At 39.8% G+C, this 122,219-nt stretch overlaps 3 protein-coding genes across 5 annotated transcripts; 2 read left to right on the forward strand and 1 right to left on the reverse strand.

Annotated features, from left to right (window-relative positions):
- Nucleotides 1-8,772: 8,772 nt before the first annotated feature.
- On the forward strand, nucleotides 8,773-89,794 carry XPO4 (exportin 4). Of its 2 annotated transcripts, XM_083884978.1 has the most exons (23): nucleotides 8,773-8,861; nucleotides 29,242-29,347; nucleotides 32,905-33,046; nucleotides 33,285-33,423; nucleotides 45,210-45,326; nucleotides 46,111-46,264; nucleotides 55,539-55,651; nucleotides 58,048-58,205; nucleotides 58,469-58,643; nucleotides 62,733-62,909; nucleotides 64,770-64,912; nucleotides 65,025-65,170; nucleotides 66,450-66,627; nucleotides 67,993-68,152; nucleotides 69,766-69,935; nucleotides 70,891-71,065; nucleotides 72,172-72,465; nucleotides 73,397-73,577; nucleotides 75,070-75,188; nucleotides 76,079-76,209; nucleotides 76,998-77,115; nucleotides 78,374-78,466; nucleotides 81,534-89,794. In XM_083884978.1, exons 1-23 carry the CDS (start codon nucleotides 8,781-8,783, stop codon nucleotides 81,729-81,731), a joined length of 3,468 nt encoding a protein of 1,155 aa, XP_083741104.1. In that variant the 5' UTR covers nucleotides 8,773-8,780; the 3' UTR covers nucleotides 81,732-89,794. The 2 variants fall into 2 exon arrangements, with proteins under 2 accessions (XP_083741104.1, XP_083741105.1); XM_083884979.1 differs by lacking the exons at nucleotides 45,210-45,326; nucleotides 46,111-46,264; nucleotides 55,539-55,651.
- Nucleotides 89,795-93,540: 3,746 nt separating this feature from the next.
- On the forward strand, nucleotides 93,541-101,847 carry EEF1AKMT1 (EEF1A lysine methyltransferase 1). 2 transcript variants are annotated; one of them, XM_083855489.1, is made up of 5 exons: nucleotides 93,541-93,581; nucleotides 97,472-97,618; nucleotides 98,509-98,591; nucleotides 99,239-99,519; nucleotides 100,698-101,847. In XM_083855489.1, exons 2-5 carry the CDS (start codon nucleotides 97,475-97,477, stop codon nucleotides 100,823-100,825), a joined length of 636 nt encoding a protein of 211 aa, XP_083711615.1. In that variant the 5' UTR covers nucleotides 93,541-93,581; nucleotides 97,472-97,474; the 3' UTR covers nucleotides 100,826-101,847. The 2 variants fall into 2 exon arrangements, with proteins under 2 accessions (XP_083711615.1, XP_083711616.1); XM_083855490.1 differs by lacking the exon at nucleotides 93,541-93,581 and adding an exon at nucleotides 93,966-94,068.
- A 3,756-nt stretch (nucleotides 101,848-105,603) lies between these two features.
- On the reverse strand, nucleotides 105,604-115,744 carry IL17D (interleukin 17D). Its single transcript, XM_083854968.1, has 3 exons — nucleotides 115,538-115,744; nucleotides 115,162-115,460; nucleotides 105,604-107,366 (listed from the first exon to the last, which is right to left on the reverse strand). The coding sequence occupies exons 1-3, from the start codon at nucleotides 115,550-115,552 to the stop codon at nucleotides 107,051-107,053; spliced, it is 630 nt and encodes a 209-aa protein (XP_083711094.1). The 5' UTR covers nucleotides 115,553-115,744; the 3' UTR covers nucleotides 105,604-107,050.
- Nucleotides 115,745-122,219: the final 6,475 nt, after the last annotated feature.

Consider the following 122,219-nt stretch of genomic DNA (forward strand, 5'->3'; position numbering starts at 1 on the left):
TATTTCTGCCATACAGACTGGATTGCAAAGGGACATGTTGAGGACTGGAGAGCCTATAAATAGTTCCAATTTTAATACTTCTATAAATGGCTTGAGAACGAAAAGTGGAGCACGGTAATGAAATCTGCAAATAGTATTCAGGCATATTCAGTAAAAGATTATTAACAGCACTGTAAAAGGGAAAACTAAATGGTGACACATGGAATAATAGAAATGCCATGAAGTTTTTTACTGTATGACTTCTGGGATTAGACCTGTAAAATTCCTGACATATGTGTATTCCTATGTGCATATGTGCATCAGATGATTGGGGGATGCCTAAGCCACTAAAATGATACAAATGTGAAACTGGTGGACACAATTTTATCACCTTGATCTATGTATTTCCAACAGCTACAGAAAAAGCAATGTCCTTGTAAAGTATCATGTGGAGTATCACCATTATGGTGATCATTTTTTGAGAAAGATCAATACATGTCAGGATAGAAGAGGCATTATTTATGGAAAGGAACTTATTTATGGGGAAAATCTCTTTTAATTCTATATGAACTCACAAAATGAACAATAAGGACAACATAATATTCTAAATATACCTAGGGTAAACATCAGGAAGCAAGGAAGAAAATCTAATTGGGATAAAGAATAATATCTATCCATGTGCCAGCAAATACAGTGAAAGTAAATCAGCTGGAATTCAGAAGGATCTACAACTCCCCAAGTCAAACTCTGGAACAGCTGTTCAACAAGAGATGTGAAGACAAGAAAATTAACTCACCTTAGACACTATCATCTTGTGCATAACTGCACATGACTCTGCAAAGTGAGTGGCTTAAATTTAGAACTCCTATCATTTCTGATGTATCACTATTTGATTTATCAGAATTACATGATTATTTTAGGCAGTAAGCTTTCCCTCACAGGTGATAGACAGCTTTTTTTGTGTGTGTGTTTGACTTTGTTAGGCTGCCATAGTTCTGGTCATAACAACTGTCCACAGGGATACTAATCTAATACTAATCTGTGATAAGGCTCCCAAATGTTTGGACTATCTGGTATAATTAGACCTGCTAAAGGATCTTTTAAATGTCCCAACACACCGTGAAAATTAATACTATTTTTTTCAATGGAACAGTCAAATCCACATGGGGCTAACAAGAAGAGTTCATTTCTAACAGTGCAGTGATGTGATGTGTTGCAGGAGGCAGAGGGGACGTGCAAAATCCAGGCGACATTTTCAGTGGTTCAAAACCAGGGTGCCAGTAGTTATCCCCACAGCAAACTTGGCAGGTAAGAGTGATGGCCACAGCTCATACTAACCTGTCACCCAGGAATCTCCTTCTTAGGTACAATGCCATGTTCCATCCCTACAACTCAAGGGAAGAAAGAAATTCTTTGAAAATCCAAGTTTATTCTGGAACTGCCAAAGCTGAAAAATCTCCTCATTCTTAGGATGAGCTTTTCAGGGAGCTAGTGCAAACTACAGACCCAAACTGAAGCAGTAAAATGGTTCTATGCAATGATCGTTCAGCCCATGGACCTTCAGCTACTGAAGAATCTGTCAGTAGGTATTTCTACTGCTTGCTTCTTCTGCATATGGGACAAAAATAAAGAGAAATTAATGAGTCCTGTTGCATATTTCTGCTGCAGACTCATAAGTCAGCCACTTTTAGACAGCCTATGTACAGCTAGTTACTGAACCTTGTTTCCTCTATTGCAATTGATTTCATTACATGGCACACATTTATGGTGACTGTACAGAGGATTGGTCAGCTGAGCAGTTGTCTTGCTTTCCATGGACTGCCTTCAAAATAGGAAATGGCTAGATGATGAACCAGCTTGTGAGTACTTCATGGTATTTCTGCATCCAGGATGAAAATTTTTGAGCAAAAGTTTGTGTTGGATGTCCTTAAGGAAAAACCTCCAAAGTAGTATGGAAGCATTTCCAAACACAAGTAAAACAAACCTGTGAGTGTGCACATGTGTGTGTGTTTGTGTTAAGGGCTTCAATGGCACCTTCTGTGAGCTACCACAGACATCAGCTGTCAGCTTCTCCAGACTCCACTGTTTTGTACCTCTACAACACATAGGGAGACTCACACATCCAAACTGGGCCCAGGAATCCCCTAGTACTTAGGTGGTGAGTCTTACCTAAGGGTGTTGCTGATGATTTCCACTTAGGTCCTTGCTTATGCAGGATCAGTGACAATTTGGCTGTGATGTGTAAGTAACTGAAAGGAAGAAAGGAAAAGTCACCTCCTAAGCAGATGAGCTTAGGAATAAATTAATAGGAGTAGGAAGCTCTTTGCAGGCATCTTTAGAGCAGGGTCAAAACAGAACCATTTCAGAGGCGAGACTAAAGCATCAGTACTCTATCCTATGCTAATCACAAATGACTCAATCTTAAGTGAATGACACTTACATGAAACAAGTGTCTAGAGACAGTAGCCTAAAATACACTGGTGCTGCATTGATCCCCCTTGGGTTGGTAAGTTTGCCTTGACAACAGCCTTGAGATGAAAGAGGCAGTAAGCTGGCTGTCTGAGCTGGCATTTGCGTCCTTCAACATAGATACCTGCTGCATGAAGATTTTTAAGTGTTTGTTACAGACAAGTTGAAACAGGCTAGCTTTAGTTATCATCCTACCATCTAGTATACTTAGGAAAGTGTTCCCAAATACTCCAGAACTCCATGGCAGAGGCAGCACAGAAGCTGTGTGGAGGAAAGCATGCATATTTTCCAAATACTTAGTGTAAGCTATCACTGATAAACTTCCAAGTGTGAATCATAAGCAACATATTCTGATCAAGCAGTCATAAATCCTAAAGATAACTCTGAAGGTCAAAATAGCTAAACTTAGTGACTGTTCTGTTGAGGTCCCCTCTTCTCGGCACACTGCAGTGCTAACCCCGACACAGTGGTTGCCAGACAAGTGGAGTCAGGAAGAAACAGAACGTAAGCAGATACAAACCCAAACACAGCACGTTTCCTGTAAAACAATTAATGCACTCGCTTTAAACAATGCTTAAGCTCTTACTGTTACAGATTCAAATACAGGAATGAGTGTCACAAGATGCCAAAAGTCTGTATCTAGTAGAACTGCCCACCTAGCCTACATTTTTTAACTCTACTGACATTTTGCCAGCCAGTGTCAATCTATTTCAATGCAAGGACTTGCTTGTGAAAAGTCAGTTTAAGTGCAAGGTGTGTCCCTCAATTCTTGGGCAGAATATTAGTCTAACAGATATTGAGTGTGACTCAATCATTTGTGTGTCTGACATTTTCCTGAATTCTCCTTCTGCAGGCTGCTGTTGTGGCAGCTCAACTGATGATTGGTGTGTGCTGTGGCTGCTCCTGGCCACTGTGACTGCCCACTGCTCTGACAGTGTCACAAGTTTTGCACACACACAAACTACACTACACACCAATTCTCCATAACCTCATTCTTAGCCCTGTGTGTTTACCTGTGTAATATGGTTAATAATTGGTTTGAATCTTGCTTCCAGTAGGCCCAGCCTTGCAATGTGGAGGTTGCTCACATAAATACCTAATATTTTGCCTCTTCCCGGTTAAACTCATCTATGACACATTGCATTCCTTGTTAAACTTCATTCTTAACAAAACTGACAACTTGAAATTAATTACTTGAATGTAATGTAATTACTTGAATGAATGTTATCCAGCTTTGCAGTGCTGCTTACTGTTGTTTAGCAAGTGACCAAGAGCACTGGGCAGTGCTATCAAACTTGCTTACAGTAATTTTGGTAGCTTTTCCTCCAGAGGGGAATCGTGGCTTACTGTGCCCAGGTAACTTGACTGAGGGCATTTGTATGGAAGCCTAGCCAGGTTGTCTGAAGGACTTAATCTGAATTGTTTTGAAGTGTCTGGTGGGAGATCTTCTGTGTCACTGGAGATGAGCATCACATACTACCACAAGTGGAATAGCGAGTACTGGAACCAGTACTCTGAACAGACTTCTACTAGGTGCTGATGAAAAGACAGCAATAAATCAGGAAGTACTGCAGGAATTTATTGCAGAATTTATTTGCAATTTATTTACAGACTATATTGCAGGAGCTGTTGCAGAAATCCATTCAGTCAAGCCAGGTGTTAGGAAAAAAAAGCCTGGGAAAGGGACCAAACTGTATGTTCTGGCCAGAGAAATGGGGTCTACTGAGAAAAAAACTGTAGGCCATGTAGGAAGAGATCTCTTGAACACTGTTGGAAATCAACCTTAGGAACATCTTAGGAAACCAGGCACAGAAAATAAGTCAAGATGTATGTCCTGATAGGAAAGGATGGTTTCTAAAGCTTCTATGTAGCCAGTGATGAAACATTATTTCCTTACCAAGCTTGCCACTTGCATGCTTGCAATTGTCATTGTGTTTTTGTACTAGTAATCCACTTCCCTACTGACTGTGATTTCCTTACCTCATCTAACTCACTGCTCAGTCACTTCTGTGCCCTTGCACTAGACTCTGTCAGATGCTCCTGACTATAGCAGATCTTTGCTAGTTTTACTGTATGTGTGCGTAGGACTGATGAACACATTCAAAACAAACTCAAATTCATGACCGGTTTGAACAACCAACTGTTGTTTCATTTTCCTTAACATTTTAATCTTTAGCCCAAACTGGCAATAGTTGGCTGGTTTCAGCTGTGGGAGAAAACAAGGTAGAGAAGGAGTGCTAAAGCAGGAAGCCCAGGCTCCACTACCAACAACACTCTTTCTGGCAACGAGTCCAAAACTTTGAACTATTTTAAGAGGATTAGCACCACAAAAGAGGAAAGCATGAAGGAACAATGTGATACATCTTTTTTAGCCAACAGCAGAAATAGCTTCAGCATTGACTCTGACAAGATAAATGAACAATCAGCTTTTCTAAGACTAGCCAAGAGAACATTAAGATTGTAATATAGCTGAGAGAAAATGTGACTACTTGAACATGTAATTTTTACTGAAGATTACTCCACTCAGTCCTCCCACTCAAAATGAGGACAAGATATACCTGATGATGATATGGTAAAATGCACGATTTTGTCTGCACAAATCATACCACTTGTGAAAGAGGAGTGTATTTAATGAGCATGCTAAAGTGTGCCCAAATAGACAACTTCAGGGCAGAAGGGATAGGTACAGATTGATCAAACCACTCTGCCTATTCAGGGAACTGGCTGAGGGATCCTGTAGTGTCATACCATACCTAAAATGGAATAACCACCACAGCAGTACAGAAGTCTGACCAAAGTAGTCCTCTGGAGGTCCTGGTGGACTGTGGCAAGGACAGCATGAGCAGGGTCACTCCATGAGGATGAATAAGCTGCAGTTGACCACAGGACAGGCAGGGCAGTTCTCTCACCAATCAGGGTGCAGTTCCATAGGATTTGGGTGGGGCTGGAGTGGCAACAGGTCTTCTTGCAAGTCCAAGACAAGGCAAGATAATGAGTCATGTCCAGAGTCCAGACAGAAAGAGAAGCCAGAAACAGTAGAAGGCAGAGTCAGAGTAAAGATCCATGTAGGAGAAAGGGTTGGAGACAATACTAAATATTACACAGGACCATTGAGGAAGGACAGCTGATGAGCCACAATGAGAGGAGATCAGGGTGGGCACAGGCAAACCCACAGCACTGCATGTGCTAAAGTCCCAGGTGAAGGTGTCAGGGCAGTTAAGGCCCAGCCATGCCCTTTACTTGGCCTGACAGGAACCAAGTTAAACATAAATGAGCAGAACACCACAGCAGTGAGCAAGGTACCTTTATAGACATATTAGGTTGTTTTTATAGGCATGCAGCCAATAGATCAAAAGAAGTACTAGTCCTCTTTACTCAGCACTTGTTACATCACGTCTGGAAACCACATTGCACTCTGGGGGCCACACTATGAGAAAGAAGTTGACAAATTGCAGTGAGTACAGCTGAGGGTGGTCAAGTTGGTGTGGGAGCACATGCCCTGTGAGGAAAGGCTGAGGGAACTGCATTCAGTCAGAAGGCTTGAAAGGAAACCCAAGAGTTTTCTTCTAGTACCTGAGATTATCAAGAAAATACAGCAACACTCTCTACTGAGGTGCACAGCATTAGGATGAGAAACCACAGACACATGTGGACATTCTGATTTAAGGGGGAAAAACAGGTCACTGTGACACCAATCAAGCATTGACGTGGTTGCCCAGAGAGTTGTGCATTCTCCATTCTTGGAGGTTTTCAAGACCCTGCTGAACAAAGCCCCGAGCAACTTGACCAGAAGGCTAAAGAAACAGAAGTGTGTGTAAAGACTTCTTGAGTCCTCCCAACCTGAAAAATGCTGTTCTATTTCTATTGCTGGCATGGCTATTCAAGTGTGCTGCTAAACACACAAGTCCACAGGGGAATGAAGAACCTTTGAGCATGCTGAAAATGTTGTTGAAGAATTTCATTTTGAGTACAAATTACAAATTACAAGTACAGAAATAGTCAGCTGAAGTAGTCCTGTACTGAACACAGAATTCTTTAAAATAGGAGGGAGGTTTTTCCTATCTTTCAGGGATTTTTTTGGACATTTTACCTCTTTGTACACAAATTTCAAAGTCTTTAGCTCTGGTGTCTGTTCTTGAGAGTGAGACTCGTTGAACATTGTGCCGTTTGCCCAACAAACACACTCCAGGACTTGAATGTGTTGTCACATTCTCACTACCTTCGAACTGCTCCATCTCTGACTGTTGTTCAATTTTCTCTATATTGATCCTTCCTTTCAGTGCAGCCCTGTTGATCTCCTCACATTCTTAAACTTTGAAGGTGAACCTTACTCTGAAATGCACGTTCTAGTTCTACCTCCTAGGTAAAGCCCAAAAGCAATAATTTACGTGGTTCTATGCTACTTTTAAACTTGTCTAGTAATAAGCACTGCCATGCCCTCTTCAGCATTGAAAGCTGTCACTTCTTAGGAGAAAAATACTTGCATTTTTCCTTGGAATAGGAAAGATGGATTTCTTGCTGTCATTCCTTTCCTTGATTCCTTCTTCCACCTTCGGCTATTACATTGTATCATCTGCATGGAAACATTGTCCACTGACACTCAGATTATATGAACAGCCGACAAGCATTCAACACTGCTATCAGCCAGCTCAGTTAGCTGATAAATTCCAAACCTTGCATAAATTCAGCACTTGAGGTCAGACAATGCCTGCCCAAGGCTGAGAGAACTGTGGCTGGAAACACCTGACTCTGTTAAGAGCAGAGAGGTCCAGAGGGTTCAGGGGAGCACAACAGCTGATAGTGCTCAGTGCTCTGAAGGGGATCTGGCCTGGACCTGTGCACTGAACACTTCTTGGCAATTGCAGATCTTCCATTTTGGCTTCATCTGAAGGTATCAAAGCTCCAAGTCTGCTCCAGTGTGCAAACCGAAGTGGAAACCTGTTGCTTCTAACTTTTTTGCTTTCAAGTGTTTGAACTTTTGCAGCAGCTTTCTCACGCTGCTTTATGTAAACAATATTGTATTTTTAGAATTTATTAGTATGTTTTGCATAATTGTTCTTTGAGAAAAGAATTTGACTAATGGTCATAGTGACTAATGGAGTCAGAAGGTTGTAACCTCTTTGGGCTAATGTGAGCCCTTTGTAAAAAGTGTATATAAGTAAAATTTGAGTCAAATAAAAAAGAACCTTCCATGTTTGACCCTGCTGCTGCTGCTGTCCTCTGCAAGAGTCTGCACACATCACAATGTGTTGCCCCTCTAAAAATAAAAGAAATAACAGAAACCATCTGATTTGTTTAAAAGGCCAATTCTTTAACCAAAAGGAAATGCCAGTGAAGGCATAATCTGAGAGTCCTTTTGCTCTTATAGGTGCACAGCAGTGTTCACTTCAGCATATCTTTCAGAGTTGACACTACCTTGTGGCTCACAACCAATAACATGAAAGGAGCTCCAGGCGGATTTATATGGGGGGAAAGGGCGTTTTAAACATTGTTGGGTTGTTGGGGTTTTTTGTTTGTTCATTTGGTGTGGGTTTTTTTTGGTGTGTGACTTTATTTTTTGGTTTTGTTTGTCTGCTGTAAACCAGTTCATTTGTAAATATGCTGGCCACCCTCTCCCCGCTTTTTAAGCCGTATGTTATAAACTCAGCTTCTCATCCCAGCACAGACCTGCAGGCACCGCAATGCCCAAGGGACTGCAGGAACCAGCAGCACCTGGGCTCATTGGGAAGCGCAGGGAAGTGCACACAGGTCTCCAGGGAGGGTGCCAAGAGAATGGTGCCAGGCTCTTCAGTGGCGCCCAGCGACGGGGCGAGAAGCGATGGCCACAGCGGGTCCCACCTCGACGTGAGGAAGAACTTCTTTCCGTGGAGGGCGGCAGAGAACCACAACAGGCTGCCCTGGGTGGTTGTGGAGCCTTCCTCCCTGGAGACATTCCAAATCCACCCGGATGCGCTGCTGTGCAACCTGCTCTGGGTGACCCCGGCTCGGCAAGGGCTGGGCCGGATGATCTCCAGAGGCCCCTTACACCCCTGACAACCTGTGGAGGGCCGGGAAGCGCGGTGACCCGGGGCCGGCGGGGCGGGCTGGGGGTCCCGCTGCCGGCTGGGGGCCGGGCCCGCCCCGGGGGTGGTGAGAGGGGCGGGAGGGGCCGGGCGGAGGGCCCTGAGGGGCGGAGGGAGGCGCGGGGGGCGGGCGCTGTCCCCGCCCGGCGCTGTCGGTGCTGCGGCGGCGCGGCCGCTTCTCTTCCGCGGCGGGGCCGGGCCGGGCCGGGATTGGCCGCGCGGCCGCCTCGCCCCAGAATGCAGCGCATGGCGCGTCATTGAAGAGAGACCATGATGGCGGCGGCGGCCGCGGCGGCGGGGGGCGCCCCCGAGGTGATCGCCCAGCTGGAGAACGCGGCCAAAGTGCTCATGGTGAGGGCGGGCGGCGGCACCGCCGAGCCCGGAGCGCCGCCGAGCCCCCGAAGGGGCGCCCGCGCCGGTCCCCTCTCCCCTCCCCGCCTCCGTCCCGCTGCCCTCGCCTCTGGGGCGCGGGGCTCGAGGCGCAGCCCGCCGGGCGCGCCACCTCCGCCGCCCCGTCCCGCTCCCCTTTCGGCCGGGCTCCCTCCCTCCCTTCCCGTCCTTCCAGCGCCGCCCCGGCTCGTCCTGTGGCCCCGCCGCCGGGGCCGGCCACGCCGCGCCGCTCCTCCATGTGCCGCCGCTGGCCGCGGCCCCGGGCGGGCTGTGCCGGCTGCCCCCGCCCCAGCACCCGCACCGCCAGCCCCTGCCCCAGGCTGCCAGTGGGCAGCTCTCCCTTCCTCTCTCCCGGGGCCATGGAGGGGCGGCGGGAGGTCGCGCCCGTCCCCAGCCCGGCGGGGACACCCGGGGCGGCCTCGGGAGTGGCGCGGTCCACGGTTCCAGAGTTTTCCTTTGAGCGGAGGGGACCGAGGAGCCAGAGCCTCACGGTGCTGCCGCCGTGAAGCAAAGCCATTAGTGGTGCTTCGCACTTGGTGTGTTTAATTATCAATTAACTGACCCTGCTGACTGTGTGTTATCCTGTTTTCATAATTGCGTGGAAAAGAAAGCCCATATGGTAAAGATCAGAAATGCAATGGAGCTGGATACCGGTAGTGACCATTGGTATTAACATATCCTAGGTTTGCATCCTTGTAAAAGACTTGTTTGAATGAAAAGCTCTGTGTTGTCTGGTATAGTTTACAGGTCTTTATTACAGATCTTCTGTACATCTACAGCTGAAAGCCTTCCCTACAGAATTTATCTTACCAAAAAGTGATTCTGTCAGAAGTGAAGTTTGTAAGGTGTTGCTATTAATGGGATTTCAAAAGAACCAAAGAAACAGTAGCAAAGTTTTTCTGGTATCAATAATTAATCAATGGCCAGAGTCTGAATGATTATGTTTTAATGACTCCCTGAAGTAGCCTGACTGTAAAGTGAGAGGTGATCAGCTTTACTCGTGGGTGTCCCATCAAAATATGCATGTTATGCCTTGTCAGGTCAAAGCCTGAAAAACACTGACTGTGTTTCCAAGCAGGACAGTAAAGGTAAATAGCTTGGCAGTGAGCACTAGTTCTTTTAGAAAAATACCTCATAAAGTATGCCACCAGTGATGGGTTTCAGGCTTTAAGCTGCTTTTGATTTGCGCATGCTTTACAAAACATGTCTGTGTAGATTGTTAGATGTTCTGGTAAGGTCTGTGTATCTCTGTTTTAAAAATAACACAGATGCAGTGGTTACTAGGAGAGTTTGACTGCCCAGGGAAACTCAGTAGTGGAGTATTGCTGTGTAACAGAACACGTGTGGGGAACAAAGCGTGGTGGTTAAGTAGTTTTCAGTATCAAACCCATAGCATGTGCAGTGGCATTGCTGAAGTCTTGCATCTGTGCTTGAAGACTAAATGTAACTTGTGTGGACATTGTTTCCCTAGCATTGCCCTGCTAGCGCTGAGAGGGAAGAGCAACTTACTGTGGACTTGAATTAAATAAAAACTTTCATACAGTGAAAAGGTGCAGGCGTCTTACGGTAGTGTTTGTGCTTCTGTTGAAGAATAGTTGTTGAACTTGCTGGTAAAAATGTGTCTTGGGTCTGCAGGCACATGGATGTTAGGATCCTTGTTGAATTTCTACCTTCCTCCCTACAGCCTCTGACAGTGTGGAACCTGACTTGTCATGGTATTTAGCTTTTTTTAATTTTATTTTTTTTTCCACAGCTGATTTTGGAACTTTCAAAGACAACACTAAACTGGGAAGAATTAGTTAGATGGCTCTTACCGAGGAAGCTGCATGAAACAGAGATATTCACTAAAGCTATCCATGAGGGTGAGAACCCAGAATCAGGCTTTAGGCAGGGTTGGCTGTGGAATAGCTGTGAGAGCTGTTTAGGGTTGTTGCCCTGTGTTCCTTTTCAGAAATCATTGAGTCTTTGGAGGGATGCAGGAGAGGAGTGCAGCTCAGCAGGTGCTTCACAAAGGTGGACGTGAGACCCCAGAGACTGAAAGAGTTATGGGCTCTGCTCCTGTTCTGTCTCACCAGAGGGGCCTGACTGTGTTCCAGGACTGCACCTGGGCAGTGATGGTCTGAATTTCATTTAGCCAGGGGGCTGCACTGTTTGGTTAAAGGTCTGCTTGTGGATGAAGGCAGGAAGTTATCTCTGTGTGGCAGATGGGAGGGGTGAACTGATCAAGCAAACTGCTGGGATCACTTAGAAAGGTATTTATGTAAAAATCTGAGTCTTGTGGGGTGAACGGTGATGAACTTGGTGCTAGTGTAGAAGTCACTGAGTCAGGGTCGGCGCCTTGCAGTGGAGCCATACCTGAGGCAATGGGAAAGGGCAGAGCTGAGAATGGTCTGACAGTAGATGGCAGAAGGTTTTAACTGGCCAGGGAGCTGTGGAGGGATTCAGCAAGGTTTTCTTGTGCCAGTCCGTCGCAGCTGAGACAGTGGCAATCCTTGCAAAATACAGATGGTTAGGGATGCATCAAAGGTATTTCAGCATTTCAAAACACAGAGCAGGGAGTGGTGGTGGTTTACTTGATACTTGTCTTGATTTCAAATTGAAATACTGAACCTTGAGGAGAATAATGGCATGCTGATAAAAAACCCTGAATGTGTTTAATTAACTTTCCTTGAGGATAAGCATGGATTATTGTGAGCTCTCTAAATCTTTCATAAGTATTTTCATTTTTTTTTTTCATTGCTTTGGGTTAGTTGAGTTTGCCTTTGGAAAATTACTTTTTACATGTCAGATAAAGTATGCCCAAGTCCTGATCTGCTAAATTGCTCATCTTTAAGGACCTTACAAATCATGGCGTGCCATGTTTGAAAACTGGAAACATTCAATCTTTTCTCTCACCAAGCTCTTCTACAGCTGCATAGAAATGCTTTTCCTTTGTTACTAGTAGTGCCTTTCACCAGGTTCTAGGTAGCTCACATTCAAAAGGCTTAGTTTGAGAAAGGATTGGAATTTGGTATAAATCAATGAATTGTTATAAAAGATGAAACATATGTTGTCATTAGCTGCCAAGTATGACTTTGAAGGCTGTTGCTGTGACAGTTTTCTTTCATGTGTGTAAAAGTATTTGCAGTATAAAAATTGGGTATGTAATTCCTTTCTAGTAAAGCCACATGGTGTTTACCTGAAGTAAGATCCCCATTAGTGCTTTCCTGTGAAGTTTCTCAGTGCCACAGGCTGGTATCCAGCTTTGGGCTGTGTGACTTCAGCTTGGTAAGGACCATACACCAACATCTGCATGAACTGAATTAATTTACTCTTCCTCCATTTCCTACTGGCTTGGTGTCACCTGACCATGCATCTCCTATCTGTTATGTTCTGTTTAGCACAGGTAGTAATTATTGCCAAATATAATTAGTACCAGTTAAGCACTGTTTTAATAGCTGTCTTCATGGATTAGAGAAGACATTGGTTGTATTATTAAGGAGAGAAACATAAATTTCATCCCAGCAGTGAGAGGATGAAGTAGGAAACATGCCTAACACCGTCTGGTTATTGCTGAGAGTTTACTAAAGCAGGTTGAAATTTTCTAGCATATGATATTCTTTGACACCTAAATGTAAATTCACAGGTTATATTTTGTTCACCCCACCTCCCTCCAAAAAGGGGTGCTCTGTTCTTACCTGCAGCTCCACTTTCTCCCTTGTGACCCTGTGCAGAAGATATTAATATTGCTGAGATGACATAGGAATTAAACAAGGGAATGGATTTCTGTCAGGTTAGCAAGATGTATTGGCTATCTGTGCAGCCATTTAGGTTGCAGAGCTAGCACAGGGGCACTGAAATTAGATTGTTGGACATGTACAGAGCTGGTCTGCCCCTGCCAGTGGTGTGCTGTCAGGTTGGCTCAAGTGTATAATATACCTTCACTGTACAATTTACTTGTGAACTCAGACTCTCCTGATATTGGAAATGCCAGACTTCACTTAGAGCTGCACACTGAAAAGAGAAGAGGTTACAAGTTTCAGAAGGGTACATTCCAGCTGGAGAGAAAACAAAAAAAAAAAAATCACAGCAAGTGTGATTGGTGAAGGCAGGGGAGGAGACTGTAGGGAGGCTATGGGATCTCCCATCTTTGGAGATATTTAATACTTGACTGACCAAGTCCCTGAACAACCTGATCTAACTTGGAAATTAGTTCTTTTTTGGGCAGGGGATTGAGCAAAGTAGGTCCAGAGGTCTGTGTTAGGCTATTCTATGTGGTGTGGCTCTTAGAAAGTTCAAAAAACATTTGAGCAAAGGCTTTTGCAGAAGAATCCCATTATTTAAAAGTTTGTAAATGTTTTATTTTGACTGTGGTCTATTTCAAAGGGTGGGTGTTGTGTGTTTGGGGGAGGTAATGTGGCTTCTCATATCAATGCCTTCTCAGGGTACCACTTTGTGATGTATCCCACTATTCTGAGGGCAATTTCAGGCTAAAGTTGGGGAGTCTGACAGTAGTCCTACAAACTTCACTTTCAGATGTTCAAATAAGCTTACAGAGTAAGAGCATAAGGGAGCACACCAGTAAGACCAGACTGTTTTTACCATCAACCATGACAGTTTGTAAGGTTGGCTCATTTTGATCTACCTTTCTTGGAGATTGCGCATGATGTGGTAAGTGTATGAAACTGTCAGGAATTAAACCCCCTTGCCTTCTGGCTAGTCCTCAGAGATCAGAGGGGCTGGGTGCAGAGGCTTAATTTCTCATTTATAACCAGCTAGGCGCTAAAGTCCGGTCACATTGAAGAAGAACTTTCATGGTTGTGGAGTCATGAATAGTCTGTTTTATTGAAGCAGCAGATTATAGTTTTCGTTAGATTGCTGATAAATGCACTAGAGCTACAAAATATAAGTGCATAACTCTGTGTATAAGTGTTCCCAGGTAAGTTCCAATGCAGCCAGAGACACAAATCTTACCACAGAATTGTCCCTTCTTTGGGGAGAGGAGGAAGCCCATTGACTTGTCTGCAGAGTGGGGTTGTTTTCTTGTCCTTCCATAGTGGAGGATTTCAAGTATCAATTTTATACTCCTTGGACAAAAGGATGAATGACTGTAATTAAAAATCATTGGCTGCCTGTTGCTGCCATTGTAGATGTGGGGTGGGGGGACATCTGTTTTCTAATTTTCATACTGGTGGATGTGGTTTTTAATATATAAACAAGAGGTTAATGAGGTTTACCTCATCTGAGGTAAACCTTTGGTTACCTTCATCAAACCGAGCTACCTTTGGCTAAAAAAAGACAGCACAGACCTGTGGTATGTCAGTGGTGGCCATCAGACCTTTGCCAGCTCTTTACTCCCATCATTGTCTCCTCAGAGGAACAGATCCAAACCAAGGCTTGCTGTGCACAGGGAAGGGGCTGAGGGCTGGCACAGGGACTTGGGTGCTCTGCTGCTCTTCACTGAGACCACATTGGGCTGTGGGGCCTCTGCTTCAGCCCAGGCACCATTCAGTACTAAGCCTTGCTCAAATCCAGGTGCAGGATGATCAACTGGCCTAGCTTGTGGTTTTGCTCAATCAGCCATATCAATTCTCCACTATCTCAATCTTGACATAACCAGCCAGTCTGTTCTCCATAAAGAGAAGGGCATGGCAATCCTTATTCCACAAGGAAGTTCAGTTTCTTGTTGCAATATGTCTTCATTGTGAGGCAATTTTTCAGACTGTGAAGTATGGCTTATAGTAAGGGTGAAAGGGAAAGATGGACTAGCTCTGCTTTTGTTATGGCAGGTTGCCTGTTGGAAGAAATCAGACAAATGAATCATTCCAGTGCTGAGAGGATTTGTTAAAGTCCTCCAAGTTGTCACCCATAAAATAAGCAGGGTGTGCACTATATTATGCCTAGAATAGAGAATACTTCTGCTCAGATGGGTTTTTTCCAGTGCTCACCTCAAGCTGCTGATTTAGAGAGGTCTGAAAAGTAAGGATGATCCATTAGTGGATACTTTACATTATTTGAATTAGCAATTTCATGAGCTTGAGGTGTTATCATTGTTTTTCTCCCACAGATGTGTCCAGTTGTTTTTGGAATGCTTTTTTTTTCTTTTCATTTTTTTAATATATTATTTAGTCTTTATATATATATATATTACACACTGGTCTGAATGTAATGGGGTTTACAAGTGTTTTTGGAAAAAAAGAATATAGTTCTTTGAGTGAAGGATGCTGATTGATAAATTAATTCATTCTTAAATTGGGAGAAATAACTATAAAGTGTTCTGATTTTTCTTCAACAGTATCCTTTGTGATTTTTATAATTCTCTATCATATTTCATCCTTCAGTCATCTCTCAGCTAAACTGAAGGGTTTTGTCATTTTTTCATATGGGATGTTCCACCATACATCAAATCATCCCTCTGTAATTTTTTAGATTTATGATATTGCTTTTGAATGAACTTACCAGAATTCTGTGCTGTAGGTACTTGAGGATTTTAGATGGTTGTAAATTTTTGATATTCTTCTATATTCCTTTCCTAATAGTACTTAACATTGTACTTTTCTTTATTGCTTCAGAGCAGCAAGGTGTTGTTTTCAGCGAACCTGAGCTGTCCAGATCATTTTTTGAAGCAGTACTGGGTAACTTAAAGAGTCCATTGTATATATGTATAGTTTTTTCTTCTTTAGCTTAACAGCTGGTATAGTTGGTGCATTTTACAGGCACACAGTTCAGATTACAGCCTGGGAGATAAGTACATGCAGTGTGCACCATGCTAGTGAAACTCCTGTCTGGGAACTGAGAACAAATGTGCATGGAGCTTATCTGTACTAAAGTGAAGAGCTGAGATTAGAGAAGTGAGAACTGATAGAGATTCTGATATCTTTGAAAAGTAAACATTGTGTTTGATGAAATTAAAATCTAGTGAAATGGGATTATGCATGCTTAGGGTTTATTTCTCGTGACTGTTTCACAGAGGGAGTATTTGTCTTTTTGAATGAATATGTTTCACACCCATTTGACACGTCAGCATTGCATCGGCATATTTTTATATTTTGTTCTGAGTAATAGATGTAAATACTGTATGCTTGCTTCTACATTCATCTGCTGGGGAGCTTCATTAGTTCATAACTCCATCTGGATTATTCTTCTTCAGGTACTACCTACTGCTGTTTTCCCTTTAACCTGCTTCCTAAGAGTCTTATCGTTGTTATGCTAATCTGTGTTCATTAGTTAATTAACAGCTTTCCCTATGGAGAGGTGGAAGAAATCCTCTTGATTATTAAGTTGAGCTGATCCTGTCACAAGCAGATAAGTAAAATACTCCTTTTCATCAGTTTCTGACAGTGTTTTGATTCTAAAAAGTCTGTCTGAATTAGGTGTACATAAGATCTCTGCAGTTTTGATGTGTAGTGGGGTGTATGAGTGGCATAAACCCACATATGTGCTGGGAGATGTGGCGTACAAGAGAAGGTGTCAGATCTGAGCTCTAGGAGGCATTGGTCCTTTGGACTTTGAAGTCCAAAACATCTTGTTGAACAGGGAGTAGTCGTTAAGATAGGGATTTTAGGGAATGAATGAAAATTGACAGGAGGATATACTTTAAATAGTTCCTCTTCTTCCTCTTTCCTGTCTCCCAAAAAGACAAACCCCAAACTTTCTTACTTCAGAGACATAACAATGAGTGGCTGCTGTAGAGTGCTGTCTTTGGCTCTGCCAGAACATAGGATAATAGTACACCCACCTGAGTGGTTGCATAATGAACTAGATTGGGTAGTGAATTCAGGGAGAAAAGAGTCTTTTAATTAACGTAATTTTCTCTGCGTTGCACTAGAGACAATTCTACTACCTTGACTGAGATGAGAGAGTTTTCCTATGCTCCTGGAAGAAATTTGGTCAAATGGTGTTAAACCACTTTGGAAGTAGCATATACAATTCTCTTTCTTTTCAAATCAAGACTGATTTTTTTTTTAGTAGAAAAATACATTTAAAGTTATTTAAGTTGAAGTAGGAGCAAGTGAATAATGGTTTTTGGTTTTGTTATTTTGTAAGTCTGAGAAGTTGGTTTAGTGGTGCCTACTACATTCAAAATTTACAGAACTACAGAAGTGAATATGAAGAAGGGCTAAAGGTATATCATGATTTGTGCTGAAATTATGAGTTTCAACTCTTTGTCTCACTCAGGCCAGCTGTGTTATGTGCAGCTGTGCAAAATGCTAGAGGCACAGCTGTGATAGTGTTGAAAATCTGCCTTATGCCAGGGTCTCTTGAAGGCTTTGTATAATTAATCTGTGGCTGTGAAATCAATGAAGTGCAGAAAGGTGTTTTGCCATGGAATTTTACAGTTTATGATGGCATTCCCTGGGATTTCAAAAGCCTTGGCTAGGGTGAAGAACATCTGCAGTCCCAGGCTTGTAAGTGTGACATAGGCTATATTTTCACAAGAGCATAAACCAGCCTAACACCGAGTGGCAGAGGAAAAGCATTACTTGTCTTTTTGCTGGATTGATTATCTGCTAGGTTAGTGAACTGGGCTGGCTGTCAGAAGGACTTGCCAGTTGCCAAAGCTAGCACAGGATAGCAGTGTGTGTCTAGGAGCAGAGAGGAATTAACATGGCTGGAAGGAATGGAAGATCGCCAAGCACCACAGCCTTGGAGTTCTGGAGAGGCAGCCCCACTTCCTTACTGTCAACTTAGACTAGGAGCCTGTCATAGTGATGGAAAATAATACCAACATCCTTCACAAATGTGTTTTGAAATCTGTTCATTTGAAGAGCTGCAGAAAAGGTACGTGGTATTGCATTGGAGTGACTGGTATGTTCCTCAACTTTGTATTTCAGATTTTTTGGAAATGGGTAATTTGATAGTTTCTAAGGCACAAGGAAATGATTGAGCCATGTTCTATCACTTCTTCAGGTTGCTTTGAAAGGACCTTGGATTTGACTCCTTCACATCACAAGTTAATATCCTGGCTGCATAGGTTTTTGCTCCAACAGTATATGAAGGAGGGCAGGGGCAGTTTGCAGAATTCAAAAAATGTGTTGCAGCATCATTAACACAGAGTGTGAAAATCCAGTAAGTGTGTGTACTCCTGAGGCTGGTGCATTGACCTGTGCCACAGAGCCTCTGTGGCTCTGGGACTTAAGCATTGGTTTGCACCAAGATCAGCAGTGCAGTTGGATGACAACCAACACTCAGTTATACCTTCCTTTATTACTGTGAAACAATGTTCCAACTATTATTAATTGTGGCATTAGTGATGGCGTGCAAGCAGTATCAAAGCTAATAAGCAGCAGAAACAATTGTACAAGCACAAACCACTCTGGCTCCTTGATGAGTTACAGCAGAACTGCCATCTGTGTTTTGTGACAGCGCAAGAGAAGTCATATCTCTGTGCACTGCCTGTCTTGGGGGCAGGTGGAAGGTATCCAACTGGTGATGTGGGGTTAAGTGCCATCCTCTCTAGACTAGCATCTACATGTGTCACTTCCTACCTTGGGCAAACAGCAAAGGCTCTTCTTTTGATTATTTCTTTTGGTTCTGCAAAGAAGTGGTCTTCAGGGTTTTGTTATGAACTTCCTCAGAACTGATCTGCCACAGCTTGGTCTTGTATTGGTGGTCCTGGCATTCACGTGGTCCCTTAAGTCAGTTGCTTGCTCTTCTTGCCATGACTTCACACAGTTGCTGTTGGTGCTGGCAGACCCTGCCTGCCTGCTCTGGGTGTCACCTTACAGCTCAGTTGGTTTCCTCCTATGTTACACACCTCATCCAGAAGCCACATTTTACACATTTATCACTGGTAGATTTCATGAGGACGTCTTCACAGCATCTCTGTGTATACAGGAGCTAGAGATCCCCAAGTGGGAGCACAGGACTGCAGCCCTGTGGGGGGAGAAGGAATATGTTCCCCCTGTGCAGCTAGCTGCTGGTTTGCTACTAGGTACCTTAAAGCTGAATTGTGTGTTGTTGAAGCTGTGGCTAAAAAGCATTACATTAACCTTCACTGATCTTAAGTGCAAAGAGAGCTCTGCATTTTTTCTGCATCATCATTTTGGTTTGGTTTTTGTTTTGTTTTTCATCAAGGTCTTAACTGTTCACATTTAGTTTAACTTTTTCATCTCTTGGGCCACCAGCTTCTACTGTTTATTTTGTTAATAATGTTGCTGCTGTTTGACTTCTCTTTGAACCATAGTCTTGGTAGCTTCCCAGATGGCTGTGTCTTGCTTTGTTGAGGAAATGTGCAAATAAGTTTACAAAACAGGCACACTCCTCTCGGTGGGGAGAGTATGAATAGTGCTTTCCTCACCTGTCAACAACAGCCACCAAAAGCCCAAGCACAAAAACAAATGTGCATCGTCTTGAGAGAATTAGGGAGGGTAAACTGCAAACCCTTTATTTTGTGAGGTTCTTTTAAGTGGGATTAGGAACAGATGTTGGGTTGCTTCAGGATAATAAATCGTTTAGTGGAGAATATATAAATATTAAATTATAATATCAAGAGAAATGACAGTATTGTATCTGGAGCTAGTCTCCTGATCATTTTATAGTAATATTCCCTCTAATAGTGCTGAGAATAAAATATATTATTATGACCACATTTCTTCATGATAATTTTTCAGTGGGGCCTGAGTATGTGGAGCCCTGTGACTCTTTAGGACTTGAGACTTGGCTAATTTGTGCAGGTTTCTTAGAGTGAGCTCAGGCATGCACTTTAAGGGAGTCCTAAAAATTTCACCTTCTAAATGAAATCCCAAAATGTTTCTGTATGGAATTAAAAAACCCCAACTTTGTCATGAAAACTCATGTTTAGCAGAGGTTTTCTCAAAATGTGTCATGTGTCTGTTCTCCTGTATATCAGAGGATGAATACAGACATGTGGCTTCTTCAGTATCATGGTTCAGGCTGTATTTGCAAGAGTGGAACAAAGTAGGGAAATAAGGTAAAAGTAGAAGATGTATTAGTGTCTCAAGTATCTACAATTCTAAATGGATTTTTGCTGTTTCCCAGTATGGGCAAACTGGGGAAGGACTTTTTTGAGGTGTGTTCAGGGAAAGTTCATAATTCTTCCTGGGTTCTCTTGACAAAATTAATTTCAGTTTCACAATTTCTCTTGGCTTCCTTCTCTTCCACCTAATGCAGGTTATGAATTTCCTCCTCCAGCCTCTGTTCTGCTCCTCTTTTTTGCTGAACCTTGACTTATTGTCTGTACCTTGTATCTGTCTGTCTTACCTGTTTCCTTACATGATTCGGATATTGTACTTTGTGTGTGTTTGACTTGTGTCTGTAAATTTTCATTAATGCCCTAACAGTTAAAAGCCATTAATAAAGGTAGGCATTTTAGGCCACACCATTTTGAAAGTATAATAAACTAAAGGAGTTTTCCACATCAAATTTAGATAAACTTTAAAAATTTCTTTATCTTGCTTTTAAATCAACTCTTCCTAAATAACTGTGATAGCACAAAATGGTTTTGACATTTTAACAAGATTGATGGTGGAGGAAGTGCTAAAGTCTGAATTTTGGCAGCAGAACTGGCTGCCCTATGTGCCTGCCTTTCTTCATTAACATGGTGGGAGGAAATGCCTTTTTGATAGGAGTCAAAGCTTAAAACGCTCAGAAATCAAAATTTATCACTATCTCAGTTTAAATATTTCATGTAGTGATTGATGGCTTTTGACTTGATGTCTGTGGTGTCTCACTCCACTGTACGTGCTTACCGTAGAAAGCTACATGCAAGTAAAAGTAGTGCTACCCTTACAGCAATGGGTGGTTATAGCTGTTCTTTCAGCAAGTATTTGAAATTGGACAATAGGAAAAAATAGGTAGTATAAGACCTATTTCACGCACAGTATGAAACTTTATTTTGCAGAAGGAGAGCAAATGCTGACTGTATTTGATGTGTAGTCAGCCTGATAAATGGGTCATGTATTATGTACATCTCAAGAACTTTGGAAAATGAGTATTGCCAATACCAGAATTATTACAATCTCCTGTCTAGTAGAAGAGGGATCACAATGGTTCTTTCTTTACTTCAAACTTTGTATTGAAATTCACTGTCACTATCCTGGGACATGTTTTTAAGTGGTGTCTGTGCTGTCTTATAGGCACAGAAATGAGCAATACAGGGGTGAGCTACTTGAATCTTATGATCAAGTTGCAATCAAGACTTCAGAGGCTGTGGATAGGCCAGGATCCTATCTCTTGCTGGAGAACCAGGACCTGTCATGGGGATAGTCCACCCTGCAGTGAGGTTTGTGGTGTGTGTTGATGCTGAGACTCCTTTCCACCTGTTACCTGTGTATCTTCCATGCCTCCTTGTGGGGAAAGAGAGAAGCAGCTTGGTGGGAGCTGAGGGAGAAGTTTGGCTCATTTCCACCAACTCTTCTCTTTCTTGCTTCAGGATGAGGAGGCTGAGCTCACTCCAGCTCTAGGAGATGGTCAGAGGACCATGGTGTTGCCAAACTGGCTATCACTCAGAATTTAGGGCCAGCCACCAGCAGCCCTGTGATACCTGAGGAGTAGCTAGAATGCATGGAGGGTTATTTTCTGCTAAATTTCCTGTCTCTTAATAGGAAGATTTTTACACGATGAAAGGAAATGGGAGAGCAGGTCTTGAGGCTAGTGTGAGTGCAGTTGTTATAAGGGCACTTTGACTTTTTGTATCCTTTAGTAACATTTTTAGGGTTCCTGTGCTACTACAGTAGTGATGGGCCATTTTTACTGAAGTCAAAGTCACTTGATTTTATTTAACATTAAATACTTGGAAAAGGTTTGAATTTGGAACAATGAGGTTTTCTGTAATTGTTCTGTGTAGTTACAGTGTTTTTCTTATCTTTGTCCTTCTCTTACATAGTGAGTCGCACTTTGTGTCTCGATGGAGCTTTCTCTGACATGCATGGAATGTCTTCTTGTTTCTTTGTTGAATCTTACAGACTTCAAGGGAGCACGTGGATTTTCCCACTGCCATCAGTCAATCAGATGTTTTAGAAAAGTTATTTTGCCAAACAGAACTGCAGGTCAGACCTCATTTGTGCTTTGGAATGTTAGAACAGTGTTAGAACAGTATCCTCATGCCAGCATTCATCTTCTCACTGTCCACAGCCAGACTACTGTAGGCTAAATATGCATTATGGGATATTTTTCAGATTTAGCTGTGTTGTGTGCATAAATGAAGGGTAATTTCAGTGGAGAGCCTGTAATAGTCTATATTTGTGGATCAGATTTTTAGCAGAGAAGTAAAAGCTCAGTAGTGTTTGTTGCTTGCCTTGGAGAGAAGTCTTATCTCAGAAAATGTTTTGTTATTGCTGGTAATGATTTACTTTGGCTCCTTAGTCAATTGATGTATATATATATAGTACCTTATACAAGAACATTACTAAACTGAGAATAGCTCTTATTATTACAAACCACGACTTGTCTCCTGTTTTTTATTTGCAAAAGACTTAATAATGTATTTCAGCTTCAAAATACAAAGCAAAAGTTGACAAGAAAAAAAATGTCTTTTTCCCCCTATTGTTAAGTTTCTGCATGAAAGCAAGATGTGAGTGAGTAGGTGTGTAGGAGGTAATTTTTCCAGCAGTCACACATTTGTTCCAAATATATGCTGAAAAATACTGGGCACCCTGGAGTTTAAGTAATTCAAGTCATAATTACTTTTGGATTTTTTTTTTTTTAAATCAAAGAAAGTTTTTGTTCAGAAACTCTTAAATCTCCACCATGTTGTCTCTAGTGCAGGTCTGTTTGGAAGTTTTTTATTGCATCTTTCTTACCAATCTTTACAAATAATCTTGAGTATCTTTTAAATTGGAGGATGAGTTACTGCTGTAACTTAAATGATTGTTAAAAAAAGTAAGAATAAAGGATGTCATTGGACCATAATTGGAGATGTCGTTTGGGCCAGCTGAGTTTTCTGTAGTAGCTATTACTCAAAGCTAGGCAGTCATGTCATGGCAGATCTGACTGGGACAGCAGAAGCTGCTCTTGATACCAGTTGTCTAAATTCCTTCTGGCTTTGTGCCCAAGGCTGGAATGTCTGATCTGTTTATAAAGCAGTTGCAGAGCTGAGCATCTTCATCCAGTCTGAATTGTTAGCTTGTGGCATCTGCCTCATGAAAGGACAAGGCGTCCTTGCATCATTAGGTACCAGTGTCTGCTAGAGAAGTAGGGTGAATATCTAAGAACAAAAGTGTGGCTGATTGTCCAGTTCTCTGTGCCTGACTCCTATATTATCTTTGATTAGCTACTTTAATAAGACAAGTGACAGTTTTTGAGTGTGCTGTGATATATTGTAAGAAAAAAGTTTATTTGGAATACTTGAAAAGTGTTGCTGCTAAAACTGGAATGGAAACTTGTTATGGCTTGACTCCACAGAAGTCAGGTAACTCAGTCTAGGGATATGCTGCTTGAAATGACTTTAGTAGAGTTAAACTTGGAAATCGCCTTATTCTGAGAGTCTGATTCTTTTGTATAAATTGCTTATACAGCAGAACTGTTTGGGGGAATAATTATTTCAAGGTATTTTTGTTATTTAAGATACAGAAATCTGGTTTGAGTGGGTTTTGGTCATCTTAGTAGAGGAACACCAATTTAAAATTGAATGACTTCAGATTATTTAGATATGTTGCAGTTGTAACAATTGCTTACGTGGGTGGAGTAATATATTCAGCTTTCCTAAATGCAGTATGTGCCCTTGTGTTATTTTTTCCCTTTTTTTCCTCTTTCTCCTTCTATTTTTGGCTGTACTCCTCAGCTATGTTTTCACCATCATGTGGTGTTCCCCTGCATGTGCTTCTCAAGTTCACTCATGATCTTTCTCCTTTGCATATGCCTCACGATTCCTTGGCTTCCCTGCCTGCTGGGACATGTTGGCAAGCCATCTGGGCTTCCTTTATTCCCTGCTTCTCTGAGCGTGTCTTGCCTGATGGTGGCTGTCAGCAAAGTCCAGACCCAGCAGTGCCATTGCCATCTGTGGTGGCTTTTGCTTATCCTTGTATATTGATAGAGATCTGTTTCCTAAGCTCTTCCCTGTTGGGTTTCCAGGCTCTCTGCAGCACAGAGTCTAGACACCATTCTGAAGAGCAAGAATGTCTTGGGTTTTCATCAGCCAAAAGTGGCCTGCAGACCAGAGTTTGGGAACAGTTTTATTGTACCTTTTGACTGCAAGGAAGGGTAATTCCCCTGTATACTGGGAAGTCAGTTTGGGGAGTTTGTGGTGAATTTTATGAAGTCACACTTCAGTAAAAGTATCAGGTCTTTGTTTCTGCCCTTGTCAAGTTTGTAATGTACTTCTCTTGCGGACATAAACATTGCCTTTGGCAAGAAGAGCTCCTACTTGGTTTTAATACTAGCAGGTACAAGCAATTTGATGCTTTTTTTTTTTTTTTTTTTTTTTTTTTTTTTACCAATAAAATTCTCTTAGTAGGCATGCTTGCCTTTCCATAATCCTGCTAGTGTTTAGGCTGTGCTGTTCATAGGGAACCTTATTGTAGGTGGGAATACTGTGGGTGTCAGCTTAAAACACCCCAGTGTACTCTCTCTGTATTCTCCCAAGCAGGGAAGTCTGGAGGAGTGCGTGACTGTTCTTTGTGACATGCTAATTTGCAGATTTCCCCCAGTGTAATTGTAGGAAGATGCTGACTTTGGTTGTATTCAGTGCTGTCTTGCCATAGCAAAAGTGAAAAATCAAAATTTGTCTTAGCAAGTTTTTTTCTTGGAGGGAAGGAATGCTACTCACCCCATCATCCCTAGTTATGTTTGTATTTGATCATGGCCTGGATTTTTCTTAGCAAAATTATGATGCAGAAGTACCAATGCAAGCTGGTTAGCTAAATTTTTAAATAAAAAACTACTCTGTTATTGATTTTAATAATAATGTTGTCACTTGAATGGTGGAAGTTGTTAGTTTTAAGATACTATCAGTGTCTTAAATAAGCAATAAATAATATTCTCTGGAATCCACATTGATCTTAGAAGAAACTACTAACCAATCAACTTCAACAAAGTGTTGAAGGTATAGAAGAGCTCAAGATTCATAGTCAGAAGCCAATTCAGTCTTTTTTTATTGGCCTTGTAAGAAGATAGACATTTTTTACCGTGAGGGTGGTGAAGCACTGGGACAGGTTGCCCAGAGAAGTTGTGGATGCCCCATCCCTGGAAATGTTCAAGGCCAGTTTGGATGGGGCTCTGAGCACCCGGGTTGGGTGGAAGGTGAAAGTGTCTCTGCCCATGGTGGAGTGTTGGACTAGATAGCCTTTAAAGGTCCCTTCCAACTATTATGTGATTCGTCAATTCTATTCTGTGATCTAAAACCATTAGGGAAATAATATAACTTCTAACATATGATCAAAAAAAGTTGTATTTTGTATATCTGTGATACTTTACATAAAACTGCCGGAACAGAATTACTTGGGAAGGTGGAATTTAATTAATTTATTTTTTTTAAAGCAACAGGTGTTTTCAGATAAGAGGAGTTAAAAAAGCAGACTTCAAATGTGGATGTGGTGTTACTTCTTCAGCCCATTAGTGGCAAATTCACGGTGACTTCAACTTTAGTTTTAATGAACCTTTTGTGTTTGCAACCTCTTTGCTTCTTTTGTATCTATTTGTATCTGTTGTTTGTATCTATTACTTTAATTTCTCGGCACTTTCCATCCTGGCAAGTCAGTCATAATTGCATTCTGTTTTTAAATGGAATGTTACTGAGGTAGGAAATGCTTCTATAAAGCAGGTGTTTTGAATACATATATGTAGGTTCACTCCCTCTGTATACATCTAACTACTCCTATTGAAAATAAAAGAAAATCCCAAAGCCCTTATTCTTTCCACATGTACGTCGACAGATGTTTCCTGGTCATGTGTGCACTTTCCTTGACAGTTGGTCTCCAATCTTCTGCAGTTACTTTACTTTCTTAGGAGTTGCTTTCAGGTACATTTAGTGGTCCTGCAAGTGTTAGTGCTGGTCTGCTACAGTTTTTCTAGTCTTGTCTTTTTTCAGTTTCCCTTTACTTTGAGGCGGTAGCTGCCATTTGAAACAGTGGTCCTGCTGGATCCTATTTGTGGGCACTGCTGCTTCTGGTCCTTTTTTGTATCCAGACAGCTTTGGTAGTTGAAAGGTTGTAATTTTATTTATAATACTGTGTCATATAGGAACTCTTTTCTTGTGGGGCAGTAGCTTGTTAAGCTAAAATCAGAAAGGTCATTATGGTCCTGGAGAAGTTTTTGTAGGTAACTTGCAGGATGAAAGAGAGAACAAATGGTTAGAGGTAATGTCAGACAGTACAGAAAGGAAAGTGATATAGGTGCAAATGGTTTCAATATGCCAAAAGAACTTGTTCATTACCTTACTGTGTTTTAATGCCTTGTAAGTTGGATAGTAGGGCAGAGTTTGAAGGAGACAATTAGGAAGAGCACAGTGGATGGGCATGTGTGCTCTAGGGGACCCTCCAAACATGATGAATACCTTGGATATGTTTCTAACCCCATTGTGCCAAGGAGGTGCTGGGCACCAGGGTACAGGGCTCTTGAGCTCACTAAGCCAGTGTTCTTACAATGTGAAATTTGCACAGAATATGTATATGCTGGCCTTTTCTTTGAAACAAAAACTAGCTGGACTTACTTTCATTGTACAGATAAATATTGTCTGAATGCAGTGAAAACAGTGGATTGTGAGCTTGAAGCTCCCTCTGGTGGCTTTACAGTACCGTTCAAACCTTAACTGTTGCACTTGTCTGCTCTGGACAGTTTTGAGTGTCAAAGTTTGTAATGTATAGTTAAGTTATTTTCATTTTAAAAATTAATACAGGAATATGATGTGCCATATGCCTTTCCAAGGTATCAAAGGTCTTCTGTAACTGGACTTCAGAGAAGTAGAAGAGCTAATATGATATAAAGCAAGAGATCTACTTTCTAGTTATTATAAGCATAAAGGAGATATTTCCCATAAAACTTCTCTGGTTGTTGTTAGTGGTGCTGTAGTTTGCAGCTGATATCCCTGAAAGTGCCCTTAAGGATAACAGAACAGTGAAAATAGATAGGATCTGTCTATGGCAAACTTAAATTTAATGTGTTAATGCAAAATTCATTTTGGAACAGGTGGCCCTTATTTGATCTTCTTGCTCTAAAGATGTGAATATAAATGACTCTGGGCTTGCAAAAAGTTATGCTTTGTGACACCCAAAGAATTCATTCTAACATGGCTCTAATTAATGAGGCTTCATGAGACTGCAGAGCTGTGAGCTGCAAGGTCAGTAGTGTTGAAAGGGAAATGTCATTCCACTCCTTTTCTCCCCATCATTGCTCTGGCTCTGGTCTGGCTTTTTGATACTTACTAGAGTGACTCCTCTTGCCCCTGGGTTTCCTCTCTATCCTATTTTCTTTTGTGGTCTAGTTGATGGAAAGTATCGTACAAAGAGGCAAAAAGACCATGCAGGTGGCACCAAGAAAGGAGTAGGACTTCTTCTTTTAGTAACAGAAAGTTACTAAAATAAATCACTTGTCTCAAGAAATTTGATTCTTAGTTCTTGTGAAATATTCTTGGGCAGAGCTGTGTGTTCCTTGAGACTTAAAACTATTCCCAGGCATTGTGCAGCAACGTAGGCTGTAGATTGATGCACATTAAATGATAACTGGTGCTGAAATAAAGCAGCCTGTCACCACCCAATATGTCCCATACTGTGCTGGTTTAGGCTTTTGTGTTGGGTTATGGTGAACCAGACTGGAGAACTGATCCAGATGAAAAAATCTCGGATGATTTTTGGTAATCACTCTCCTAGTCTGGTTCTCTGTGCATTTGCACAAATGCTTGCCCATACAATGAGGGGGAAAAAGTGGGAACTGCCTTTTTTTCAGTTGGTTTGGTTTATTTTGCACAGCTCTGACTGAAGTGTGTATCAAGCTGTTGCTGTGTAGGTCATTCCTGCATGTTTGATAACCTGCTCCTGATATTTTTCTGGCATTCTGTACAGCTGGTTCTATTGCAGTGAGTGTAGCTAGAGTCCATGCAGAGGAGGATGGTCCTTCACACTGCAGAACACATGAACAGCTGCTCCCATTAAGAACAGCTCCTGCTGCATGTAGAGTTAAGGGTACACCACAAAAATGTCTGTTAAATCAGATTTCTTGTGGTTTATTTACTGGAAAATAATTCACTTATGTTAAAAACGTTGGTCTTGATGCTTTTATTCCCCCAAAGCATTGGATATAAATCATGAGTGAAAGATAGGTGGCACACATGTTCTTCTCAAACTGCTAGGATCAGGGCTGGAATGTGGAGTTTGGAAGTTCAGCTGAAGTTCAATAATCTATGTTTTGTCACCTTGATCCTGCTCTGCAGTTTGGATCTGGTCTTCCTACATGTGTGCATGCTCCTTTCTCAAAGGTTAGCATCAATTTTGTTTACTCTGTTTGTGGTATTGATCCCCTGTGAGAGTATCTCATGCTGTGTGTCTGTTCAGATAAATCTCAAATAGCAGAAGTCAGAGAATAGTGTCAGAAGTGGAGAGCAGTGTGGTGCTGTGAGCTGCTGATACTTTCTGCATGGCTGTGTTTACCTTGTAGGGCAGTGGAGTGTGCTGGGGTAGCTCAGTGAGGTGAGGCTGCAGTGCAGGCAGTTCCTCTGTGCTGCACAGGCACCTCACAGGGGTTCAGGTTATTACATGGTTTTGTGCTTTGCCTCTAGTTCATTTTCAGGTAGAAACCGCCCTGGAGCTGGCTTTCAACAGGAGAGCAGCAGGTGTTACCTGAGCAGCCAAGGTGTGCCCAGGATGTAATGGGGTGGGTGTATATAGCAATGGGTATAAGCTGAGGAACCACCACAGCCCATTCCCAAAGGGGCTTACTTGTCTCTTTAATCACACCCAGTCCTCAGGATGTCAAATTTAATATTAAACACTAGAGGGTAGTATGTTCCTGGTAAAACTTTATTTTAGAATATATCTGTAGTAATTTTTAAATCCCCTGAATTTATTATACAACTAAATATTTTAAAACAAATGTAAAACTAAAGAAAAAATAGTGCTTTGCTTCCAGGGCTGTGAGCATGCTTAGCTTTTAATGATGTACAGTGGTATTTTTGGTCTGAATGGAAGAAGGATTGGTTTGAATTTAGATCTGACTTCTAACTCTTCAGAAACATCATTAGGAAACTATACTTAAATTATTCACTCTCTGCCTTATATCTCAATATTCACACCTATGTGCATGCAATGTAAATACAGAGTGGTACATAAGAAGAGATGATGTCTGAGAGCAAGCAGTTTTGCCAAGAGATACTTGGTTTTGATGTTTAATAAGGCAAACATTTATAAGTTCATGACTTTGCTCGTAGTGTATTTTTGATCAGTGCTTCAATAATTATTTTTTTTTCTTTCAGGCACCACCTTCCATGGTCAACAATGAACAACGCCAACACGCTGAGCACATATTCTTATCATTTAGAAAATCAAAATCACCATTTGCTGTTTGCAAACATATTTTGGGTAAGTTTCAATAAATGAAGTTAAGCATGTACATTCTTTTATAACTGGAACCTGCTGTTCTTTTGCAGCTGAGACTATGACCATCAGTTTTGATTTTAATGAGGGGTACTTTTAGATGGAGGGTGAAGCCCATTTCTGTCCTGTTTTTGTTTTATTTCTGTCAGTTTCAAAGCTGTAAGGTGTAACTTCATGTAGTTAAGTTCCTGAACTGATTCAATAGGTTTCCTCTGCAACATGATTATTAAAATCCTCTCTAATCTGTGCAGCTTGTGCAGCTGCCAGTAGTGTGGTTGTTTGGCTCTGTGCTTTCTTCCCATTAAATCAGCCAACGATTCAATTTTTATGCACTTCTACCGGATTTTGCATTTGTGCTGAAATGAGAGTTTATTTCCTGTTGAACAACTTAGTTGCTGTTGATAGCCCAGCTGGAGGAAAAGAGGAAAAAGCTAGAAAAGCTTCTGTCCACCTGGTAGAAGCAAGACAGTATTGATTTGGAATTGTGTGATTATACCTGTCGAGAAAGGAAAGAGGCAGATACCACCCTTCATCAGAAATTTCTTTGATTTTAATGGAAATGCTCTAAATGTGGTTGTATAGCAAATTATAAAAGATAAATGTTTTTACAGGTGCTATAGAGACTTATTAGAGTTTGGCAGCTAAATCCAAAAATTACAGGAGCAGTAAAGATGTAAGATTGCTGCTCAGCCCTGTGGTATTGACCAGATGTGAGTGCTGGGGACAGGTGAGGGGGAATTTCAGTGAAAACTGACTCTGAGACCTGATAGGGGTGACCTCAAAGTTTACACAAAAGAACACATGCCAAAACCACAAAAAGCAACTTTTCTTTTAAAGAATTTGCCAGAATGAACAGAGAAATATTGGAATTATGTTGAAAATATTATTTTTGTACTTAATTCTTTCTGCAGTATTTTTTTAACAGTTATTTCTAAATTTACTGGATTGGAGACTTACAATTCATGAATATTATGATGTCAGTATTGCAGACCTCCTCCCATGTTATACTGTGATATATGGACCAGGATGTGCTTCCTTTCCTACATCCACTCTGCAATCGAAGTTTTTCTCTACAAATGAGTTTCTTCTGGGTTTAGTATATTATAGTAGTACTCCATCTGGTTTGGAAGACTGCAGTCACACTTTTTGCTTCATGGGTCAGCAAAATTGATGCTTCTTGTTTTTACATTGATTTTTAGAGAAAATTAACTGGACAAAGACATCCTTAAGTAACTTTGCAGACAATTTAGATCTAAGCAATACATTCAGCATCAATCAGAAATAAATAATGAAATTTAATGAAATCCTAAATGTAGCTGGCTGGAAGGAATATGATGGTGATTTTAATACCTTTTGGATATCTATAAATATTACATCCTTAAACTATTCATATGCTACCACCATTGAGAAGCCAGCACGTTTCCACCTGGGGCAGGTTTTTCATGGGAATGTAGACAGTTATGGTGCTGAGACCTGGAACTTAGAGACTTTTTCAAAACTTAGTGCTTCCTCAGTAAGTATCTGTACAGTCTGGACAGAAAGAACACGTAGTTAAGGTTTGGGAGTTGAGGAACAAGAGGTGGGGATTGTGATATCAGGAACCAGGGAAGAGAAACAAGCTGTTCATGATGAAGAATAAAAGACTTGAAGTGTACTGAAGGGATGTGTGCAGCAAGGATGGGCTGGAACCAGAAGAGCAAGTAGATGGCTTTAAAAAGAACCAGAGAAAAAAAAAAAAAGGTCAAGAGAGGAACTGGAATGGAGGTAGAGCGAGATAATAAGAATATCATGTGTGGAAAGAAGAGCGTGTGAATAACACAGGGAGAAAAATGGAGATGAGCATATGGAAAAAGAGAACAGCCACTACTGTGTTTTTCTTTAGAAACCTGGAGTTGAACCCAGGAAGCACAAGGCTCTGGATTCTGCTATATATTTACAGCTAGCTGTTCAGTGCACTGGCAAAACTTGTCCTTCCTTTCCTTAATAAGTTCCTGTGGTGCTCTGGGTGACTACAGGCTTATGCTGGGGCTGCAGCTCTGTGCTGTTAGCGATCGCAGTCGTGTGGCTGCGGGACTTGGCGCAGAGGGGAAACTCTGTCCTTTTTTAATTACATTCTCTTTTTTTGTGTGTGTGTGTTTGAGCTTTGCACGGTTAGAAAAGCTGAAGACCCAAGGTAACAAGTGCCAGAATTAAAATTCTCATGCAGGAATAATTCAATTGGTTTTTATATGTGTTAGACATACACATTAATCTTTTATTTAAGCAGTTACTTAGTTTTCCAAATTAAGCTAAGTAGATTTAAACATAGTTTATTTTGATTTAAACATGTTTACCTGTGGGGGTTTAGATTTGGAGCCTTTACTTTAAAATATTTTAGCATATTACCTACTGTCATTGATATAGAACTCGCATATAAAGGAGATTTATATTATAAATTTGTGTGTATGCAGTTGGGGGAAGAAAGTTTGTTTTGTAGAAATTTAAAGCCCTTAATCTCATGACTGAGGTTTTTTCAAACAAACACAGTTTTTCTAGTCTTGGCAGGTCAACCACCAAAACTTGAATTCTGCTTCTTGTTTGGGAATTTTAGTTCATCATTTCATATTTTATGCTCTTGCCATCCTGTGGCTGCACCCTTTCAGAAAAGTTCTTTCTGCAGAGCTCAGAATGTTTTGAAACTGGCTTCTGAGATATCTGCTATTTCCAAGTTAAAAATTTTAAAAGCAAGGGAACAACAAGAATGTCTCTGTAGCTTCCTGGCATCATAGAAATTATATTACTATTCTGGCATTTCTCTTTAAATTGTAGTCACCCAAACTGTTTGGCTGTAGTCACCAAATTGTTTCTCTACTTTTTAGTCACCCAAACTGTTACCTTTCTCTGTAATATGCTTTTATACTTTCCTTAGTGTGTCTGTATACATAGTAATCCCATATTCAGATAATAATGGCAAATGATTCCTACCTTGTGGTCAGAAATTACATTTTGATTAGCTCAAAATAAATCTGGAGACTTGAACATGACGTAGAACACTTTAAATACACTGCAGTGTAACATTTTTGCGTGGATAATTAAGCACAAATGTTATCTTGAAGTGTAAGTGGATTTGCTTCTTTTTTATTACCCATGAAATGCATGTACTTTTATGTACTGTTGGTTTCAGAGGCAAGCACAGAAATATCCAACTTTGACATGCCTGTAAGATTAATCACTTTTAATAATTAATGTATTGACACTAAATCTGTCATCTTGTTTATTTTATTTCTCTGTTGTGTTAGCATTCTTATTCCTGTTATTTGAACCAACCCCCTGGTGCAGACAACTTTGCTCCTAGGTCATTGACTTGAATAATACTGAACAATTTGATAATTGGGTTATTGATTATTTTTCCCCCTTTTGAGTTGTAAATTCCTTCTCTGTTTTCATAGCAACAGCATTCTGTGTAATAATAAATTATAGTAATTGCTTTTTTTTTGTTGGAAACGCATTCAAGCTGAATGCATGTCTTCTAATACTCAAGTTGCCTTTATTTTTTCCCACAGAAACTAGTAAAGTGGACTATGTCCTTTTTCAAGCTGCTACAGCGATAATGGAAGCAGTTGTAAGAGAATGGATTCTCTTGGAAAAAGCTAGCATTGAGTCACTGCGAACATTCCTTCTAACCTATGTCTTACAAAGGCCTAAGTAAGTATAGAAAACACACCTCTGAACGTGTGGGATTCTGCATGAAGTCTGGGTTATCATTTTCCCTGGGTGGCAATGCAAGCTCATTTTAAGAATAATTTGTCTTCTAGTCTTAGTTAACTTGTGTCAACTTTCCCTTATGAATTCAAAATATTTGAAAAAAAAATGTGTTTAAAATTTTATTGAGCATTGATGTCCAGAATCACATGCAAATACATTTGTGCAATGTTGTTTACAGCCTTCAAAAGTATGTTCGGGAGCAGATTTTATTAGCAGTAGCGGTGATAGTGAAACGGGGATCATTAGACAAATCAATCGACTGCAAAAGCATTTTTCATGAAGTCAGCCAGCTGATCAGCAGTGGCAACCCCACTGTGGTAAGTACTTCATTTTTTTCTTCAAAAGTTAAGCAGTCTGTATCAGCAGCTTACATTGTATACTTGGTGGCTATAAAATTTTTAATACTTCTCTTATCCAGTTAGTCCTTAAGTTGATAACTCTTCACTCATTCAGCAAATTGGAGATTTTTTTAATGCTTTGGGGCTAGGGCTAGTATGTGTAGTTCTTTGGTATGCAGGGAGACCATATTTTTAGGGAATGTTTTTCTGAATAGCTGCTTTAAGTGCCCTAGTTGTGGGTTGGTGGTTTGTTTGGGGTTTTTTTGGTGTGTTTTTTAAAAATTATTATTTGTTTGTTTTCTTTTTTCCTCTGGTTTTCTTTAATCTAATAGTAAGATGTAAACCAGATATACCGTTAGCTGGGAGGTTCATTGCACAGTCTGTTCCCCTTCCATCTGTGCAGTGCTGCACTCTGCTGCAGCTCAGCTGTCGAAATAGACTGTGAGCAGGAGACATAGGCCTCTGCTGTTCTTTGGGAGACAAGTAGGTGGAGAGAAAGGGGTACGAGGAAGCAAAACATGGAATGGAAATACAAAACTTGATTTAATGTCATACTACTAGGGGTAAGTGTTACCTTCGATACTGAGCTCAAAGTGGAAACAAGGTGTCCAATATCTATCTATGCATTTAGTGAAATTCCGTTTGCTATGCCAGGGGATAAGTTTAGAATAGGTCATAATAGAGGCATGTAACTAGAGCTTAAAGAGAGGTGATTTTTTCTCCTACCAAATGAAAATCAAAGAGTGTGTAGATTCCATGCTGAAACTTTAACTGAAGCTTTTCTCAGAAAAGAGCCTTGAGAGAACTGGCTCATGACACTGCTGAGCATTAAGAGCAGCAGTTGTACTGGATAGATGGGAGTGGCAAATGCTTAACTCTGAAAATTCAATCAAAGTGTACTAGAAGTAATCCAGCTCATGTCATGGTCCTAAAAATAGTGTGTCACCTCTGAGGAACAAGTAATATTGCTTCAGGGTATGGAAATTTCATTTAATCTTGTAAAACCTAATTTCACAGTTATTTACCTTAAGGAAACTGTTTTAGCCTTTTGATTCTGCATAATTCAGATAGAAATGGGTATTTGTTAAGAACTGAGTTAATGCTTTTTTCCAGGAAACATAGTCTGGTTATTAAAATGAAGTTACAGCTGAGGTTTTGAAGTTTTATGCACAACACTGTGTATGCTCATGTAGTTTGTAGGATGTTTGCATAAAGATACAAAAGTGGTGTAAATAGAAACGTGGACTTTGAATTAAGTAATGCGTAGCCCAGCTTGTGCAGTTCTATTCTGTGTATGCACTGTCCACTGACACACTGCACTGACCACAGCATACAGCAAGCTAAGACTGCCTGCTCCAAGCATATCATCCTGGGCATGCTGCAGGGCAGAGCACGTTGCAGAGGAGCTCTGGCTGGGGAAAGGGGTACTCTTCTCCAAGTTCAGCTCACTGCCAAATTGAACTCAGTTTTTCACTTCCCTTTATTTCGTTTTCCCTTTATTTCCCCCTCTTCACATGTATGAATTTCTCCATAGTTTTTCTCAACTTTTAAGAATGCTGTTGAAAATGTCTAGGATATATAATGATGTTTTCTATTCTGGTATTGTAATAAGACTTACTAGGAAAAAAAAAAAAGATGTGATGCTGCTGAAATGTCTTTTCTGTATGGCACAGTATATGGTTGTTAGTCTTTGGCAAACTGGTTATAAGCACAGGCTCCCACGTATATATGACGCTTTATATTATAAACCAGTTCTCATTCACGAAAATGTTCGTGTAATCTTCTGAGACTTAGCTGCAAGAGAGACTCTGGTACTGGCACCCAGGACTGGCATGTGCAGTAATAAGCAGTAATAAAATGGTGTTTTGGCATGGTAGCTGCCAAAAGTACTTTCTGAAGAGAGTTAGGGCATGCCTCTTATATAAATATGTAACAAATTTGAAAAGTTGTATGAAATAATTCATACAAGGAATTATTTTTTTAGTTGTCTTTTAAAGTGTAGCTGGGTGATTTTGTTTCTTTACTAGTGTCCCTGTAGCATTCAGCCATGCCTGTGGGGCCCCAGTGGTGCAGTTGCCTTGCTGCTGTGTGGAGACTCAGCTGAAGGTGCTTCAGGGTATTTTGTGAAGCCCACATTCTGAAGGGAATGGTGCATTCAAGATCCAAGATGTGCTGTCAGGACAGTGCCATGCTCTGGTGTTTCTCGAGATTAGTTTATATTAGTTACTTGTAAATACAGGCCTCCATTCAAATCAGGGAAGAGGCTAGGATGTAGGTATTGAAAGAGATCAGCAGGTATTTTCCAGTCCTCTGTGCTTCCCTGTGGAAGAAATCATTCCATGGTATTGACTATCTTTCCCATGGTGTGATACACACTCTTGCCTTCTTGTATGCTCCAGTTGCAGAAATCTATTGTATCTTTGTGACTCTTAATTCTGTTTCCATTCTCTCTGTCCTTTCTTGTCTCTTTCAACTTTCTGTTCTGACCTTCTGCCCACCCATTTGTGTTCTCCTCCCTGAGGTTCACTACACATGAAGTCAGCAGCAGGTCACTTTATATTTTAAAATGTTTAAAGCTCTCAGACAAGAGCTATCAGCAGCTCTTAGCTGCTGATAATTGATTAGAGCAAGGTACTAATAACACCAAGGGTGTGGGTTGGATCCTGATATGGGCCATTCACTTAAGAGCTGGACACCATATTTGTGGGTCTTTTCCAACTCAGAGTATTTTGAGGTAATGGCTTTCTACAGCAGTTTGTAATTGAGAGGAAGTCCATTCAAAAAAAGCAAAGCATTCTCTTGTCTGCTTCTTGCTTACTTTTTCCTCCCTTTTGGATGTGAAGCTTCTTGATCTGTCTTTACCTTGCAAGACTAACATAGGTACTTAATCTTTTCCATTCCCTGCAGCCCTCCTCCCAGTTTCTGTCTGTACTAACTTTGTGATCATCAGGCAGTCCTGCTCTATGAAATCTTTGGAACTTTTGAGTAATATCTTGTCAGGATCAAGTCTTGATAGTTTGGGGTAATAAGGAAGGCAGTGAATATAGATGGTAGTATCTCTTGTGTCCTTTTGCAGGATTTGATGTGCTTAGTACCTCAGCTTCTTGAGTACTAGTTAAAAAGATCTTCAGAGATGTCTGGAACTTGAAGGTATGTAGTGGCAAATTGACATGTGAACAGGACTGATGGATGAACTGTTGAGAATGAAAAAATAAGGAGGTTGGAAGGAAGATAAGGAGAGGAATTATGATGAAAGTAATAAAATGGCTTTAGTATTGAGTAATCTTTTAATAGTGGAACACAGTGTACTTGTTAAGGAAATTACAGGACACTAAGGAGAGTTAGTACTTCAGGGATGGGAAGGATGTGTGGTTAGAGCCAGGTTTAGAACTGGAGTGTTGGCTTCTGCTGCTGGTTCTCTGCCATTTGGGGCTTTATGAATCTCACAGAAGAAACCTTTGTCTGAGAAGGAAAAGCAAACTTTTAGTCTGGCTGCCTATATATTTATAATTGAGTTTAGGTAGTAATCCTCCAGGAGGATGAAGATCAGCTTTGGAGTTCTTGGTTTTGTTTTTCCTGGCTCCTCCTGTATTATCAATACAAGCCATCCCTCTACTTGTGAAGGAGAATCTGTAATTACCCTCTGATAGAAATTTCAGGATCTCTTTTCAAAATCTTCATCTCTCTGGGGGACAGAGCTTCTGGCAGCAGACACAGTATCATGAGCCAATCTTAAAATTCTAAATACATGTTTTCTATCACCAGTTTCAAGATTTTGGAGAACTGTGTGGGCCAAGTTCTTCTCAACTATAAATGCCTTGAATTTCTTGGCCTTTTCTTCTTGTGTTAAAATATTCTGCTTTTTCACAGCTGAAGGATTTCATTTGTCCTTCATTCCTGCCAGAAGGACAGGAATCCTGGCAGCTAAGTGACTGACTCCCAGGAGGAAGATCTGGTCTGCATGTGAACGCAATCAGATTTTGTTTAAAACGAGACCAAGATATGGATCGCACATTAATTTCTTCTAGTATATGTGTAGGCAGATGCAGAGGGGTCCAGCTGCTCTAGACTTGACATGGGACTGGGAAGCAACAGAAGCTGTGTTTTTTTTTAAGACCTGCAGTGCATACAGTAGAATGTATTTTAATATAAAGCTCCATAACTGAAGCCTACATATTTTTTTTGTCAAGACTCACTGGAAGAGCTCTGGAATCCTAACAGTTCCTTCCTTCTCTTGCAAAATTTGTAAACCTGTTGTTCTGGTTCCCAATGTTCCTACTTGAGCTAGAGGGAAGATCCATCTGCTTCAGGTTACCTAAAGCTTCTGAGGGATGTGCTGTGAATGGATTTCATGTGAGCAGTGGGAAATATTAATAAACAAAACTGTAGGCATTCATCTTCATTGAGGTTAATCTATCCATTATAATAGCTGCCTGGATAACTAGTTATTTTTATTCAGCATTTACAGTTCTTGTTTCTATTCTTTAAAGGCAATTTTATTTCTGGAAACCTGTCTAGCTGTTATTATTTCATGTGGTAGGGAAGGAGTTGGAGAGGCTCTCCTGACTTTCACATTTTGATAAAACCATACATATTATCCACCCCAAGTTGTGTCTTCTGGTCTCATAAAGTTGTTACCTTGTTCTGTGAACCTCATTGCCCTTTGAGACATGTTGAGTATAAAAAACAGAGGGTGAACTGGGATATTTAAGCTGATAAGTTCTCTATAAAGGCCTAAGTTAGTGTTAAAGATCGGTTTGGGAATTTTAGGAATCCAAAAACTACTCCGCATGTGAGGTTAAAACTCAGTGATAGAAATGTAAGAGAACTTTAAAACGTAAGTGGTTTTTTAGTAGTTGAATTAATCAGGGTGCTTTTGCAGTTTTCAGATTTTTGTTGAAAGGGACCTGGCTTTACCAGATATGCAGTACAGCAAATCTCCAGCTTAGTAATTTAATAACTATTAGAAATTGATAACTCCCCAGTTACATTTACACTAGAGCCACACTAGTTTCAAAGACAGGGCTCGGAAGTGAGATGTGTTCAAGTTGCGAGATGTGCATCCCCTGTTTTATGCATGGCATGCCAAACACTTTCTTTCCTCAGTTTTGCCATCTCACGAGATTTGCATCTGTGGAGTCCCTCACCTGTGACCTCACAGACTCACTGGGAAAGAAGAAATGATGCCTTTCCATGTGTTACACCATGTATTTTTTTTATTACAGTAGTGTCACACAAATAAACAGGCTTGAGGGGAAAAGCCTCTTTAAGACATTTGTTGACCTTAGCTGCTTGTTGTTTAGTCATTCTTCCTCTCAAAGGTACTGCCCTTCAGAATAAATGTGTTCAGTAATATCTTTGTGTTAGTCTGCTTAGAAACAGCCCCTTCTCCATCACAACTTCTCGTGTTTTCTCTTTGGGCAGATCTGCTGTGGAGCACAGCCGTGTAATGCAGCTCATTTGACGTAGCTGGCAGTATGGCAGGCAGAGGCAGGCAAGAAAGAGACCAGGAATGAGTACTGGGAAAAGTGGGGCAAGGGAGGACACCTACCCACCAAAGAGCACTTGTTAGGATGGTGTATATTTAAAGCTGGGTGCTGCTGATGGCGAGCTGCATGGGTACTCTAACTATTCATTATTTTGAGCTTAATTGAAAGTCCTTTATTTGTTCATGCAGCTGTGGTAGAGTGAAGATCCAGCTGGTTGCATTCAGATAAGAACCTGGAGAGGGATATGTTACCTTTATAAATGGTTTTCAGGCCTGCAACCTCTTTTATGACATTACTTTTTTTTTTTTCTCCTGATTTCTGCTTCACAACTTTGCCTGTCTCCAGAGAAACAAAGAAAAGCACGTTTTGCCCCCTGTGCTTCAGCAAACTCTGGCTGGACCTCTTCCATTATTAGGAGAGGCTGCTACTTCCCTTCTCTCTTTGTCCAAAGCCTGCATGCTTCACATGCCACAAGATCGTCTTCCTCTGGCCCATGGTGACTCACTGGGGAATTGATTTTCTCTTTCACAGCTCACCCCTGGGGGTTTCCCTCGGTTTGGTTGGTTCCCCTGAAGGAAGAGAAGCAAGGTCTCATTTTGTGCTGCTGTAGTTCTGATGTGTTAACCTGGTGCTGCTCATCTGTCTTTGCACAGTGGCAGAAAGGGAATGAGAGGAAAGGAGTGCACTGCCCAGCCAGTCCCTTACTGCTGACAGCACAGAACTGCACCTGTGGGTCCTATTGCTATCATTCTATCCCTGCTCTATAGCTTTTTTCCACCAGTTGGCTCATTTGGGAAGGAACAGACAAAAATCAGTGGGTCCTTCCTGGTGCTTGCTTACATTTCTTCAGAATATGTTCTGGTTTTCGTTGGTTGGGAACCACTACTTCAGCCACTGGGTCCTCCACCCACCTTGCAATACTCCCATGTTGAAAAGTTGGAGTGGCCCCAGTTATTCTGTGTACATAAAGATGTTTCTTTTGGCCCTCTGGCCGTCCTGCTAACCTTTCAATTTGGAGTTGCAGCTTATGTTCTGGAGACTTAGATACTCTGAAAATGTTAGCAAAAACAGCTGTGCTTATTCAAGAAAATTAGTGAAGAAGCCTTTATTGCCTTTATATTGCCTTTATAAAGAAAGCCTTGCTTTAAACAACTTACTTAGTAAAACTGCTTTTGATAATTCTCATTACAGAATTCTATCACCTAGGAGCAACACAGCAAATTCTGCTTCTGATACATTTACTCTTTGATTTTTCCTGCTCTTGTGCAAGTTAAATTTAGATAGTTTAGGGATACTATTAAATCATCTTTGGTTTCAGTAACAAACTATATTATACATGTGGAGACAAAAAGTCCTCTAAATGTCTATTCGGGATGGCAGTGATCTAATGTAATAGGGTAGATATTATGATTTACTCTTTACAGGCAAGACCTTTATTCTTTTAAATACGCTTACTGCTTTTTCTGTAGGTATAAATGATACTTGCCAAAGGCACTGCATGATAGTTTAGGTTTTGTAGTTAAATGAACTCTTTAATCAAACCTCTGACAACCTAACTGTATCTCTGCTCTGAATTCAAAAGGAGGAAACAATTTTGGTATTGGAGTTCATTCTGCTCTGTCTGTTGGCTTTATTGCTGCAGAGCTGGTGTACCACATGTCCATTTTTTCCTAGACTGTATTTGAACTCTTCTTCCTTTCAGATGCTTTGTAACCTAACTACCCTCAAATGAAGCACTTCATTTATTCCATGGACAGCCCAGGCACAAGTGTGAAATCCCTTCAAACATGACGGCTTTAGCTTCTTTTATAGGGGACATTCCATTTGGAGGAATAAGTTGTATTTACCTTTTGCATCTGAGTTTTATGAATGATACATTAATGTTGTTTTACTGTTAAAATGACACACGGTCTTTCTGTAGTGTCTGTGTTTTATTAAAGCCATTTAAAAAGAAAACCACTAAAACGATGTTACTACTGGGTGTCTGATTGCCAAGTTAATCTCTTATCACAAGTCCCATTGATCTTCTGTTTGAGCAGCTGAGAGTCTATTTTATGTATAGCGATCTTTCATAAAGTTTATTCCTGGTAATAAAGCTAACTGGGGTGAGTGCCAAGCTATTCTCAGAGGCAATCCTCTGTCTCAACAAGAGAAGGATTTTATTTTGTTAGATGGGCTTATTGTTTGGGTATGTACTTGTGGCAGAACTAGTGAAATTGCTAGGGAGTGAGTCAAACTAGGTTCAGAGGTGTACTCTTACTGGTATGAAGTTAATGGCATTGCTGCACAATAGACATTCAGATCTGCCTTTTAATATGATGCCCAGAGTCACGTGCATTTTCTACTTATTACAGTGTGGTATTACTAACTTGCATTGTTAATCTCTTCTGTGGTGTGGCAAAAAACCTTTAAAAAAAAAAAAAAACCTTTAAAAAAAAGAACCAAAAAATCCACACCAGAAAACAAATGAACAAACCAACCAAAACCACATCAAAAACAGCAAGAACAAAAAACTAACCAGTCTAACAAAAAAAAAAAAAAAAAATCCAACCCCAAAAGCAAAACACAAACCCCCCCAGAACCCTCCACCCTAGAATATTATATGTTAGGTGTATTCAATTTTCTTACATGTAAGAGGAAGAAATTTTAGTTTACATAGCACACCAGTATTGGTTTCTCTGAAATTGTTGGTTTTCAGATTTCAAAAATCTTTCTTCTGATAATATTTAAGTTGAGGTACTGAGTGTCTTCACACCAAACACATCTGTATATTTAAAAAAATAAAGAAATCCAAAATATTACTAGTTAACCTTCAGTAAAATTACTTTATGAAAATCAAATTCTATTTTTAGTAAAATTTACTTGAGCTTTATTCCAGAGTTTCTGAAATCTTACTGTATATTCAGGAATGTTTAATAGATGGTAGGGTAATTGTTCTTTTAAGCTAATAATTTGTTAATACTTAGAAAAATGGCCATCTTACTGCTATACACAATAGTGTGTATAAATTCCTATAGCCTGGTGGCAGTTCTGGGAAGCAGTGGTGGTTTTGCAAAGCTCTGTACAGATACTTAACATTGCAGGGACAGGTTACGGTCTTGATCTGTTCCCCTGCTCTTGTCTGAAAGCTGAACTCATGAGGGCTGGCACCTGCCTTCTAGGAAACCAGTCTCAAGCCATCTCACCTCAGCCTGTTGTTGCAGAATTTTAAGTCACTGGGCAGTGTCTTCTCTTTGGTCTTCTCCTGCACTGGTGAACTAGATATAGGGGAGTACTTACAATTCCTTATGGATGTGAGGGGTAAGAGCCAGGTGCAGATGGCAAAAGAAGCGTATGGATGTGCAAATATTGCACATGAGGCCCTTGGGATGGTGAGAGAATGGGGCAAGATTTGCATCCCATGTATTGAAATACCAAGTTAAGGAAGTTGATGAGATGCTGGGAATTCAGTAGGAGGGAGTAGAGCAGAGGGATGCAGTGTGCCATGTTATTTGCTGTGGGCTAGCCTGCTCGATGGAATAAGGTGTGTAAATCTAGTAACATCATTTTTCTCTTGTCATGCTCAAAGCGGGTACTGATGTCCCAGAACTATCTGAACTAGCTCTGCTCTCACTGAAATCAGGGAGATAGGTCACTGCTCAAAGTGCTTTACTGGGCTCTTAGCAGATTCAGTCAGCCTACCTGTACCCTTTGCTCTTTCCACTTTCGAAGAGATGTTTTTACATCAGTCATAAAATTTAACCTTCCTTTTAAATTTCTCCTGAAATCAGGAGAAAAGCACACAAAAATCTGTAGCACACTTCTACCACACAGTAACACATTACTCTGCAAAGAGAAAGGATAAATTATTATATACATATAAACAAACTGGAGAAAAAGGAAGGCTCTATTATAGCTAATATCGAGTATTTGTAATCACAGTGAGAACAAACTTTTTAATGGTCCTGTCCGTTTGAACTTGATGATTGATTTTTCAATAATTGACAACCAACTGCAAATGATGGGTGGTCTGCCTTGCTGCCCTGCTTGTCCTGTGGTGGTCTGGATAGTGCCATGGTGTCAAGATCTTAGCATGCTAAAGCAGAAGCAGTTTAGTTTTAGGCAGGTTGTTGTACTATTAGAGCCACTGATGCCACTTGGTCATCAGGGTATGTAACAGAGCATCCAAGTATACAGATTTGTAATTGCAGCAGCTCGTGATGTCCTTGTGTTGTGGCTGCTTTGAGCTGAAAAATGTGAGTCAGTAATTCAAGTGTCAAATAAAAACTTGTATTTTTAAACTATTTAGAGAGTCATGTGAGAACTTTACATGTATTCTGATCTGAAACATTATTCTAAAGTCAGATTTGAGGGGTTTTTCTTAGTTGTTTTTTTTTTTTAACCTAGGTTAATTCTTTTCATATGGAACTTTTAATGTTGGATTTAATACTCAATACAAGTCTATACTGTTTTGGTTTTTTTTTAATATTAGATCAAATCTGTATTTTCTCTAACTAAAAAAAGTACTTGTTGTGTGAATACCGTGCACAGAGATTTGGAAATAAAATACTGAAATGTTTGAGCTAATTAAAAATATTTCTAGTATAGAAGTGACAAAGTTGCACTTTTACTGGAGTAGTTTAAATTGTGATGCTGGGTTTCACTGGCTAAATGCTTCTTTAGTCATATGTGTCGTTTGACAGAGCTGACTGTAAATGAGAAATAGTCCACTTGAAATAAATAATTTCTTTAAAATGGGAAAGCTTTTACTTAGCAACTGATCAGCAATATGTTAGTCAGCTGTACTTATGCAGCTTTATTGCATAGTGGAAGAGAACCTGTGTATTATCACAAAGCCACTATGTTTGATCTGTCTGGAACATTTTAGCAAGTAAGAATGTTAATTTAGTGTTTACTGACTAAGATAACTAGTTGTCTGGGGGGGTCAAGGTACTGACTTCAGAGGCATTTCTGAACAAAGATGTTGCAGTTGGTGGGTGGATGGCACTGGTCTCAGCTGTTGTATGAGCTTGCATAAATAGTATCATCTCCACTTTAATCTTTCGGGTGTTCAGAGGTAGTGTGCATATTTCTGTTTAACCCCTGGACACTTGCTGGCATGCATGACCCTTTAACAATTCCTATCCCTCTGTCCATCCCTGGCACCTTGGCTCCAAACAGTCTGGGAGGATAGCCAGTAATTTTGGAGCTTTTTGTAAAGAACATCTCTTTAACAAAAAGTCTTTTTATTTCAGCCGTATATACTTTCTGTTGTGCTTGTCACAGTAGTGTACAGCACAAGTCTGAAGTACTGCTTGCATCTCCACTGTGCAATACTTGTTCCCCTTTGTGTGCAAGGATCAGTTAAAAGATATTTAAATTGGTGATGATGGTTTCTGGACTTTGGCATCAGGAAAAAAAGCTCTTTTTTATATTTCAAAAACAGCAAAAAAAAAAGCTGGAGCCATGTGTTTCATATAGGAATCTGGCTTTTAAGTAGTGTTTTAGATAAGCATTTAATTTACCTTATCTTAAATTTTGAGAACACAAAAGGTACTTAAACCTTTAGTCTTTGAGTCTGTCTCTCTAAAATTAACATGCCTTTTTCTCAACAGTTTTTATATCACTTCAGAGACATAATTTTAATAGAGCAATTTTAAGGGTTATTTTTGAAGCTTGTGGATGTGGTGCCTTGGAGGGAGGTATCCAAGACCTTTCAAGTATCAGAGCTTTCTGTGAATTCTTTTTTTTTAATGGGGAGAGAGGGTAAAGATGTAGTAGACAGTGTTATTGCAGGTGTTGTTTTTGACCAACTTGTATCACTTTTGGTGCTATTAAGTTAATCATGATCAAATGCCAACATGGTAAGTGTAGCAAATGCAAAGAAGGGGCAAAACAAACTTCAGGGTGACCTGAACTATTAGATCAATAGAAATAAGTGGACAGGGAATCTTCCCTGAAGTAATACCTGTAATGGCCTGTGCACAGGGAGATAAAGTAAATGGCAAGGCTAGGAAGTGGTTTGCAATAAGTTGGTTTCATTTGTAATGATGATCACACAGATGCCAGCTTTTATATTGCTCGAATTTCTTTTCTAAGGATGGAGCCCTGATGATTCCAGAAATTGTTCATCCAAGGATCTATTTTCCTGAAAGTTTGACTGGTTCTAGTTTGTGTTAGAAGGAACTAAAGTATTTGTTTGTATTAAAATGCTAATATAAAATGAAGGACACTGTAGGTGCTATTGCATTATTGGACATCTTTTAGTTATATTATTCCCCCTTATTTTTTTTATAGCAAACTTTGGCCTGTTCCATTCTAACGGCATTGTTGAGCGAGTTCTCAAGTTCAAGTAAAACCAGCAACATTGGACTAAGCATGGAGTTCCATGGTAACTGTAAACGTATATTTCAGGTAAACTAGTTCTGTACTGATATATGCTACCTCTCTTTCTAAAATTTAAACACCGAGAAGCAAAAATACTTTGTTGTGCCAGGTGCAGTCAGGTACACTGTGTGCCTAAAAGCATTTAATATAGTAAATGCTGCAAATAATGCAGATACTGGCTACTCCAGGAAAATCTATAATGTATTCTTTAAAAACTTGTATCAAAAAGGAGCAACCCCCTTTGTGCCCATTTTATGAATGTAGAGCTACAGACCTTTATGCCATTGGACTCTTTAATTCCTTGGCTACCAATTGCAAACAAAACGAATACTCTGTGGAACAATGATAGTCTTAAATATAGCTTTGGTTTAAAGCCAAGAAGAGCTATGTATGTATTTAAAAATATTATTGCAGATGGTGTAGTCTGGTTGTCTCAGATGTATTGTTTGGCCAGTCAGAAATGTTTATGTGAAGGCATTGCTTTAAACTGACTGTTGTGGAACAACTTACCAACTTTTTTTCATGCCAAAGACATACTCTTTTCTCCACCACTTACTAAAAACATATTGGTTTTTTATCTTTTAAAGACTAGAATTTATGTGAGGATTTTTTTCATAGTCTTTGCAAACATAATCAATTAATTTTGACTAAAGGGGGGAGGTCTCACTGGCGATGTCAGAGTATTTCCTGTATTTTAATGAAAATAGGGTGAAACTGGAAATTTTTCTTCTCTCTGGAGAAGTATTTCTTGTTGATAAACATTTGATTAATGACTGAGATACTGAATGTATTGTGTTCATCCTGACTGTAGGAGGACGATCTGCGGCAGATCTTCATGCTCACAGTAGAGGTACTTCAGGAATTCAGCAGACGTGAAAACCTCAATGCTCAGATGTCTTCAGTGTTTCAGCGTTATCTTGCACTAGCCAATCAGGTCTTAAGCTGGAACTTCCTTCCTCCAAATTATATCCTTTTTATGTCAGGCCCTTTGTTTCCCTTGACTTGGGTCACTTCTTGGGTGAGGAGTAAAGTCTTTGGAAGGAGTGTGAAGCATAAAACTTAGAAGCTTTGTGTTTAGTCCTTGATTTGTTTTCTTCTGTTAGTGTTTTTTGTCTCCACCATGCTTGCTAAGAGATGCTTACATACAGAAGCTGCTGTTGGTCTTTAAAAGTGTTTTACGTAAAAGAGAAAGCATACAGACCACCCACCTTTTACAGGTTTATGGTCTGTCTGGTTGATGCAGGGAACAGAAAATGTGCAGTATGCTACTTCAGTGTAAAACCATATGGTGAAGAGTCTGAGTCCTGTTCAGTTTTTATGCAGAGATCAGATCTCCCTCAGAGAAGAGGGAGAAACGAGGGGCAAATGCCCCATCATGTAGTAATATGCACGCAAATCAACCAACTCCCCATAAAAGAACATGGTATATACTAGAACATGGAATCTCTTCAGCCTGAAAAAAAGTGTTTGGTAGCTGAGAAAAGAAATGTCAACTTCATTTTACACAGATGCCATTGCTTCCATTTTGATATTTCTGTGATAGCTGATCATTAGTCCAGAGAAAGGTGGAGTTTGAAAGTAGAGAAGGAAATGGGAATCAGAAAGAGAGGCTCTTGATGAAGGAGAGAAGAAAAAAAGATATAAAAATGTTCAGTCCAAAAAAGAGGATAGACAAATATTGTAGAAATACTCAGTCACACTCTGTATTTAATAGAGGTTTTAGACAGCGTATGTAGTAAATCATTATAGTACCTGTTCTAATAGCCAGACTGCCTTTAAGAAACTCAGCAAACTAACTTTCCAATAGTCAATTTTTTAAGCTGGTTTATAAACTTTTTTCTTAAAACTTCTGAAATTGCTACCGAAGTTATACATACTGCAGGAATCTTGATGTTGCTCTAAAATTCACTGTGAAGGATTTTATTTGCTTTCCTGGTGTGACAGTCAGAAGGTGATACCTGTGTGTTTTTTGTTTTCTTTTAGTCTGTTCATTATGCAGCAGGCAGCAAAAGCAATTTTATTTGAAACTGGATATTCCTTGGTTCACATCTGTAAAGTAGAATGCCAGTTATATTGGCTTTAAGAAAGGTTCCATGGATTAAAATATCCCACTTCTATTCGTCCCTGAAGTGATTTGGCAGGGGTTCAGAGAGGAATTTAGCACTTGTTCCTATAAAATGGAGACTGTAGTCAAATTATTGCACCTTATAAAAGTTTTTTGAAGTGGATTTGGCATTTGAAATAGGAAGGAAATGCTCTTGTATTGTGCAGTGGTGGTTCCCTCTGAATTTTAGTCTGTCTCTGCACAAACTTTCAATGTAGTCTTAAATGCAGAATTCCAGAATGTGAAGGGGTTGGAATGGACCTTAAAGATCATTCATTTCCAACCCCTCTGCCATGGGCAGGGCCACCTTCCCCTAGACCAGGCTGCTCAGAGCCCCATCCGACCCAGTCTTGAACACTTCCAGGGTTGGGGCATCCACAGCTTCTCTGGTCAACCTGTTCCAGTGCCTCACCATCATCACAGGAAGGAACTTCTTCCTACTGTCTAACCTTAATTTTCTCTCAGTTTGTGCCCATTACTCCTTGTTGTATCACTGCAGTTCCTGAGGAGGAATCCCTCTCCAGCTTCCCTGTAGGCCCCCTTCAGACACTGGGAGGTTGCTACGAGGTCTCCACACACCCTTCTCTTCTGTGGGCTCATCAGCCCCAGCCTTCTCAGCCTGTCTTTGTAGGACAGGTGCTCCAGTCTCCTAACAACTACGTGGCCTCCTCTGGACTTACTTCATCAATTCCATGTCCTTCTTATGTTGGGCACACCAGAACTGTAGTAGTACTCTAGGTGGGGTCTCACAGGAGCAGAGTAGAGGGAGAAATCCCTACTTTCAACCTTTTGATGCATCCCGGGATGCAGTTTTCTTTCTGGGCTGTAAGTGCATATTGTTGGCCTGTGTGGAGCTTTTCATCGACCATCACCCCAACCTCTTTCTCTGCAATGCTGCTGCTCTTAATCGCTTCTAACCTGTTGGTGTGTCTGGGATCTTGGTATAGTTCAAAAGTGAGGGCTGTAGTTCTTCATGAGCTCTTTGTCCTTGGCTAAGGTTTGCGCTGGTGGAGCCAGAGAGAGAGAGAGAGAGAGACATGCAACATGTGGAGCCTTGGAATTCCAGCTTTCCTTATACTTCTATATAATATGAGGTGATTTAGGTGCTAGTTAATAAATGTTACTAGAAATACCAAAGCAAGCTATACTACTGCTTAAGGTTAATCATATTTTCTGTTACTTTATTTTATTATTATATTTTATTTTATTCGGACTACTTTAGATACTACAGCTGTTAAACAAGTTCTGGCCATTCCTGAAGATCGGATGGGCCGAAGTCCTATTCATGGACCCATTTCAAGTATTTTTGTAATTTCTGTTCCACCTGATACCATATTTTTGTTTTCATTTTGCTGTAAGAATTTTGCTGTAAGAATTTTGCTGTAAGAATTTTGTTTCATTTTGATGTTAGAATTACATTATTTATGTATCGACCTGTTTTCACAGAAGCTGGAACATCTTCAGTCATCCTTGAGAAAAGTTGGTCTTAGTTGCCAAAGATTCAGTAACTCTTGGGGTTTACAGTGCCATGTTTTTTGTAATGTGGCATATATCTTTTTTCCTTAAGATGACCTCTTTAACTGTTGATTGTTAGCTCGTGGGCAGTGAAACTTAGCTTGGCTGTAGTTTCTAAATAGATAGCATGTTACATAAGAATGTGAGAATTGCTGTGTTGATTGATTGGTTAGAGTCCTTTTGGTGTCCTCTTTCCAAATCTTGACAGCAATGGGCATAAATTTAATACTTGAAGCATGGAGTAAAATGATCCATTGTCTTCTCAGATATATCTTTTTTCCTTTAGTTACTATTTCCTCTGGCAAGATAGTATGGATTCTCAGTATTCCCTGCAGCATCACAGTAATCTGCAGTATATTTATGTAATATTTAGCAAGATTCTTGTATCTCTAAAAAGGAGAAGTAGCATAAATGTGCATTAACTGTATGGTGGCTACTTGCAGAGTGGCATGTTGTTCAAATCCCCAGGTTGTTAGAATTGAATCAAAACATAGTTCTCAAGAGATCTGTGCTGTTACAGGACAACTTTGTAAGTGTTGCACTGTTAAATGCAGTTTTGGATAGCGTTGCCACCAATTGTAAGAAAAGTTGTAGTAAGTCTGCATTGTCAATTGCTATCATGAAAGATGCATTCTGGAATACTCACCTTATTGGAGTAACAAAGGAAGAAACTCTGGAACCTACCTAATTTCAAACTGGAACTCAGTATTTTTAGTTGTGCCCGCAGTGGGAAGGACACAGCACAGTGACCTAGGAAGCCTCCCTTCAGTCATGTCCAGTTTCTCCCATTTCATTTTCCAGCAATCATCTATTGTTATTTTTATCTGCCACCTTGAAATATTAGTTTACCCGGTGTATGTGGAGGCTTCAGAGATAGTATCTCATGGCATGTTGGCTTCTGCACAGTTTCTTTTTTCAGTGCCGTTCCAGTATTGTTAAATGTTATTTACCCGGATGGAACTAGTTTTAACTTTTCTTAAATGAATGTTTCAACCAATTAAGGAAGTACAGTTGATCAGTACTAAAAAGTACAGCCCTCTCCTTTACAAAAGTTCCTTCAAGAATCTGACTTTTTAGTACATTGCGAGTACCCAAAGTCTTCAGTTAAGAAGCTGAATGTTGTTGGGTTTTAATACACCTTGGCATGGACATACACGTCCTGTGAAGTCAGGATGTAATTACAGTTTCTATCATTTTACTTAGAGATGTTTCTCTCATCGACCTTGGGATTTTTTCTGTTCCTGGCAGCCATATTCTAATGCACTTTGGCTGAACGTCCTCAAATGTAAAAGTTCTTTAACAGAACATAAGAAATGTGTGCAGCTGTCTCCCATTTACAGAAAGGTGTCTATTATCTGTCATTAGGAGCTGTCATAGAAGTACTTATCCCTTATTCTTCAATGTATGGATTACAGTACATGCATAAAGAGATACTTGAGCTTTAGTTCTTGTTTTGGTTTTAGTGCCTGTACTTGCTCGGAGGCAAGCTGGCAAATTTTCAAGTGAATGTAGAATAGGGGATTTAAAATGCAGGTTATGTAGACCTAGTAGTTTGAACTCTACTAATACACATCATTGCTGTTCCATTGGAATTGTTTATGCCATGGTTTATGCCATATTAACTGAGTAAAGCTTTTGTCTGATCTGAACATTTTTGTGTTCCTTGGCCACACAGTTAAAAGAAAAAAGCTCTTCATATCTCTGTTTTGAAAATGTCTTTTAAACCTCAAGCCAGAATGAGATACCTGTCTGGGAGGTTCTGTGAACCATACAGTTCTGCAGACTTTTAAGATTTGAACTCAGTCCAACCCAGATTGGTAGCATCTGTTGTGCATAATGGAAATGCATGAAAACCACACAGAAAACTCAAGGTTGATGTTGAGGAATGGTCCAAGTTGGCATTGCTGCTGAAAAAGCATCCTGCCTTATAACCTGTCATGAGCATGATGCTGAGTAGGGAACCACCTGGCTAAAAATGTGGCAGGGGGTTTTTTAGCAGGTTTTCGCCCCTGGTTTGATTTGTTGCACAGCTACAGAAATGATTTTACCTGTACCAAGAAGTGACAACATAGAGTTCTTCAGCTGCTTTCCATAGGCCTTGTGTTTGTTAGCAGCCTGGAGTTATCCTGAATTTACTGAAGCAGTCTGTTCTTACCTGAAAAATGAAGCATTGGGACACTATCCTGTCTGTTGTTTGAGATATAGAGCAAAATTAAATGTAACTGACACAGCTGTATTTAAGAGAACTGCATTTTACTTTTATCAAATTTAATCACCTACCACTCTTTTTTAGGTGAAAACTGACATGGCTTGGAAATCCCCGATGTTTAGAAATTATTTCTAGGACACTGTGTTTCCTTGTCAGTCCTTTCTAGCAACCTTGGGCAAACCCAAGAAGTTTGGAAGATCTCCTGAATTCTGTCATAATTGCACTAAACATATTTGTATTGATATTGAACTTTTTAACAATTAGTCTTTCATAATTTCACTTTTCTTGAATGAATTCTGTAATCAATTCACAGTGTAGGAACATCTTAACATCATTAATATCAGAAGAGGAAAAGAGACCAGGAATTATTCTTTTTGTGAAGGGGAGCTGATGTTCTACTTTCTTGCCCCAGTGGTTTTTAAGTTTCCAGTTTTGCAGTGATGGTTACAGCACCCTGGGTGGCAGCTAGTGTGTGGTGGAAAGGTATGACTCCTGAGCCACATCTGTGTGGCAGCCACTTGTGCATGGGTGTTTTAAGTGCCAGTTAGGCTGGAAGTGATCAGCTTGCATATGATAAGCTCATAACTATAGCAGCAGAATGTACCAAGAACTGCAGAATCCACATGGGTGGTCATGAGCCTTGGAACTGGCATGGCTCTGGAATTGGCCAGGTTTAAAATTAGCTTGGGTGTTCCTGCACTTCCTACTCCTGTTCCTGCAATCTGAGTCCAGTGTCTCCAACACAAAGTATTGTTTCATTCTCGTGACTGTTAAGAATACTTGTGTTTAATACTATTAAAGCATATGCTCCTTGTCCTGGTTGCTGGATGCATTTGCCAGGAGTGTGAGGTATGGAAAGGTCTGTGAAGGATTTCTCCATAGGGGGCAGCAAGCCTCTGCAGCAGTTTTAGGCAGTTGCTCCTTAGACTCATCCCATGTGCTTGGCTCACTAGCTAAAAAGCCAGAGGAGGTCTTAAAAATCCAGATAAAATCAGTATTTGACATAACACTGGAGGGAGGTACCTTTCTAATGCAGTTTTTTATTTTTAAAATACAAGTTTATGACTGGCACGAAGTCCAGAACTATTTCAAGCAACAAAAGTAAAGTGATTGAAATAACTTTTGAGAAAGATATTCAGACCTTAACACTCCAGGAGTTTTCCCTCCATTTCTGAGGGGGAGGGAAATTTCACTTCTGTGCACAAACTTACAAATACTACTTTCTAGTAGAAGAAATCTCAGCTTTGATTTTTGAGTTCCAGACTTACTGTTTTTTGGAAGAACAAGCCTTGCCTCTTTTGGGAAAAAGATTGTGGGATTCATTCTCAGATACTGGAATTCATTGAAGTATTGAAGAAAAATATTCTAATCCCTCATGATTACTTAAGGGTATGAAATATTTTGATATTCATCTTCAGTCCCTTCCTTGGACAGAGGCTGTGAGAAGAAAACTACACATTTGTTGGTTTTTTATTTTCATGCTCCAAGAAGCACATAAAACCTCAAACTACATTTTCTAAATTAGTTCTTAAATGAAAAAAATGTAACTTTGAAAAAACTACTCTTATTTCTTGAACTCATGAAACAAAACCAAGCATAGAGCTAATGTCTATATGCATAAATTGAGTAAAAGATGAAAGAAAATCTCTTTTAACATTATGGTCTTCTCGTCTTCCTTCCTAGGCAGTATTAGCCAGCATATGGACCTTATCATACATTAAGGCATCTAATTATGTTCTTGTAATTTTTAATAGAGTTTGGTTCACAATCACTGAATAACCTGATTCATGCAGAAGATTCAAGTCTCAGAAGGAATCAGTGCCTTAAGTCTTGCAAAATGAGTGAAATGTTGACATGCTTCTGGAAGCTGTTTGTTAACCTGGATTTCCATATCATTCAAAATGAATTTTATTAGAAGTTAATCATTCCTCAGTAGACCTGGGAGTGTTAGAAACATTTGTATTATTACCAGAAGTGGTTTATAATTGTTTTTCAATCTGGAAACAAAAAAAAAACCCCAGACTCTCCAGGATGTCATAACAGACTAATCTATGCTGATCATTTATCTGTGTTGTAAGTCTAAATCATAAGCTTGACTGCTTAGAAAAAAACCTGTTTTGCTCATTCTGTACTTTTTGTTTCTTTGTAAGTCTTGGCAAGTTAATTTTGGATGATGAAGAGTGCATTTGTCCTGTGTACACCTATGTACGAGGTAATTTAGTACCATTTTTTTCAGGTTTGGCATAACTAGACTGCTGTTAGTAAGACCAAACTATAGCACAACATAAGCTGGAGTGGCAGTAAGCATCTCCACAGGCAGTTTCTGCTAATGCCTGCATACGTGTAGTACACACTGGAAAATGTCTGCAAGATCTCCATGATAGGTGGAGTCATAATTTGTAATGTTCAGTGAACAGATATTTTACCCGCAAATCTGCTATTGTCAGATGTGTCATCAGTCCGTTATCATGAGAAACAAGACTAAAAATAACAGGATAAGGCTGCTAAATAGCGAGTCTTGTTAAAATAGTGACAGCAAACTAGTGCTTCTTTTATTCCATGTGAAAAGCATTTTGTAGCTGGTCCCCTCTGTAGACTCAACCTAGCAGAGAGTAAATTTTTCACAGATTGGTAATGTGTTTTCTGATAATATGTCCAAGTCAATAGCTTATTGGAGAGTCACAGCAAAGGGCATTCTTGTCAGTAAACAATTTTAAAATACCATTTGACTAAAACATTCTAAATAGAAGGGGAAAAAGGCGTAACCAAATTTGCCAGATAAAGTTAGTTTTAATTTGGAATATTACTCTAAAATATAAAGGATACTTGCATGTGATAATTTCATGCACATTTTTCTTTTTTTTTTAGTGGGTAGAACCAAAGCATATTTGACCGATTAAATTACATCAGTGTTTCAGATGGAAATAAAGTAGAAAATTCTGTGACTTCTAGTTTTTCCCCATCTGAAATAATGCAGATCTGGTATAGTTCGACACACATTGATAATCTTGAAAATTGTGAAACTGCTTTTATTTTGCACTAATGTGAAAACTCCCGATATTGTTCTTATGCAGTATAACATGTTGACAACAGTCCTGAACACATACCACTGGTGAAGGTCCACTTGGTACTGTACTGTGGAAAAAGTCCCCTTTTTTTTTTTTTTTTTTTTTTTTTTGGAATGTGGTTTTGCGCAGTGTCATTAGGAATTTTGTTTGGTGACAGAACTCAGAAGACAAGTATAAACAAACTGAAATTGTGCATCCTGCTTTGTGACACCATTTTTCATATTAAACTGCTTGCTTGCTTTAAATATTGTTCCCTTAAACAAAACCTATCATAAGTTAAGGGGCCTACTGTTTTGAACTATGCCGTTGTAAAATTTATTTCATTCTAGACATATAAATAGTTTCTTATACGCATTTTATAGTGCTGGATTACTTACAGTACAAAAGGTAATGCCATTAATTACCCGCAAGTAAATTATGTGCAGCTGAACGTGCTGTTACTTACTCTTGACGGTTGGGTTAGAAAGGGATCAAAGAGGATAATGTAGGTTTAAGTAAAACAAATAAAACATTAGTAAAACTGACTTGACTTAGTAACTACTACTTGAAATGGGTGGTATCACAAAGGGAAGTACCTCCAAAAATTTTTGGTAAAAACTGTTGTGTGATCAGACTGACAAATAATTGAACCTGTTTGTTTAAATGTTTTTGCTCATGTCTCTGTTTTTTCTGTACTAGAACATTTGCAGAATTTTGTAAATTGAGTTATTGAGTTATGCCAAAATACATAGTGAGAGTTGAAATGAGTGCTGCAAAATTGTATCTTTATAGCATGCACATTTTTCATCAGTGTTTCTTAAAAACATGTTGACTATGATGATGCCTTGTGCTGACTTGTGCTTTTGTTCTTCTCAGTGTGATTAGAAAATGTAGATTAAGGCAGAGCTAACAAACTGCATTCTGTGACACATATCTAGCTATTTAGAAAAATAGGATATAGATTTCAATGAGCTATCTTTAGCTATGGTAAGGCCTTTTTAAAAGCTGCCAGGAAAAATTTTTAGAAAATTATTTCCTATTTTGCATAAATTTTAACACCTGTTAATTGCGGTTACTTTTTTCCCTTCTCGCTGTGTCACATTAGACACCCTGGTTATCAAAGTGATCGTATCGCTATGGTATGTCTCATAATTATGATCAAACTGTTATCTAACATTCCTGGAGCATTCTTTTTTTCAATACTTAATACCTTTTATTCCTTGGCCTCATGCATGAATTATGCTGTGTATGTGAAGAGGCTTAAAGTTTGTTTCCATTACATTCTTTGTGAATGGATCCTGTTGTATCTAGGATTTTTTTAAAGCCAAGTAGGAATGTTATTGTTGACCTTGACACCAGATAACTGGGCAGACATTATATAGCTATGTTTGAATCCTCACAAAATGTGATGCTAAAGCCAACAGAATCCTGGCGCGAGACCCTCCTGGACAGCAGAGTTATGGAGCTTTTCTTTACAGTAAGTTTCTTTCTTCAACTTTCATAGTCCAGACCACAGGGTAAGCAGCTCCTTCCTGTTCTAAAACTGTATTGTCGGAGTCTTCCTTTTGCATCAGGTAGGACCGATTCCGTTCACTTCAGCTTGCTTATGGAAGTAGACAGAATTATTGTCTTTTTCCTAGGGTACTGAAGTTTTATTTTGCCTTTTATTTGCTTTAAACTGATGATCACTAGCAACAGAAAAAAGTTTATAGTTATCTCAACTTTTATATGTTTAATAATTCAGGACGTGTACTCATTAGACAAAGGCAAGCACAATGAGCAGTAGTGAATCTTTCAGATAAGGTGTAGCGGCTCTCAGAAAAGATCAAACAAGCAGTGTGTGTTTGCTGATATTAAAGCATTTGCTCAACAGAACAGCTGAAAATAAGTAATGTAGTTTTCTAGCCACTTTCAGCGTACAGAATTCTGCATCTCTTTCCTCCGCACAAAGGAAATCCACAGAGGTTAAAATAGAGTAAGTTAGAAGGGATAAGGAAGAGGTCTTGTTGGGAAAGGGGAATGAAGTACTCAATTTCTGCAACTTAAAAGCCCCACTATGTTAAAAATGGATAGGACTTGTTTTTACAACTGTTGGGAGAAGTTTGTAATCATCACTCAGCTAGGACTTACTGCAGCAGCAACATATATTGGCTTATAAATTCATTTGCTATGCAATTTGACTTAGATTACGTCTCTTGGGATCTGAGAACTCGACATTCTCAGGCTCTTTTTCATTTTTGCAAAGCAGAGCAATCTGCTCAAAACTTGGACGAAGTTGTTATAAGACAATGTAAATGTGACTCTCCAGTGCTGCTTGACAGTATGTGTTTGGATACCTGTCCTGACTTGATAGGATTTTCAAGAAGTTTAAATGTTTATTTTTATTTTTTTTTACTGCAAGTTTATCCAGCAGTTTTGAAAAGGTGAAAAAATCAGTGGCAGAACTCTCAACAGCTACACACAATCTGAACAGCTGTCTAGACTATCCAGACAGTTGCTACTGTCAGCTGTGAACCTCCACATGCAAATAACTTTTTGGCTTACATGTTAACCCTTCTTCGTTTAATAGTATGAAATTGTCGGTGTTGCATATCTGTTTCCTTGATTGGTTTGCAATTACTTATGTGTGATAAGAAAAATGTTTTTAATAATATGCAGATTTGTTTTAATACATTTGCATTTTACTTACTAGTAACCAAGACTCTCCTGTATTTTATTACTTTTGAATGAATGCTAGCCAGGGCAGTATGCTTTCAGTTCTGGTTTTAGATTCCTGATTTGCAGTGGTTGAGGCTTGCAGTAGTAGCTTACTGTTTGAAGTAATGTAAGTAAATGGTAGTAATTTTTATTCATTTATCTGATCTGAGAAATTTTAATAACCTTGCAAAAGTTGGCAAGACTGCTGTGTTAGAGTGAGAGCCTTTGTTTCTAATCTCAGCCTCATGTGGGACGTATATTAGGAGGCGTATTTCTGTTGCAGGGTTTGTTTCTCCTGCTAGTTTGATCTTTCAGGGATTAACTGTGCAGCTAATCCAACTAGTTATGAGTTGGGTGAACTTGCAACTCTAACACCACAGAAAAAATGGTTGGTGTTTTAACTGTACTTTTTGGTATAATATTGCTGAAATAATTTAGCTAAATTTCACTTCTGGGTGAAAAAGCTCCTCTATATTTGTTTATTTACTCAATAAATCTGTGAAAAAACAGGTATGAGCCTAAAACTGTTCTTAAATTCATACTTGACTGATGAAAATAAGTATGTGAGAATATGTTTACTGAAGTAGTAAAATTCAAATCTAGAAAATCTCAACAACAGAAATAATGACGTAACAGTTTGCAGAAATGCGGGAAGATTACTATTGGCCTTGTATAATATAAGGGTGTTGCCAAGGAAGTGATGCATTCATTTTTCTATATGTCTTCAGTGTTTACCTCTGCTAAAGAAGCATCTATATAATCTTGATTGAACTTGTTGACTAACTTTAGCAAGACTCTATAGCCTAGGCATAGTTAGCATAATAGAGATGACTGTCATTATTGCTGTTTTTAGAAGGAGCAGCATGTCTGACTGGCTGGCATCTGTTTCTCTCTTTAAGACATAACATTCAATAGACAGTTCAATTTTCAACATGTAGGTGAGCCTTAACTGAATGTTAGTTTCAGTATGTTAATTTAAGGCTTGAGATTGTGTGAGCTGAGTCACGATCTTGACGTTTGCCATGGTTTAGGGAGTTGCAGAAACACTTGTATTTCAGACTGAGTGGAAGTTATAGTAAGCTTTTTTTGGTGTATGCTCTTTTGGATTGAGAGCCATGTGACTGTTGTAAGAACACCCTGTTTTCATGTATTATTAACTACCTCACTTCCTGAAAGGTACATCGAAAAATCAGAGAAGATACAGATATGGCCCAAGATTCATTACAGTGCCTGGCACAGCTGGCATCTTTGCACGGGCCAGTCTTTCCTGATGAAGGTTCACAAGTTGATTACCTGGCACACTTCATTGAGGGATTACTGAATACTATCAATGGGTATGTATGCCTGCTCTCTAAATTTAGATGGCATCTTTTAATCTTTAGTTTAGACTGTAGCATATCTGTGTGGAGAAGGGGTATGGCTTGCTTATTTCTGGGTATAATTTGTGCTGACTGTTGGATTGCTTAAATTGAAAAAGGGCAGATTAAAGTAGGTGGTGCTTGTTATGAAATAGATTTATTGATTGAAAATGTATCAACAGAACCAATTCCCTTTTAGCAATTTTCTTAATGGCAAAACCTGCTATTTCTATCTATAGAATTGAAATAGAAGACTCTGAAGCAGTGGGAATTTCCAGTATTATCAGCAATCTGATAACTGTATTTCCTCGCAATATTTTAACGGCCATTCCAAATGAACTTTTCTCTTCATTTGTTAACTGCCTCACACACCTCACCTGTTCTTTTGGAAGAAGTGCTGCCTTGGAAGAAGTGGTAAGTAGCTGCTCTCAAAAAAGTGGGTAGCCTTTTTCCCTTCTGTTTGTGATAAGCATAAGTGACATGAGAATTTGGCTGTTTTGTTAATTACTGTTGTGAATTCAGTACTTTTGTCCTGAAAGTACTCTTCAGATATTTTTGAAATCACATATGAGAGGATTTTCTTTTTATTTCATGCAGTATAATGAATGTAATTACACGCTGTGTGCATCTTTCAGGCTTCATTTTGATTTGAACTGCATTTTAATTTTTTAAGTGGATGGATTAGTGGAAAATATTAAAGTCTTGAAGTATGGCTGACTTACTGTTGTAGATTATGAACAAGCTGCAGTCCTGAAAGTTTAAAATTACTACATGAACATATGGACTGACTGAAACTTAGCTGCTGCCTAGAGTTCTGAGTCAGGAGTTTGTTTTAAGTGAGTGTAGCCATTAAGATCTGTTGTTAACATCATACATCTAAGCTGTTGAGATCATGCCTTCATTGCTGACACAGTTCAAATGATAATTATGCATACAAATCTAGCACAGGAATTAAGAGAATTTTTTTCTTTCAAACTTTGGTTGTAACATTAAAGAGCAATTGGCATAGCCCAAGTATTCTGCTCCTAAAAGTTGCATTAAAAGTAAAACCTACCAAGGACGCATAGTTTAAGGAAAATTACGTAAGAATCAAGGGAAATAATTTTGCACTTGAGCTATTTATGTGTAGCGGCTATAGATTTAAAATGAGACTATCGAGATACTAACCAATATTTCCCCATTGTCATGAGAAAGGATGATTTTCTTTGTTTCGACAATTTGGTGTAGTGACAGAGTGAGATTGAAAATAATTATAGAATTATTTAGTTACAAAATTGATTGACGTGTTTCTTTACCAGAGAGCGCAGGTGTATTAACTAGCATTCATTGCAGAACATTAGATTGTGTCTGCTCTGCAAGGTTAAAATGTATTATATTTGGTCCAGTGCTCACTTAAACTTTTCTTTATTTTTCATGTCTTAATCAAAAAAATGGTGTTTAAATTTAGAATCTAAAATAAGGCTCCTTTCCAAACTTCATTGGTCAAAATTTGTGTGCTTTTGAGATTTTCTGGTAGAACATTGAATACATATTCTGGCATTCACCAATACATTTAGAAATGCTCCTGAAGCCTTTATAAGATTCATCAAAACCATAGGCAGCTATCATTTAAATTCAGAGGAACTAAAGGGATGTTGTTTAGTTAGCAGTTAGCATCTTGTTACTTGATAGCTGGAATACGCAGTTATGTTTAATGTAGACATTATGCCAACATTATGCCATTTAAAACAGTCTCTCACAGGAGCTTACACTAGCCTGTACCACTGTCTGGTGCAACGGTACCATGTGCTTGCCTATAGAAGTCCTGCTTTGCATCCCTGAAAACAATCTTTTGGCATAGAAATGTCTTGGCCCTGGCTAATGTGTTCCCCAAGTTTCTTTTAGAATGCATGCTTTATACTTTCTGTGAGCTCATGTGCTGTCTGTAGTTAAGAGCTTTCTGACAGATAAAATACCATGTATATTGGGCTCAGTAGAATCCTCAAATAATATTCCTGGAGCTTTTCAGAAGTGTCAAATGCAGCAGAATGCAGGCAGGTGTACACCTTAAGCTTTGCTGGTTGGTAAAACTGTTTTCCCCATATTTCTGCAACTTCATATGCCAGCAGAACATGCCTTGTGAATGTGGCAGAAGCCCCATCAGGCACAAGGAGTCTTCTTAGCTGGAGACCTGCTATGAAAACTGTCAAAATATGGAGATCCTGAATCAAAATCTGCAAACCACTTCAAAGTATCTAATACTGATTTTCAACCATGGGGAAAACCCCACAATCCAAGCATTATGTTTGTATGCTGTTTCACATTAGCCTGCTAGTTTGGGCTGGGGAGATCGGCCGAAGGAAGTTGAAACATTTGTCTCAACCAGCTACACTGGTGGAGAGAAGGCAGTAAGTTTCAGCAGTGCTGAGAGTTAGTTTATGGGGCAAGGTGGACCAGTAATATCTTCCCTTAATGGCACTGGTTGTGAGAGAGGATGCTCATCCATAGCTATGTTCTGCCTTGCTCAACACTTAATGCTTGTGCAGAAGTAGAATAAAATATTCCACCTGAATTAGTGAAGAGTATGGACAGGATATTGGATGAAAAGACCAATAAAAATTATATCAAAAGCTTTTTTTTCCTCAAAATTAATATTAATGTACTGTTCCTCCTTCTACAAGATATTTTTTCCAATATTATGTGATAGCAGAGATCATTCTGAATTTGGTCCCATCTGCTGGGCTTCCAACTCTTTGCAGCTTGTTGCTGTTTGGCAAACTTTGAAAGTGTTCTTTTTTCAAAGGGTCAGCAAACTAGGAAGGAAGAAGGACCAAATTTCTTTTGTTTCCCATAGAGGAAATAAAGAGGAATTAAACATCTTTGCTTTAAATTTACTGGGTTTATCTTGCCTCTCCTGAACATCTGAGTTTTGATCCATCAGAATGATTCAGCTCCCAGACTACAGCATGGCACTTGGCCTGTATGACATCTTTGGTAGCCCAGCAGTAGCTAATGTGAAATAAGGATTGGGATGTTTTAATAGGGTTTCTTTGGGACCAGGTTGGTTCAATATAGATAAAATCTTTCTACTGTTTGGGCATGTGTTTTATGGAAGCACTTATTAGTCCTAGATTGCTTATGAGAATATCTTTTAAGTGGTGAAATAATTTTTCTTCATGGCATTACCTTCTTTATTAACTTTTCAAATAAATGGATTGGGTATATTTGAGGGTATTTTGTTGTTCGTAAAAACATATCTGTTTATTTGTTTATGCTCTCAATTATTAAAAATTACTAAAAGTCATATATATGTTATAGATGTTAATCTATTTCATACATGTCAAAATACTTCAGGACCGAATGACTGTCTATACATTCATGTGTCCTTTAGCTAAGTTTTAAAAAGACATGTTGTGGTGTCCTTCCTAAATTCATGACTTACATTAGTGTTGAATACAGTTTTGCCTCTCTCCTTGTCATCTTCAGGTCTTGTTTTCACAGTTGCATCAGTATGTCCCATATTTTAACTTCTGGAAATATGACAACTTTGCAGTTACAAAAGGATGCTGTGAAACTATCTTGGAATGCTTCCAATGTGATATCAGTTTTTTCTCTTAATCAGTCATCCAGCCAGTGTTTTCTTTTCCTTGCCTGTTCATCCAGCCGTGTTTGTAACTTCACTGGAAGTCAGGAATTCTTGTGTCTGGACCATGATTAAGGCCTTAATATCTCTTTATTTCATCACTGAACCATTTTACTAACCTCTGCTATCTCAGAGTAACTTCTGTGAGCCATCCTGTTGGTTAAAACTTGATAAGACAACATCTTAGTAGGCTGTTTATCTGTACAGTCATGTGAAAGTTTTTTGAAGTTGGAGGTACTTAAAAATGTTCAAAAACAAAAAGTCAATTTTTACATTAAAAATCCTTTTTAAAGGAAATGGCCACTTTGCTATTTAGATTCTTTACTTTGCATGCAGCTCATGACTTTGTTTTTCCAAGTAGTTATTTCCTTTTGCAACTTATGTACTATATAGAAGCACATGAATAATTAAAAACAAGAAGCACCAGTTGAAATGCACTAACTAACTATAGCTTCAGGTTTATTCTGTTCTAATTAATTGGGTTTTGGTTTGCTCATAGAATGAGAAGTTGTGATTCATCATCAAAACTGACTACCTGTAGTAAGGTTTCTTGAACACTTGCAATTTAGCAGTGATTTCCTCTGGAATCATTGTTTTTTCTCTCTTTATTTCAGAGATAGTGGAATAGCTATAAATCTATATGCAACATCAGATGAAGAGAAATAGCTAAAAACATTGACAGGTTTTTAAAGCCTAGCTGGCATGAAAGCTGCAGTGACCTTTTCAATGCATTGCTTCAGTTCATTCTGATATTCTCTAAGTTATCCTTAGATCCTTTTGTTTGTTTCAATAATAGAAGAACATCTATAAAATAATGATAAATATAAGTATGTTTCTCTGGTTTTGTAATAAGATAACTTTTTTTTTTAAATCTCTTGCAGCTTGACAAAGATGACATGGTATATATGGAGGCATATGATAAGTTGCTGGAATCTTGGCTTACTTTGGTCCAAGATGACAAACATTTCCATAAAGGTTTCTTTACCCAACATGCTGTTCAAGTCTTTAATTCCTACATTCAGTGCCATCTAGCTGCTCCTGATGGCACAAGGAATTTGGTAAGCCTTCATTGCAGTAATTTTGGATGATAACATACAGTAACTAGTCCATGTTTTTTGGTTTGTGTATATTATGTAGCTCAAGGCAGCTAGTATAGAATTGCCATTTGTGACTTTGGAAATGAAAAAAATTGCTGAAGTTGATACTCAGTTGTGATTTTCCAGTCCATTTCTCTCATTGTGGAGAGGAACTAAAAGAATGAAAAGTTGGAAATCACTTAAAAGAAAGAAAAAAGAAAATCTGTAACTCAAATCAATGTGTATCTTGTTCTTTCTACAGATATAGTGACTAAAATTTTGGCCTTCCTTCTGGATTAGAATTCTAGTTAAAATTCTCAGTGAAATTGGGGGCCGTTTTTATGATTGTTGCCTCCCATGCACTGTCTTCAAAATATAACTGACATGCATAAATATCTGAAAAAATGTAGACTGACTGTGCTCAAAGTAGAAGAAACTTGGAATATCATGTGGTCCTTTTGGATAAAATAAATTCCCAGTTGAGTTTTTGACCCATTGACTGTCTAGAGAAAATTTAAAAGTACATCGAGTATCTTTTGAACCATTGAGAAAGAAAGATGATTAGTCTGTTTGTCAGGAATCTGGATCATACTAAAATAGATTCTTATACAGAAAGTTGGATGTAGATGTTGGATGAATTAGTTATTGTGTAGATTCAATTTAATAACCATATAAAATCTCTCTTTAATTTGATGCTGTGCAAAGATCTCAAGAGATACCTCATCCTGAAAAGCACTGTGTAAAACATAATTCTGCTATCTCAGTATGTAACAGATGGTTATAACAGTGCCAAAATTGAGAGAAATATTTCACAAGAGAGCTTTGAATTCATATCAGGCGGTCTTGACATAACTTATGTACACAGGTTGATTCATGTCATTCTGTGAGATAAGTCATTTATCCCATGGGTAACCTTTAAAAGCCACAGCTGGCATTTTAGAATGCTTCTTGTTCTATATCAAAGCAGTAACAGGAACTTTCAGTCTCTGGTTTAAGAGCAGAGGCTCACCCTTCAGTAAACAGCTGCAACTTTGAAGTTGCCAAAAGAGAATGATTTGCTGGGTTACATAGAGAAAAGATGAGTTAAAAGCACTTTGCATAAGGACTTGTGTGTGGATTCAGTTTCCCAGGGCCTCTATAGAAACAAAGCAGACTGATAGCTTTCTCCGCCTCTGGTATTTTACTTTGTTACTTGCATAAATTTTATGATTAAGAGATAAGAAAGAAACACTTTTAATATTTATACTTGATTTCTGCATATCATGGTTCATCTCTTCAAGGAATAAGATCTGATTATCATTTAAATAGTTTTATAATGCAGTGAAGATAAGCTTTGAGAAATTGAACAGTGCAACTCCTGCATCAGCAAGAAATAAAACTGAGATCATCAAGATTATTAGTCTGCTGTTTTCTGAGTTTATAGCATTTACTTTTAATGTACTTTTTTTTATTTAGTAGTACTTTTTAAACTACCACTTCTCCTCAAACAGTAGGTTAGGGAAAGCTTTCAATGAAAGGGCTAACATTCAATTCATCATGAAAAATACTGCTTATTATGTGATTTATGTAAGATCTCAGACAATTGAGAACTATCAAAATGTTAGCAGATGAACTGAATATGGCATTTTGGTAGTAAGTTTGTGAAATGCTGATTTTAAAACAATATGAACCCATGTTGACTCTGTTTAACTCTTCTGTGTCTAATTTCATACAAGTCTGTTGCTCATACATGCAAATTACCTTGCAAGAAAGAGCCAAAATAATGCAGAAAAGTGTGGTGATAAGGAATTTAACAAGTATGACCCTAACTGGTTGCTTCTAATTTTGTTGAAATAACCAAAGACTGCCAATGGTGTGGCCTCTCGGGAGGAAGAAGAAATAAGTGAGCTGCAGGAAGATGACAGAGACCAGTTCTGTGACCAGTTGGCCAGCGTAGGCATGCTGGGGAGGATTGCTGCAGAGCACTGCATACCTCTTCTCACAAGGTATGTACAAAAAAAAAAAAAAATCATGAATGCAAATCAATAAAGTTCTCACATAGGAAACTTTGCCAAAACAGTTTAAAAACCGTGAAGCTACTTTGTTATCTGTCCACAGTTTGTTAGAAGACCGAGTGACAAGACTCCATGGACAGTTGCAAAGACATCAGCAGCAGCTACTTGCGTCACCAGCATCAGGTTCAATTGACAATAAAGTGCTTGATGACCTGTATGAGGATATTCATTGGCTTATTTTAGTCACAGGTTAGTGAACAGCTTTAAATAGTATTTGTTCTGGTAGTCTTATTGCAGGTGGAACACCTCAGGAAAAAAATCCCTGTATTTCACCTACTCTTGACTGACTATACATTTTATCCCTTACAATGATTTCATCTTACATACAGGACTTGGAAAGTCCTTGTCTTACTGTCATCTGGCTTGAGTAACAGGAATATTATTTCTATTTCCACAAATGATTACGTTGTGTAAATGTTTCATCAGTGTCTGTTGGAAATTCCTGCAACTAATTTTGTTACAGATTTTTTGAGTTGTGTTATCAGTCAACCTATTCAAGAAATTAGTCTGTTCATGGTATCAGTGGTGTTGGCTGGGTGCACATGATTTAATAAGGGAACCAGCACGAGATCAGGGTAATGTAAGTTCTAGACCTTCTCAGTACTGATGATCTGTGACCTGCTGTTTTGTTATGTTTTGGGGAATTCAGAGCCTCTTGAATTTAAGGCCTTTTTGGGTTTGATTTTTATATGGTGATATTTTACTTAAGTTTGCAAACCTAGTACGAACTAGGTCTGTACTTTGCTTGGAGAAATGTATAATGTATGAAATATTTGTGGGACTTTTTTGAAGATCTGGCATTTTAGTTGCTCTCAGATGTTGACATGAATGTGTTTATAATATATTTGTAACACTGAGATGGAGTTTGTAGCTCACAGATGGTTGAGATCAGATATTGAAAATTACAACTAAACTGGAATTAATGTTACCTAGATACCAGAGTATTGTATGAAAACCCGTGCTTCTTCTGATCTGCAGTTGCTAGGTGAGGAAAACTGTGTTACAGCACACGTACTTGAGGTCTGAAAGACTCTGACAGATTTAAGATGTTAGCAAACAGAAGTCCCAAATGATATGGACTCAGCAGGGAAGCGGTAAAACAAGGCTTTTTTACAGCATAGCAGAAGAAGAAAAAAATGACAACAGAATCTTGTTTTGTCCCTCCCCCAAGCAGATGAATTTACTGTAGCACTTTTACATGAAGCAAAACTTGACTCTTTTTATTGGGTTTTTAAATTGGTAGTTTCTTTTTCCAGTCTTGGTTTCTTGTCACTTTGAGTTTTTTCCTACTGAATGACTTTAAGGATTCTAATTAGCTTTTATGCATTTAAGCAGTGTTAGTCAAGCTCTGTATAAATATTTGTTTCTGATGTGATGTCTGCAGTTAAGCCTATGGATTCTTTAATCAGAAAGCCATAAGTTAACCTAGGGTAGAAAGTTGTGATCACTCTTTCTTTTTTAATGTAAGGCTACCTCTTGGCTAATGATACTCAGGGAGAGACTCCGCTAATACCTCCAGAAGTAATGGAATATTCCATTAAACATTCAGCTGAGGTTGACATCAATACAACACTTCAGATTCTGGGATCTCCAGGAGAAAAGGCCTCTTCCATCCCAGGGTACAACAGAACTGATTCTGTAATTAGGTAAGGATGCATCTTGTATTATTAACTGCTTTTTCAGGGAAAAAAAGACCTAGAGTGTGAGTAGACTTCTGTGAGTGTGAAAAGCAAGCAATATGTAAACACTGAACATCGAAAAAGGAAACATTGATCTGATAGTCTTAACAGATGTCATAAGCCAAAGACTTGGAAATGTACAGAAATGTTTTTTATATTTCTGCTGAAAACCCATCTTTAATCATTTTAACATTCATTCAACACATACAGCTTAAGCAAATGCTTTCAAATGTCAGTGAGCTTCTCTGCTTTGAGTATGGATTACTGCCCAAGCTTAGCAGTAGCAGCAAAATTGATCCTCAGAGTGTGAGGAATTATTGTCAGTTACACACATCCCTGTCAACCGATAAAAGAAGCTGGAGAGATTTCTCTTTTTGCAAGAAGGCTGGTGTTCACAAAGGACTCCTCAATTTGAATCTTCACGCTTCAGAAGATTGCATCTCACTCTTTGTTGACATGATTAGTTGATTAGTTGTGTTCTTTAAATGCTTTCTTCTGGGAAGAAGGTAGAAAAAGTGGACCTTCATTAGGAATGATGTATGTACCTAGTGTTTAGAAGGTTGGATACTGCTCACTTATACTATTGGCCACTTCAAGAATTGGCCCCCAAGGGGATTTCTTGATGCAGCGTCGCAGTGGTGGGAATAAAACCATATCAAAATAAGGAGAGATTCGAGGCCCTTTGGCAATAACTCTGAAATATCTTCAAGAAATAGACCAGTGTTAGCTCCTAAATTTCTTGTGTACAATCACATTCTTACGAAATTCAGGTGTACTACAAAAGCTAGTATTTAATGCAGTTATATGGACTGATTGTATTAATGCAATCACCTCGTGATTTACTATTTCAGACTATTTTTCCAGCAGTAATGAACAAGAGAAAAATAACTGGTCATTCCTGTATTTGTTTTTTGTATATCAAGCTGCACAATTAGAACCCTTTTGGTCATTAAACTTCATGGTGCAAGGAAGGAAAAAGCAGATTTTCAAAACATCTTTTCAGGCACTCCCAGCTAGTCCATTTGTCATGATGCTTATGGAGATTCTTTGTTGCAGTAATTTTGATGTCAAAATTACTGTAAAGTCTTATCTTTTAAAGCATAATTTTTACTTTTTGTAGAGTATTTGCTCTGTTCTCTCTCTTTCTCTCTCTCTCTTGCCTTGCACTTCAAAAACGTTAAATTCAGGTGCTTTTTACTTGATTAGAGTTGAAGTGCTTTGTATTATCTTGATCCTTCTGTCATATTTTGTGAAAAATGAAAGTGGCTTTGGTAGTTGCATTGCTTCTCCAAAAACCACTCTCAGCATCCTCATTGTATTTTAAATCTGCAGGTTGTTATCTGCTATTTTAAGAGTGTCAGAAGTAGAATCTAGAGCAATAAGGGCAAATCTCACACACCTCCTGAGCCCCCAGATGGGCAAAGATATTGTATGGTTCCTCAAGCGCTGGGCAAAGACTTACCTCCTAGTAGATGAAAAGTTGTATGAGCAGGTAAGGATATAATTTCTATGAATTTATTTGTGAGTATTAGCAATAATATTATCCTGTGAATGTAGATATCAGTGGAGCTATTTAAAAGTGCAATGCTGAACTATTTTAAATGTTATATGGGTTGTGATTTATTTTGGAATTTGTTTGAAAGTTGATTTTCGTTTGCTAATTAGAAATATAAGTTTTTAGGGGACTCTTGCACGTTTTGCTGTAAATGTGATTTTTTTGGTAGCCATTGCCATATCAGAATAACATAGTGCTCCTGGGCTGCACAGTGAGTAAAACTCACTGACTGCAGTGATGTTATAAATTGTGACTGTCCATCAGATTTTACATTTCATCTCTAATACAGTGATTGCTCTTGATCATGATTCTGAGTTAGTTAACACCATCACAAAGTAGTATACATTAGCTAATGTCATGCTACTTTCTCTCCTCATTCTCATTGTATATATCATAATTTCAACAGTGTGTTCTTTCTAAAGGGCAACTTCTTACCGTGCTTAGACAGCACTAATCATGATTAGAACTTGATCCTGATTTCGCTTATCAAACTAACTGTAATCCAGCTACCTCACAGAGGCCACCCATCCTGAGGAGGTCCTGTTGGCTCTAATTTTTGAGAAGTCTCCTCCTCCTCCCCTTTATTTCCACTGTTGAAGCAACTAAGAATACTAACGCTTCAAGAGGCCTCACCTTAACAATCATAAGTATCACACAGACTTGTAAATATTTGGAGTCGTATTATTCAGCTCATACATATAGCACAGCTAAGAATTCATAAAGGTACCAGTTGGGCAAGAATTGGAGATCATGTTAGAAGGAGATTCACGTGAAAAACCATGTGAAGAAACAAAACAGATTGTCTAGTAAATGCACACATTTAGTTTGTATTGACATGTGAAAGTGATTGAAACCTCTATTTGAACCTTATACTCAGTCATGTATATATCATGAGTTCTTAAAGGTAGAAACGTTAATGGTGTGCTGACAGGAAGCTCTTGCACAATTACTACAAGGTTTTTGGTTTCACTCTTGGAAAAACTTCCTTTAAAGGTAGGAGAATAGGCAATTTCAAGGAAGCATATTTTAATGTGCCAGGACCAGAGTGTGACATGTTTCCTAAGAAATTTGTAGATTGAAGGAACCATCTGCAGAAAGCAGATGCAGAAAAATTGAGGTGAAAATTAATTTTTACAAGTTTCTATATAGATCAAGAGCTAGGTTTATTTCTAATAATTTTTACCACTGAATTTTGAGGAATTATGTCTTAAATTTATGGACACGCTTTGGGAGATTTTTTGGGTGATTTTGGGATCTTTTAACTATAAAAGCTTTTGAACTTTCATTGGCCTTAAAGCTAGACATACTCAAACCTTTTTTGTAATGAGGTTGAACCTTTTATTTGTTTTAGATGTTGTGCTTAAAATTGCAAGATAAATTTGGCAAAGATTTTTCTATTACGTGTATTCTTTGCCTTTGTCTATGTAACATTTATGTAATTTAAGTAGGAAAGAAGTGACAGCCTGAAAAGAATTTGCTGACAATGATTGCCGTACACTTTTGGGTTCTGGCTGCTGTAAAACTCACTCATTTTAATGCTTTTCTTATAGATAAGTCTGCCATTTAGTACAGCATTTGGTGCTGATACAGAGGGTTCCCAGTGGATTGTGGGTTACCTTTTAGAAAAAGTGATCAGTAACCTGGCAGTGTGGAGTTCAGAGCAGGACCTTGCAAATGATACTGTACAACTGCTAGTAACATTAGTGGAAAGGAGAGAGCGGTAAGTTGCTATACCTCTGGAAGTCAAAAAGTTTCTTTTGCTTCCTTTTAAAGTTTTTTGGCCACAGTAATCCAGATATAGGGCGCTTCGTATTCATGTCTTTGTAAGTCAAATTACTTTAGTAGCATACTGTAACTGAAAAAAACACCACAAACTTGTCTGACAAGCTGAGGAGTGAGACCTGTATTTGACAAAACATCACCTAATTTTTATTATTGTTTGGAAGTGCACTCTCCTTCCCTACTTTTGTGTCTCACTCTTAAAACAGTGAGAAGGAAAGCTCTCCTGGTCTCCACTCTTATTGCAAGGATTTTTGTACTGCTGTTAATTTTTGTTGATTAGGAGTTCAGATACTGGCTAAACCAGTATAAAGTATGTTTTGTAAACCTAAATTTTTTTTAAAATACAGGATTTTGTGGATTCAGTCAAATCTCAAGAAGTTTGCTTTGATACTGCAAACTGTAAAGCAGGAAGTTCTTGAATGCTTTGTTTCTTCAATTGACATGCAATTATACCTGCAATCATGCATTCACAGTCTACTGAAAGACTGTTCAGAAGTATGAGGATTTTTAATGCTTGAAGATTTTTCTTTAAAAAAAATTAAACCCCACAAGAGCTAGTTCTGGAATAAATTGCTTATTTTATTATGATGTAATGAGACTAAGCTTTTAATCCATGCAATATGTCCATTAACTCTTGTGTGTGTATGTGTGTAAAACTAAAGCACTTTCCTGCTTTTCTCCTGTATGAATTGATCTATTTTCAGAGTATATCCTTTAGAAATCTGAGAGCTGAGGCACTACTAAGATGAAAATCAAAAAGCAATTTAGCCTCAAAATAAAGGAATTTTCAAAAAATATAGCAACAAAAGACTTCTGGCAAATGCTAGAAACCTGATGTGCTCTGTTCATACAATTTGTGAAGTCTTTAATGAATTTTTTTCCCCCTCTTTTAGGGCGAACTTAGTTATTCAGTGTGAAAACTGGTGGAATTTAGCCAAACAGTTTGCAAGGCGAAGCCCTCCTCTTCACTATTTGTCTAGCTCTGTGCAGAGAACACTAATGAAAGCTTTAGTTCTAGGAGGTTTTGCTCATATGGACACAGAAACAAAGCAACAATACTGGACAGAGGTAAGCTATTGTACTTCTATTGCCTCCATATAAGCGAGCAAAACAATGGTTTAAGGAATTTTATTAGTGACACAAAATCAATTTGTATAACATAGTTTGATATTTAATATTGATGATTTTTTAAGTTATTCTCTCCTTGATGGACATTACTTGTATCTGTTTTATCTAAATTGTATCTAAAATATCTCAACCCAAAGAGAAACCACTAATAATTAATTGGAGGATTTGTGAAGCAGACAGTAAAGCAATATATTTGAAAGAGACTATTATAGAAGATGAAAGGTTTCTCTTGCACTGGGACATTCCTTCCTTTCATTTTAATTCTATAGTGTTATGAATTAGTCTGTTATCACTTAATGATAATGACAGTAAGTAAAAAGCTAATGTGGAACATAATGTAGAGTCTTGACCAGCTCTTTGTGCCCTGGCTCCATTAAAGCTCAGATATTTAATACTAGAAAAGTTGGTGCTAGAAAGTAGTAAAATGGCATCAGGAAGCACCATGTGACTTTGTAAAGCATCAACCTTCTGAGAAAAACATGCTTTTATTGGCAGAGCTAGAAAATTAGTGATTTAAGGTAAGGCTGTAATGCAGTGGAAATAATTAGCGAAAAAAATTTAACTGTTTGTGTAGAAGTTTCTAAATTATTTCCAAATACAGATGATGACAAAAGTGATTTCACTATTGAGAATCATAATGTGGCAAAGATAATAGTGAGCATCTTAATGGTTAATTAATCTTAATGGTTTCATTCATAAGATGTAAAAGTTTTTTCCCTTAATGCTGAATCTGAAGGGAATCAAATGCTTGGAGCCAGAGAAAGTCATTGTCATTTGTTTAAACTACAAAATTACCCAAAATATTTATGGAGGTCCTCATTTTGACACCTGCCTGCAGGCCATGATGGACAAAGAGAAGCACTACTCACTACCACTTCTGCTTGCATTAATGTGACAGATAATGATATAACTGAGCCATTGGAAACTGGAAGTGATTGATTCTTGTACTGCCATACTCAAAGCAATGAGTTTGCTAAATTATTTAAACCTCACATCTCATGTAATAGTATGCTTATCTTAATGTGACTTTTCTGAAAAATTTAAAGGTTCTTCAGCCACTTCAGCAGCGATTCTTGAATGTGATAAACCAAGAAAACTTTCAGCAGATCTGTCAGGAGGAGGAAGTGAAGCAGGAAATCACTGCTACATTAGAAGCACTCTGCGGCATTGCTGAAGCTACCCAAATTGATAATGTAGCAATTCTCTTCAATTTTCTTATGGACTTCCTTACTAATTGCATTGGATTAATGGAAGTATACAAAAACACACCAGAGACTGTTAATCTCATAATAGAAGTCTTTGTTGAAGTTGCACATAAACAAATTTGCTATCTTGGCGAGGTAAATACAACCAGAAAGGGAAGGAGGGGGCAGAGTGTGCATGTGCGAGTAAATGTGTATACAGTGCTATTCTTTAATCAAAATAAAATAAAATGTAGTGGATTTTATAGAGAGAAATAAAGACTATGGGGCACGTCTTTAAAACAAAAGAATTTGTTCCTTTAAAACAAAGGATTTCCTTTGTTTTAAAACATACACCTGCAAAGATTAAAAGCAGGACATTTAAACTGTTTTGTTTTTTACCAATAAATTTAATCACAGTTCATCACTAGTCTTACTCTATGCATGGGTGACAGAAGAGGACAGACTATGTTGAGTACTTTTTTAGGACAGTATCAAACTTCTCTGAAGTCTAGCCTAGAATTGCAGCAATGTTCTATGTGGCAAATACATACCATAGAGACACTGACTTAGTTCTAGACAAGGCATTAATAGACCCAAGTAGTTAACAGTTAAAATTTTGAGTTTGTGCAGTGCACTTGCATCTTTGCACTGTTGGCTAATTTTGTTTTCGCACCTGGAAGAGTTGCTGCTATTCCAAACTGAGTATGCACCAACGGTGTATTGTGACTCTAAACTTCTATAAGTAAAGTGTGTCCCCAGAGGATTTTGTTGGTAATCTAGTTTGTGAGATTAGTGAGATATGTCAGTCTGTCTCAAATCACTCTTGTCTAGATTTTTGTTAAGAGTGAGGACTCAAGAAAATTAATGTGTTGCTCTTTCAGTCAGCATCGCATCAATATATGGCTGTAAGTGTTCTTGTTGTCTAAGGTGGCAGTTTTCTTGATGATTTTGTGTACAGTTGGTACAAAAGTGATCATACACTGAAATTAAAATCTTGAAGTACCATCTACCAAGTAATGCCATCTTAAACCTAAGTGTTTCACTTTTAGCATATGAAGTTTTCTCATTATGTAACATTGTTTTATAGGCCAAAGCCATGAACTTGTATGAGGCCTGCCTAACTCTGCTCCAGGTGTATTCCAAGAATAATCTAGGTCGACAACGGATAGATGTTACAGCAGAAGAAGACCAGTACCAGGATCTCCTTCTTATTATGGAGCTTCTCACTAATCTTCTATCTAAAGAATTCATAGATTTCAGTGATACAGGTATTAAGGAATTGGTAATTGATGAACCACATTGTTTTCTAAACTGTAAGAACCATTTTGGGGCTTGTGTCCATGTCAAGTAAAAGCTGAAGTTTAGGCTTGTCTAGGTCAGGATATGGGAATTGCTATTTAAAGTAGCAAAGAAGGACTTTTCACAATATTCTAACATCTGAAATAATTATTGCTGTCATAAAATAAATTATGGATGTATGGAACAGCTTGAAATCTGAATGTTGCAAGTCTGAATATGTTGTACCAGCAGTTTTATAACAAAAACCACATAGAGAACTTGGAGTAGTAAAGTAGTGCAAGAGGGCAGATGGGTTTTTTTCTTAATGTTGTCTTCAACTTCTGTGAAATGTTGAGTCATTAAAATTCCACCATATGAGGGTCTTCTGTATTCCTTTCACGGAACATGCTTTATGGTTCATGGGTGTAGTTAAGGGCTCCTTCTTGTATCCCAGCCTGTTACTTTCTTACATGTGTTTGCCACTTAAAACTGCAGTTGTCCTGAGTATGTTCTGGCAGTTAGCTGTGGTGTATTGCTTTTGAATAAGCCAAAACACATTTGCATGGTTCGTATCTCACCATGTTCTATACACTTTGCACAGATAACAACCCAGGCAGATTCAGTTTGATACCAAGCATGTTTTGATATTCATTGCTTTTCTGAGGTACATCTTGAAAGAGAGAACCTTGTACTTTTAAATGCAGTACATAATTTTATTTTTTTGTCATGTATGCACAACACAAGTACAGAACCAGATTTAGACTTTGCCCATTGAATGGGCAACTCAGTGCTTTGTAAAGTTTTTTGCTTTGAGATTTGGATGTTAGTTGTGTGGAAAATACTTACCATAAAACAGAGTAATGTGAATAAAACTTAGATGCAATGCCCAGAGATCAAATCTATTGCAAGTTTTCTACATACTGCTCTGACTCAGTGCAGGAATTATAAAAGTAAGGTCGCTGCCAGTTGATGGGAAACGTAGGCCTTAACCTGTAACTGGAGAAAACTTGGGCAACCTCCAGACTGCAGAACTTTCTCTGTTAGCTCTCCTATTTTTTTTCTCCTTCTGTTCATAAAAGATATTAAAGCATATGTAAATATATAATACATATTTAAAAAGTATAAAAATGCAGTAATATTTTACTCATTATGTGTTTGTGTGTGCAGGCATGAAGCAGCTATCACTAGAAGCAAATGCAATGTTCTGTAATGGAAGGGAGCCCTCAGTATCTGAAGTGTTCTGGTTTAGCATGCCAGCTGGTACAAGTGATTATGAAATGCTTAGTCCTAATGAATATAAATATAGAGTGATGTGACAGCCTCCACTCACTAAGTTTCTATTTTAATACAGTGCCTCATGGTTTTGTTTGGAGAGAGGGGACTAGTCCTATTTTTAAAAATGTCTGTATTATAAAGAAATGGGACTGTTCCTTCAATATATTTAATCTTCCTTTTATACAAAATATTTTTTCTTTTCTGCAGATGAAGTATTTAGAGGACATGAACCTGGGCAAGTTACAAATAGATCTGTATCAGCAGCAGATGTTGTCTTGTATGGGGTTAATCTAGTTCTGCCTCTAATGTCACAAGATCTGCTGAAGGTAAGTATATTTTTTACACAGAGCTGCTAGAATATGAAAGCTCTATAGTAATGAATTCCTAGAATTCGTTCCTATATGTATTCCATCTCTATAAGCTGAATTTTCTAGATTTCATAAATGTAAATAACTGTTCTATAGTTCTAAATGCTCTTTGAAAAGAAATACTGTAATCTGAGAAAATGTGTATCTGAAGGTCCTAAGCCAAACTTTTCTTCTAAAAGCAAGTCTGTGCAGATCAACAGCCAAAGCTGAAATATGGCTCACAGAGTCCTTTTTCTGATAGTGCCAGAAATGTGACAAGAAGCATGAATAGCGATATGAGTTAAAAGTAACTATTTATTTCCACAAAACAGATGGCTGTCGATCAAAGGCATCAGCAGCTTGTCAGTAGAACAGTAAAATACGAAACAATGGGACAGCAGCATTTCACTGTTGCACTGTGCCCATGTTTTAGTTTGAAGCAGAGGAACACTTCTGGAGGGTGTTTCAGCTGTCCTCTCTCCACTTGCCTTCTCATCCAGTAGCGCTGAGCACGAGGGCTGCGTCCATTGTAGATCAAACCAAGGCGAGGGATGTACCCTGGGAGCCCCTCCATTGTGTTCCAAATGCTCATGAGGCTTTTACCCCACGGGACTAGATTTGTCTGTGTCTGAAATAAAACTCTTGTAATTTGTATAGAGCAGATACTATACTGCCACCATCTACTGTTTATCTTCAGTAATCTTCTTTTATTGTACCAAAGTGTTTGTAGCCATTCTGATGACTCAAGTTTCCTACTAAAATTCTTTTTTTCAGTGCAAATCATCAGTCTTGTCTCTTTGTACAGTTGAAAATTATGCCAAAATAGTTACGCAATCGAATCTAAAAATACCATGTTTTTCTTTTGACAGTTTCCATCCCTGTGTAATCAATATTACAAATTAATCACTTTCATATGTGAGATATTCCCTGAGAAAATTCCACAACTTCCAGAGGACCTCTTTAAGAGCCTAATGTACTCACTGGAGTTAGGGATGTCATCGTATCCTTTATAGAGCTTGGGAATGTTTTTTTAAAAAAATCTAAGTTGCTTTTATAAGGACCTGTTAAAAATATCTTTTTTTTTAATCAACATCTATCTTTCAAATGCATGTATAATTACATATCAGTAGTTGACTCTTACTCTACTCTCTGAGGATTGAGGGTTTCACTGTAGTGTCCATTGAGATATTGAGATTCCAGCATTAGCTGAGTTGCCTCTGACTTGTGGTGCTTGGGCACAGCCTTTAAGTAGCTTAGCATGTAAGTTTTTTCTGGCAGCCATTCCTGCCTCCTCCATTACTTCATTTCAAAGTGTGTAACTTCATAAGCCTTCAGCTGGTATCCCAAAGCCATTCCTGAATTAGTCTCTCAGCTGGTAATACAAAACACTGCTGCTGTTCTACTGGGCTGGCTCCAGAGCATTTCCTGTCAGGGTGCCAATGGGCTCTCCCTCTCATAATGGGAGTACCATTTTCACTAATCTGTGGCACGTGTCAGAAACAGATGAGCTTGACCATAAGGGACTCTTTCTGAAAATGTTATGTCAGAGAGGGTTATGTTACCTTAGGGCATGTAGCTAATAAAAGAAAGTAATGAAGTTGGAATCCTTTTTTCCCTCCCTTTTTCTAGCTTTTTTTTAATTTGATTTTTTTAATTAGCAACTTCATAGTGAAAAGAAACCTTGAAATAAATATACAAGCATTTCAGATATTTTCTAGTGTCACAGCTGGGTAGTTTGATCACAATTTAATTGAAATCTGACTTCAATTCTTTAACACCCATTATCAGAATGAGCTCAGAGGTTTGCCAGCTCTGTCTGGAGGCTGTAACACCGTTAGCAGAACAGTGTGCAAAAGCACAAGAAACAGATTCAACCCTTTTTCTAGCAACGAGGCACTTTCTTAAGGTAAGGCATCTGTTTCTTGTTACTTTGATTTCTTGCATAAAGGTAGCATCTAGAGGCCAAACAGTGATCATATCCAGATTAATCAGGATAATACATAGAGTAAGAAACAGCCTGTTACTTAAAATAAAATAAAAAAAAAAAGAAAAAGGTGGCAGCTTAAGAAGAAAGAGAGCATGAAGAACTGAAGATATCAGACTAGAGTACAAAAGACGATGGAGGTATAGAGGGAACCAATCCATTATTGCCAGTAAACAAAAGACCTGAGCCTCTCAGAATGCAATTTTTATATCCATGTTCTGCAGTTGAGATTGACAGCTTTAGCAGTTACTGGTGAAGCTGTGAACAGAAGGCTTCCAGAATTCTGTTAACTGGAGGCTGGGTAGAGTACTAAAAGAAAAGGCATGAAAAAGAGCATAGCTGGGAACTAGAAAGAAAATGCTGTCATTTATTCGATATATCTAATGAATTACGCATTTTCTTAATTCAATATCACATTCAGTGCTTTACTTCCAGCACCATCCACTTTAATGGATTTTGGAGTGACCTAGTAGCAACCAGGTTCCCATGAACAGGCACCAAAGGAATTGTGTAATCTGTGTGCTTGTCTTCTGGTTTTGTATAGGCTTCAGTTTTACTTAAGACACCTTTTCTTACCAAACTGACATTGGGATTTCTCAGGATTGCTCATTAATGCTTCTATCAGACAAGCTGAGAGAAGGAGAAGCTTGCATAATTTTGTCTTTATGTATCTTCTAAGTTAACATAGTTTCATTCCTTATTTTTGAATTTACACTTAAAATTATAGTATTACTCTTTACTAATCTGTTCCCTGTTTGACTTTCTGTGAGCCATAGGAGTCTCCAAAACTTGAGGATAAGTTCTGTATTTTATTCTCGAAGAGCAAAGGCTTCTTTCATTATTTCTTTGGCATATCTGCAGGTTTTGGAAAAAAATACAAGTGATGTCATGTTTCTCTGAAGAACAGTTGATATAAATCAACATCAGGTTCCAGTGCTTTGAGATGTGAATTTATGCTGTTAAACCAAGAAAGTCCTAAAAGAACTTGGCTTCTAAATTTCTGGTACCTAAATTCAAAAATAAAAAAAAAAGAGGGCAACAATGCAGACAGCAACCTTAGATGTTTGTCATACATGTTTGTTGTTATTATCAGAAGTGAAGATGAGCTTCAGCAGCAAATGTTGATAAAGTAGAAAGTTAAGTTTATACTTACACAACTACTTTTGTTTTGGGATTTCAGATGGTTTTTGATATGCTGGTACTTCAGAAGCACAATACAGAGATGACAACTGCAGCAGGTGAAGCATTCTACACATTAGTGTGTTTGCATCAGGTATGGCATTCAGACACACCCTGAAAAGAAGTTATTTGTTAAAGGAGAGTGGTTATTTCTTGTGCACCTGATAAATCATGGAATCATTTGGGTTGAAAGGGGGCATCATCAGGAGGTCTGCTTGTTTCAGCTGCAGGTCTTCACATTTGTTCTTGCTGAGTTTCATGACTCTCTAGTCAGCTCATTGCTCCAGCCTGAATAAGTGTCTCTAAAGGTCAGTCCTGTCCTTGAATGCACTGGCTGCACGTCCCAGTTTGGTTTCATCCCCAGACTTGAGAACAGTGTATTTCTCCACCTCCTCCACTGACTAAAATACTTAACAAGATAAGGTCCAGATGAGAGCTCTCAGTGTCATTTGGAACCAGCTTCCAGGTGGAACATGAGCCATTAGCCTCAATCCTTTATAGGCTGATGGTACAGGTGTGTTTTTATACATGTAGTAGTTCACCCATTTAGACAATAAAATCCAAACTTGGCTGCAAGGGTGCAGTACACAGCTGCTAAAGACTTGCTTACCTTAGGCATCCACTGCACTCATCTTAGCCATAGATGTAAGTCATTTTGTCAAAGAAGACAAAGCGTTATTTACCCTGGGTGAATCTGCACTAGCTGTTCTCAGAATCACAGAATATGCTGAGTTGGAAGGGACCCATGAGGATCATTGAGTCCAACTCCTCCCCTGCACAGGACCATCCCCGAGAGTCCCACCATGTGTCTCAGTGTGTTGTCCAAATGCTTCTTGAACTCTGTCAGGCTGGTGCTGTGACCACTTCCCTGGGGAGCCTGTTCCAGTGCCCAAACACCCTCTGAGTGAAGAACCTTTTCCTAATGCTCAACGTAAACTTCCCTTGGCACAACTTCAGGCCATTCCCATGGGTCCTTTGACTTTCACATGCCCAGAAATAACTTCCAGGAGTACTTGCTTCATGATTTTCTTAGCCATTCAAAGATGATAGAAAGCAGCCACTAATGAATGACATGAGCCAGCTTTCTGAACCTTTGGATAAAGTCTGTCAGGTCTTATGAGCTTGCATGCATCAGCATTTCTCAAGAGATACCTAGGTTGATTCTCTTTACTGTGCATAGTTCATCTCCTTCTTGAGCCCTGTCTCCAGTCACAAAGGTCTGGAAAAACTTGTCAGTGAAGACCAAGGGAAAAGAAAGCATTGATTGTTTTAGCCTTACATCTTATCTACTACCACTAAATCATCTAGTCCATTCAGCAGTAGAACCCATGTTTTCTTTGTTCCTTCTTTTACTCTTATAGTACTGGTAAAAGCTGCTTTTGTTGTCTTTGATGGCCTTTGTTAAATTCAGCTTTAGCTGAACTTCATTTTTCTGTCATTGTTCCTGTACAGATTGTTTCTGCTTTCCTCCTTTCTAGATGTTCCTGCTTCTGTTTCCTGCATGTGTTGCCCTTGTGCTAGAGTTCAGTCATTAAGTCCCTGCTGAGCTGAATCAGTGTCCTTATTGTTTTCCTCTGTATCTGGACAGACCATTCTTGTGCTTGGAAGAGGTTGTCCTTAAAAGACCTGTCAGATCTCTGGAGCTCTTTTTGTTTTCAGAGCTCACTCCTACAGGATCTCACCCACCAGTCTTGAGGAGAGTGACAGCTGCTCTCATGATGTCCAGGTTCCCTGATTCCCAGGCTGCCTCTCTCCTCAGTTTCCTGGGAATCCTTAACTCCACTATTAATGATGACTGAAAGGCTGGCAGTAATTACCCCATCCCTGACCACCTCTTAGTAACTGTGAATAGCAGATGCGAAGTCACACCCCTGGTGTGAGCCCAGGTGGTGTGTGAGCAAATGTCAGGGAGATAATATCTTCTAAGTCTGATCTGGAAACTTCCTTAAGTTGCTTTAAGATGACTAAAAGCCCTATTATGGGGATTTGTAATGAGATCTCACCCCAAAAGATGATGTCATATTTACTGCTTCTCCTCTGATCATGATCAGTAAGCACTCAACTAGATTGCTGCCCAGTCTGTAGAAAACCATCTTTAATTTGATCTGCCTTTTCACAGAAGTGTCAATCTTCTGTCGTCTTCTGTCCTGAAGAGCTCTAACAAGCTTCCACCTGTCCCTTGGAACACTCCAATCATGCTACCTGTCCCAGCACATATCAGTGCCTGCAGTTATGTTGCAGTTCTGAACCTGCATGTGAAGCTCTAGCTCATTCTGTTTCCAAAGTTGAACATACTTCTACACAGGCATTTCAGGTTGGCCTCCTTTCAGCCCGTTTCATCCTTTCTGAGGAGCACTTTTAAACCCATCAAACTTCTTTGTGTTCTCCCTTTAGAGCCCTTCCTGCCAGGTTGGCAAGCCTTTGGCAAAGATGGTGCTAAACCACTTTGTCCTATAGATCCTCTTTTGTTAGTAGCCCTTATCCCTCAAAGAGACACTCGTGAACATGTAAGAGAAAAAGACCCTGTGATATCACCCACAGGTGGCAAATTCTTATTGTGTCTACCCTCACCCAACCCTGATGGGCAAAATGCAGGGAGCTGCCATTCTAACTCCTGTGTCCTTCACCTGTGCTCCCAGAGCTCAGTCCCTTTGGACTTGTTTCAGGTGTGTGCCCCTTGGCAGTGTCTTTTAGTTGTGTTTGACATGTTTCTTTGTCTTTTGTTTTAGTCTAAATAAGCATAAGAGTAAGTAGGAAACTCTTAGAAAGGAATCTCAGCTCTCTATCCCAGGGAAGGAACCCTAGAAAATGGAGAACCTGTGGGAAGAAATGATTGGTATAGAACATTGGTATGGGACAGGCATCAAGAAAAAGCAGTTGAGTTTGCAGGAATAAGTCTATGCTAAGGAAGAGCCATAAGGCCCTTTGCCTTAAATGTCTCATCTTACTCTGCACTGCAAAGCATTGTACCTTAATTTGAAGACTTCTTTAGCTTTACTAAAATACCATTCTGGATGAAGGATTTTATCTGGTTTAGAGGTAAGTGAAAGGCCGTGAGGACAGGTGAAGAGGTACTGATGGTTTTCTGTCACAGCCTTTATTCTGGATCTTTCCCTATGAGAGAAGTTGTATATATATTTTTTTTTATGTTCATTTAACAGGCCGAATATTCAGAGTTAGTTGAAACATTGCTATCAACTCAACAAGATCCAGTAATTTACCAGCGGTTAGCAGATGCCTTCAACAAGCTTACTGCAAGCAGCACTCCTCCTACACTGGACCGCAAGCAGAAGATGGCCTTCCTAAAGAGTTTAGAAGAATTTATGGCAAATGTTGGTGGACTTCTCTGTGTAAAATAAACAACAAAACTCTATGCCTAATTTAGACCCTTTCTGCAAAATGCACTGAGAAATGCTGAATGCTGACTAAATCTTGTACCTGTCTCTGGGTTCTTTGCAGCCATCTCAGATTCTAGAGAGCCTGGAAGTTTGAACGTAACACCATGGAATAGGAGAGGTCAACTTTGAATCAGCTTCTGCTATTATGTGTTAGCTGCAATCTGTCATACTTGGGTGTGGAAGAGAATGAACAGAAAATCTGAATTGAATTTTTTTCCATTTATGCGCAAACAGATATGGGCACAATGAAATAAATACAGTGCCTTTCCCCCTGCACTGGTTTAAAATATGAGTGGTCATATAAACATACAGATGTCTTTTCTACCCAAAATCATGTTAGAGTGTGATGCAGATACATATAAAGCTCTAAACAGTTTAGCTGATTTTAAGCTTTATTTTTCCTCTCTTAAAGTTTGAGTTTGTGTTCCAATGGGGAAGAAAAACCAAATGGTATTTTAACTTAGTTCTGTTTTTCTACATCAACTTGACATTGCAGATTTAATGCAATGCAGGTTTTTACATTATGTTCTGCTGCCTAAAGTTCAGAGAAAAAAAAAAGGTGTATATTTTTGTTCCCCTAAAATGAACTTTAGGAACTGTAGCCATTTCATTGCCTTAATTTAAAAGAAAAAAAAAAAAAAGCTCATATACTTTAGGTAAGAAATTTAAGGCAAGATTTGACTTGAGAGTTGGTTTAGGATGTTGGCACTGAGCTGCTATGTACTTGTTGCAGCCCTTCATGTTGATGTGTTGTTTTGGAATGAGTGTCTAATGCAAGGTTCATGTGTAGTTTTACTTTCAGTATCTGTTTTGATTCTCACCTGGGTTGCATGCAACTGCCATGTATTTCTTCACTGAACTGTTTGCTTAAGCAATAACAACCCAAAAGGTGTGAATTACTGGCAAACTTTGTAAAGTTGGGGCATTAGCTAAAACAATTACGCTAGCACAGGGGCATCAGACCCTTTTACTCAAGCATGTCAGTTTGCCTCCAGTGGGGAAAGGTAATTGGGAAGCCTGTGCTGTAGGAGTTTTATGTTTTTTGCTGAATCCAGTCCCACTTCTGCAGAGCTCTCCCATTCTGCTCTGCTCTTGTTTTTTTGTGTTTTTTTTTTTATATCAGCACTTTATCATAGCAGAATATAGTGCCCTGAGTATATAGAACCAACAAGGGAGAGCAGCACATGAATATGGAAGCAAGGCCTGCTTTGTCTTCTGTCATGAGCCAGAGGAAACTGAAGCAAACACAAATGCTGCATGTCTAATAAAATTATTTTTGTGGAAATACACAGAGGCAGAAGTGGGCCCTTCTGTTTAAGATCTCTGCTAGATTATGCTGTTAAATATTTCCCATGTGTTTTTACAATTTATATAAAAATCTGGTGTACACCTTTATATGGCTATTTATAGCTTCATGTTTGCAATTCTGTGCCATTCTTCAGCTGTTCATCTCAAAATTAGTCACAATAGCCAGAATCTCACAACCGACACAAATCTCTAATACTGTGCTGTAAGTGATCTAAGGCTTTTGTTTTGGGTTTGTGGGATTTTGTTTGTTTGTTTGTTTTGGTTTTTGTTGTTGTTTGGTTGGTTGGTTTGGTTTGTTTTTTGTTAAATCCATAAGTGTCTCAAGCATGGATCCACAAGGCCAAAAATGCCATCTCTTTATTATACTTTTCTCTTTGAATTGATATGAAACTGGGCAAGGGCATATTTACACATCACAAGTGACCATAAAACTTCTTAAATAATAGTGTACCTTCCCAGATAGTATTTTATTTCTAAGATAATTTGTATATTATTTTAGAACAGGGGTATTGCTCTCAATTTTTTCTTGAAACTCTAGTGCTTTTCTTTAAAGGATTTCTTGATTGTGCACTTGCACAAAATACAATGATCCTGGCAAGATAATTCTGTTTCAAAATGTTGTGATGGCTGAGTTTTTATTTTTAATTTGGGGTTTGCTGTTTTTGAAACTGCTTCTGGAGTTTTTCTGAGTTTGTACATTGGATGGGGCCAAAGTTCTGAAACCTCATTTTTTTCAGATGAAGGGCACTGAAGCCTGGGAACATCAGTGGCAGTAGGAGCTGCTGGTTGGTTATGATGTGCTCGATGTCAGGTATCCAGACCGAAATCTTCAGAGATCATAGCAAATATTCCATGTTTTGGGTCTGACTGAGTAACTGATACACTCAGTCATCCTTTCTTTTATAACTAGCTCTGTCACTATTAATCCTAAAGCTGGCTCACTATTTAAAAATATTTATTAACTTTAAAGTTTTGAAATCCTCTTGCATATTGTGATGAACAGGAGCACAAATTGAGTTTGTATTCTGGGCAAAGTAATGTGCATACCCATTATTTTTTTGTCGGGCCTATTGTGTTGTAACAAGCAGAGACACGCAGCATTTTTGAGTATCAAGACTTTAGCCAAAGTATGAACACCCACTTTCTAAGACTAGTTTTAAAGGTGGTTTAAAATTTTCCTTTGCCCTTAATTTAAAACTAACATATGTTAAAGGAAAACTGTTGTAGTAAGGGTTTGGGATTTTTTGTTATTTCCTGCTTAATGTTACACTTTCCTGTTTTTTAATTTTCCTCTCATTCTCATATATTCAACAGGGATCTTTCCATGACATTTTATGTTTCTTTTAGAGCAATGCTAAGATGTCTCTGCTTAGTGACATCCATGAAATGGTTGCAAAGGCTTCTGGAAATAAGTCTTGTTCATTCATACTCCTGCTGGCTTGGTGACTGCTTCTACCTGAGCTATTTGACTTCACTATCCCTACAGAAAAAAAAAATAGAAAAAAAGAATCTTCTGTGATCTTCTACACATCCAATTGCTGTAAATTGGGATGTGAAAGCACACTGAGCTCCACAGGAAAGACTCAGACTGTTTGTAGTGAGCACTGAGAGCTGACTCCACATAAGTGTTCTGAAAGTTTTATAGCATCATTGCATTGATTTTCCATTCACAGTGGAAAGTGAATAATGGTTCTAAAAATGCACCTGTTTTTTGAAGGAAGAAAAAAGCAAATTCAAACCAAGTTATAAATGCTGCATGATATAATTGTGACAAATATATTTGTCTAGACTTTTCTTGCTGAAAAATATTATTGGACCAGTGTTTTCATTCTGAGACTAGCTTTTTTTCCATTTTGCCAGCTCCTTCCCCATTGTAATAGTTAGTTCTAATGCTGGCATTATAATTTTGTTCAACCTATAGTTTTCAACACTGACAAGCATGACTATCAAGTTCAATCATAAAATTCAAAACCTTGTTGAAAGCACAGATACATAGGGACAGGGAGAGGTGGACTGGATGCATGAAACTTCCACTTTCATGTGCATTTATGCCTTAATTAGCTCCACTGAATTACCACCAGAATCTGCTACTTTTTGCCCAGAGGTTTGTGTTTCACTATTTAATGGTAAAGGGCTCACCTTTTTTCTCAGGAATGAGAAACTTGTTTCTCAGCATGTCCAAATCCTACTAGTTGAAAGAGGGGGGTTTCAATTGGAGTCATCCCTTTCATAGTGAGTAGAACTCACCAAAGCCCCAGTGTTTACCTGGGCAAATCCCTTTATATCTAAGCCATGTAGTTCTAGAAAATAAGCTTGCTCAGAGCAGTCAGTTTCCATTTAAAATCTAGTTCTTTAAAAGGGAAAACTAATTCTAATTTGGGATCTGTAAAACTATTTAAAAATACAAATTTGCAGCATTTTTCTTGTAAAACACTTCAAGTAATTTCAGGTTTGGTTAAGTAATTACATAAGAAGGGGTGTTTGTTTTTTATGGAAGTAGCTTGATGAATATAAGCGCAGGAGTAGGAGCCAGGCTCCTCTAATTTTGTAATGTTTTTCCACAGGATCTTCTGTGGCCATTGGCAAGTCACTAGAACTGTGTTGTTGTTAAAATAGCATTAACATCTACCTACCTCACAGGGATGTTGTGAGGATTAGCTTATGCCTATAAAATGCATTGAGGATCTGAGATGCTATGTAAATATTATATACTTTAATTTTAGTTTTCTGAGGTGTAAGATTTCCTGTAATGAAAACAGAAGATTTTCATAATTGTAAAGCCCAGTAGAGGCAGCAGTGGTGCAGTCTTCCCAGGACTGATCTACTGCAGTACAGTAATGCTTGCTGTAAACTGTCATTATTTCAATTACAGCCAATTGAAATGGCGGCTTCTTCATAGATAAGGTGAGATTCCCCACCAGTGTGCCTCAGTTCTGATCTACAAAGGGAGAGGACAGTTACTGGTTATTCAGGCTTTGGTGCCTCTGCTAGTGACAAGTGCTGCTTGTGGTGGTAGGGTTTTTTGTTTGGTTTACTTTTGGGATTTTTTTACATTTTTCCGCAAGGAACAAACACCACTCATTTCTCTCATGTCTGTTCCAGTCACTAAGTATAGCCAAAGCCTAATGATAACAATTAAAATTTAAAGAGCCAGCCCTGCTCCCCTGCCCCCAGTAAATTTGCATTTGAATAGATTGTGCTCTGTTTTCAGTAAATTAGATTAATGTTTTCTAGCACCGATCATGAAGCAAATAATGAACTGTGTTTTGCTTTAGTAGCCTCAAACTCTCAGCTATCTTATAAAACTCTTTTTTTATATGAGATTTCTTGGGGCCCTAGAAACTGAGAAGTAACATACCTCTGGCTTTCCCTTTTCTTCAGTGAATTAAAATTGATTCTGCTTTTTAATTTCTTCCCATTCCCTACCCTGCTCTTCCTGTCCTTTTAAGCTGTTCTTAAGCGGAATTGGAAGGCCCTTCTGACTTCAAGAGGAAGATACAACTACCCATGTAATTTTCCAATCTGTTACAGCTTGATACTTGAAATTGATAAAAACCTCTCTAACAGCATTTGCCACACATTTCAATCTCCCATAAAACCATTCTGGATTTTTTTAATTAGGGGTGAGGGGAAAACAAACGACAGAACAGCTGTATTATTTGTTCTCTTTGTGCAAAATAAGAAACCTCCACACAGTGAACATGCAGTTTTAAGGCAATAAATGCTAGTACTGCTGTCAGTCAAGTGTGTAAATATTTTAAATGTGTCATTCAATACTGTATTGAGTTTATATATTAAAAACAGGGATTGAAGTGCTAGTTGATTTCAAGTATTGTTTTATCTGTACAGTTGAAGATATGAAGTTGCATTAAAGTATTTCACAGTTTATTGCAATAAGACTTGGGAAACGGCTGTGTAATCAAGCCTTATCATGACTGAATTTTCAATTTTGAAACGATCACTTTGTGTATTTTTAAGGTCTATAAGCAGGAAGAAGATAAAATTGTTTTCCACTAAAGACTTTTTTTTTTATTTTGTTTTGGCCATGTGTGATTTGTGTGTATTCTTGTTTAATTTTTTTCTAAAATCTCACCTTTGTTGAATCTCTGAAAAAGCATTTGTTATACTTCCTTACAGTGGAAACATAAATTAGCAACATTATGAAACCTTAGGCTACACATTTTGCTCTTTGGCTACAGTGAATGCACAGTAATTAGGTTAAAAGTTGGTGGAGTGACTTTAGTTTACATCAGCACTTAAGGCATGAGTTTGTCCATCAACAGGAAAAAAGAGGTGATTAGGGGTGCAACAGCAGTATCTCACACTGACTCCAATTACCAGAAGTTACTGTGAATATATAATCAGATTAATCTTTTCCCCTATCTCCCAAAAGAAGTTTTAACAGTGACTTTTCAGGTCACTATTACTGGTGGCATTTGTCTACTCAAAAGGAATACTGATTTCTGGGTCTTTAATTCGTGTGTGTGCGTGTGTGTGTATTTTTAATCTAAACAGTTTTTATGATGATATCTGGCCCAGAAATGTTTTCTAAGCTCACAATCTGTTCCTATGTAAGGAACATCTAACAGCATGTTACTTCATGGATATCAGAAAAGTTCAGTTACAGGCAGCAGTTCCTCATGTGCTATAATACAATTGCATTTAGATCAACTACAGCAGTTTTCTGTCATTCCCCTCTTACTTCCATGAACCCACATCATGTAGAAAAGGGAAAAAAAAAAAGCTTCACAAATCCTGAAAGTAAAACTACGCAACAGCTGTGGTGGTGACAGCTTGCTATATATCTTGGCTGTATGTATCACTAGAATTTTGCTGGTTTCAAAAGTAAGATTATACAGTTATATATTTATATTAGCATGGTTTAGTTCAGTGAATATTTTGGGGAAGGACAAACATTTAAGGTAATTTTGAGGAAATTCCTGAAAGCAATTGGTAAGACTAACAGCAGTGTATCTAAGAGCCTTTCATGTAGAAAATAGAACTATTCTGCTTTACCTTAAATATGAGTTCTGGAATAAACTTGACCGATTTGGGTACAAAGCCTTTATTTACACTTGTTTGTCTAAGTATACACAAACCCCATCAATTTTGCCTTTTTGAAACTTATATTGGCTTCAGTCGCGAGTGGCAGAGTTGGTGGTAGATTTTTTCCTTCAGTGATTTGCCATGTCTTACAGGTAGAAAAGTAGGAAAGCATAGCCCTCTCTAAGTGGAATTTGTCTGGACAGCCAACCAAGGAGCAGGTTGTACATGAACTGGAAGAGGGAAGGAGGAGGAGAAGAAAGTGATAACTTTGCAATCTTATCCAGAAAAAGAAAAATAGATCAATTGACAAGATACAAGTGTTATTCCATAACGTTTAGCACATGACATCTTGAAAGGGATTAGTAAAAGCCTACTACTGAAAGTACTATGTTGGAAATCTGAAATAAAATGTGATACTATCAGTGTAAATTTTGTTAATTAAATAATTAATTCCTCTTTATATTGGAAAGCATTCCAGACAAATCTATATATCCAAAGAGAACAAAGAAGCTATCCACTGTGATGGATGCATAATTAATTACTAGTTTTTGTGCTGTCTATATTTGAATCTTTCAGAAGAGCTGTTTTCACTTTAACATCTATTAGGTGGTATCAGATTTGATTTTCCTGACATGCTGTTGCTTTTGCGAGTAAAACAAAGCTGTGGGTGTGATGTTCTTCCCTTTTTCTTCCTCTCTCTCTCTCTGGCCTACTGTTAATGGTTGTAAAGACAAGTATGTTTGATTTGCTTTAACTTACTGTTTTGGATGCTGCAGCTTAGGTTTGTGGCATATTCAAACTGCTTCCTGTCTCAGTGTTTGGTGTTCCCTGAATGAAAGGTGTCACTGGATTCCAACACAAGTGTTGATTTGAAAGCCTCACTGGTAACTTGGTTTAATAAGCTGTCAGGACATTTGCTTTAGTTTCGGAACTGCACCAATACTACTAATGGTCTTTTGTTCATTGAAATGATTGTTGTAACTCACAAAAAAACCCCAAAGCCAAAAGCCCACCACCACACTGTGGAATCTCTAGGAAGATCACTGATGTCCTCACACAAGATCAACACTACTTTGGGGAAGGTTATATTCTTCTGCCACTTTAAGGAAAGACTGTTCTTCTGAAGTACTTTTTGCCTGCTTTTAGGCTGTTATGCACTTTCATGATTTCTTAACAAACTACTGTTAAAATGTACTGTAACATGGATTTTGATAAGCGCACATGTATTTAAACAATTCACTCAGCCTCAGGAAAGCTGGAAAAATTGGATACCTGTTTTGTATCTTGGTTAAAATGTTTGTTACCTGCATCCCTTAAGATGGCCAGATAATGTCTAGATCCTGCGAGTGTAACTATTTAAGATACCAGTATAGTCTGTAAAAGGAGGACAGTGTAATTTTGCTTTAGGGACAGAGAAGAGAGTGTCCTTCTCTTATTTTTTCTTAGAGGTATATATATAGTCTGAATTGGAGTTTCAAAAGCAGGAAGCAGTAATAAACGCCATGTTCAGGAAAAGAAATGTTTTCTTTCGTAACACTCACTATCTGATTTCTATTTTCTTCCTTCTCCTTAAAGAATATGTGTGAAATAAGTGCAGAGGTATGTGTAGGAAAAACTGTAAAATCTGCCGCTGTACATGTTTGCTACTTGACTGCATTTTCTGTTCCATTTTAATTTTACTGGTTTTGCTAAATATATTTTATATATTTTCCTTCCTGCTTCTTGTGATGAGAGAGTGCTTACATATTTTGGGGGAAAAAGCAAAAACAACCATGACAAGGCTTTGGGGCCAGAAAATGCCATGAAGTTTGGATGTTACCATTTATCTTGGGACATTTTTGGAGAAAACTCTGTAAGTCAGAAGCCATGGTAAAATCTATGGGGACATGAAAATGTACAGAAGTACAGATACTGTAATTCTGTTGAAGGGTTGGATGGGTTTGGGTTGTTTTTTTTTTTCTCAAATACTTGTCTGTTTAAAATGTCAGTACCACTAGGTGGTAATAAGAGATTAGTGGTCACATAGAGCCATTTTCTGTCTGAAAGCTGTAGCCCTCTGTGGATCCTGAATCACTTCCAAGGGATGCACAAAGCCTGGCAAAATGGAAAGAAGTTGTGGGGATCCTGTATCACTGTCATGTTTCTAAGATTTCTGTCTCCATAGAGAAAGAGTTTGGGACTCCTGGAACTACTTAAAGATGAAAGCTTACTACCTTACTTGAATACATGGAGTGAGTGACTGCAAGCTTTTCAGAGGCTGACTGACAGTCTGTCCTCCTGTTGTGCCAAAAGGTCTTGGGAAGCTGTGGTGCACCTGGCCCACACAGCTACCCTACAGGGCTCCAACACACATTTGAGTGTCCATCTGTAGGGGGAACAGCTTGGGGGTGAAAGTAAAAGTGCAGCAAGCTTTGCTTACAAAGAGGAGGTGTTGCAGGTTGTTTTCCAAGTAGAATATTTCCACTTTGCTGTTTTAGAAGTAGGATTATGGTGCCATTAACAAGAAATAATCGTTTTATGGTTGTAAAGCATTGTGTGGTTCGCTGCCTTCCAAATCAATGTGCAGTTGGTTTGCCAGCCCTAAACATGTTGAGGTTCGGTTTTTGGGTTTTTTTTGAAAAAAGTTATTAGAAGTTTTTTAGACTTAATGGCAACAGGAAAGATTGTACAATTAGAATTTAATGATCTATTTTTATATTAATTAAAGCTGATTATACTTTTTCATATGGCTATGGCTTGTGCTACAGTGAGAACAAAACTAGAATTTCATTAGTAGAGAAAAAATACAAGAGTAAAAATAAAAACTCAGCTCCCAAAACAGAAAAGGCTTGTGAGTAACAAGTTGCTATTGCTTTCCAGGGTAGAACTGTGTTTTTAAACACTGTTTCTGATCTAGCAAATGCATTAGTGAAGAGGCAGTGATCTATGTCATAAGGTTTGTCTGAAGGACACCAGTATCACTGCTGTGTGACAGGGGTCTGTCATTGAATGGACAGGGAAGATAACTGGAAATACCTATCTGCAAAAAATATTAGGAAACAATAAAACCCAATTATTAATAAATTTCTTTCAGGGTGCACTTTACAGGTATTCCTGTGCTTGTGATTCATTTGTCCTCGCATCCAAAGAAATAGCAGCAAGAGGTAACCTGTCTTTTTCCTTCCTACAGGGTCACTTGAGCTCCTTTGGAGCTTTGCTTCTAGAACTGTCTTGTAACAGGATTCAAGCAAGGCCTTGAGCTGTGTTTGCTGCCAAGTAGTATCTGATATCATAACCTAAATAATGTCACTGTGCCCACCCCCAAGCCCCCACACAGCCATGTGTCCTTATGTGACCTGTATAACCTTTCTGGTGAGGAGGAATTGCTTACCAAGGGGCAGTCTGCTGCTCTGGGAAATTTAGACTGAGAGTGTGTCATCCCAGTCTCATTTCTTCTTCTGTTATCAGCCCTGTGCAGAATGTTTTTCATGTAAAATGCCATACAAACATGCATGAAATAGGAAAATTACTAAAGTGTCACTTCACTGTAGCACCTAAACCACATTTGTTGCTGCAGTCAGTAATGCTATGCAGGTATCAATATCAAAACAATTGTCACTTTGCACCATGCAGGGAAAAGGGGTTGGTTTGTTTGTTTTAAACTACAACAGTGGTGGTAGCATGAATAGATATGGATACTCTCCATACATGACAGTCTTCCATGCTGGGATGAAGATTTTTTTTGGCAAGAACTTCCAAAGACAAAGTGGGTAATGCACTGAATGCCAGATCCAGACTGCAAAGTAGTCTTTAAAACCAAATGAAAACGTCCACAGTTCTCTACTGTCATGAAAAGACTTGTTCCACATGAGGGAGGTTAAAAATATGGAGATCTGAAGAAAAATCATCCTATACCCATATCCTGTGGTGGCAAAAAATGTGATTGTCTGCTGCTTATGTAAGCTGTGCTGCAACAATATTTTATCATTTATTTAGTATTTGTCTTCCAAAGCAATAGTTCTGTTCTGTTCATTAATGCCCTGTGCTGAGCCTGTGCCCTTCTGTTCAGCCACAGTGAAATGGTGTGGCAGATGAAGACTGAGCAGGTTGTAGGTAAAACAGCAGTTTCTTACTCAGCTAACTGCTGATACAACTTTTTGCTCTTGAATACATGGAGTGAGACATTTAGATCTAACTCATTCTTGCTCTGGAGAACATGAGGAGAATCTGCTGTTGGGTTAAACAATCTGATGGGCAACCTCCTATGAGTTGGTTTATAGGAGAGTCATTGCATGATAGAAAGACAGCGCTGTGCACATGATTTTTACAAACACCAGACTTTACAAAGAAGGAATGAGAAAAATGGGTGAGCTTTTTCTCTTGCAGCAGTGAGATCATGAGAGGTGGCAGACAAGCATGTTCTGCCTACACATGAGAAACAGGAACATGGGAAGTTTTTATGACCAAAGGGAAAGATGTAGTGAATTTAATTCTTCCCCTCTGCTTTAGTGAGACCCCACCTGCAATACTGCTTCCAGCTCTGGGGTCCCCAGCACAAGGACATTGCCCCCTCGGAGCAAGTCTGGGAGGGACACCAGGATGGTTAGAGGCAGGGAAGGTTTAAGAGAACTGGGGTTGTTCAGCCTGGAAAAGTGGAGGATTTGAGGTGACCTGATTGTGGTCTTCCAGTGCCTGAAGGGAGCATACACAAACGATGGAGAGAAACCTTTTACATGGGTATAAAGTTGTCAGGATAAGGGGGAGTGGCTTCAAACTGAAAGCAAGTAGGTTTATGTGAGATATTAGAAATCCTTTACTGTGACAGTGGTGGGGCACTGTAACAGGTTGCCCAGAGAAGCTGTGAGTCATCCCTGAAAGTGTTCAGAGCCAGGCTGGATGGGGCTTGAAGCAACCTGGGATGGCAGAAGGTGTTCCTGCCCATGGCAGTGGGGTTGAAATTAGATGGTCTTTAAGGTTCCTTCCAACCCAAGCCATTCTATGGTTTTATTAAGTTAAGCAAGGAAGGTATTTTAAAACTTGCTATCTTGAAAGCACCTAAGAACCGGCTCGACTTCTGTCTGTATGCAAGAAAGGGAGTTTGTTAGAAATTGAAAGCTTGGAGAGGAGAGCCACATGTAGGAAAACAGTTTGGGGCGCTGGGCTGCGGTGCCAGGCAGAACCTCGTGGCTTTTGGACACTTGACATCTACCTCGCGGGCTGCCTGTGCTCTCCCAGTCTGACAGGTGCCCGTGGCGGTCTGGCCCCAGCTTAGGCTCCCATCCCTGTCGGATATCCCAGACCACACACAACTCCCGGCGAGGGGCGGGGCCGGAGGGGGCGGGGCCTGGAGCTCAGTCTGGCCCCGCCCCCTCCGGCCCCGCCCAGCAGGGGGCGCGCCGCCCCAGGCCGGCGGGTCGCGAGCGTCGGGTGGGCGGGGCCTGGGCCGAGCAGCGCGCGCAGCGGCGGGAGCGGCGGGCGGTGAGTGGCACGAGGGGCGCGCGCGGGGCGGGGGCGGGGGCGCGGCTCGGGGCCCCCGCGCGCCCGACTGTGACCGCCCTGAGGGACAGCGGGACCGGGGCGGCGCCGAGCCCCTCACCGACCTGTCACTGCCCCCTCACCGACCTGTCACTGCCCCCTCCGCCCCACCACCGACCCGTCACCGTCCCCTCTGCCCCCTCACCGACCCCTCACCGCCCCACCACCGACCCGTCACCCCGTGCCCCCCCTGGCGTTCTGTGTGGCTGCAGGGGCCCTCAGAGCGATACAGGCCGGGGAGAACGGCAGGAAAGGGCCTTCTCCGGGAGCCGTCCGTGTCCCGGCAGCCGCGTGTGGGGCACCGGCGGGCCCGGGCTCACTGAAAAGGGTGGGAAGGGAGCTGGGACAGATCATATTTTCCCTTTGCTTCAAGTAGCCACGGGGCCTTCTGACTTCACTTTGCTAATCCAGTGCAGTTTCTGTCTATTCGGTAATCCTCTTGAGAGCTTCTCTTCCATGAACTTTCTGTGTCACTTTGGCGCACTGTGAAATTCCAGTTTTGAGGTATCAAGGCACAAGTCTAGACATTGAGTAGCTTTCCAGTCTGTCAGATCAGAACTTCTCTCCCTCCAGGCAGGTGGTTGCAGCCCCTTGCAGGTGATTTTCATTGAGGTGTCACACCACTGGCCGGCTTTTCCTGGTGTGTGCTACAAACACCATGGATGGTGAGCTGCTTGTCTCAAAGGCTGACTTGGGCAGCTTGGAGAAAATGCAGACAACTAGATTTAACTCAATTTCGTGCTCTCTGTCTTTTGATCAAGGTTACTTTCGGAATAAGATCTTTTCTGAAGGTGCACGTGTGCATTTTATATTCTTGGTAAAAGATGCAAAGGGCTGACATTGGCCTCTTCTTCCTCCTTGCCAGTGATGAACAACATGGCTTTCCAGTTGTATTTCTATTCCATGGCCTTTTAGCAGTCTTTCCTACTGTTTTCTTATCACCTGTTCCCCATACGGTCATAACTACAGGTGAAATAAATGTACTGGGGACCAAAGACTGTTTTTCCATAGTTTTTCCAAACACTATTTTTCCATAGTGTTTCTTCTAACTTTGAGTAGTTTTTCCTCTGTTTTAGAATTCGGCCATATAAAACCAGACTTTTCTTATGTGGCCACCAGAAACTATGGTTAAATACATTCACCATTCTTGTGTGGACAAGGCCTTGGAGTCTCCTGTGCTGCTCTTATCTCTCTTAATTTTTTATTTTCTTTGGAGAGTGTTGGCTCTGTAGTGATGATATTTGCCTGAACAGTGCAGCAGCTAATGAGAGAGAGATGGAGCTGTGGAGACTTCCACCTCCTTCACCCCACCTGCTGCACTGCAGGCCAGATGGTGTGATTCATCACCTCATTTTTCCTGTTTTATGGGTAGATCTGGCCCTATAGGGACCAGGAGCACTCAAACTTGCCAGTTTACCCTATGAATACAGCCCTGCCTGTTCCTGTTCTACTCCACCTGTGGGAGCTTACCTCCTTTTCTGGTGTTTTCCTTTAGGTGAACTTTGACTTCGCTGTGAGTTTTACTCTTCTAAACCTTACACAGTGTTCTTGAGATGCTCTTGGAGATCTGATTGCCCCCTGTGTGGCTTTCAGAGAGTGTCTGTGAGGACAGAGCATGGGCTGCATGTGGAGGGACCCAGGGCAGGGGTTGGTCAGCTGGAGCCTCAGGGGCCTTGGGAATTAAGAGTGTAAAGATTCTCCAAGTGCCAGAGGCACTGTGGGTTTCTGTGCTTCTTCCCATCCTCCTGCAGAACTTTCAGGGTTGCTTCTGGCCTTGAGAGCAGGGAACTTTCTGGAAGGGATAATGAAGGGATTTCAAACAGTAGAACTGTCTCCCTTGAAGGAATTTACAAGTCTTGTACATATAAACTCACTTGAAGTGTTTTCTGATGTAGTTCTTAAGCACGAGAATGTCTTCATGCTAATAACCTGAGTCAGTATATGCATTCAGAAAAATATATTGAATTTTGGAGGCATTTGTAATAGATGTACGTAATATTTCTACCATATGTTCTGAGTTACCTCTCCTTGCAAAACCTCACAGTTAATTACTTCTTGATTCCTGAGGCTTTAATTTACAGACCAAAAGGAAGGCTATAAAAAAATCAACTTAAATTATTAATAGATAAAAGATGTCTATGGCAATATGCCTTTTATCTTCTGAAGCAGTGGCAAATTCTTCATCAGCAACTTTATCTGTGAGGGTTTCGTTTCATGGGCATTTAATCACTGCAAATGCCAGTATGGGCTCACTGAGAAAATCAATAAATTCCAACTTTTGACTTAAAAACTGAAACTTTACACCTGTTTCAGTTTCTTAAGTGTCAAAGCATAGATGTGTTCTTGCTTAGGGGGTAGTAGCAAACCAGATTGCTGTATGTATCATTCAGTTAATAAAAAAATGTTGTGAGCTAAGGAGTAATTGTAAATATCTACCATGTCCTAACAAAAATAAATTGTTGTACAAGACCTAAAATGGGTCAAAATGTTAGGTATTGTTAGAGCATTGTGGCTAGAAACTGTTATCTGTCTGGACGTACAGTCATTTCTATAATAAATAATACATGAATATATTTAAATAATATGGTCTGAGACGCCAGCAAGTCCATAAATGATACTCTGGGAAAGCCAGGTTTTGCAGATAAGAGCTTTTTAGGTGTCTGCAGTGTCAGAGGAATGGCAGAGTTGTCTCACAGTGCCAGGATAAGGTACCATTTTTCCAGCAAGCAGGAAGAAGCTGTTTTTGGAAACTTCATCTTGAAAGCTCTGCTAGAGCAGAAGGGAGGGTGATGGAGGGGAGACTCCCAGTTCTGGAGCTCTCCTTGTCATGCAGGGCATGAGGAGAAGAAAAATCATGAGCAGCTCCCCTTGAGATGACTCAAAGCGTTCACTCACCGTTCAGGTGGCCGGCGGTTCTCGGTGGCTTCCGCATGATGCAGGCGTATCCCTGGCTCCAGGCTCCGTTAGAGACACCACTCGTGTGCTGGTTCTCAGGCCGGGTGCAGGGAGAATGAGTTTCTTGAGTGAAGAATCTCTCCCGGTTTTCACGTGCTGAGTCCTTCCCAGCACCTCCGTTCCACGGGGTGGCGCCGTTCCCCGGGAGAGGCTGCTGCGGTCAGAGGGCTCAGGGATGCTGTGTGGGAGAACCACTTCAGGAGCTTTCTGAAAATGCCTGTACTTTTCCACTGATTCGTACCGTGTTGTTTTGGACCTTCCTTCCTTCCTTCCTTCCTTCCTTCCTTCCTTCCTTCCTTCCTTCCTTCCTTCCTTCCTTCCTTCCTTCCTTCCTTCCTTCCTTCCTTCCTTCCTTCCTGCCTTCCTGCCTTCCTTCCTGCCTGCCTGCCTGCCTGCCTGCCTGCCTGCCTGCCTGCCTGCTAGAATGCTAGAATGCTAGAATGCTGGTTTATTTCATTTGGAGTCAATATTGTGTGGCTTTTGAACATGGAGAGGAATGACCAATAGCTATCATTATTTCTGGGAAGGAAGGGAATAATTTCTATAGGATTTTCCAGATCCACAAGAAAGCAAGAACTGTAATGTCAACTTCCCCATAAGAACACAAGCCAAATCCATGTTGTATACAAAGGGAACAGTGTTGCTGCTCTTCCTGAATTCTCTGTGGAGACTTGTTATTTCCAGTTGGCCTCTCACTGATTTAAGAACACGTAGGTAGAGGGAATAAGTTTTCTTTTGTTAGGTTTTCCTAGTTAGCTGCATTCTTGGTGGAAGTTGTTTTACCTCACAAGATTATGCTATTATAAAAAACATTCACCATTGAAAAGGTTGTTTTTTTTTTTGTTTTTGTTTTTTTTTTTTTCTTTTTGACATCTAAGAAAATGGATGATGATGACATTCCCCAGCTTTCATCCCATACGTTGGCTGCCCTCCAGGAGTTCTATTTGGAACAGCAGCAGAGAGAGGGCATGAAGACCTCCCAAGGGTTTAATCAATATTCCATTGGCTCAATAGAAGAAGACTGGGTAAGAAACTATAAATTTCAGTGAATGAAGCACAGATAGAGGAGTAGCCCTGACCGAGTTTCTTTTGTGGCTGGATAATGGAATTAAATTAAAGAGGGGAACACTCAAGATGTTTCTGTTAATGGATGGCAACACTGTTGGGAGATTTGCTTTAGTATTAAATCTGGGTATAGGTGTTTGCTCTGCATGTGTGTGGGGGATACAAACTGAAAGTACATAGAGAGGGAATAAAGCTGCTAACAGAAGCATCTGTCCCTTCTGGAAATTTTAACTCTAGCCTGGCATGTGATAGTAGTAAAAACTCTTCCCTGAGCCTGAGACAAATAAAGTGCAACCAGACCAAGGGAATCTTTCCTTTCACATCTTTATTTTTTTGTGGTGTATTTCTTCATTTTTGTGGATGACTGTTTTGCTGCTTGTTTTTATTTGTGGCAGAGTGATTTCTGATTTGTCTCTGGGTTGGGTTTTTTTGACCTTCATTTTTCTGATCTGTTCTGATATAGTTTTTTTAATCCCTTTCTTTCTTCCTATACAGTCACTTTTCAAGGTCCTTTTTCCTCGTCTGCTGAACTCAATTTAAGAGCACATAAATAATGTGCATCTGCACATTGGCTTTGAAATCCCTTGTCAGTGGTTTGCTTACCTGGTTTTCCTGATACTGTAGTTCATGATTTTTGGAAACACAGGGTGTAAGGTACCTGCTGCATATCACTAGATTACAGAAGTAGGAAGGCTGTCAGGAAAACAGTCACCTTTCCAGCTTTACAGTTGGTGAACTGAGAAGTTGCTGTGGATTGTGGTTTTCTTCAGTTATGACTCACCACACGTAACTTTGCATGGCACAGCCAGAAGGTTTGATGTTGTTTGTAATTGTGCATTATCTTTCTCAGCAACTGAGCCAGTTTTGGTACAGTGATGAAACTGCATCATGCCTGGCTAAGGAAGCAGTTCTGGCAGCTGGAAAAGGTGGCAGGTAGGTTTTAATAATTGTGTTGTAGATTTAACATGTCTTTGCTGCAAATATTTTGTTTCTGATACGTAGACAAGAGCATGCAGTTTAATTCATTACTCATTGTACTTCAGTTTTGTTCAACTGAGATACTGCAGAACTGCTTTGTTATTACTTAGTTAATACTTTATACTGATCTTCCTGTTTATCATTTCACTGAATGTTGTAGGCTGTGCCTTGAAAAGTTTACTATGAATCTTTTTAATTTTTTGAGAAATACAAAGTGCTTCAGACCATATTATTGACTTAGTTATTATTTTCTTTGTTTTTATATTACATTTCTGTAGAGCAGATGGAAAAAACTTGGGTTTCTTCCTACTTCTATAAAGAGTAATTTTTCAGTTTTTGAGTGTGCTTCTTTCCTTTCTGAAACAAGACTTTCTCTGTAGTAAAGCTTGAGATCTTTGTGGGGTTAAACAGGTAATGACTTCCATGCCTAAGACTTTGTTACAAAAGTAATTAATTGTTAGAATGGAGGAAGAATACTTTACATTTTTGGGACTAATGTTTAAAAATGTTTTCCCAAAGCCACTCTGAGGGCTGATGTAGAGTTTTGTTGCTGTTGTTCACCTTTTAAAATTCCAGTTTTAAGTTACTGTGTGTTTTTTCAGGATTGCATGCATCAGTGCACCGAGTGTGTACCAGAAACTGAAAGAACAGGATGGTGAAGATTTTTCTGTGTGTATCCTGGAGTATGACAGAAGGTTTTCTGTGTATGGAGAAGAATTTATCTTCTATGATTACAACCACCCTTTGGACTTACCCAAAAATCTCCTGCCACACAGTTTTGACATCGTAATAGCAGATCCACCCTATCTGTCTGAGGAATGTCTTCAGAAGACTGCAGAGACCATCAAACATCTTACAAAAGGAAAGATTCTGCTTTGCACAGGTATAACTAATAAAAATATTAGGTCTTCTTAGGAATCTTCTTCTCTTTTTCTAATGAAAACTTACATGAGACAAATACTAACTCAATAATACTGAATTATTGTCAACTTAAGGAGGAATATGTATCCTAAGCTTTTTATTTGAGTACATGAGTTCAACCTTTATTTTAAACAGAAGGCAAGTTGGTTTTAATGGTTCAAGTCAGTACTTTTTTCCTATGCCTTATAAATTTTACTGAATTTTTGAAGAATTACAAGACCATCCAGCAAAATTCCAGAAATATATTTTTTCTTGTAGAAGGGCCACTCTCTATAATTGCAGTCATTGAAATCTGAGAATGGCAAACATAGGTGCAAGTTATTGTTTATGTCTTACTGAATTACAACAGGAAGAATTAAAAAACAGTGATAAAAGCAGAAACCAGATAACTAGATATCTGCACTTGTGGGTCCTTCTTTAGGAAGATGCACTTGCTGGTTTGAGATCTGTGTCTACCCAAGTCATGGCTTTTCTTAAACTCTGTTGTTATTACTGTATTGTTATCTGAAGACAACTGGGAAACCTTTCCAAAAAGCAAAGGACAAAACCCCTCTGTATGTACAAATTGAGGGTGGAAACCAAGCAGGCAAAATAAAGAAAAATTAAAATAACGTGGCCATAGAAAGCCTGCTCCTTGGTTAGAGCACATGACAGTCTCACACAAGGGTGGTTCTCAGAAGTTTTTCCCTGGAATGGGTAGATGGTCCTTCAGTTTACTGCTCAAAGCAGTGATTTCTCAGTGTGTAGCTGCAAATATCACACCATGGTTTATGTAAGTGAAAGAGTAGATGTAATCTGTTTGCATTTCCCATGGCTCCCTACCATTTAACTTCCTTGGAATGGAACAAGAAGACTGAGTTCAAGTTTGCTTTCTCTAAAAAGGGCACTGATACCCTCTGCTTATTTTTATGAATTTTTTCGGACATTCATTTCCTTGGGATGTCTTCCATTCTTCTTAGATTTATTTTAAGTTTCCCAACAGATTCTGTTTTTAAGGAAAGCTGAGAGTGTAGCTGCTTTAAGCCTCCCTTCCTTGAAAAAAACAGGCTCTCTGTGTATGCATTTGGGAGGAGCTATTAAAAAAGTTCAAACATTCTGTTACTGTTATTTCTTATTGAATACCAATTATTTTTGCTGCAGGTGCAGTCATGGAGGAACAGGCAGCAAAGCATCTTGGTGTGAAGATGTGCAAGTTTATTCCAAAGCACTCACGAAATTTAGCCAATGAATTTCGATGTTACGTGAACTATCCTTCTGGGCTGGACTGATTCTCCTAAGATCGTCTACAAATCCACGACTTTTTCAGTCAAGCTTCTTTCTGGTTTTTATCAGTTGTGCCACATTTCTCAGGGCTGAAATATTCAGCTCTGAGTACTGTTTTCTGGGATAGCTGGAATCCACACGGTGTGACAGCCTCTCTCTTTTACATGAGTAAGCATTTGCAGTTGCTGTGTTTCATGTTAGGTAAATGCAGACCAAGCAATGCAAGTGCTGGATAATGGGAACTTCTCTGTTAGAGTTTCATTTTAACTGGTAGCTTTTACCATTTGAGGACACATCAGTGAGCTCTTTGGAGTGATTTTAGCTTATAACAACACATGGGTGTTTGCCTTGCAGACATCAGAATCATCATTGCCAAAGAACTTGATACTTCTGTAGTAATGTGACCCACACATGTCCCTTAAATCTTGACTCATAATGGCTCTGATTAAATATAGTGCCTGCCTTTTAATAATTTCAATATCAAACTGAAGCGGATCTACAGATATGTTAAGTTTATTGTTACAAGAACGGTCATGGTTTTGTTCCAGTTTCCTGGTTTTATCTTTTTCTCCTATTCCACAGAGAGCAGCAGAGCAGTAGAATAGAAGCATCTTAAAAATCATTGAATCTTACAAGGCCACTGAGGAATAACGTATTGATAAACTCCCACTGTTTCAAAGAGAAAAATGTTAGATTTTATGTTCAAGGTTTGGACTATATTTCAGTCAAAACAGATGATACATTGGAAAAACTTTGCGTAAGTAGAGATTTTTGATAACTGGGAATTTTAAAGTCAGTTTTGACTAATCTTTTGACTACGCTTCTGAAGTATTTTTGGGTGGAAGTTAGTTCATAAATTTCAAGGCACTCAACACTTTTATAATCTCTAAAAACACTCTAAAAATGACACTTGTCTTTGTGTGTCATACTGTGTAAAAGTGAACAGAAATGCTTCATCTACAAAATTAATCACATAAAATCAAGTATTAAATTTATTTTGTGGTGGGAATAAACCTAATTAAGCTTGTGAGATGAGATTTTTCATAAGGCAATGATAATACTCATATTTCTGCTGTTTGGATGCAGATTTTCCCATGTGGTGGAGTAAACAGCTGAGCAGGAATAATATAGATGGATTATAATCTTCTCTCAGAGAGGTGCTCAGAAAATGGTGCTGTCTGAGCTGGACACAACAGTGGTCCATAAATACCCACCCAAGCCACTGTAGCTCTCCTCCTCAGTTTCCAAGAGATCTGTTTGCTACCTAAGGCTTTTCCCTCCTCACATTTTATACCTGCTGCTTCCTCCCTGTGTGTAGTGCTCCTGGGGTCCATGGTAAGTTTTCTTCCTTTCACATGCCTTGGTTTCTTTCAGAGTGGTCTGTTAAAACCACTCTGACAGGTGTTGTTAAAGCAAGGGAAGTGCAGCAGGGGAAGGGCTCACAGGGAGAACAGGCCTCTCCTCTCTGCTCTGTGAGCCCAGGGCCCACACAGTCTTGCCTTTCAAAGCAGATGCCATCCTTGCTGCTGAGCCAGAATTCCCCTGAAAATGACTGTCCACAGGTGAAAGACAGCTGGGTTTATTTAATTTTTGGGAGGCTACGACATCACTTTTATGTGGCCAGATTGAAAACAAAGCAAATCAGAGTGATAACTGCATAGCTGCTGGCACTAATCTGTACTTTAAACTTGTTTGTTACCTCAGTGTCTTGCACACCAAGCAGATGGAGGAAGTTAAGTAACTCATGAAACTTTATTTTTGACTACGTAGAGGCTTCAAGTGGGACAGGTGTGATTGCCAGAAGGGATGATACTGTTCCCCTGCCACCCACCCAAATTAGAATGTGCTGTTGAAATCAAAGCCTTACCTATTTTCCTGCTTTGCTCACTTCATTTTGGTAAATGTATTATTGGGCTCTCCATAGCAGAGTTAAAAGTCAACTATGCTAACTTTATCAGAGATATTTCTTAAAAGATAAAAGTCCACCATTCAGTTGTACCAAGAAGTTCACTACCAAGAAAATCCCTTCTGGTTCTGACATGTAGGTCAGACCACTTTGAAAAGGGGCACTGTGAAGATGTGTAGTTACAGAACTGAGGGTACATGAAAATCTGTGCAGATGCAGCACTCAGCACAGCAGCCCATTGTCCACCAGCTTCCCTCTGAAAAGCCTGGGGAGTGTAGGCAGCTGCCCAAGCAGAGCTTGACTGCTGGCATTTACAGCCTTCATCAGTGATGGGAGGTAAACTATTTTTGTCCCACTTGATTCCGAGGAAATAGCTGTTTCTAGGAAGGGTACAAGTCACAAAAATCCATAGTGAATTTGTGTTTTGTGCCAGCATAGTAACTTTAAGAAATAGTGTGTGACAGCAAACCCCTCTTTTGTTCCGTAACAGGACTGTGAATAAAAATATCAGTGTCAAGTAGTGACTGACTTTACCTCATGGTGTCTCATGGATGGACTTTCTGTTGGAACAGACTGTGGTGAAGTGTGAGCACCACACTGCTCTTCCAGAGGCATTTATGACTGCACACTCGTATGTGCTGCATCCTCTTTAGCTACCCTAGGCTAGGCAGTTATGGCTGTTCCCTAATCCCAGCAAGATTAATGGGTGTTTATACTTTCTGAGCACATCCCAGCCTTTTTTCCTTTTCCTCCTGCTGCTTTCATGTTCAATGTTCCCCCATGCAATTCCATGTTTACCTGTAGCTGTAGATCTTCACCTGTTCAGACAGACACCTTCAGGTGATGACTGGCAAGCAAATCCAATCTCACGCTTCCCTCAGCCTTCCTGAATGATAGGAATTTTCCAAAGTACCTTAAGTGATACTACAGACAAGAAAATAATCTCTTTACCGAGGATATTGTTCTGTGTTTTGTGGTTCCTAATGTATTCCAGGGACAACCTTGTTGAAGGAAAATATTTTCCTGGCACAACAAAAAATTTTCTCGAATCAGCTGCAGCTGCCAGACAGTTCTAGCTTTGAATTGTTTGCATTTATTGGGCCTGGAGTTGGTTCAGTGAGGCATTTCATGTCTGCCTTCTGTCAACAGTTTGTGAAGCCTTGAAGCAACTCCAGTGAACTCCCTTCCCTGTGCAAATTAAAGGCAAGGTTGCAGCAGCTGTAACAGAGGGCTGGAAGCTGGAAAATGTCACACCACATTTGAAGTGAAGCTGATATAAATCCATGATGTGATGACCTCGTTAAAAAAGAACCAATTCCAAACAAATGCAAAACTACATTTAACACTCAACCTTTCCCACATGAGTAATGTGGAGAGAAGGGATATATGGAAGGATATATTGAAGGCCAGCAAGTGTTTGTGTAGCTAATAGCTTTTGATGTTAAGTATTAACAAACAGTTGTTCACTAACAAAATATCAAACAGTTGCTTGTGCTAAAATATAAACAGCTTTTAAGAGACACATAACTGGAAAGCTGGATCAGAAAGCAAATCGACTCAGTTAAAATGTCTGTCACAGAGGAAAAGGAGGATTAAGAAGGGAAAACTGGCTTCTGAACAAAGTAACCTAAAGATGCCTGAACCATGGGAAGCTTTCTGCACTTGTTGCGGTGTGACAAGAAGGAGGTCGCCAACACAAGTGCTCTGTTGATCCATGGAGCTTTTACAGTTCTCAAGTACTTTCAGTCATCCAGTTTCTGAAGCTTTCTATGAGCTAAACCATCTACTTTCCTGGATTGGAGAAACTGATTATGTTCCATTTACCTGATTTAGGTTGCACATCCCAGGAATTCCCTGAACATCCTCTAGTTACTTGAAAACCTCAAAATGACTCCATAATTTATGTCTGGAGGACAAGAGAGAGTTGCAATTAAAAAAAAAAAATATTGCAAAAGAGAGTTTCAATTTAAAAAGATTTTTTTTTTTTCCCCACATCATGCAAATATATCCATGTGCTCTAATAACTAATTTGTTGCAGACAAATTCATGTAACAAAAGTGTGTGGGCAGACAATGAGTTCTGCTGGAGGGCAGTGTTTGGCCAGACTTAGCTGGTAGCCCCTCTGGGTATTTACTAAATGTTGTGCTGCACAGTTGGATGTTTTGCTGTTGTTGTTTGGGGTCATTTTATTGCCTGTTAGGATGAAGACTTTGTTTTCTATGCCATGGAATCTGAAGGTTCAACTTCACACTGCCTTAAGTGTACATGTGGAGAAAAACCTCACAGTGTAATGGTGAAACTGGAGGGCATCAGGCGACTGAAACATCACCTAGTGCAGTGTTTCTCCAGTGTTGTGGGTCAGCCTCCCTTTTGATCCCCTCTGATTACCATTTCCTTCTGCTCAGAGGGTGAGAAGTTCTTCCACGTTAGGAGGAAGGAAAAGAAGTTGTAACTGCTGCAAGTATTTACATTCTCTGGGGAAAATATAACTACCTATAATTGCTGGCAGCAGCCAGGCAATTAGCTGTTTTCTGAGTAGTATAAACATTTTGTGACCATTTTTGAACTCACCTTTGAGGATCCCCTTGAGATAGACACACCACAATCTGAGGAAACAGATCTAAAGACAAGGAGAACTGAGGAAAAGCATCTGCACAAAAAACACAGCTACAAACTTCAATCTGACATTGTGATGGGAATCTTTATTCATTTCTGGAGTTCTTAAAGTTACTTTAGGCTTTGTAAAAAAGATTCACAGATTGCACTGTAAAAATACTGTTGTGCTAGACTGAGTCTGAGAGAGCACAGTTAATAATTTTGCACCAAGACATGGAGTTGTCATATGACTTTCAGTCTGTCTTCAACTTGTTAATAGTCTTTCCATTCATCCAACAACACTCCAAAGGAGAGTGTGTTTATGTAGTGTAGGGGCTTTCTCTGCTATGAATTAAGGCCAATTTCAAGATTCATGTTGTAGCAGATACATTGCTGCATATGATGTTTATTCTGTAAAGATATTGCAGTCAGGATCCTTCAGCTGTAAAAGAGATTCTCTGCTGTGCAATCAGAGGTTTATCCGTTTTGGCGAGTGTGGCTCTCTGAAGAATTATGTTTGTGCAAGGCATGCCTGGTCATTCCTGATTCTCATTCACTAGGCTGAGTCAACTTCAGTCTCGTGCTCTGGAAATGCAAGTTTTTGTGTATGCAGGGTTTCTGGTGAGGGCCTGCCATCAAGTTCCATCAGCAGTAGGCTGCACAGATGGAAGGCTGCCCGTCTGCAGAGCATCAGCTTTTGCAGGTGATCTAGCATAAGGAGAAATGAGTAGCAGTAATTGTAAAAATCATTTGGATTTAACAAGTTTGGGTTGGCTGGGACTCAACTCAATGACCTCTTGTAGGATCTGGAAGTTCAGACCTAGCCTTATTCACCTGCAGCACACCTGAGCTTGTGAAGCTGATCCTTGGTACTTACTTTTTAATGGGGAATCTCCTCTACTAACATGAAAAAGGTTTTGGCCTTTCAGCTGCATGGAACACAAGTTTTATCACAAGGAAGTTAAGCAGTCAGTGATGGATGAAATTGAATACAGAATTCTTGGGACCCAAACTGTGTTTTTCTAATTGATGTTTTCTGTGTAATTAGCCCACATCGAGAAAGTCCACTGCATTTTTACAATATTCTAGCAGGTTTTTTTTCAACACCTTTGTATCCTGAGCAATTTGGCAAGTTTAAAAATAGCAAGCACATAGAATATTGCTTCATGAATAACTCCAACTCAGCAAAGGCTTTCTTGCTGTAGTGTATAAATTAGCCAAAGTGGTAACAGCTCAAAGGCAAAGCTTGAAGTTTATGCAGTATAAAGGGAGACTCTCCCAGCCTGAGAAATTATCCTTTTAACTGCTGATTTGTCACATGTACAGCAGCTATGTGATTTTTATGTAAGGGTACTTAAAAGTAGAATATAAGAGATTCCTTAAAAATATCTACAACCAGTAGCTTGCTATAGTAATAGCTACCATGTCTTGCAGTTGCATCATCTAAAATTTACTGTGAATAAGCAAAGATAAAATGTTCTGCTCTAAGGAAAAACAAAGGCTACTTTGGAGTTTGCAATAATGAACTAAGCAATTGAGTTACATGAGCTAAAGGAGTAGAATGAATTGCCATCTCTGATGATGTGAGTGACTGGACTTTCCATCTGATATCTGAAATAACTGTAAACAGAAAAAGAGGGCGAGTGTGTTTGCTGCTGCGGTGCAGTTTCCTGAGGTGGTGAGATGACGATGTGAGGCCAGTACTGAAACATGACTTTTAATACATTCTTCACTCCGACGAGGGCTTGTTCTGGCCCACCAACAACTTCACTTCTTGCTTATCTAGGCTGGAATTGACGCTCTCCGCCTCCTTTTCCTGCTCGGGGACGCAGGTGCAGCCCACGGGGATGGTGATGTAATCCTCGGTGTAGACGTAGCGGCCCCCGGCGCAGGCGGGCGTGCGGCGCAGGATGACCGTGGGCATGAACACCGGCGTGCTGCGGAAGTGCAGGCTCTCCTCGCCGAAAATCCCCATCAGGCAGCCCTTGCAAAGGCAGTAGGCTTCGGGAATGTACTTAGGGTATCTCGTGGGATCGTAGGAGATTCTAGAGGGAAGCAAATAAAGATTCGTTAGTACCTCTAAAACAAGGTAATCTGGAATTATATAATCCTATGTATTATTATAATTATTATATAATTATAATAATTATATCGTGGTTTTGTTGTCTCTGCCAGGAAAAAATAGCTGTAGCTGTTGCTGTCTGGCTTCTGATGTGTAAAGTGTAAAGAAAAAAACATGAACAGCTTACAGAACTGATTAGGTCCTACAGTGCACATGGAAGTATGAAGGGTCTGGTTTTCTGAATTGTGAGATTCAAGGGTTTAAACAGAATGAGTTTTGCATTTTGGACCAAATGGGTAAACAGAGCATTAAAAAGCAGACTTGGGCATTTCTAAACTTTTTATCTGCCTTGAGTTCTTAAAAAACTCCTTCAAAAACTGTTAAAACCTTGACATGATGTTTTAAAATTTAGTAATTTAAATAGAATTGAATTGTACTATTATTTCTGCAATAGGTTTTTCTCCCTAGTATACTTGGGGTTATAAATGTGCCTTCCCCTTGAAAGCAGAACTCTGTATTGCTTTTTGTAATTCATGTCTACTGTATCTTCCTCTAACCAGAGAAGAGCAACATTTTCATGCTCACACTGAGATAAACTGCACCATCCTGGGATGGGACATCCACAGCTTCTCTGGGCAACCTGTGCCAGTGTCTCACCACCCTCACTTCTTAATTCTTCCCAGTATCTGATCTAAACCTGTCCTCTTCCAGTTTAAAGCCATTATTCCTTGTCCTATCACTCCATGCCCTTGAAGAGTCTTCCAGCTCTCTTGTAGGCCCCCTTTAGATACTGGAAGGCTCAGCCTGTCTTTATTGGAGAGGTTCTCCATCCCTTTGAGCATTTTCATGGCCTTCTCTGGACTCACTCTAACAGGTCCATGTGCTCCTTGTGTTGTAGTCCCAGAGCTGAATGCACTCCTCCAGGTGGGATCTCTTAATAGATCTTAAAGTGAACTTAAATTCTAATAGATTTAAAGTCATTTCTAAATTGTGTTTCTCAGATTTGGCAGCACTTCCTTGGGTATCAAAGTGTTCACCTTTTATCTCTTCAGGCTGTCTGAGATGAGAAGAGGTTTCATGTTTGGAAGAGGCAGAACCCTAAGTCTGTCTCAAGCTGTGACTACAGTCACTGCTAGTCCACAAAATCTGGCTTTGTGAGAACAGGCAGCCTGGCTCTCCCTCTCATACCCACTGATGTTTTTCTGGTCTTGGAATTGATCAAGGAACTCATTCAACTGAGGAGTAACTCTATCAAAAGCTGGGGTTTGGTCTGTCAGCCTTGCCATACATGTACACAGAGCTCTGCACCAACCAGCCAGAGTGAACAAGCAGCTTTAGGCAGGGACAGAAGGGAGCTGAAGGGAGCTGCCCTTTTCAGAAGTATCACCAGTTTATCTGGTTAAAGGAAATCTGGAATCACAGCTTTTGCCAAACACAAATTTGATTATCCTGTCATCAAGGAAAAGAGACTTTTTTAGTATATCTATAATGACCATTATGTGTGTATATATATATATATATATATATAATTAAAGAATTTGTTTTCCTCACAAAAAAAATCTGACCAGTTGTCATACAGCCAGACATCTGGGATGTTGCAGATATTTTTTGCAATGCTCCTCTGTCCCATTTATACTCGCTTACTTTCCCCAGGAAATACCTTCATGTTACAGGATCTCACACTAGTGTGAAATAAAATGTCTGGTAGCCAGCAGAAGGGAAGAAAGGGGAACACAGGTCTTTCTACTGTGATACATTTCCATTTCAAACTCAAGTGTGAGTAATTTCAGTGGTGGATTGTTAAATACACCATGTGTCAAGTTATTGGTATTTCCTCTACTGTATTATCTCTAGCACCTGGTTTATGCTGTTACTGGAAAGCATGAACATGCTTCTGCATGCAAACATGAGAAGTTTCACTCATAACAGGAGAACACTGTCACTGGAATCGTGGTCTACAACCATCTTTCTCCTCCAAATTCCCATGTGGAAAAAGTCAGGTATTTTAATGGGGCAGGTTTTTGAAAGATGGTGTGGTTGTTGGCGTGGTTTTCTACTTTCCAAGGGAAAAAAAATCTCTTGTAGTACTAAGTTTGATGTCAATACATGTGAGGACTGGAAGGAGTCAGAGAGAATCCAAACTTGATGATGGATTCAAAATATAGATGTGGTTCTGCATCCAGACCAGAACTTCAAGGCTGAAGCCCCTAAGTAAGTAATGCCTCCTGAAATTAATACCTTAACTCAAATGTCACTAAAATTTGGAGCCATATGTAAGCCACATGTAAGGTTCTGCATCTTCAGCTCAAATGTGTTCAGAAAAGCCATATAAATAAAACCTCATTTGTGTCTTTCTAGGCAACCCAGACCTACTTGGGTCAGAGCCACTAACAAACAGTAACAGCCAGCATTTAGCTGAATAAATGCAGCTGGACCTGCTTCCTTCTGTTTGCATGAACTGAGCATACATCTTTCACGCTGTGCAGAGAATGACCACTGCCTCAGCTGCTGTAGTTGGATTCCTCTCCTATACTCCAACAAGTACAAGTCATGTTTTAACATCTTCTCCTGGAAGAGGATAAACATTTTTGATCCAGTTAATCAACCAGGTAAAATGCATGCACCAAGTTCCTGCTACATCTCCTACACCCAAAAGATGGATGGAGCTGGGAAAAGTGGTGGAGAACCAGAGAAGTGCAACTTTACACTGGTATTTAAGTGTCCCCTGCAGCCTTGTGTCACTTGCTGTGGCCACTGCTGCAAACCAGACAGCCCAGACACTTCCACGAGGATTGCCCTTGTCCTGTGAACTCAGGTCACCACTACATAAGGCCAAGTCTGCCTGGCCAGCACTCCTGGTTCACAAGCGACAGCAGCAGTGAACTGTGCTGGGCTGGTCTATTCCCATCTGCTGGAACAAGAAGCAGGTTTGTGCTGAACTGGAACTGCTAATGAAGTGTGACTCGGCTGCTTTTCCTTATGACCCCGTGAGTGCTCTGAGAGCTCCCAGTGAAAAACAAACTTCCTGCCATTTACGTACTAAGCCTGGAAACTCGAGAGAGAACTTTCTGTCAGAAGTAAAACTCTTGCAGAGACTTAATCTGCCTTCTCCTGCACTGCTACTTTTATATGTAGTATTTTTAATAATATTGTCACTTCATAATTTCCAAGCTTCTGATTCCACAGGGTCAGATGCTGTGCTGGGGCAGGGAGCTGACTCTAGAAAATCACTTAGCACTGGGCTAACAGCTGGATGTTATCAAAAGTCTAATAAGCAGATCATCATCCCCTTCCTTCACACTCTGAAATACTTACAGGATTAAGAGCTAACAGCTTTTTTCCCCCTTGCCAAGACATTTATTTCCCTACAGCAGGTGTTCTTTTGTTCATGTTATGCTTAGTTTATTTTATATACAGGCAGCAACATAGTTACTACTACTATAGGTAGCACGGTGCTTGCACAAAAATAGCCCAGTGCTAACTGATTTTCTGAAGAGTTATACAAATATGCTCAACTAAAAAGGATGGCAGCTCTGCATCCCCTTCTATTTTTTCCCTTGGCTGCATCTTTGGAACATGCACACTGTGCAGCATGGTAATGATAAATTCTGGAAAATGCCTTGGATAAGCTTCTAGAAAATCACTGGAGTATTGTTTGAAGGAAAGCCCTCCTGTATGACTTTTTCAAACACACTGCAGACAAGATTGGCTTTTACCAGTGAAAAATGACTTGCCTGTATTACTTTTATTAAGGTTTTATGTAAATGAGCACTAAGCCAAGGATGCTTATGAACTGAAACTGATTTTTGAAAAACAGAAAAAACAAGCTGGGCAATGTTTGCAAGAGGGACTGGCTAACTTGGCTAACATCATCAGAGCAACACTGACAATAAAAGTTACATCTTTGTAAATTGACCATTAGTAGATGCAGGATTAGGCCCCAGAGGCAGAAAAAAAAAAGCCACAGGATTTGGAAATTCAGAAACATGAATGACTTCTTGAATACACATAAAGAAATTTTCCTAAACTCACGTAGAAGTGTGTTTGCAAACCAGCTATGATTGTTATTACAGCCTTAGGACATCAGAAAATATAAAAAGATCTGATACATACAGCTGGTTAATGAATGTCATCTGTGCTCTGCAGTACCATGAATGGAATCACAAGTCAGCACTACCTGTAAAAATGCTGCTGACTTCACCGGGATCTGATTTTTCATCAACATTTGCTCTGAGCTTTATGATCAGACCACCACAAATGTTTAGGCAGACTCTTAAAATTAATCCTTTTTATAATGGCTCCTGTCTATGAGCAACTTTTCTGTGCATCTCTGGAGCTGTGTTTGCACTGCCAATGATTCACCATGATTGTGGCTTCTGTAAATGTTAACAAGAGCACCTGTCCTGTGCTCTCAGCAGGGTCTGCAGGTCCACCCATATCATTAATTCTTGTTAAGCAACTCTGAACCACAGCAGTAGCCAAGTGGCCCATGCCAGAACCTCCTTGTACAAGCAGCTTTCTGGATTTCATTGACTGTCCAGGTAATACTGCTAAAAAGGACAAGGAACCCCTGGACAGATGTCACAGGCTGGCACACAGTCAGCCTGATGATTTCATGGAAGGACGATTTCATGGCAGAACTTCTGCTGCTGGGTCTATTTTTTAAAATAGCTGGGTAATTTGTAGCCCAGATTCCTGAACTGCTGAGCAAATCCAGCATGCTCAACTGACTTCAGGGAACTCTGCTGTCTCTTTATAGCTCTGCAGAGCAAAGAGTGATTCGTGTGATTAAACTCTGTGCCCTGAGTTATATACTGATCTCCTGTGGCCACCAGGATGGAATTTCAGTATCAGACACACAAAGTAGAATTTTTTCCCTAACTTTTGCCTTAAATACCACCTGTTGGTTGATGCTAGCAGCAGGATTGGGGACCAGATGGATCTGTGGTGTAATCCATATACAACTCCTGTATCTCTGGGTTGCAGCAAGCAAAAAATGATGTAAGTCTTGATTTTTGCATAACCAAATTATAAAAGCAAGTAATGTAAAATAAACAGTAAGTAAAGAACAAAGACAAAGAAGCCACACAAGGTTTATCTGAATTGTGAGCCATTCAAACCTAATTCTTCTAGACTTAAACAGAATGACAGGCTTGGATGCAGATGATGCAGCAGAGCCAACATTATACACAGTTCTCTAATATATTTGATTCTTTCTCATAAATGCTGATATGAAAAAATTCCAGTTGACTTGGACTGAGCAGTCATGTGAACAGAAAAATTACAAACAGCAGCGTTAAACAGCTGGGAGCAGGTGCCTGGGGAGATACTCAGGAGAAGGTAAGTAGAGCCAGACTTAATATCTTTATTATTAATGACCTGGAATAGGGAGTATAAACAGTATGTTAATGAAATCTGCAGCTGGTAACAATGGGAACTGCTGCAACACCAATGAAGACAGAGAAACAGCCTGAGGTATCTCAGGCATTAAAATGCATGTCAAAAAGAAAAAAAACAGCCTTTATGCACAGAGCAAAAATGAATTGCACTGTAAGTCTGTAGGTGCAGAAAAGAAGCTGGAGAGCAGGATGTCTGTGAGACACTGGAACGGGACAGGCATCTTGATGCAAATTTCAAGTAGCCAAATTCAGCCTTTGAGCAGTGTCCTGGCAGGGCGTACAAGAGGGGTCTGCCTACAGTGAATTTATGAGCATTCACTACCAGAACAACTTTGGTGATTCAGAAGGCAGTTCAGGAGATAGCAATGAATCTGTGAAGGGGAGCAATTTATGAAGGAAAATAATGAAATGCAAGTAGTCTTGTCAAGAAAGTGCGGTAGTACGGAAGAGTGCCATGTGCAGCTTTTCAGATTAACACTGCAGCCACGGAGAAGAAATTTTTGGGGCTAAGTGAAATTGGTTAACCATTGACAAAGCATAATGGGACATTACTTGCAGTCTTTAATGGAGAGCTGTGTGTCCCTCTCAAAGACATGGAATAACTCTATAGGGATTAAGGAGTTTCCAGGGTACCCAGCTAAAGACCACAGAACAAAATTTTCACCTCTAGCTTCAAAATCTATGAGATAGCAGGTGGTAATAGCCAATGCACGATAGCAGTCTTATATTTTACACTTTAATTACACATCTTGAGATACCTGTTGCTGTCTCATTGCACACTAATGATAGAGTAAAAATGCAGTCATAAAAAAAGCTGCAAATGAGATCTGTTAACTAGACAGGGTACTCAGGCCTCTTTACTCTAGAAAAACATTTTTCCCTCTGAATATAATTTTAGATTTTTGCTTTTAATGATGTAATATTTCTTCCCCACTATCTTTTAAAATTTGTAACTTGGAGATGTCATCAAGTTACTTGATGTAAATGGTTAGTGTCTGAAAACACTCAGACAAAAAGTACAGTGGATTTACTCTTGTAAGCCAAGCCCCAAAAGCAGCTCCATTAAGAAGTGATCCTATATGGAGCGCCAGCTGAAAATAAATACATGCCCAATGAGATGTAAGGATGGAAGGCACTGTTTTCAAACCAGAGGAACAGTTTTCTGGTAGCACTAGTATTTTGCATAACCACTGTAAAAAATACCTGAGCCCAAAGGTAGATGTTTCATTCATGGTGTTTGCTTTGTGCAAAGGTAGATTAAAAATTCTTAGGTAGCTTAAAAATCCTCAGTGTTCTAAGAGAAAATGTATTGCTAAAAATACTTTGCTTATGAAAGGCTTACTGAGCAAATAAACCATCCTTCTCTCAGTAGGGTTACTTCTTACACTGAAAGCGAGCAAAACCCATGCCATAAAATAAATATTTATTGGAGAGCCTAACAAGGAGATAACTGTTTGCTGAATACACAGGAACTGCATCAAAGTATGTACCAGGGATAATATATAAAAAGTAGCAAGAAGAAAGTTAGATCCTTTTAAGTTTGCACATTTTAGCTTCTTGTTGTCTGCAGTCCTTTACAGAAAGCTGTAAACAGGACTCAGTCTTACTCAAACCACCAGAAGACTTCATAGTCTTCTGAGAATGTGATCACAGATTGGGTTTAGCATGCTAGATCAGTGGTTTCCAAGCTTTTCCAGAGCTTCCTGTAGAAGTGCAGGCCCTTGTTTTGTGTGTTAACCAGCCTCACAACAAACTTACTTTACTTAGTTGTTTTTATGCCCCTGTTTCCCTGTCAGCCCCTGTTTCCACCTCGGAGGAAGGAGGTTTGCAAAGTACAGGTTGGAAACACAGGTGTAGAGTATTGCCGTGCTCATTTATTGCCTCCAGCCCTGGGGAGTGTTTGGTCGGTGACTGGAACACAGACTGTGTCCTGATGTTTTTTAGAGACAGCAGAGCGTCTGGAGGCACATTTTGGGGAAAGCATCTGAGTCCCTCTGCAGTCAAGAGGAGCTTCTTTGGAGGTGACTCTTTGCTGAGAGTCTCTGACTGTCACATACGGCAATTTGCCCGAGTGACTTTGTGAGTTTGTTCTGTGCTCCCGGGTGGGTGCGAGCTCCATCTCACGGCTTGCTGCACCTCGTTCATTTCTCTTTTTGCCCATTAGACATATTCCTCACACGAGCTGTTTTTAGACAATTACCTTATCTCGCCTGTTAGACCCGAGCCTGTCCCGCAGCCGCTCCCGGAGCCGCGGCCGCCCCTCTCCCCCCGGGCAGGGCAGGGCAAAGCTGCCGGTGCCTCTCGGGGACCCCCCTCGGCTCCTTCGGCCCGCCGGGCCCCCTGAGGCGGTCGCACCCCCTTCCCCGTCCCCGGAGTCACCTGTAAGCCCAGGGCGACGCGCTGCGCAGGTTGACGGGGAGCCGGACCCTCCTGTCGGCGGGCGGGCGCGCCCCGGCGGGGCAGCTGGCGTTGTGCTGGCGGCCCGGCGGCTCGGGCTGCAGCGTGTGGTGGAAGGCGCTGAGCATCCCCGCCGCCAGCCGCCCGTACAGCTGCTCCAGCAGCTCCTCGGGCCGCTCGCCGCAGGTCCGTGTCCGCGCCGGCCGCTGCTTGGGCGCCCTGGCGGCCTCCGGGCGGAGCGGGAGCGGCAGCAGCAGCAGCGCCAGCAGCGCCGCCCGCACCTGCAACGAGCCGGCCGTCAGGGGACACGGGGACACCGGGACACCGCCCGCCACCGCCCCAGCCCCGCAGCCCTTACCCTGCCTCGCTGCATGGCGCCCGGGCCGCTTCTCCTCCAGGGAGCCGGGGAGAGCGGCGCCGCGCCGTGCCACTGCCTCTCCCGGCGGAGCAGCTGCTGGAAAAGTGCCCCGCGCCTCACGGCATCGCCCCTGGCCTCGCCTGCCAGCAGCACGCTCGGCCGCGCTCACGGGGGCGGCGGGCGCGGGCCGGTCCCGCATCCCAGAGCGGCCCCGGACACCCCGGGCACGGGCGGGTCCGGCCCCGGGCCCTGGGCGATTTGGCCCAGTCGGAGCCAAAGTGTCAAGGCTGATGTGGAAAAACGTGGGGTTTTCCAGCTGGGGAAGGGGCTGCTCTAGCCAGGACTCTCCCAGTCACTTTAGGGCAGTTGGCGCTGTCCCTCGTAGAGGGCTGGGATTTCCGACTTGCCCGACTCCAAGCAGCACCTCTGGCGTGTTTCTCCATCCCAGCCGGGTGGTTTCTCCAGCAGGCACCGGGCTGGTGGATGTCCAGCATGAAGCCTGGGGCAGACCCACGGCAGGGTCACTCTGAGCATCACTGCAAGAGAAGCCGCTGCAGAAGAACAGAAATTTTCATACCTAAAGGAGGTTGAGGTCTCACCTCTAATGACTTCTCCCATCTATTCTGTACTTTTAAAAACACATGATGCAATATATTTATGGTCTCTGGCACAACCCACAAAAATAAGCATGTAAATAGTGCTCTGGTTCATAAAAGATGTGGTCCACTGAAATGCAGTGCATTAAAAACAGACTTTAAAATTCATCAGTTGAATCAAATATTTCATATTCTCTGATTAAGTCCTGCACATCTCTTGAGTCATTTAGGATAAGCATAGTTAAAGATGAAAATACTGGATAGGAATAAGGGAAAATGGGATCATAAATCATACAAGGACTGAGAAACCCCAACTTGGTACCACAAAAATACAAGACATCAACTTCACCAAATAGGCTGGAGTTGAAGCAAAAATGGTCTGGCATTCATAATGTAATGAAGTGACTTGATTTTGTGGTTTTTGAAAAGCCATACAGTTAAGTCTAACTATGATTTTAAGTGATTTTGGTGCCATATGCATCACAGGTCAGTATTACTTATTAGCAGTATCTTGACCTTCAACTGTGTGGGATTTGAATAAGATTACAACTCTGAGGAAGGACAGTTTAACAGAATTCCAAACTCTCCTTTGCAGTCATCTCCTCAGGCGAAAGACTGGGACAAGGTGTGTGTCCAGTTAGCCCAGTCCAGTCTAACCCCTGACCACGCACCTGGCCTCGTGTTACTTCACCACCTTCCAGTGGTTTGTGTGGCAACACGGCAAATATTTATCACCATAGGTCTTTTTATATTACTCTTTCTAAGACAAACCAGCATCTTGAGGATTTTCAGATTTCTGAGTAGGATGAGGATGTCACACTTGGCTTTGCAAAACGTGAGTTTTATGTACTTCCCTTGTATGCATCGACATTTCTGGGAGAGGTCTGCCTCAAAAAGTCAGAGCACATGAAAAGGAAACTATGGCACAGGCATTAAATTGCCATTGAATTTAAGGCTTGGTGTCTTATCTAGGCAATTTTCTAATTCTGTACAATATTTGTATTGTATTGTCTTAAGAAAAATCACATTGATTCAAATAATAAGAACCACAGAAGGGCAGCAAAAGAGATTCCATTAGAGAGGAACTAAGAGTGCCATTCCAGTTCTTGTGGCATAGTCTATCCTAGAGACATCTGAGGCATAAAATATTCCGTAATACACTTTGGCAACTTACATTCTTCCATGACTTTAAGGAATTACTAACCAGTATCTTTTTCACTGGTGTTAATTTATATTTTTTTTTAATTTGATGGGGATTTAAAATATCTATACAAATGAAATATTGAAAAAATATTCAGTCATATGAAATCTGTTCTAAATTTGATGTAATACAGGATATTTCAATCAATGAATTCACAACTATGTCTTTCACTTTCATGTAATATTCTTAATGCTCTTTCTGGAGATTGTCATTCAATATTTATATTTGGGAATAGTATCTACTTCTCTCCTCAGATTATCACCACAGTGATCAGTGTCAGATAATAAGTTCAGTTCCACAAATTCCTGCTATGAGAAAGTCAGGATGTTCCAAAGAAAACTGAGCTCCGCAAGAATAAGACAGACATATTTAGTGAGTTCCTATAAATAAGAAGAAACGTTTTCTGCACCTGATTCCATCAGAGACATTTCATGCCATGTTAAACACTGAAGCATGTTTAAGGAAAGACACACCAGGTTTGTGTCTTCAACCTCACATTGTTACCAACAGCTGAAGAAACATGTCATAAGCAGGAGAAAAAAATCCTTTTCAAATACGTTATGGTCAGACCATTATGATAATTTGGAAAATTGTTTCAGAACTGTTGGAATGATGGTGAAAACCTGACAATAAACTTAAGAATGTAGCCCTCCCCAGATATATTAATCCTCAAGGTGCAGCATTGTCAGGTCATTTTCTGGTTGGGGTTGTTGTCTTCCACAGCTGCTCTGGCACACAACAGCTGGTTTCAGATACTATGGTTCACCCATAAATAAATCACATTATTGTGACAAACATTAATGATAGCACAGTAATATGCTTGTCACAAAAATGGCCCTACACTGCACAAGAATTGCCCTACACTGGCATATTCCAAATGCTTGTTCCCATCCTGCTACAGCATTAATGAGATCCTATCTCTATCTGAAATAATGATGTGAAAAAGATTTTAAAAATCATCATACAGACTTTCAAGTTGAACAACTCATTGTTGTTAGGTGGAACAAACATTCAGCTGGCATCCCCAGCAGGTATAAATGTTCAGAGAGAGAATTAAATTACTTCCCCCTCACATTCTGTTTACAGATAACCTGTCACCCAAACTCTTCTGTCCCCATTCATCTTCCCTGTAGTCGTAAGCATTATAATAGCACTTTGCAGTGTCCATGGTATGACATCTTCTGCAGCAGCATCTCAGCAAATTTTACAGTTGTTAGGGAACTTAACACTGCAAAAGTGAATTCTTGAGAAGTGCAGAATCTTCAAAAGGCTTCATTTTGCCAAGGGGGAAACTGAGGAGGTGTCAAACAGGCTAAAAATAGCCTTTTTACCATAAAGTTGATAATCCATGTCCTTGACATCAAAAATAATCAAAACATAGCAAATTAGATTAATTTCTTACAATCTCATACTGCTCTTGCAAAGGAACCAAGATAAACAGCCATTTATCATGAAATTTTAACATAAAACTGTTTATTGGCAATTTTGGATGCCCCGTCCCTGGAAGTGTTCAAGGCCAGTTTGGATGGGGCTCTGAGCAACCAGGTCTAGTGGAAGATGTCCCTGCCCACAACATGGGGTTAGAACTGGATGAACTTTAAGGTCTCTACCAACCCAAACCATTCTATGATTCTATGAACTATATCTTTGTACAATTTTCAATTCCTATTTTACTCTGGAATAGCTTTGTTTTAGAAGTAATAAGTCATGTAATCTCTGATGTTCAGAGAAAAACATGAAATACGTGATTAAGAATGTTTTGATGCTGTAGAGCTAGGCTTGTTCAGGAATAAATAAAATACTAGTCAAGTAGTCATTTATATTTAGCTACTGTACAAAGAGATGTTTTCCATACATGTAAATAGAAAGGTAACTTGGTATGTAAAGTTCCTATCCTGAGGAAGATCTCAAGTCTAAGAGGTCAACTCAGGATTGTTTAATATCGTACAATAGATCTTTTCATGACAATAGAAGCTAAAATACCTCATGAGTCAGTTTCTCGAGGGAGTCAGCATTTTCCTAGGTTTAATGTAATTGCTCTTCTAACATAAAATAACAAAATAATATAATAACAGGAATCTTAAATGATTGATCTACTAATTCCAGAATGATAAACACAAGATGGGAGTTTAAATGCTGCTGGAAGCACATATCTGCAGTGTGTGGCTTCTAGAGATATAGTTTTGTGCAACCAAGCCTGACAAAAAGTTTCTACTTGAATCTCTTGGATGAAAATAGAATTATTTAGCTCATTCAGGTTTCTACTCCCATGGTTTCCAAGACCTATCACAGGACCAAGGGCATCCTATGGCAGCAGGAAACACAACTCACTGCACTGAGCTAAATGCCAGCCATGGACAGGGTCAGGGACATCACATCAACAGAGCACAATAATCCCATATAACCCAGGTAATTATTTGAAACAAGCACTCCACTGGCCTGGCCACATTTCCTTGGAGAGCTGAGCTGCCTGAATCATGCAAGTGTGTTCACCTATGTGACAGCCTGAGGCGTTCCAACAACACAGTGACACAGCACTTCGGCTGTGCATGTAGCTTCTCTCTCAACAGATTCCAGTCATATTCATCTCCATCAGGGATCACTCTTCAGCCTTGAGTCCGGTCCTTGAGTCTTGTGTTCCCTCATACAGAATATTTTACACAAAAGAATGATGATGCACTGAAGCTGCTTCCGAAGAATGGTTCCTGGCCCAGGTTTACCTTTGGATCATGCAAGGCAGTTGTCTGGGAGATGAATTGTCATGGTTCAAAGCTGTGCTACTGTGCACTACCGTGCTGCTGGCCTTACAGAACAGCTGGGCACATATCCCCTCCTCTGTGCTTGCCCTGGCAACACTGCAGTTCTAGGAGAGATGCAGCCATAGTGAACACGGTTTTGGAGTAGATGAACCTGGGCTACATCATTTTGACTGTCAGCAGGACTCATTATTCCAGTGTTGAAGCTGGATCACTTGGCTTTCTGTCATTTCAGAACAAGCTCAACTGTGCTTGCAAAATAACATGCAAATTCATCATAACCTAAGCATTATATAATCAGATCCTCATGCTATAGGAAACAGCATGTTCCAGAAGTCCCTGGGAGTCTGTACATAGGAAACAACATGTTCCAGAACTGCCTGTGAGTTTGTGCAGGGCTGGAACAAAAGTGCAATTGTTTGTAATCCACAGAATTTTGCCCAATGTACAGTTATCCATCTGGGCAAACTGAATTGAGAAACTGTTGCTGATCAAAATCTCTCTGATGTCCACAGGAGTGTTTCTACAGACTGTTGCGAACTGTATCCCAAGTTATTGCTACTTCCTGCCACTTTATCATGGACATGCATATGTGATTGCAATGTTTGATTAGATGCTGTATTGGGTTTGCATGGCCAAACTTTGGTAGTGGGGGGCTACAGGGGTGGCTTCTGTGAGAAGCTGCCAGAAGCTTTCCCCATGTCCAGTGGAGCCAATCCCTGTCAGCTCCAAGACAGATGGGCTCCTGATTAAGGCTGGACCTATTAGAAATGGTGGTAAAGCCTCTGAGATAACATATTTAAGAAGAATTATTTTAAAAGTTACAGATGTAATTACAGATGTAAAAATTACAGATGTAATTGCAGAGAAGAGCAGGGTGAGAACACGTGAGAGGGACAGCCCTGATTTTGTTAACAATAAAATCAGTATCTCTAATTTAAATCTGTTTTGCCTGTGATATTTGGTGAGCGACCTCTCTCAGTCCTTATCTCAACCCATGAACCCTTTGTTTTATTTTCTCTGCCCTGCCCAGTTGCAGAGGGGTGATAGGCTTCAGTGGGCACCAGGTGTCCAGCCAGGGTCAGTCCACTGGAGTCTACCCAAATGTCTTTGTTTTAGAAGACAATGGCAGTATCTCACCTGCCTTCTCTTCTGCACAGTTTCACAGGTTTATCGATGCTCCCTGCCATGGTCCTATGTATTTTCTCTTTCCAGGATTAACTCAGTTACCTCATGCCACCACAGTCTGTAGCTGAAAATGCTCCCTTCCTGCATGGCACGTTGCATCCTAGTGGTCTAGATCTTCCAAGACTAAGCCTGACAGAAAGAACTATCATGACATCCAGAAATATGCCATTCTACAACCAGAGCAGTAGATACAGCAGGACTGAGGAACAGGCAAGAGAGACTTGCAGGAATGAGGCAGCTGCCATCCACTTCCTTGCCATGCTCTCTTCCACCCCTTAGAAGGATCAGGGCCCAGAGCTTACCGTGTCTTTCTTCTTTGCTGAGCCCCTCAGGGTGTTCCATAAACAGCACTGAACATGCTCTGCTTGTAGCATCAGGTGGAGAAGTGCAACCCCGGTTGGAATGCTGCTCCAGTCCCATGGGAAGCACGCTACATACAAAGCAGCTCATAAACCCCATAGGACACTTCTGATCACTTGCAGAAATCCTATGAAACTGGGCAGTGTTTTTAAAACCTGAAAAAAACATTTTATGATGAAGAGACTTCTCCACTGTCACTGGGAAACAGTCTGAGCACCAACACTGAGAAGGAGCACTGAGTATTTTAGAAGACTGAATTCTTGCATTTCAAAGTGCAATAACCAAAGTCTAACTATTAAACCAAATTCATGCCAGGGTTCCAAAAACAAGCCATCTCAGTGGACTAGTTTTGCAAGTATTCATTAGGAAATTCTGAACACCTGACTAGTATTTTTCATCTCCCCAAGGTGAGTCCTACTACAGGAATTTAACATATCTCAGTAACTTCAGATCCAACTTGTTCAGTTTATAAGCAAAATGGTGATTTCTGTAACCAACTTCTTTACCCATACTCAGCTTAGGGTGTAGAAAACTACCACTTTGTGGTTGGTGCCACAGTCTCCAACATAAGACTAAAAAGC

This window comes from Zosterops lateralis (assembly GCF_965231275.1).
Source record: "Zosterops lateralis genome assembly, chromosome: 2".
Lineage (NCBI taxonomy): Eukaryota > Metazoa > Chordata > Aves > Passeriformes > Zosteropidae > Zosterops > Zosterops lateralis.

Excerpts from the sequence above, each read along its gene's own strand:
- XPO4 (XM_083884978.1), top strand. The coding sequence starts at position 8,781 with ATGATGGCGGCGGCGGCCGCGGCGGCGGGGGGCGCCCCCGAGGTGATC. Across the intron at positions 8,862-29,241 it reads ACGCGGCCAAAGTGCTCATG|GCACCACCTTCCATGGTCAA; the intron begins GTGAGGGCGGGC and ends TTTTTCTTTCAG. Across the intron at positions 45,327-46,110 it reads ACTGTAAACGTATATTTCAG|GAGGACGATCTGCGGCAGAT; the intron begins GTAAACTAGTTC and ends TCCTGACTGTAG.
- EEF1AKMT1 (XM_083855489.1), top strand. The coding sequence starts at position 97,475 with ATGGATGATGATGACATTCCCCAGCTTTCATCCCATACGTTGGCTGCC. Across the intron at positions 98,592-99,238 it reads GCAGCTGGAAAAGGTGGCAG|GATTGCATGCATCAGTGCAC; the intron begins GTAGGTTTTAAT and ends GTGTTTTTTCAG. Across the intron at positions 99,520-100,697 it reads AAAGATTCTGCTTTGCACAG|GTGCAGTCATGGAGGAACAG; the intron begins GTATAACTAATA and ends TTTTTGCTGCAG.
- IL17D (XM_083854968.1), bottom strand. Across the intron at positions 107,367-115,161 it reads GCGTCGCCCTGGGCTTACAG|AATCTCCTACGATCCCACGA; the intron begins GTGACTCCGGGG and ends GCTTCCCTCTAG.